Consider the following 113,356-nt stretch of genomic DNA (forward strand, 5'->3'; position numbering starts at 1 on the left):
TCCCAACATTATTATTGTTAAGCTAACTTTCAGCATATATCCCAGGAAGGTGTAATTTTGATGAAGAGTTGAAAAAGCAGTTATTAATCTAGTTTGAAAATCATGGAACGCATAAATTGCACATGCTCTGACAAAACTAACTTACAAAAACATCACTAAATCCCAACAAACCCCATATTAATACAACACTTACAATTGCCATGTGTGCTAGCACTAATGGCACATTTTTACTCCAAACCATTGTACCAGGATATGAGCTCTATGTTGACCATGGGAATTCAATTCAACGCTTTTATAAAAATTTAGTTTCTGTATGTATTTACAAGGGCCAAAGGTATATTACATATTGATTCCTGGCATCCTGTTAGTGCTATACAAATATCCAAGGGTATAGAGAATCAATGGAAGTGTGGTATATATATTTTGTGACAAATTGAATTTGTTGTTTCTGTGCATAATGATGGTTGGTCCTATTAGGGTGACAACTGCGCTGAGTGCCTTCTCTCCCATGTGGCAGTATCTCCATACATTCTCTTGATACGATTTCTATATTCCAGTAAGGGATCATCTGAAATCAAAGGCTTCATTTCTACTAAATCACCCATCTCTAATCTTTGTCCAATATCAACCACTTCATGGTTGACTCTTGGGAGAAACTCTTCACAAAATGCTGGAACTCCACCAGTTGCTGCAAACAAATCCTCCACATTCTTGTCAAGTAGGTCACCAACAGTTGCGCCTCGGGGCAACTCTTGTACGCTCATCTAGACACAACAGATATATCTCAAACATAACACTTAAGAGGAAAACCTTTAACTTCAATTCACATGTTTCACACTACCTTATCATCTTCAAGGATGATGACAAACAATGGGCCTTCTCCCTTTTCAGATGGCTCATCAACATGAGGACAACCTTCTTGGTGATGTGGAAAAGAGCAAGGTTGTTTCGAATTTACACTACCAAAGGGCAATCTTGACTTTGTCTCTAAAATCTCGCTGTGCCAAGTAAGCATCCACCTTGCCCACCCTACTCTCTGCAAGATGTGAGATGACAGCTCCACATTGTTTTCTTTATATCTCCAGTGGGCAGCAACTCCAAACTCAGCTTGATGATGCATCTCTTTTGTCCGAATTTGAACTTCTAAAGGGAAACCATCATCACCCTGCACTACGGTATGCAAAGACTGATACCTGAATTTCGGCATAAACTGGTGGTGTTAACCATGAGCGAATAACTACTTCCCATATTGTTTGTGAAAGCATACTTCTATTTATAAGGAATCCAGAAACAGTTATACAATCATTACCCATTTGCCTTTGGATGGATAATGTAATCCTTTGTGCTTGCAGACATTTGAGGCCACATCCTGTGAACAGTCTTTAGAGCCCGGTAGCAGTCCTCCTGGGTATTCATAATCAATCGGAGTCCTTGAACATCATAAATTTCTTCCAAACTCATCCCCTTCCTGCAAAGGTACAGCAGAGATGGTCATTTATTTCCCCTTCACCTATATGCAAATACCAACAGTAGCTAACATACAAACTAACCTCATCATCTTTGTGTAGATACCATAAAGACTTTTACTCCGTCCATTTAATTCATGGTAGAGGACTCCTTCCTCATGGAGTACTTTTTCCAGCTTCTCAATAGATTCTGAAATTGTTGTTTCTCTTAGGCCCCCTGCTAACTTTGTCGCTAGTCTTTCATGCTCAAGAGGTTTAAGATGCTTAAAGCACAAATCTTCCAATTCTGCTTTCCAACTCCATATACCTAGCCTGTTGGCCAGGGCAGCAAAGATTTCAAGCGTCTCCTTTGCCATTCTCAACTGTTTCTCTTCAGATAGTGCAGATAAAGTTCTCATGTTATGAAGTCTATCTGCAAGCTTGATAAGAACCACCTGAACATCAGCCATAGCAAGAAACATGGTATGCAATCGATCTGCCTCCAGTTTCTTGCTTGCAATGTCATTATCACGTGCCAACTTGCTAAGTTCACTCAGTTTCGATACCTGCCAATGTGGAAAAAAGCAAGAAGAATAAAGATCACATGTCAATACAAGTATATATTCATATAAATACATACCCCTTCCACCAGGTCCGCAACCTCCTTGCCAAATATCTTGACAAGCTGATTTTCATTATAGTCATCACATGAGTCATCCATCACATCATGCAGCAATCCTGCTGCAACCACCACTTTGCTTGCACCTATCTCTGCTAGAATGGTTGCTGTCTCAACGCAATGAACAAGATAAATATCACCAGAGGTTCGAAACTATAAAAACAGAACACATAGTAAGCAAAAGAAACAACCCTCTAGTTCAGAAACAGGAGAACAGATGCGACAAGGTTATACACTCACTTGACCACGGTGGGCTTTTTCTGCTTCCTTAAAAGCTTTGATGACAAAGGGATCTTTAAAAATTTCTTGACGGCATTGAGCATCAAGTAAAATATTCTCAGCAATTTGTTGCCAGTGCATTGTTACAGATTCTGGAAGTTCTTCAAATAGGTGTTGTGGTTCTGCAAGTGAACCTAGATTATGCTCTCCAGGAGCAGTGCTGCTTCGATTCATATATTCATCTCTCAACAACAATATTTGCTTCTGATCTGCAGACAAAGAACAAACTCGGATACTGCTCCCAACATGTTGCTCTAGCAATGAAAGATGAGTGCACCGCCTGCTAGAATTTTGTCCATTACCGTAATAAGCAAGAGGCCCTTGAAGGACAGAAACTGGACTCAATTCTCTGGCTTTCATAGAGTTCGGAGAAGAACTGATCAGATCTGCATAGTTCTCAACCCCATCTGTGTAAGAGCCTCTGACAAAAGTGGTCAAGCCTGACGCCAATTCGAAGGAATCTCCTGTAGAGGAGCTACAATGCTTAGAATTTGCTAACAAGACTGAAAGTCCTGAAATCACAGGTTTGGAAACTGTTGTATGGTGACTGGTCGACACGGGCCTTGAATTCAAATCCAAGTCATAAATAGGGCAGCTAGTGGTGGTACGGGGTGCAGGGCTGAACGTACTTGTGGAGGAAGAACAAAGTGACATTGACGTTGTGATCTCCATCAACATGGTCGGTTGCAAGAAATATCAAAACACTTCAATCCTAATGTGTTATGCCAATGAAATCCTGACCAACAACACAAGACACGGAAATATTTTACAGACTTAAAAAAGGAAACACAACAGACGGATTTACTGTGTGGAAGGAAATAATGAATTTTCCATGAAAAATATTTAGGTGCTCAGAAAGTAGATAAATGGTTGCGTATGACAAAGATTTCAGTGCTTCGTGGCAGAGAAGAAGAGAAGCACAATCAGATAAGTTACAATGCAGAAACGTTATTAGGAGAGGGCAACAAGATCCAGCAAAGAGAAAAAAAAAAATTAATGAATGGAAAGTCAAAAGAACAGGAACCTGTCTTCGGTGAAATTGCATACACCACAGCCTGGATAAGAAGAAAAGTTAATCTCTGCAGGTGGAGAGCAGGAAAGCAGAAAGATCGATCTGGTTTGAGATGGCCTCTTGAGGCAATGAAAGGAACCGACAGAACCTTGAGTAAGAAAGAGCCAAAAGAAGAAGTTGTGACGAAAGCTTGTTGTCTCAGTTCAATGATCGAAAGGAAGAGTAGATGTAGGGAGGTTTTGGAGCAGCCCTTTGGAAAATGGAGACTTTGTAAGCAAAGAAAGAAAGAAAGACTTCCGTTCTAAGATGCGTGTATCGGAAGGCGAAGCAGGGGGGGAGCAGTTCACTTCTCTTTCTCCTCTTTTTTGCCTTCCTGTCTGATGCCACACGAAACCCTAGATCTTTGCAGAGATGGCGGGGATCTTTATCTTTTGGTGTGGAGCCGTGAGAGAGAGAGGTCTCTATGGCCGCAGAATCAGAGGAAGGACGAAGACGCCATAGCCTGTTTTGCTTTTTGTGGTGCTTTTCTTCGTGTTTTTATTTCTGTAATAGGCCAGGCCAGCCAGCGAGTCCCTCCCCTGTTTCCCCTCTGTTCCTAAGGCCCCCGACTTCCCGCGACTCTTGGGGCCACGTCAGCGGCCCAACCGAATCCACGTGGCCGCCACGTCACTAACGGATAAAAATCGGATAAAATAAAAACTTCCCGGGTTTATCCATCCACACAACACACGCAACAAAAAGAAAATACTCTTTACGTCTCTCTCTCTCTCTCTCTCTCTCTCTCTCTCTCTCTCTCTCTCTTGTGAAACTATGTTAGAAACAAGATGGCCGGTCACACGATTGAAAAGCTTCTCGTTGTTGGACACGAAGAACCGGGCATGACCATAGTGAGGACCTTCTCTGTGTTTGTCGCCGCCGTTAAACCCTCCCTCCTACGTCTTCATCATAACGCTAAGTCGGGGTTGTTAGGGACACCCTCCTTGTTTGCGGGCTTCTTTTGAGAAAAACCATCGAATCAGAATTCTCTCTTTCAGACCTGGGTACGCGTTGTAGCACTACTCCGTGTAGACCATCATGTGTAAGAACATGTTTTCCTCGTGTTCTTAGATTTTGATCGTGACCCCTATCGTTAAAGGTTTGCCGAACACAACCTTATACAATAGGGAGGGTAAATTGAAAGAACCTGAAAAGAGGGGAAACACCTCCCTAGTTAACAACATCTAAAGGTGTGAGATAACAACCTAAAGGATATAGCAACTAGGCATGTAAGGAGTTTGTGTTTGGCATCCATCCTCAATTGGTGTATAGAAAAAAAAATGTCCCATCTAAAATGTGTCAACTGTTTAAAACCACTTCGAAAGGAAACCCACTCACCATTTCTCACCAAAGAAACACTTTCTATCGGATAGAACTTGCTTGTCTATGAAGGTCAATCCACTTGGGATCCCCAATAGGTTTGTAATTGATTGGTTTTTGCCAAACCCACTTTCTCCCTTTCCTTATGGCGGGTCTTTACAAGATTCTCTATTAACTATGTTCATCTTTCTACCATTAACATCAAGAGATGTGTTATGGGCATTGCTAGTTTGGAATTGGTTGTACCAACTAGTAACCTAGCCAATGAGTGAAAGTATGACTATTAGAGTTAGTCACTAGGACAAGTTGTTTTCCTGCTATATATGAAGAAAGGAAGTAAGACATGCCTCTGCCTTGTCACCATCCCATTAATGCAAATATGTATGGGAATGACAAAGACTAAAAGGGAATTGTCCAAAAAAGAACGAGAAGATTAGAATTGGTCTAGATTTCTATAAAGTAAATGAAGCCATCATATGTGATAATTACCAATTCCCATATATTGAACACTAGAGGATGAACATAAATTGCATTTCCCACTGAGTTTGGCACCTACACTTTAAGGAAATGTCATTCAGGTTAACGAGCACTTTGAGCACCTAATAGAGAGAGGCCTACCACTTATTCACTTCCAACTTAAGAAATGGGATAGAATCTCATGTGGATGAAACACATAGTACGTAAAATTCGTGTTCGTCTAGTATAACATTTGTTTTCCTACGTTGGAAAACGAATGCGAATGTTATTCAAACATTCTTGTGTTTTTTTCCCCCTTTTTTTTTGTTTTTTTCCCATTTTTAGGCTTATCTACCTCATAATAAATAGTTAATCCAAAAGTATGGTATTTATCATTCTTTGAGGGTGTTTTTCCAAAAGTATGGTACGTATGGTTCATACTATGGATGAACATGTGTTGTAACTCCTCTTGATCGAACAATTTCGAACTCCTTCGGACAACACTTGAGAAAATAATATCAATTTTTGTCGAACCCTCTAAAATGCCAATACTGGGTAAGACATGAGTAATATTAGACACACGATGCTAAAAGATTGTATCTCCACAGATGAAACAAAGTTAAATTTCATTTTAGATATTGTCACACCCCAAAGACAAGAAACAACTCCAACATTTTATAGAGTATGATGCATACTACTAGTTATTTGTTATCTATTCACAGAAAATATAGGTGGTTGTGTGAAGTATTTTGGAAATTCATAAGGGCTACTACATACATCAAAGCCTTTAGGGTACTTAAAGTTTGTTTGGTGAATGAACCCATCCTTAGGTTGACAAATTGGGAAAAAGAATTTCATGTTCACAGAGACACCTCAACTTGTGCGGTAGGAGCATCATGCAAGCAAAGACAAGAATTTGAAAGGGGACAAAGACAAAAAAGAACTACAATGTAAGGGAACTATAAACTCCAAATCTTAGGTTCTTCTCCACTTAATTTCTTTGAATCCTTTCTGCGTAAGTGTTTTTAAATGTTCCACTTAAGTCCTTATATAGGATAAGTTGTCTCTTAGCTAATTAATCATAGTGAGAGAGGTTAATAGTGTTCGTCCTGGTGATTAACGTGATCCCTTTTAGCTTAGGAAGGATCAACAATCCTTTGGATAAAGACAACCATTGAAGAGCTTATATCTTCGAACTAAAATAAATGAAGGTGTTTTGTGATAATCAATCAACCATAAAACTTGTAACAAACCCAAAGATAATTTATCAAAACAAACATATTCGAGCACGTCATCATTTTATTAGAGAAGCAAAAGAGATGTCACTCCAATACACTTTTTTAACCACAACCATGTGGGCTGATTTCCTCACTAAACTCGTATCCCAACACAAGCGTTGCATATGTTGTTAGAAGATAGGACTCAAATTATAGAAACCAAACAAATAGGTTGCTACATTAAGGGGGGGTGTTAGAATATTAAAGATTAGACATTATTATAAATAACAAATATATCATAAATAAAGAAAACAAGAATAAATATTATGTAACCACCTATTATTGTGCCTTTTGTTTGCAATGATGGTTACAACACATTCATGTGAGATTGTTCACAACGAACGAACCTTCCCACTACAAACTTCCCTATGATCTCTTCTAAGTTCTACCTATTAAAATGTAACATATACCATGATCATAATGCCGTCTCTCTTTTATCATCAAATTAAGTTACATACATCCAATTGTTATACTTTGTTAGATAGTACTTTAAATTCCTACCGTTCCTACCCGTGACATTAACAATCGGGTAGGTGAGGGTCCATGTACTCTTATTTGGGCTAATTACCTTTGCACCCTCTATCACTCTAATTGTGCACAATCACATTGCCATTGGTTAATTAGGCTAAATTATTGACTTGTTACACCTACTGATATTCGTCACAACCCGGGATCATGACAATTTTCTCGTGACCTCGTTGTTTTCAGATGGTTGATCGTCCATCATTTCTAGGAATGTTGTTGTGGATGTATTGGTTGCCGATTGCATGTAAATATATGATCGCATCCATGAATTCTTCTTGTCTCCTACACTCTAATAATCACATCCTTGGATGAGACTTCAAAAAATATCTATCGCGCATTACGTTGCATGCAATGAATCCAACAATGCTTTCACAATAGTTATTTCCTCGTGGGGCAAGGATGATCACCTTTCATAATAGTTTATTCGATCCAACCTCACACTATGAGACTGGCTCTCAAATTTTATATTTTCATCGATGACTCATACAAATTATGAGTTTCCTCGCTTAACCATTCCAAGAATTTGTTTTCCTACAACTGAAACGTTGCAAAGTCCTTTACACCAAATTGGTTGTATCAACTAGCGGCTTATTCATCTAAGGATGATTGGAACCATGCCATTTTGTGAAGCTTTTGATTGGCCAGTGTTTAGTGGTGCCAACAAGTGATTTTGGCATTCCATATCCTAGGAATGGGATGAGATGCACATGTCACCGCATATGCAATCCATCCAAACTGCCCGTCAATTTCTTCATCAGATCCGAATAGGCAATCGAAGTAATGATTTCGGATTAAGTGCTTCATTGTCCATGATCACACGGGATTGCAACATTTCTTCGGTTGCAACTTCTTCCTCTAGTAGACCCATATTCTCGTAAAGTGTCCATTGTTTGTGCTTCCACTTGAGTCTTGTGACGTAGATTGGTTATTTGTTTGCTGATGATCTGGTTCCTTGTTGTCTCAACCAACATACATCATGCTCTTCCACTTGTCATTTGGTAATTCATTCGGGTCCCCAAAAGTGTTAGCTTATCAAGTATTATCTTATCGGATTTACTTACAAAATTACATATTAGTGTTAATCATGATGTTAATACCAATTACTCTTATACACAACTACACAAAAATGGATAATAAATCATACACACTTCCACAATTATGAATGACAAGTATTTGTTTATAAGTAGAGTTAGCATCTTAACTCTTGTTTATGTAGAGATTACAAGAGACCCATGACCCTTCAAGTCCAAACATAAACTCCCATACATTTAGATCATATCCTATGATTGTCTTGAGTCTCTCGATATCATTTCATACTTCGGTAGTACGTACATAGCAAATTGATTCTAATGGTGGATTGTAGGAATCCTATCGGTTGTTAAGGATGGGAAGCCAAATTAAAGTTAGTCTAGAATTTTTTTAATGCAAAATTGGCAACATAAATCCTACATTTGTTTTGGATAGTTTTCTCTCCATCTGTATACCTTTATGTGGTATCGTTGATTTCGTAATGGAGGTGCTTGTGTGTGGGACTCTCTCTTATCTTTTGTTTTCTTCTTTAGGTAATATAATATCCTAAAAATCATCATAGGTGACGTTGGCATCAGTCAAGTTTGTTGTGTCAATCTATAAACCAATTCAGGCCATAGTTAAATGATATTTACCATATGTGGACAATTGGGTAGTTCATCTAGCCAATATCCAAGTTCGTCTCACTACCAATGCTGTTAATGATAAAGATAACTTAATGAATGATGAAATGGAGAAACTAATTATGAGCTATAGATCTAGACATATATAGATAGATTTATAGATAGAGATAGACACAAACAGATGTATAGATATAGATATGGATGAGAGAGAGAGAGAGGGAGAGAGACTACCAGTCTACCATGCAGCACCTTTCACCAGAAAAGGCAAAAAACAAAAGAGAATTTAGAATTTATTTTTAGGTCATCAAGGGCTTACGTCTTTCTATAATTTCACCCGTTGATTCATGCCTTTTGAAGGAATAGTGGCACATGTTGGACGTGTGAATAATGCCATAAAGTTAGGGTCAACTAACTACCATGGTATTATATTTTTTAGGGAGAAATTTTGAAATATTCTCCAGCTTTTGATTATTTCCTCAAATGCAATGACTTAAGTATTTAATTGCTAGTTCGGCATCATTACTCAACGCACCAGTTTTGCTGAACAAAGATGCCAGACGTGGACCTCAAATTTCCAGATTCGGATTAACAAAACAACCTGGGTTGCTTTACCTATTTAATAAGTTTGAGAATATATCAAAATGTTTCACCTCGATGCCCTCTGATCATTATCTCTCATAATAAAGCCAAGTTTTAACTACCCCGATGGATATTCGAAGGGACTTAACTACAAGATGGTATAATTAGTTTCTCAATCCTCTACCCAAGTCTGAAAAATGATTTGGACCAAGGGCATACATGAAGAATAAAGAAAATGTTTCACCTCGATGCCCTCTGATCATGAGGAATAAAGAAAACTTGGGGCATTTAGGGAAATAAAGAAAATGTGATGATAATTCAGAGTTTTTGTTTTGCTTATAGTGTGAAATTTTCCATAAAAAATAAATGAGATAAAATAATACTTCCTCGGAATTTTGAGAGACATACATCTTCACCTCCCCATGCGATCTAACTTGGAGGTATCAGAAACCTAATATGAAAAAGCTATTGCTTTAGAATGACCACTTAATTTGTATATTGCACTACAAGGCTTGAGACAAATTCACCCACTGTGTGGCACAAACAAAATGATTTGTTGGCCAGGGCCAAAAGGCAATGCACTGTGCTGTGAAACAAAATGTAAGACCTTTCTGCACAAAATGTACATCTCTTTCTTTATTCAGCCCCTGACATGGGACAACCAACTTATACACCAGTAAGACCTTTTCATTTTTTTCCCTAAGTTTATGCATTCTAAATACAAGGCCTTCATTTATGGTGTACCCACTGCAAGCATAAGGCAACTGTCATATATTGCCTACTGGAATTTTACAAAGATGCAGTATGGTGTTGACTAACCATAATGCAGACCTTAGAAGCTATTAACATAGCTACACAACGAGACGAGAGTAGAGTATGTGAAGTATCAATGTCAATCCCCAGCCCTAACCACCTTAGCATTTTTGTATGTGCGTTGCAAATGTCTGATTGCTTCCTCCTCAATCTGAATGTTGCGGATCGATGATGGACCACGGGTGTCAGGTTTATACCAACGGTTTGTTACCTTCTCATCCCCTCCCTTTTCAGCCAAGTTGAAGCTTGCTGCCGAACCAGGTTTTGGACTACCCTGGATGTTATGTTTCTGTGTTTTGCATTTCACCTATCAAGATCACATTCAAGAAAAGCAATCAGAGGAAATAAAGTGTCTGACAAAAACAAAATTGCTGTTTACAGAAAAACAAGAACTTATTACTCTTTTAGTTGTCAAACAGATGTTCACCTGCTCAACCTGAATATCTCTGAAAGAAGATGCTGATGTGAGTGGCGAAGAACTCCCTGCCCAAGGTGTAGAGCTGTTATTACTACCCATCCAAGGTGTTGGGCTGTTACTACTACCTGCCCAAGGAGTAGGGCTATTACCGATACTTCCCGAAGCAATCACCTTGATGGCTTTGTTGGGTGTGACGGCAATAGGAGGAGATGTATGTATGAACTGCTTAAGAGAGATTCGGTTTGTACCAGCATCATTATTAGCATCAAGAACTACCTCATGAGATTCACTGTGTTTTTTGAAACCCTTAATTGATCCTCCAGCTACTTGTTTTCCCTTTATGACTTTTAAGGGCATAGGGGATTGAGGAAACTGTTCTACCAACACATTACACAGGCTAGAACTTGGCTCTTCTGTTTGCTGGCTTTGAATTTCACGAAGTGATGATAAATCCTTGCTTCTTTGGACTCCCCCCCATGCAGGGCCCTCGACTTTTGGTATTATGGGTGCGTCAACAGGCACCTTCATAGGAGGTGCCTTGTCAAGTGCTCCAGTTAGAAACATTGATAATCCTCCTTTTCTATGCTTCTTCTTGCCACTGACATTGGTTAATGGCAAGGAATCCTGTGATACATGGTGTTGGCACTCAGTCACAAACCCATGAATCTTGAGTTGACCCTGACTGTTGACAACTGAATGGGGCTGTTCGACCTTACGCACATCACTCTTCTCAGAAGACATCACAATATCCACCCCATTTGCATTGTTTGATGCAGAATTGACATCCTTTTAAAATTGACAGTTACAGATTAAGCATATTTCTGATAAGAATGCTTATTTCTTGTTCATCAGTTTATCAACTTTAAAAAAGATAGCAGATAGAATGCACTAAGTACTAGCTGACATGGCTGCTTATGTTAGGTAACTAAATTATCTTTTCAACGTCCATTTGCCTTTTAACAGCAGAAGACAGAAAACAGACACCTAGTACTATTTATCGAGATACAAACTAGATAATCAGCACTTGGAAGGTGCCCTCTTTATCAAGGAGTTCAGATGTTTATTAACAAATGACCTGACTGGGCACAAGATGCTCAGTGCAATATAAAAAACATATTTTGACTAATGTTTGCATGCCCAATATTGATGGCCGGTAGATCTGGTCAACATTGACATTGAACTGGAGAAGGGTAACATTTTGCAAAATATGTAAGAATTGTCAACTTTGTACCACACCACAATCTCCAGAATCAGGATATGGCACAAAGGATGGTCATGACTATCTTTAATAGCAAAATTATCACAGGTGTATATGTATATTTATATTAATATAAGCACCATATGTAGGAAAAATAATCACAAAATGTCCATATCTCACCTCTCTATGATATTCAAGTTATGCAATCCAAGAAAATGTATTAAATAAAGGAAAGCTCAAAAATGGAAGAAGAAAATAAAATTATTATACATTTTGATATTGAAAAACACGCATGAACAAGATTGTGCTGCCTATAACTCAACTTTTTCTTCCCGACATTCAAATGACTAGTGATTATCTTCAATCATGACAACATCATTGGGTGTATATCTATATTTATATAGATATAAGAGCCATGTATAGGGAAAATAAGCACCAATTCTCCCCATCTCACCTCTCTCCAGCATTCATGGTGAGAGATTCAAGAATGTTGAATTAAAAAACATAAACCCAGAAACAAGAGAAGTAAATAGGGAAAATAAAAAAGCAATGACGTAAATTCAGTAACCGAAAAATGCATATGAACAGGACTGTGTTGCATGTAAGTTTAATTTTCCTTCATCAATTTCAAATTACAAGGTGCAGTTCACTCCCTATCTAGATTGATATGCATATCAAAACATTAATAAACATTTCTCGCACTATGTAAACCTAGTTATGTAGAATAGTAAATACGTATACTAAAACATTCGAGCCTCAAACAGCCATTGAAATGCAAATGCAGAAAAATAATAAAGCTGACGTAAAAATATGCAGTTCACTCCCTATCTAGATTGATATGCATATCAAAACATTAATAAACATTTTTGCACTATGTAAACCTAGTTATGTAGAATAGTAAATACGTATACTAAAAACATTCAAGCCTCAAACAGCCATTGAAATGCAAATGCAGAAAAATAATAAAGCTGACATAAAAATACAGCAAAAATAACCAATAAAATGTTCCAAAAGATGTAGAAAGCTAGAAGAGGGTGCAGAATATAATTAAACCATATTCTTCTCAATGCAAAAGGAAGACTCACCTTATTGCCAAATGTTTGGAAGAATTTACCATCAGCATTCACTTTCAGATCTTCTGCAGCAGTAAAGGACTTTCCATCACTTACTTTGCTTGCTTGTGCAATCTTTTCTTTCAAATAAGATTCAGATGCAGAATGCTCGATTGAACTCTTGTTTTTCTTTTTACGGGAACTTTGCTGTTTGCAACTCACAACCATCTTTGCATGAAAGTCTTGAACTCCAGAACCCTCAATGTTATCATCGATAGAGGCTGTTGCATCCCCTGACTCGATCGCCAGAATAGCATCAATTAATGTTTGCTTAGTTAACAGTTTGGCTTCTTGCTGGTGATCTAATTTATGACCTCTAAACTGCTTCAACTCTAGAGCCTCTATCTGCTGGAGCTTCTTCTTAAGTGCTCTCACCTGCTTGGCTTTAGCTTGGTCTAACTCACTCTCCTGGTGAAAAATACCCTCCGAACCTTTCTTCACAGGCTCAAAAAAGGAAAGAGAACGCCTTCGGGAAACGATTTCAGTGTCATTGTCATCCTCCTCACTTTCCACAACTGCTGGGAACAAAGCTGTAGGAGTTGGAAGGAGTCTGTGACTCCATGACTGGGAAGATGTTGCATCTAAAGCCTTCTCTACATCTGCTAGTAATGTTGGACTCACATGGGTAAATGTCATGGGAGAGATTGCAAGTAAATAGTCCAAATTGTGTAACACAAGTTCCTATACCAAACAGCCCACAAATCAAATGAATTTAAAAAAATTGTGAAAGTACCTCACTTTATTTGCATTTGTGAAGTATCTAACCTCACAATGCTTTCTCAATTTTGAAGCTCCCAGGGAATCTGCAACTTCAAGGAGCTGCAATGAATTCTTTGGCTCCACTACTTGCTGACAAACCACATTTTCACAAAGTTCTTTCAAACTCGGAGGCTCAAGTGGCAGTCTTCTCAAATCAGCAGAAATCTTGTCTCTCTCAAAGTGATCAAATGTCATTGTCCCATCAAAATCAAGCACTTCATCAGAATCCTCCAGATCTTTCAGCGAGCTGTCAACTGGTGAGTATGGCTGTGTGGCAGTACACTGAGGTGGAAACTTCGGTGTGTACACAGAAGCTACTGCCAGAGAGTGATTTTCGCCCACAGAAACACAACTAGCATGCTTTATTCCTTGTATACGAAATGGGACAGGAGTATCTGTCTTCATCTTCTCCCCATCCCATGCATATATGTCACCGAATGAAGTGATAATAGCAGTTCGGAACTTCCCTGCAGCAACTCCTACAGCATGATGCCCAGCCATGCACATAAGCTGAAAGACCCACAACACAGCATAAGCTTCAAAAAGATCCAACCTTATGGCATCATTTGTACAAAATTTATCAATTTATTTACCTGCTGGCAATGAAGATGTGGATCTGCAGAAACCCAATAGAAAATGAGTCCATCCTCTGAAACAGCGCTGCTATGTGTTGTTCCTGCAGCTACATGAATTACATGAAGACGTTCTACTTGATGAAACTTTAATGGGGCATTGCCAGCTTTTCTTGTGTTTCTCGAGATAGATACACGCCTTGGCATCACCATTTTGTATCCCCATGTAAAGACCTGTCAAATGGTGAAAAGCTGATCATGTATAGGCTTTAACTGAACGTAGAAAGCTGAAATAATGTAAAGGATAAGGTGGCAACCTCTCCCTCCAAACCAAGTACAACTGTATGATACTTAGCTGCTGATACCCCAGAAAACTTCTTTCCTTTGAGATACTCTACTGCACGGGGTATATGATTGGAAGCAGAATTTGAGGTCCCATAACCTAGTTGCCCCTCACGATTGCAACCCCATGTAAATACCTCTCCAGCGTCAGTTATAACAGCACTGTGTTTATTTCCTGCTGCTGCTGCCATGACTCTTGCTTTTATTGCAGTTACTCTTCGAGGTGTTGGTTGTGTATCAACCGACGTGTAACCAAGTTGCCCCTCTAAAGGAGAAGTAAGAACATGTGAGACTCCCTACTGAGGGTATATTTTAAAGCAAAGATACGAAAACTGAAGTGTATACTAAATTTATGAAAACAAACAACGCAAATATCTGCCCATATGACTTGAAGATTCATCACCAACTACTTCGAAATTTAGAATATGTGGCTACTACTGTTAACAAAACATCAAGAACTCAAAAGGCAGAATTTGGAACTAGTATATTATCTGCCATATCCAATAATTGTTGCCAATCCATAATCTATCACAGAAGCTCAATGTGCATGCTGTGTACTATTCAGAAATACTATCATAGTTTACCAGTAAATTGAAAAAATCAATAGAACAAACGAGTTGAGATAGATAGATAGATAGATAGACAACTGTAAGTTAGCACGTTTCATAGGCTCCAGTTTTTGTTTTCTTTCTTATTCCCTAATTTTTCTTTCTTATATACTTTCAAGATAGATCATACAATTTAAAACTGATTCTTGTTCAATGTAACAGCAAATGATAGACTGTAGTTTTTGTTTTCTTTCATATTGACTGATTTTTCTTTCTTGCATACTTTCAAGCTAGACTCATGAAACTTAAAACTGATTCTTGTTCAATGTGACAGCAAATCATCACACTTAATCCTGCATTGGATAAATCAAAACTCAAGGCATGCAATCTTCTTTACAGAAGATTAAAAACCTGTCCCCATCTTCTGCTTACCTCTATTTGAACCCCATGTGAATACGTCACCGCCATCTGTAACAACTATAGAATGGTGCTTAGCAACAGCAACAACTTTAACCTTTTGATTTCCTAGTCCAGATGATACTAATTGAGGTGTAATGACTGCAGCCTGACCACTGATACAAATTCCCCAGGTGGAGAAAACCAATCATTATTAGCAAATGTGTTATACAACCGATTCTATCAGATTTATGTTTATTATCACACCTGTGTATATCAAAATCATTGTGTCCCAACCTCCCTCCTCTTCCAAAACCCCAAGAATAAAGTTTCCCATCTGCAGTTATTGCCATGCTATGAAACTTTGCAGCAGCTATGGCTATCACATTTAAACCTTGAAGGGCATCCAACCTGCAGGGCACTTTCTGAATCCCTACAGTCCCAGTGCCAAGCTGATAATTTGCACCATTACCCCAGCTGAAAACCTCGGTTCCACCTGTATATGATACCAAACAGATTAATCAACTAGACACCATATTTGCTTCACTTAACCTCATTAAGATTGAACTCAAGACCAACCTGCATTACTTGAATCCTCAATAACGTTTTTTATAGGACCAGAAATAAGATCGATCGGTATGCGCCCTTTGGAATCTTCTATCAACAGACTGGCACCTGCTTCAATCAAGACACCTGCCACTGCCAAGTGGCCAAAATGAAGAGCTCTGTGAAGGCTAGTCCAACCTGATTCCCCATCCTGATTAAAGAAATTTGCAGCTTAGACTGAGAATGCAACCCTGGCACATGAATTGAGAAAACAATGGGTTGTAAAAGAATTTGCAGTTCTGAGATTCTAATTCTCGCACATTATTTGTGAAAATTATGGATTGCAAATGAAATTTGCAGTTTAATGTCAGATTGTAGTTCGGGCACATAAATGGAGAAAACAATGAATATTAAACAAAATTTCCAGTTCTGATGTTGTAATTCTGGCACATACTTACGAAAATAATTCTGAGATTGTAGCTGTGGCACATGGATTCAGAACATAATGCAGCGTGTCACAAGAAATAAGTGGCAATGATGTAAACATCTATATTTCTATCATCAAGAAAAAAAACTTTTGATACAGTAGATTAAATATGGTAAATTTTGAAGGGAATAACATGGGATGATATATTTCAAAAAAACATCTATATTTCTATCATCAAGAAAAAAACTTTTGATACAGTAGATTAAATATGGTAAAGTTTGAAGGGAATAACATGGGATGGTATATTTCAAAACATAAAATGTATACTCATTGTTCAATGCAACAGTTCATTGTCTTAAAATCACCACTTCCTCAGTAGATTCTAAATCCATGTTCTGGCAGTGGAACCCTTACCCAAAACCTTTAAGAAATGTCCAGTTGAACCTATTCCTCAAGAGAGGTTCTGCTTGACTTCGGCATCTGGTGGATGAATAGTGAACAAAACTCTCCTCTCCTTGGAGAAGGATTGAGACGACCTACCGATGGAGATATGTATCTTATAAGTACTTAGTTTTTTGCTAATAGCGACCAGCAAAGTATTCTAGACTTGTAATGTATGTATGTATGTAGAACTAACTCCTCCCACTAACCCGAGAAATAATAGTATCTATACATTAGCACTATATAGCAACCAGCGAAGTATTCTAGACTTGTAATGTATGTGAAATGACGCCTCTCACTAACCCCAAAAATAATAGCATCCATACATTTCGCACTATATATAACACATACAGACAACATCACAAAGAAACGAAAATATATTAATGTCTAGCAATGGGCCCGGTTCGGTTTCGGTTCGGTTCGGTTTCTTTGCCTTGAAACCAAACCGAACTGAACCAAACCATTTATATCAAACAAAAACCAAACCAAACCGTTTATGAACTTTCAAGCCATAAAACCAAACCATTTAAGAAAAGGTAAACCAAAACCGTTTAGGGAAAAGTTGAAACCAAACCGAGCCATTTAATAAAAAGTTTAAACCTAACAACATTTAAGCCAAATTAAATAAATAAATAAATATACACTAAATTAAATAAGCATTTATGTTAAATAAATAAAGAAGTATTAATTAAGCCATTAGATTAAATAAACATTTAATTTAAGTGAATTAAATCAATAAAAAACATTAATTAAACCATTAAATTACATAAACATTTAAGGGATAAAAAAAGTTAGCCCAAAAACCTTTAAACCTTTAAACCAAACCACTTAAACCGATAAACTCCAATTTCAGAACCAAACCGAACCGAATTATTTTGGAACTTATAAACCTTTAAACCATGGCTTAACGGTTCAGTTGGGTTTGAGCAAAAACCGGGCCCATTACTATTAATGTCCTAAAAAGTGCATGCCAAATATACAGAACAGTTGGGCCAACCATAAGCATTCCTGATTATGGTACATACAATCTCTGAATTGCAAATGGGAAGTGGCACAACCAATTGAATATCTTTGGATTCTGTATATCACAGTTTTTTCTGAATTGCAAATGGGAATTGAAGCAATATGCAAAGGGACTTCCATGATCAATTACTCTAAATTACCAAAACACAAAATTTGCATTTTTTATATGCTTAACGAGAAAAAAAACAGGGAGAATCACAAAAATACTGCTGCGTTCTTCTTTATTTCCCTGAATGCTCTTGGTAACCCCCTCTTGAGCAATTATATGATGAATTTTTCTCCTCTTTCATTCTTTCAGAATTTTGACCATGGGCATTGGTGAGATCAAGAAAATCTCAGAGCTATTTCAGAGTTTCCCACACAGGCAAAACAATCTTAACACACACAGCAACATTCTGGTTAATTACCCTGATATCTGTGTCAGCCCCTGCAGCTAGCAGCTTCCTCGTGATGGGTATGTGGTTCCTCCACACTGCAATGTGCAGGGCAGTTGACCCAAATGCGTTACGCACGTCAATGCTTCCATTGTTCTTCTTCAGCACTCCCAATGCAGCATCCACATCAGCGGCTGTGCCGCTTCGCACAGCAGCCCACAGATCTTTGATGGGAAGGGATATTAGGGCTTTGCGACCACCACTCCCTTTGCCGATGGGAGTGGTGGCGGTGGCACAGCCATTGGGGGATGCTTCCATTGCAAAAGCAAGACCTTCTTCTTTTTTTCCTCCTGCGTGTCCGGTGTGTCAGCAAATCCAAGGTTCAATTGGCAGAAGAGGCGACTACCTGTTGTGGTTTCCTTTATATCCGAATTACGATATGTGATTAGGAGAAATGGAAAACCGTGAGCGAGTAGCCTTAAAAGTAGAGATGGATCGTTCTCATTCTTCCTCCTCCTCCACGCAGACACATAGCAGACCCCACACAGAATTACACGGCATGAGAGAGAGAGAGAGGCAGAGAGAGCTCTCTTCCTGTCGCTTCTTCTCGACGGATCTTTATTCTTTATTCTTCTTTTCTTTTTCGCTTTCCTGTTTTTTTCTTTTTATCACTGGCTCTCTCTTTTCCTTTCCTTTGTCTTCCTTCTTCTTCACACCATGGGAGCAGAATATGCTGCATCGCATTCACAAGATGCTTCAAGACCCTCTCTTTCTTTTCTTCTCCTCCCCACCCAAACAAACAAAACACAAACACAAAAGGCACGCCAAGATAGAGCTAGACCTGATTGATTGACTTATCGGGATTTTTATGGACACAATGTTTTTGTTTATAAGATCTTCGAGAGTCGTTTACGTCTCTGTCTATCTATCTCTGCATGGTGCAGTGGAAGGTGCGAGGATCCGATAGATAGCTCTCGATTGAGATATGGACGTCTATGAGCTCGAGCTTCACAAGGAAATTATACCACATTTACTATTATTAACCAATGACAATTGGTCATGTTTCATCTCCCCCCCCCCCACCCCTTCAAGTTCAATGTGGATATGACGTAATGTTGAAATGCAATATCGAAGGGCCCAAGAAGAAGAGGAATGCATGAAGGAAATTTAGGCCCATACACCTTCGAGGATTTTTGGAGGGGATTAGTGACGTTCTATTCGCCTGAGTTGTGGACTCCATAGACGTCAAGGAATCTATGAACATGAGTAGTTAAAGAGCAAACCCATGAAGTTCTCTACACACACCATAAAAGGGGTTGAGGTGAAAGGGGAAAGGAAAAATGTATTGTTGGATTTCTACATACAAGGGGGAAAAAATTTCTTGAATGTGTAACTTGGGGTTCATGGAAATTGACCAACCCACTCACTAATTCATATCATGATCCGTTTGGATTCGGTAAGATCTATTAGAGCTTGTAGCAACATCGAGATACTCAAAGATTAGTTGTTCATTGTTTTGCTCATCCTATCTTGAAACGTTGCCAATGTCGTTCTTGCATTGTCATTGTCTTTCGTCAACAAGCCCAACCTCCCATGCATCCATAGTGTTCCACCAATTCATGTCTCAATCAAGTAATTGTGATACGCCACAAAGTGGATTAGGAAATACAATTAATCCATAGTTCCACCTCTTTGAATTGTTGACAATGCATCTTCTAATCACGAAGACCATCATTGCTTTGTATCATTATCAAAGTCGTCATATACCATTATTGACACCCAAACTTGGCCTCGATTCCACAATCAAGAAAAATACAATTTCTATAGTTACAATCGTAGTGCTTGTTTGCACTTGAGCTCCTCGTCTACATTCAAGTTCTTTGGTTTACTTCAAAATACATTGATGATACAACCAGTGATTAATATAACTTCTTTGTGGAACTCATGGTTTATATTGTTATGTTGAAGTATTGACACTATCTACTCCGGGAGGGTCTCATTTGGTAGATTCCTATAGAAATTTTGAAACTCATGACAAATATATTCCCCTCCATTGTCTAATCATAAAGGTTTCCATTTCACTCATTTCTTTGTCTCCATTGTTGCAAACCATACCTTGAAACCTGTGAAGACGTCATTCCTATTCTTCAATGGTTATAACTTATACCCACACTTTCCTACGGGCATCATTGGTGAAGGTAACAGAGTAGTGATATTAGCCCACATGCATTGCGATGCACCGTAGTCATTGTGGTTCAATGTAGATTCCACACACATGTGGGCATTCTTAGATTGCTTTATGTATACACAATACTCACAAATTTATTAGATAGAAAATGATCATGCATGCAAATACTCAAAACTAAACAACATTTTCATTTGATTTTAGACTTGTGGTTAAACAACCATTCGATGTCATGATAATAAATTAGGTTGGCATGTTCAGAAGTGCTCCATTGGGGACAAATAGAACAAATTTGGTACCTTTGACAACTACAAGGTTTCTCTAAACAATTTTGAATGTTTCTCCACAAAACACTGCCATGTATCCAATCTCTTTCAATCAAACCATTAATGTTAATCTTCTTGTTAGTTCATGGATATGGTGGACTTCATCCTTGTTTCTCTAAAGAATTTTGAATGTTTCTCCACAAAACACTGCCATGTATCCAATCTCTTTCAATCAACCCATTAATGTTAATCTTCTTGTTAGTTCAGGGATATGGTGGACTTCATCCTTGTTTCTCTAAAGAATTTTGAATGTTTCTCCACAAAACACTGCCATGTATCCAATCTCTTTCAATCAACCCATTAATGTTAATCTTCTTGTTAGTTCAGGGATATGGTGGACTTCATCCTTGTTTCTCTAAAGAATTTTGAACGTTTCTCTACAAAACACTGCATGTATCCAATCTCTTTCAATCAACCCATTAATGTTAATCTTCTTGTTAGTTCAGGGATATGGTGGACTTCATCCTTCATGAGCTACTTCCCATATGCCAACGATGACAGATCTAACTTTGACCACCACACATCGGTGAGAGCCACTCAATTTGTGAATTGTTCTCTATGTGGAGTCATGTTGAATTGCGTGCTCAAGTCCAACAGCTACATAAGCAATATATCGAAATGAATGAAGTCATAATGCATGCATCTAATGAAGGTTGTTGTACGCTAAACTCCACACTCTCTTACAACTTTTCTTTTCTTTTTTACAAAAAAACTCTCTTACAACTTTAACTTATCTTATACATTGTGTGTGAACACACACACCTCTCTCTCATTACACTTCTTTGTCGAGTATACATCTCTCCTTATTTTCCATTTGAATCTTAGTTATGACAAATTGCAATGATACTTTTATCATATAACTTGATTCTAATGTACTTTATAAATCTACATTGACTTGTGTAATATAAAAAAATGGCAAACCATAAAAGCAATTATTAATGAATTTAGATTGTTCACATGTGAATATTATAATATATATATATATATGGACCATGTTCCATTGTTTCTTAACGGACATGAAATTGTTTGTTTCTTCATTTCTTAAGGGTAGCCAAGCTATGATGACTTGCCAATAAGCCTTTAGAATAATATCACACATCTCTCACGAGTCATCCCTCTTGTCAATGTATATTTTTCATACAAGGGTGGCCTTATGCATATACATATGGCCCTAGAGACTACATTCGATGTCTAAAGACCAAATGTAATAATGAGCAGTAGAGGTGGGGGCCTTTAGAATGAGTGTGTAAAAAGGGTCATGCATGGTCACATGGCCTCCATTAATAGGCATAACTGCCGCCGCCGCATAAGAGGTTTTATTTCACATTCACATTGTGTGGTTCTTCATGCTTCAACGATGCAACTCCTTTGATGACCACAACAACTACACCAGGATTCTAACATACAAGACAATATGTTTTAAATATGATAATTGTGTGAATACATAAATAGAAGTTCCATATAAGGAATCTTTCATTCATCTCCATGTTGATGATATTGTATGAGCAACAATCAATCCTTGTGCTTTTGGTAATAATTGGTTCTCAAAAGCCTCCTTCCACATGCTTGACACACATAGTAAATACTCTCTTTGTCATTCATGCATTTGACATAGTTGAATACTACAAACATAGTGATAACCTAATTTTGTAGGTATGTCGACTTCCCCTCCTAAAATCATACTTTATGTATGCATCCCTAAACATATAAATGAGATGGATCAAGCGCAAAGTTATTGGTACCCTATAAGCAATGATTAATCCTTGTTGCCCATATGTAATTCTCAAATAAGAGATTGTCACTTGCGATAGATGTAGCATCATACAACACCTTGCACACCACCTTCCTCACTTTATGCATGTCACCATCTTCAATGCAAGTTTCATAATATAAAACAACTCATGCTTTAATATACCCTTCAAATCTATGAATTGGAGAAATCCCATGCCTCCTATTACTATTCAACCCATCTCTTCCATTGCATAACATAAGATGCTTGAATCCCACTTAGGTCACGTGATAGGGGTTTAAAATGTCATATGTGTTCAACAATGAACAACTAAAACTCCAAATGAATAAAGTTCCCATTTATATTTATGGATACAAAAAATTAGGTGCCATCTCCCATTGCATTTATCCCAAATTCCAATGTGAGATGTGGTATTGAGTTTAACTGAAGAGAGAGAAAACATGGAGTGATAGACATTCAATGCGCATAACAATAATTAATTGAATTTTGTGTAAGAAAAATAATCAACTTCGTTTGTTTGCTTTGAAGCAATAAGCTATTGGGTATCATATTTAGTGGGCACGCCACTACTAGAACGTAGATACAACATGAAAAAACTAACAAATCTTGAATCTTCAGTTTGTTCAACTTAAACACTTCAACGAGAGATGGTAAAGGCAAAGTATGTTGACATGATGACAAGCAAACTACAACATTGCAAAGAATGATAAGAGGAAGAACTAAAAAGAGATGGGTGACAATTTTTACAAGTGACCCACAAAGTCAGACAAAAACGAAATATTACATTGGTGGGTGTGTGTGGGAGGGGCTCTTAGTTGTGAGCGTGTGCGATCTAAACTAGAGGCGCAAATTAAAGCAAAATAGAAAATATGTATACGGTGAGGAATATTTAGAGATGCAAATGGAGACATATACATATATTTTTGATAAGAAAGGACGTAAGTCAATTCACTTAGTTTAAAAATAAAACTACCTTTTATTTTTACATCAAACTATGTTGCTATTTTTACTAGAGAGCACAACTATATTTTGTCATCCTAAAGCTGTGTGTGTGTGCATATATAAATAGTATAGGGTTTTCACCCAACAGATAAGATATAGGAAGTACTGACACTAAGGAATGGGGGGAGCATTCTTGGAGCATATTCTAGCAGGAGGCTTGGGGATCGAAGGAGCCAATTCGGAGCATATTCTGCTCAGTTCTATCGGGAGGAGCAACGGAATCAAGAAGTAAATTAGGATCAATCAAAGAAGAAAAAAGAGGAACGAAGAATGAATAGACAGATAAAAAACAAACAAACAAACAAAAACCGCACGCATGCACGTACATATTAGCATTCTCCGTGGAGACCAAACACCCGTGGAGTCGCATAGACACAAAGAGAGAGAGAGTGCGTGCGCGAATGTGCATATGTATACATATATAATTATATTACTGTCCTATCCCCTGATACGAGAAGACCGAGTGTTGGTTAGCCGCGTAGATATACTTAGCCATATTGTGGATGCATGCGTGTGAGCGAATGCAACAACTTGAATAGTCTCCATACCCAGACATACGTACAAATACAAATACAAATACAAATACAAATACAAATACAAATACATACATGCTTATAAATACAAATACAGACATACATAGAAATACAGATACATACACACACACACACACATACTGTCATACATACAATTTTACAAATACATACTTTCATTCTTCCCCCTTTTAAAGTTCTTCTTCTTGCCTTTTTTCTTCATCCTCTCTGTTTTGTTCTGTTCTTTCCTGCTCTCTGCTCTGTTCTGTCTTACATACATATAAATACAGATACAGACATACATAGAAAATACATACATACAAATACATACATACTTTCATTCTTCCCCCTTTTAAAGTTCTTCTTCTTGCCTTTTTCCTTCATCCTCTCTGTTCTGTTTTGTTCTGTTCTTTCCTGCTCTGTTCTGTTCTGTTCTTTCCTGTCTGGTCTGCATCTTGCAAGTCGAATTCTAATCTAACCATGAGCACCTCCACCGTCAGCAACTCCGCTGCTGCGCCCCTTTCTCTGATCCCTACCAGAAGCTCATCATCAGGTAAGAATCCTCCTCTCTTTCCTTTCTCTCTGCACGATGTCATATACCTTCCATACCTGAAGAATTATGCTGCCAAAATAGACCCCCTCTGCCTCTGTCTCTGTCTCTCTTCTCATCTACATATCAGCAGTTTTGTACATCTCAAATGATCCCATATTTCCCCTCTAGTCTTTCATCAAATATTGAAATTGATCTGATGTCACGTGTTTTGTTTCCACAGAGGAAGCCTCTACCGGGCCGCCCACCAGGTCGCAGAGAAGCACCATGTCATCTGGTAAAGGTGAGTAAGCCACATCGTTTATGAATCCATGTATGCATGTAAGATAGACAATCTCCCTCCCCCTAAGAAGCAACCAGTCTGATGTGAAAAATCAATTCAGAAAATATGCAGATTCAACACATATCTGCTGCAAATGGAAAGGACAAATGATGATCCCATGCATTGTTGCACCAATGTGGTGTGTACACACCCATTTCACTCCACATTGTTGCATTTTAAAATAAGTGATGCATTCTCTCAACGTTTGCCACATACTCACATGTCACTCCACATCCTGTATAATTTCATTATTTGATCCACTCCTTGAACATTTGGCACATTGATGGATAAATTGCTACCTGTTTTAACAAATTTTCCAGGGAGGAGGCGACGAGCTGCTGCTGAGCAGAGAAGAGCAGAGCAGCAACATTGGAGCCAGATGATGCATGAGAGTGAAGAAGACATTTATGTCGCTCCACCGCCAGCCATGAGCAGGCGGCAAATGAGGAGGAGGGCGGCTGATCGCCGCGCCTCCCACATGGGTTTTGACGATGATGGCCTCCTACTCCTCGATGACGATGAAGAGCTTGAGCTTGAGCTTGATGTCGCCCTTGGTAATTTGATGACCTAGGGGGGGAGGTTGTTGGCTCAGCAGCTTCTCCTACCCTTTTTTTATTGTCATGCTCTTCATATATCATTAGGCTCCTTATTTTTCAGTTAGGAGGTAATGTGAATCATTAGGTTGCGAGACATGTGCATGTTTTTTGGTAGTCTTGACCAAACAGCTAATTATGGTTTCTATGGTGACAGCAATCTCGCTTTCGCTCTCAGGAACTATGAATAGTGGTGTGAACCTCTCAAGGGCATCTGATATAGACATGTCTTATGAGGTAAGATTAGAAAATTCTCATCATCCTTCAGTTATTATGGGCTGGTCACTAAATGTAACAACACACATTTCAGAACCTGGTGATGCTCGAGGATGTGAAATGTACTGCCCCTCCTTCATTAGTAAGCTCTCTTACTGGTCACATCTTCAAGAAGGGTAGCAATCCTGCATCTACGGAGGCTGTGGAAGAGTAAGTGATCTGACTTGTTCGATGTTTTCTATAAGTCAATTTTTTTTCCTAGTTAATCAAGTACCTATTTTTATATTCTGCTTAATGGGCGAGCTTTGTATGTGTTGCCGCAATGTTTATTTAGGCTTTTTTTTTTCCTTCTGGTGAAACCATGCACAATTTAAGCCTATTGGGACATTTACCCTTTTGTTTTTTTTAATATTGATAGAAATTTGTCGATCCCACAATAAGTCTATCTCAACTACTTGAATTAAATTCCCAATTATGTATGTCACAATGTTTTGATTTCTTTTCAATGATTGTGATGATTAGTGCCTCTTAGTTACTCTAATTAAAACTATAATAAATTGTTCTATTCTCCAATTGATCATTCCATGCCATTTGTCCATCTCTGTTGAACTTCATGCAGGCAGGATCTGTTAAACTGCCCATCGTAGGACTCGCATGATACTGACTGACTGACTGACACAGAGACACAAATGGAAGAGACAAGTAGTCCTTATATTGTGGAGTCATTAGAGCAGAGATGATACAATGGAGATGTACTCCCATGTGCTCCTAATTGAGCAAACGCGAATACAATGATGGATGGAAGTACAACTCCTTGTTCTCTCAACTGAGGCTATTTTCATACATAGGCATACTAACCCTCACACTTGTCTACTGCATTAACATTGTGACCACCTATCCCATTCATTAGATTTGGCAATACATTTGTCAACGGCATTCACTTTGTGACCACCTATCTCATTCATGTAAATAACTAGAGAATATAGTTTGATACAGCAGAATAGATTAAGGTGTGAATCTGTGGTGTATGAGAGAGCATTTAAATATGCTTAATGTAAGTAACCTAGAAACGTTGGAACATGTGACAAGGTGTAACTATCCTTACTTTAAAGCTTAGGTATCTCATAAGATAATATATATAATGTAGATGTGCTTTCTTTTCTAACATGAACAAGAGATGTCTTGCAGGCTGTGCACCATCTGCCAGAATGAATTTAAAGATGGGGATGTCTGCATGCACCTTCCCTGTCTCCATACTCTCCATGATGCTTGTGGTTCTGAGTGGTTCCTGAAGCACTCAAAACTCTGCCCCGTATGTAAAATTGATGTCACGCAGGAAGACGAGGTGGGCCATTCTTAAACAAAAGTTAAAATACACACAAAATTGTAAGGTGCTGTAGTTGGCCACCTCCATTCCTCCTCCTTGAAATGGTGGTTACTGCACCAATATTGTACAGCTTGCTATCTGTAAATATATTGTCACTCTTGCTAACGAACGATTGATCCACCATCGTGGATTCTCCAATGTATTTTTTGGTTTGGACCCCCACCCACACATTGCATCATTATCGTTAATGATCTCTACAAGATGCATTGTAATAAATTCCAGATAGATTTCTTACTCTAAAGCCCTCTTGCCATTGTGTAAGTCAAAAGTGAATTAATGAATATCACCAAGGCTGTGTATAATTCTGGTGTATATGATTCAAAGTATGTTAGCAAACATGTATGTGTGAACTTTAAAGGGTGCCATTTATGGTCTGAATTTGCAAGCATTTAGCAATAATTGAATAAACATAACTAGCTCTACTAGGGTGATGTTATTATTTGTGCAATCATGTTCGAGAGGAAAATCTTTATTCTAAATTTAGTGGTCATAAAAAACATGAGGTTTGCATGAATGTGAATATGCTGAAGCTCTTAAAGCAGCACCAGTCTCTACACGACGAGTTATCCTAGAGAATATGATATTATGCAAAAGTAGTTAATTTACAGCTAGGAAGTTTCATCATTCCTATCACTTGCTAAGGTCACTCCCCTGTTTGGTGGGTTCAAATCCTTTGAGATGGGGTCTCAAATTTGTGGCAGTTGGCAAACCTTTAAAATTTAAAACTACATGCAAACAAAACCAATCAGCACAAAGATGCAAATGGAAGGCTAAGTGTTTAATTGTAATGGAGATGCGTCCCTGATTCTCTTAAGTTGCAACAATGGCAAATATTGATGCAACAGTGGCTTAAGTGTGATAGTCTTTAGATTTAATAAATAAAGTTATCATCCGTTAACCATAGTGACAGGCTTATTTGGTGGTTGCTCGCACACCAAAAGTCAAACCACCGACTATGTTGCCACAATTATTAAATTTTCAAGGTATGAGTTGCCTTGGATGCGATTGTTTTGCTTTAGTTGCGATTCATTATAAGTTAGGTCATGCAAAATATTAAATTGATGAGCAATATTAGAATATTCAAGAGAAAATGGACAGAATAAAGTCATAAAAAAGGAGATACTACCTATATACCATTTCCTTTTGATGGAATTGCCAAGAAGCAATGCATCAAGATATATGATTATAGCACCAAAAGAATTTTGGGTGACCATCATTTGGCTCCAATGAACTATGAAGCAAATGTAATCATCCCCAATGAAGCACACATAAATACCAATTGATTCCAAACCAAATATATTTTACTTCAATGACTTGATCGTGTTCTAATAACAAATTAATCATCCCATTGCATTGTAACCACAATTACACCTATTGAGAAAATATCATCTCTAAAGAGGAGGTCTCATGTTGAGAGAAACCTACTTTGGATAGTTATGAGGGAGTATGTTTCATGATTATAAAATAGATGGGTTTTTTTTCTTATTTGTGGAAGTATACGATGTTTATAAATCTATTGAGTCATTGTTGATTCGTCAATCTCTCCTATGTAAATTTCTAAAGCTTGATGCATCGTTAATGCATCACATATTGTTGTGTGCACATGCTTGTCATGTTTTCAAGTATTTCCATCCATGAATCACTTTGAGTCATAGAGCCTTGCATTGGGAGGGTATCATGAAGGAAAACTATCGGAAATAAAGAATCCATGACCGTGTCATGGCAAGAGCGAGAGAAGAACAACTTATGGAGCATACTAATAATGCTTGCTTTCCATTTCCACATCCATTTGTTGTCCGATTGGGCTGAGTGCGAGAGCGGGTTTAACTCGTGGAAAGAGTGCAAAAAGAAACAAAGAAATCGAATGGTTGAGAGGTATGGGTGGCGAAAGGTGTGTTTGTCGGAGCCGGAAGAACCGCCAGCAACAGTAGAAGCATATACATACATATATGATATATCCATGAGGCCCGGGGTCTCGGTGCTTTAGCGATGGCGGTGGCGGCAGCGGAGCTTTTGGGCTCAATTCTCTCTCTCTCTCTCTCATATCAGATACGTAGTATGTTATAAACTTATAAGTTATAAGTATCAAATTTCAATATGTATTTCATTCTTTCTACTGTAGTCTGTATGTATATATCATTCCATCATTGTGTACACAAAACATACTCTCCCACAGTGCACCCCCCCCCCCCCCCCCTCCCCTGCCTCTCCTCCTCATCGTCCATCACCAGATCTCTCTCTCTCTCTCTCTCTCTCTCTCTCTCTCTTTCGTGCTTCATCGGATGGCTATGGCTATGGTGTATCCCCCCTTCGTCTTGCTGCTGCTGTTGCTGCCCGTCGTCATCGTCCTCACCTCTATCTCCCCCCCGTGCTACGCTTTCTACCTGCCTGGAGTGGCTCCTCGTGATTTCGCCGAGGCAAGAACGCACACACATTGCATACTCACATTTCTTCTTCTTCTTCTTCTTCTTTATAATCAATCCTTCATTGCCGCCCATTTCTGCTAAAATTTGATTCTCATTCGGCCTTCCTTCCTTTGGATTTCGTATTGCCCTCGCTGTCCCCCCCCAAAGTCTCCGATTCCACTCGTGGAAACATGAGAATGACTGCGTTCTAGAAAAATATAAAGAAGAGCAGAGTCCCATCATGTTTAGATCTGTAGTACTTTGTTGAAAGAGCACATTGTTTCCAAGAAGGTTTAAGCTTTCTCGAAACCCTTCTTAAATCTTTATATGGGTTCTTGATGTAATGTCATTACAAAGTATGACGTTGCTTTTTCATCATGGATATAGTTTCCGTAAACTCCAGCAAACAGGGGAAAGACCCTCAGAAAAGGAGGTAGTCAAATGCTGCTTTCTACAATCTTCAAGAATTACGAGACTTATATATCTTGCTGTTGTTTGGAAAGATGCAATTATTTGTGACACACATCAATCACTTTATATCGTTGTGGAGTCCATGTATTCCCTAAACCCTAAACCCTACACACATCTGTCTTTTTATTTCTTTGTGGATGGAGATCCTCAAAATTGCATAATTTAAACAAAAGCACTGTTTTGCTCTGCAACCATATTGGCAATTGGAATGGTGAATAGTGAGGCAGGCTAAGTTTTATATCTCAGGGATTAAGTTTGGTTGAATCTGTATGTCAGCTAACAATATAGCTATACGCACAAATTCATGGTCTAACGTCAGAATCACTTGATTAGGTGTGCTATGCAAATGACATAGCTTTGGCAATAAGAAAATATGTAAATTTTAATGTGCTCGTTTATATGTGCTCAACATCCAACTCTTGCCAATCTAGGGCTGGAAGGAAGATTGCCTATATAATATGCCCATTCGGAGAAGGTGGTGCCATTGCAGAGGTGTCTTCCTGCTGATAGAAGAGAGTACAACCAGTTATCAGAATAGCCTAGGTCAGTTTATTACGAGAGTATTGAATAGACTTGTAACCCTATGTGATTAGTGTATTGCTGTAATAATGTGGTTGACAATGGTGATATGAGTCTGTGGCCATAGATGGCTTTTTGATGGAGACTAGGGTTTCTGCATTTTACAATAATTATATTTAGCTTTTTCTTTAGATTTATTATTGTTGTTTGGTTTTAAATTTTGATGAAGGAAACTTTTAATTTAAACCATTTTTGCTTTTGCCTTTATATGTCTATCTTAAACTGTTCTTTACTGTACACTTCAACCCTCTTCCGTTCTCTCTCTCTCTCTCTCTCTCTCTCTGTGTGTCTGGCTCTTTACAAATTTTGATTTAAATCGTGCTAATGTAAGAACATGACATTCTTTTCATGAATGGAATTTCCTTGAAACAACTATGTTTTAAATTATTGTATGTATATATGCAGGGCGATGAGCTTCAAGTAAAGGTCAACAAGTTGACATCTGTCAAAACACAGCTTCCATACGAGTATTATACACTGGGTTATTGTGCTCCTGAAAAAATTGAGAATACTGCAGAAAACCTTGGGGAGGTTTTGAGAGGTGATCGTATTGAGAACTCACCATATGTGGTAAGAATCCGATAAAATTAATGTACTTGAAGCACTTGTATTTTGGTTGAATGCTCCTTATAGAAGGAACAGTTTCACCCAACTTACTATGAATATTGTGCATCCGTTTTTGAGTGATTAAACCATATCAAGGTTGAAGATAATGTGAGGTAATGTTAATACAAAGATGTTTGTAATCTTGACAAGGCAGTTTTATATGAAAGAGGACAAGGTCTGTACATACAGTTGTAAGATTGACAAACTTCATTCTTCGACTGCAAAAAACATGAGAGAAAAGATTGATGAAGATTATCATGTCAACATGTGGGTTATTATTCCTTACAGTCTATTTAATTTTACTCACCTTTTTCCTGTAAACTTAATCACAACCATTCTCTTCTTGTTGAAGGATTTTGGACAACCTTCCACTGGCAATGCAAAAAATCCTGCAGAATGGTGCCACTGTGAACTCCTATGATCACGGGTTTCCTGTTGGATTTAAGGGTACCTATACTGAGGTAAGCTGAAACATAGATATTGATACTGAGATATAAATGGTTTTGATTGGAATAGAGATGTGTTATATTTGGATTACTCAGGGAGGAGATGTAAAATATTTCATCAACAATCATCTCTCATTTCTTGTGTTGTATCACAAAGATGATGACACTTTGGCTTATCGTGTAGTTGGTTTTGAAGTGTCTCCCCAAAGGTGAGGTTGGTTGTCTTGCCGCTTGCAATCTCATATATGTTAATTGTCATATAAAATTAGAAGGCAATATTGTTTTCACAAAGAAAATTCCTCTTATTTGCATTTGGCTGATTTTGATGCTTACCTTCTTTGCATTTTCATCACTAATTAGATGATTTTCTTCTAAGAGCCATGCAGCATAGGCTTTAAATAGGAGCTTATAGAATCAGAAAATGTCTGCCCATTAGAATTATTAAGTATCAATCTTTTAAGAACAAAGGCTCCTAATATGAGGGGTTTGAAGCATGATGAACAAATCTATTCAAGAATAGAAATGGCCTTCCTCTTTGTCAATCGCAGTTTCTTCTCTATTTCTTTCATGTCAATTTGTGCTTTAAATGCAAATGCAATTCAATAGTTAGAGATGGGGATATTGCAGTTTTACTAAAGTTTGGACATGATATATTTGCCTGCAGTGTTAAACATGAATATGATAAACCATTTGACAAAGAAAAAACCGAACTTACTTGCAACCCAAAACTTTTCCCTCAGGAAGTCAAAGACGAAGAAGAAATTATTTTCACTTATGATGTGAAATTTAAGGTTGAGCTGATAACATACTTAAATCTCAGCAGAATTTTTTAAAGCATGTCATGAATTTATATAATTGATATCTAATTTTCTCTGCTTTCAGCACAGTCCAATAAAATGGGCATCTCGTTGGGACACTTATCTGTTGATGTCTGACAATCAGATTCACTGGTTTTCTATCATCAACTCATTGATGATTGTATTATTCCTGTCTGGTATGGTAGCAATGATTATGATGCGTACACTCTATCAAGACATTGCCAGGTATAATCAATTGGAGAGTCAGGAGGAGGCCCAAGAAGAAACAGGGTGGAAGCTCCTGCATGCAGATGTATTTAGGACACCAAACAAATCCGGGCTACTGTGTGTGTTAGTTGGCAGTGGGATTCAGATTTTAGGGATGTCGGTTGTAACCATGGTGTTTGCTCTATTTGGGTTTCTTTCTCCTGCCAACCGGGGTAGCTTGATGACAGCCATGCTGCTACTGTGGGTTCTCATGGGGGTTTTTGCTGGCTATTCATCAGCTCGACTCTACAAGTTGTTCAAGGGCACACAATGGAAAAAGAGTACCTTGAGGACTGCATGCTTGTTTCCTGGGGTCATTTTTTGCGTATTCTTTTTCTTGAATTGTCTCATTTGGGGTGAGAAATCTTCAGGGGCAGTGCCTTTTGGCACACTGTTTGCCCTTGTCTTCCTTTGGTTCGGTATCTCAGTGCCACTCGTGTTCATTGGTAGCTACTTTGGATTCAAGAAAGCACCCCTTGATAATCCGGTACGAACTAACAAGATTCCAAGGCAGATTCCACAGCAGCCATGGTATATGCGCCGTATCTTCACCGTCCTCATTGGAGGAATTCTTCCATTTGGGGCTGTCTTCATCGAGCTGTTCTTTATATTGACGTCTATCTGGCTACATCAGTTCTATTACATATTTGGTTTCCTGTTCATAGTGCTTCTCATCTTGCTAATTACATGTGCAGAGATCACAGTTGTCCTATGCTACTTCCAGCTATGCAGTGAGGATTATAACTGGTGGTGGAGATCTTATTTTACATCAGGGTCATCGGCCCTCTACCTGTTTCTCTATGCAGCCTTCTATTTCTTCACAAAACTTCAGATCACAAAAGTGGTATCAGGCATTCTGTACTTTGGCTATATGAGTATCATTTCCCTTTCGTTCTTCGTGTTGACAGGCACTGTAGGGTTCTATGCGTGTATGTGGTTCATCAGGAAAATATATGCATCGGTCAAATTCGATTGACTGGCATTTGATTGCGTGAGATATCCATGTGGTTTCCACTCAGCTGCAGCAGCCACATACATACGTGTATGGAGATAGAGATTAAAGATACATAGCAGCCAACTGTTTTCCTTTTCCTGATAAATGGGATTATATGATCCAGGTTCACTACTTGTACGACACAGAGCTTACTTGAAACCACCAAGTAATTCTGAAATTCTGGTCTCCTGAAGGATTTTTCTTAGACCCCTTCTCGGCTCTGTAATTCTAGTAGCGTTGTTCAAACCAATGTTTAAAAGATCTAGTCAATTAGTGCACCTGGTGGATCATAAATAAAATGTAGTTTCTACTTTGACGCGTCATTGAAGGATGGTGATCTTACATCTTTTGTCTTAATTTCGTATTTTGAAATCCTTCAACCTCTTAGTTGATTCTCTTGATACACGTAAGAATATCTGTTTGTATTAGCACTGATCATTCAAGTTGAATTCTGTTCTAAGCTATAGCTGCCTGATGAGATCAATATGAATGACCAAATATTGAAATATTTTTTATTTTGATGTGCTCAACATTCTCAAAAGCCATTATGCAGTCTATTTTGCTTAGTATATAATTAATGCAGTGTGCTTTGACACACTTAAGAAGAGAAAAGTGGTAGAAGTTGATAGGAAGTTCAGGTACTGAGATGTTTGCCTCATCAAGAATTAAGAAAAGCTATTAAAATCCACATTTTGGAAATATATTAATTCATAATTTCAAATGATGCTGTTAGTTGTTTAAGCTGTGGTTTCTAACTTCATAAATAGCAAATCGTATGCCAATACACCATCAAACAAAAGCAAGCTCAACTGTTAAAAGCCTATGTGAAAACAAGCCTAAATGAGGCTTTCCCATTTTTGAACTGACCCATGGTTTCAAGCGTCAGTTTTGGAAACTAAACTATCATTTATGCCTGACAAATTGACATTATGCCCTGAGCATTAAGTGGTTTGTATATATGTTGCATTCATTTTCCACTTATTTTCACACAAAATTTATATTTAGTTGGTATGGTTTTATCACTCCTTTTTTGTACCTTTCATTTTTAGTACCACAAAGTTTACTTGAAAAAGGTTTTTACATTGTATCTTGATTTCCGGCTCAGCTGTATTCTTCTTTGATCCATTGTTTTGGGAAATTGGAGTTGATTCTGACGATGTTCATTTTACTTTTATGAGTGTTTGTTCAGAAGAATGTTCACACTACTGCCCCCTATCTATAACCATAATAGTAAAATCAAGATGGATAGTTGGAATACTAAAAACTAGATCTTTACTGTGTGACATAATTGCTGATGCATTCAAATAGGTTATAGTAACACGTTCTTGATTATGTTCAACTGTTTGTACTAACGTTCTTGTAATCTGAGTAATGAATCATTATTTTCACTCTGAACATGGTACTGAGTTGATATCTTGAAGTAATGTTTAACGGACACTAACAATTCTTTCATAACTTATTGCTGACTGTGTGCTGTCCAATCTAATGGGCTTTTAACCATGTTTTCAACCTAATCACTGCAACAGCTATGACTTGGATATCTTCAATTTGAGATGAGGACAGAGAACACATTTCGTTTTCAAAATCTCTAGACATTGGAGAGCCTGAACATTTATTGTCTCTGGTTTGAAGAAGATTTACATGAGGTGTAGGTGAATGAGGTTTGTTCTTGTGGTTGGCCTAAATTTCGTTTTTGGTTTAAATGAGCCTCATTGAGCTGGCAATTGAGTCATCCTAGTCCGTTTAAATTCTAATTGATAAATGATTCTATTGTTGTAATTCCAATAGTTTCCATTGGTCCCAGTTTGATTATGAATCAGAAATTAGAATATGAATGCAACTATTATTGGTTTGGCATTGCTGCTTTAAAAGTTCAGACTCTTGTACCTCTTCTACATCCACTCTGTTTACTAATGGGTAAGTTTGATTGTCATTTCTCATACAGAGTCCGAAGCTTGGCACCTTAATTTTTTGGATTATACCAAGAAATTACTAATTCATGGACTCCAAGATTGATCTGATTGTAGTGCATGGAATCACATCGCTATCTTTGATACTTTTTGGTGATGAGTGGCTCAAGTACCGGATCCTTGCTTTTTTAATTTGTTTCTTGATTTCCTTACTCTTTTTACTGTCAGTTTTTTTGTATTTTCCCATCATCAAAATAAGACTCTGAACTGCTGCAGACCTTGTTTTGTTGGCAAAGGCTCCTCACAGGTTGCTGGTCTATGCTTAAGAAAGCTCATAAAACGTGTGGTGCTAACAACATGAAAGTAGAGCAGGTGGGTGGGCCTTTTTCTTTTCTAAGATGGTTTTAAGTTTTAACCATAGTATGAACCATACGTGCATTCGCATTCGAGTATGATAAACACCCTTGAAGTATGGTAAATACCATACTTTTGTATTCATTATTTATTATAAGGTAAAAAACAAAATTTGAAGGTAAGAAAGTTAAGTTAAAAAGTGTTAAAAAAAAGCACAAGGATGTTTGGATAACATACGCATTCTTTTTCATTCGTATGAAAAAGAATGTTGGCCTATGCATTCAAGTATATTAAGTACCTATGGTTTTAAGTGTGTGGTAAGTATGCTTGGTTGTAATGTTCTCTACTATGTCTATCTCCTCTCCTCTCCTTCACTGTTTTTTTCTCATAGCAATCACATCATTGGCAGTCTTTTCCAATCATCGTGGCTTCTTTCTTCCCTCGATCGATTGTTACTACTAGGTTGGTCTGTTGAGTGCTTTGCTCTAGGTTTGCTCTCCAATGTTTGTTTATAATTATATGCTAGCTTATGGCTTCGTCCTCCGGGCGACACTTCAAGTTTACCTACAATTGGAGTTCTAGCTCATGTTCCTCTAAGTGAGAATATACAAATTTAGGTACACCTCAATGGTAAAGTAAAGAAGTGACTAAAAATATATATATACAAATATAGGTTCATATTATAAACTTGGAATTTTAATTTTGATGGTTAACCCATATGCCGGATTAAACAGGCCACACTTTCTATAGACCACACTCAAAATGGTAGTTGGTGCTTGTTCACAACAAAATATAGATGTTGAATGTAGAAGCCTGTGGTAGTACATGTATATGGGTCTCTTAATTGCATATTCGTATCATGAATAATGTTCGCGAACATTTGAAACAATAAAGCTCTCCTTGTCGTCACAATATTCTATTAGTTGGCATCGACACAATGTGTACTCCCTTGAAGTGTCTAGCATTGAAAATTTTACAACTTATAAGGGATCATGTTTCCTCTTGAGCTAGCAATTATTTTAGTGGTTGAATGCAATGTCACACTTTGAAATACTTTCTAATTTGCCCCAAGAAGAAATGAAACATGATATTATGACTAGATTCTTATATTTGTACATATTCACTCATATGTTTGATCAACTCATAGTATGAACCATACGTACCATATGCGCATACGTTTCAATCATTCGAGTGTAAAAAAAACATAAGAATGTTTTGATAACATTCGCATTCCTTTGCATTCGTATGTAAAAGAATGTTTGCCAATGCATTTGAGTATATTACGTGCTACTTTCATTGCTCTTACTTTCAATTATGCATAACCTACCCGTACAAGTGTTATAACTGCTACATGTTGGCCCCAAATGATTTCCATGGTAAACCAACTTGTTCACAATTTTTTTGAGCTTGTGACTTCATTTCTTCATTGATCTTATACTTGTTATATTTACATCTAAATGTGTTGGACAACAAACTAGGTTCGAAGCATTCTTTGTATGATCATGATAAGCCAAAGTATGTAGTATGCATAGGTGCGATCATCACTACTAAACATTATCTCTTCTTTTGCTTCATTGAAAGTTATAATTCATGACTTTCATTGTATCAAGCACAAAACTCTTACCAACTACATGTCCATTGCGAGAATACATTTATTCTCAACATTCAATGTACATTACAATATGCTTAAATGAAATATAAAATTAAACATTTATTTTTATTCTATTTGCTCTGTTTTTTCAATGATATTGATCTATGCTCGACGTTTATTTTCATTGTATTTGCTCCATTTCTTCAATTATATTTAGGTAAAAGTACCAGGATACCCCTGGAAGTTCGTTTATTTACCAGAATGCCCCTGGAAGTTCCAAATTTACCAAACTACCCCTATGTCCAAAATATTACACTTTATAAAGCAATTATACACTCAAATCTACAAGCCCTATTTAACAAAGATGGACCCGAACTAGCCCTATTTACCAAAGATTTGACTGTATAATTACTTTATAAAGTGTAATTTTTTGGACATAGAGGTAATTTGGTAAATTTGGAACTTTTAGGGGCATTTTGGTAAATAGATGAACTTCTAGGGGTATCTTGGTACTTTTCCCTTATAATTTATCTATGCTTGCAATGATGATGTTCGAGACCTAAACATGAGTTGGTAACAAAAGAACAATTATAACTTCATGCAATAAAAATGAACATTACCCAAGTATGAACACTTGGGGTAAGCCTTAGAACTTCATGTTTAGCATAAATTATTTATTATAAGTTGTAAGCTAGCTTAGAATGTGTAAAGTTGGTAATACTACACTATAACATAACTATATGACTTGGCCTCACAATTATTTTGGGATTGTTTTTCTATCTATACAACAATCTGCTCTTCTAAAAAAATCTTGTTTGCAACAAAATTTGATATCAAAGTATCTTGCTTTCAGTAGAATTCAATGACGATAATCACCCTTCACAAAGAACTTCCTAGATAAAATAAAAGAATCTTGTTTAAAATAAAAGTGGTCAAGGCCTTTGAATGAGTTAATATGGTAAAAGAGAACTTTTTCATAACAACGCAAGTGATTACCAAAGTTTCAGCTCAAACTGAACCAAACCTTTAAACCATAGCTTAATGGTTTATAGGTTCGAAGATAAATAAACAGTTTGGTTTGGTTTCAAATGTTACTAATTAGTTTGGTTTCAGTTTGGTTCGGTTTATAGGTTAGAAAATACTCCTAAATTTTTCCTATAGGCTCTAACTTTTAACTTATTAAAATTTATATGCATTATATTTAGAGTCTCCTTTTTCATTTATGATGATTAAATATTATAAGTATGATCAAATTTATGATAAGTATGATGACAAAATTTATGATGATTTTCTCACACAAATTTATAATAAGTATAATTATCAATATCAATAAAAAATGGTTTGGTTCTAAATATTCCGTAAACGGTTTGGCTCTAAACAATTCGATTTAAATAGCTTCATAAATTTTAAACAGTTTGGATTGGGTTTTTTATGAATAAATGGTTTGGTTTGGTTTCAAGGCCAAGAAACCGAACTGGGCCCATTGCTACAAGTGATACTGACGATCAAGGCATCCAAGGAAAAGAGTATATATTAACTGGCTGTTGTTGTATAAGTGAATCTTTATTTACCATAATAATCTTTTGTACAAACATTGTTCTTATATGCAATTGACATTATAATACAAAATTGATACTAGTTCTCCGTGTTAAAGTACATACATTGTTGTTATATGCTATTGACATTATATTACAATTTACAACATTGATACTAGTTCTCCATGTTAAAGTACAGCAATAATCTACATTTGGTATTGGTGTAATGCACAAAACGTTGATCTCCAAGCTCAAGCTGACTCGAAGACCATCCGTTGCTTCCACTCTTGAATCGCCAAACGCAATGCGTGATTAGGAGTTAATTGCTTGTGCTTCAACTTCAAATTAGTCATTGGAGAAGTTTTGTGATCTTGAAGCCATTGTTTAATTCTCCCGTATTCATATGTAAAACCATCAGCAGCAATATGAGGTTCTCCCATTATCTCCTACCATGCCAACATTAAAAAATATAAGAGGTTGTTGCCCAAGTTACTTACCACCCTATCTCTATCGTTTAATATAATGCCACTATCAAAATGATATAAGATAGATGAATGTCCAAGTTTCTTTTGACTACCAAATTAATAATTAAACTTGTAGAGAAAGACCTAGGGAACATTTGAGAAAATGCAGTTCAAATCTTATTCTAGAATAAGTCTCCATGGCTATCTTAATGGCAGCATAAGCATTCTGTTCCTATGCCAGTAGGTGATCATCTGAATTTTATTACTGGAAAGCGTTTAACATTCCGTTAATGCAGAGCAAAGCCCGATTGCCAAGATTTCAGAAACTTAACATACCTTTTTTAAAATAAACCATTAGTCAAAACAGCACTCATGGTTACTGTTAAAACACTTCAGGGACATCAGACAAGAAATAGCTGCATATGAACCTAAAATCACAAATGTTGACTCCTACATACCTTTGATATCGGGCACTGGAAAAAGCTGGGAATAACTCCTCTTTGGCCATCATTAACACTTTCCTTGTTCCATGCCACTTGCACAAGGTAGTCATCAGCGAAGGTTCTGAGTTTATCCAGTTTTGGCAAAACAGTATTCAGTTCTGGCCTGCTCTTCCGTTTCAATTCAGAGCATTCTATAGCAAGGAGTGCCATCTCTGTAGCTTCATTAATTGGCCAATTACCAGCTGTTGGATCAAGGACCTCACTTAATTTATTTTGTTCTACAGCATTTTCAATACACTTAATCAATCCAGTTGGGCTTTTGCCTGTCAGAAGCTGTAACATAACAAGCCCAAAGGCATACACATCAGATTTGGGTGTGAAGACCCCTGTCCTTTGGTACTCTGGATCAATATATGCATATGTGCCAACAGGTGTAGTATCTCTATAATATGTGACGCTGTCAGATATATTGCCCGGGGCTAAACGTGCCAAACCCACATCACCAAGCTTACTTATCATGTTTCTATCTAAAAGAATATTTGCAGGTTTCAGATCCCTGTGGACATAGGGATTTGGCTTTGCTGAATGAAGGAACAGTAAGGCGGTTGCGACTTCAGCAGCAATACGAAACCGAGTATGCCATGCTAATGGTGGTGTGGCTCCCTTACAGAACAGCCTATCTTCTAAGCTACCATTGGCCAAGTATTCATACACTAAACAGCCCTTCTCAGGACAAGCTCCCAACAAGAGGACCAGGTGTGGATGATGCATCCGGCTCAAAAGTTCAATCTACACCAAGATACCAAAAAACAGTTTATGGTCAAGATCGATGAAAAGAAACAAATATCTTGAGTCATGTAAAACCCAGCTCTTACAAGAGCTCTTTTCATCTTGTTCATATCTTCATTGGTAACAGGATAGAAGAACCCTTAACTCATATACAACTTAAAACCAACCTCTTGCTGGAACTCCTTTGGACCTTGCACAGCATCATGCTTCAAAGCTTTTATGGCTACAGTTGTATGATGCAGTTTCCCTTTGAAGACTGGACCATAACCACCCACTCCTATTTGATTCGAGTCTGAGAATCCATCCGTGGCTTGACTCAGTTCTTCATATTCATACTTTCTATATTTGGTTTTTGCTAGTTGAAGTGCAGCTAGGGCTTCTTGTCTATTTAATGCTTCGTTGTTAGCTCGAACTTCAGCCTCTTTACGTCTTGCAGCCTCATCTTCAGCTGCCAATTTGGCAGCCTCCAGAGCCATCAGGATCTCATCATACTTCCTTGATTCTTCTGCTGCTTCCTGTCTGGAAGCCTTTGCTAGAAGCAATGCCTGCTCTCGTTTCTTTTCTTCCTTTTTCGCAAGGGTATTGAGCTCTGCTGCCTGCAAACAGCATCAAAAGCTTACCTTATTAAGACATTTAGACACAAAAACTTCACATATCAAAAATTAAGGATGAACCGACTTTCCTACTTCCTAGTTCTCTGCATTAACAGAGTAGGTAAGAATTATTCTTTTACGCTCCCAGAATCTCCATAAATGAAGAAGTGGAAGCATGGAAACAACAAAAAATGACGTTATACATTTCCCTCATATTATTTCGTTTTTCGTTTTATACTATCTTGATTTTCCTGTAGATATAGAATGTACTAAGAAAACAATCTGATTATAGGTTTTGTGTGTAAATACCTTCTAAATTTATACGACTCTAAACCCTGGTTTCTATCTTGATAAAGCCCAAATTTTGAGATAACTATTGTATCAATAATATTAAACTCAAAGATGAGACAACATCCAGTAAACTTCTCTCAGCTGTCAGTTGATTGTACTTTATCTTGGAGCATAGAGCCATGAGAAATCAAGCAATGTTGATGGGAACTAGTAACCAGAATTGGCTGAGAGGAGCTAACACTGTACAGAATCTCAACCAGGTCAGCTAACAACAGATGATGCAACCAGGACATGGATGCAAGGAATCCAAATGACTAAGGAGATAAGTAATCCCCATCAAGCAGCACTATGTGCATAATTTGTAACAGCATATTAGAGGCACTTCAGTTGAACAAGTCAAGGAATTTATTTCTGCAAACCTGTGCTATTATCATTTTGCGTTATACTTTGATCTATGTTTCCATTTTTTAATCGAATCTTGTACAGTTTGGATTGGTTTTGCTGTGAATTATGTTTGCATGCTCCTCTTGTTAGCTTGAAATTAGAAACTTTCACTTGGCAAATAAGCCAGTCCTATACAATGAGTGGCATCAATAATGTTTTTTACTCATCATGGAATTTGACCCCCAGTTGGCTCCAAAGACTGGTGCTCTTTTTTAGTATTTCTTTAGGAACTACTATGGACACTCCTAATTGCCTTAGGCAGAGTGGACTCACAACTCAGAGGCATCATAACACTCAGAGGGACTTAGGGATTTGACACTACTAAATTTTTATAATAAATATATAACTTATAAGATATAAATAAATAAGTATTCGTTTTATTTTTAATAAATAAATAAAATAAAATAAAGACTCATTAATTTCTCACTTTTTATTCCCCCAAAATTTATGGATATTTTTATTTTGACATTAAAAATAGTACTTTAAACTAATCATATCTTCAAAGTTCATACTAATCATATTTGTATAATAAATATAAAAATATTCGATTTTTAAAAATTAATTAATTGATTGATTAATTAAAATAAGTTTTATAAACTCTCTTGACACTATAATCTATTAATAAATAATTGTTCTTTTTTTGGTGAAATAAATTTATTTAAATAAATAAATAAATATTTTATATTTATTTTGCAAAACGAATGGTTTTTTAATATTCTTAGGGCCATTTCGTATTCTCGAATATTGAGAATATTGCACATGGAGAATATCACGAATATCACGCATGTGTCAATCTATGGTTCCAATGATGAGAAACTCAACCTGATGCTTCTAGTTATTTGGTTTTAGGAAGCTAGTGTAGAAAGCTTTTTTATTTTAATTCTTATATTACTTACATTAACGATTTAACATTAACAATGGAAACCTCTTCTGAACCTTCATAAGACCAGATTATGATGTTTAACACAACTGAGGCATGGATGACTAGGTTAGATCATTGATTTCTAGGACAGACAGTATAGCACAGAAAACCATATTCACATTCACGGAACCCCATTTCTCCTTGAAAGTGACATGCAGCTTTTGGAACACTTGAAAGTTCTGAGCATCACAGACCAAAGTATGGATGTTCAGTACATTGCTCACATCCTGTCTTGTTGAAGATATGGTAATCCGGGATCAAGCCTTTGCACAACAAAAGATTGGAAAACATGCAACATGAAAAAGGCATTCAATGCGATGATTACCTGAATGTTAAGAAGGAGAATGTCAGTACCATATGAGATAGTTAGAGACGAGTGGTGAGTAGCCTCAATAGTCACTGAGGCACATTTCAATGTTGTGACTTCATTCAATGAGGCACCACTGCAAATGGTCAGTTCTGATTCATGTATAGATCTTGCAAAGGTCAAATGAACTATTTCTATGCACAAATGAAACGGCTGGCTCCAACTACATGGCATGGATAATGCCTCACAAGACATTGTTTTCTGAAATCATGATCAGAAATTGTTTTGACCTTGGAAGATAATTTACTAAGCAATCGGTGACTGTTTTCCAGGAGAGTCTCAGAATTAAAAGCAGCTGGGACCAACTTTCCTGTAGTCTGAGTTAAATAGCTTCAAAATTATAGACCTGGGGTTTTTCCTTTTTATCGACAATTTTTAATTTTGGGAAATAAAAGATTAATTTTCTTTTCATACTTTACCCTCTGCATGGCTAAGGCTGTTGCTTGTTCAGCCTTAACAACTCGCTGTTGGGCTACCTCAAGCTCAAGCTTCAATTTCTCCAATTCATTAAGCTCTTCATCCTGGAGATTTAAGAGGCAAGGGCTCATTAAATGGAAAATTAGGATATCAAGCTCGTTAAGGAGAATTCTTAGTGTTCAAGTCTTGCCTGAATAGAAATCACACGTTGCAATCTAGAAATATCTAATGGCATCTTTGTAACATATTTTTCTTTAGAATCATGTTCAGAATCATTGCTGATTTGTGTGATGGATTCAACACTTTGTCCATGAATAGAATTACATATCAGTATAGAATTTAATTTTTCAGAGAAGTGCGTGGAAGAAACTTCACTAATACTACGATCCAGTATTTTGTGGTTGTCATCCAATTTGGCTGATGCATGAATTTCCTTATGATTTGTCGTATCTTGAGAATGCTCATCAAGACATATTTTTTCAACACTCGGAATTCTCAAATGCATAAATGACTTTGATGTAGCATCATCTGCATTATATGAATCATTCATGGATGTAGTTTGATATCGTGAAGTGTTACTCAAGGACCGCTGTGACTCTGAGAAACTTTGTTTGTCATATTGACCATGCATAAAGTTGATGCTGGATGCAGCTCTTGCTCTTTGCAGTGGTAAAGACTGTGTTATTACCCCTCTACCATCTTCATGCAGCTTTCTGGGATCAAGATGTTGAAGATGCTCCTCAAGAAACTCACCAGTTAGAATACTGTCATCAGAATTTGATGATAAGCTATTTCTTCTTTTCTTTTCATCTGGAACAGACAAATATTGTAACTTCGTATATGAGAGATAGAAGATAAGTCAAATATATGAAAGCCACTCGAGATATCACAGCTAGTTAACCTTGTAAAGGACATATTTATAGAAGATTTAGTTATATTTTAGATTGTACTTCTGTTCTTTTCATCTGGAACAGACAGATAAAATAATTTCATATATCAGATAGTAGATAAGTCGAATACATGAACCCCACCTTGTAAAGGATATATTTATAGAAGATTTAATTTTACTACTTACTAGCGGCATTTGAATTAATCCTTGAAGAGCAGATATAATGACTAAAACACTCTGTTTCCCTGGTGTCAACCAAGTATCTCATTTTCACTTCTTGATGTTTTCACAGCTATATATTTCATAAACAGAAAGAGTTCAATCTTAAAAAGTAAATATTCCTCTTCTTTGTATATGAATTAGTACCAAAGAATTAACAAAACAAGGCACGCCTCCAATAACTGATTTCAAAACAAGCATGCAACTGGATAAATATTCTTATCATGAAATGTCCCAATGTCAGAGGTTCACTTGTAAAAACAAAATCCCAGAAAGTATATGGAAACTCAAACAGTGTATCTACTTAAAAACATTTGGAGTTGTCATGACTGGTATAAAATTAATATGAGTACAAAACAGGGTTCAGCACTAGATATTTGAAAATACCGTTTGGATTACAGTTGCTCAACATATTGATGCTAGCGGCAGAGCTCAGTCTTGCTTCTTTAACAGACAAAAGCTTTTCCTTGGATACTACAAAGATTGAACAATGTTCTGGTGCATTCCTCACAACATAGTCTGCGATACCATCCCGCTTCATTTTTCTGAATATAAAACATAATTGTCATCAGAGTTTTACTGCAATATAGAAAAGTTGATGTTTGCTGTCCTCTTAGCTGAGGAGCTAATGCCTGGTGGCATATCCTTGGAAGCTGCAAGATCAATATTACCTGAATAGAGCATTTCCTGTTGATGTCCCAATGATCAATTTCTTCACATTTAAGCGGCAAACTTGATCCAGAATTGAAAGAGCTATTTTATCACTTTCCACGATAATGAACTCTGCTCGAACCTTTTTTAGAAAAGTAAAAAGTAGTGATTCCTAATGCATCCGAGGAGAGGTACTAAAAATGAAAGAAAACTTGCAATGGTCAGTGTTACCTGCCGTGCATCACAAAGACTCCGATGAGCTTGCAATTCTTGGTCTGTTTTTGATTGGACATCTCTTTTGTATGCAGCCACAATCCAAGGGTTTAACTTATTGATTGGAACTAAGTTTCCAACTGTATGTCCGAAAGTGCAATCAGATCTCATTTGAAGTACAAATATGTATAGAGAGTATAACTATATATTTATAGCACATCCGATCATAATTTTAAGATGGCTGATGATTATTAGAAGACTGAATTTGCTTGAGCAGCCAAGCACGCTGGGTTGAAAACTGATAATAATTTTATTTATCATCATATACAATATATGGGGTTTGTGACCATGATGAGCCAACATTAGCACCTTTAACTTTCTCTACCATGTGTCTCTAGTATATGGAAGCAATTGTTGGGAGGCTCAAATTCTACTGCCTATTTAGGAACCATTGTCATTTCTGACCACATCAGCAAATTAAGTCACTTGGAAAACATATCATGCAAGGGTATTCGGTGACACAAACATGGGTCCAAGACACTCATATTTTCAACATAAACATAAGCATCGTACATCAATTTTCCCTTTTAGTTATACCTTTATGAAACCAGAATAGTTTGGACATTAGGAATTAAGTGAAAGAAGTGAATGCTAGTAAGGAGGAAAGATAAACTAATGTCTCATATGAAGCCTAAATGTCCTTTTGCAAAGGTATGAGTTAGTATATATGAAAATATTCTCATCTTGGAGAACAATAAACCAAAATAAACTTGCCTATTCCCATTAGTTAAGAACGTAAACTTCATAGCTTCAATGGCCTCAAACTTGTGCCTTTGAAAGATCACCAATATGGGCTGTTCTAAGATTGAGAGGTCTCCAAAGTGAGGAAAGCACCTTCAGCATCAGGTGACAATTGGTTTGAATTTTCAATACAAGGGATTGAGAGGAAATGGTGCCTTCCTGTTCTGCCAATTGTTTTGATGAGATAAGTGGCAATCTTGATGACATCATGCAATTGGAACCATTCTTGCTTTCCAGCATACCAATAATGCTGTCCTATCTGTTCTGATGATCGTTTTTTATGAGATAACCTCTCAAATGTTTTGATATAAGTCATTAACACAAATTTCAGGCCACATTTTATTGTGGGCGATGATTTGCTCATTATTAATTCAATCATGGTCGCAGTCATTCCACTCCCACTCGTTCAGATTATTATCTCCATTCAAAGTCTAGCTCTACTTCTAATTCTATATTACAGTAATCTCCAAATCTCAACGATTATGTGTGCTATGAGGGCTTGGTTATCCAGTTTCCATCCCGTTGAGAAGAATATGGTGAGCTAACCGCAATTTTGTCGTAGTTCTTAGAATTGTATATGTTCTCATATGGGAAATACATATCCTCCAGGGATTCCTTGCCAAGGATAGAATATTATTGAATTAATACGGGAAGAGACACTTACGTGGGTCGGGAATAAACCGAACAGGCGGGCGCACGTGCACAAGCTTCAGAACACCTCCTCCTGGGACATGAAAATTGTTGTCAATCGCCCATTTCACTGCTGCCAAGCTGCTAGAGTGCCTGCAAACAGCCACCATCACAACCTCGTCCGCCATTCCCGTCTAGTATTCGTGACACTTTCTCCTTTCTGGATACAACCCTGGCCCAAAAACCCTAGATCTTGCCTTCTGAAGATACCACACCCACGCCTACATATCACTGATAAGGTAAGGTAAGGGTCTGCTCTGTAAGAGAGAGTGCAGATATGTCGGTCAGATGACTGCAACATAAAGGTCATCTCTTGACCTTGACCAGGTCAATTGTGTGCCATAGATTTGTCCACAAAAGATCGGCCGTGGATTCACATTCACTGACCGCCAATGAAACATTGGGACATGGACAACATTTCCTTTCGGATCCCATGCCTGCTAGCCACCACGATCAAGATGCTTACCTTGCAATGGATGGGACATGTGCTTAGGAGCATCATGTTGTGAGGGCGGATTGACTCAAGCATGTCCTAGATAGAATACATGTGTTTCGTGAGCGTGTCGAACACTTATCCGATGTTCCACAAACATAACCAAACAATATGCATCCTCTTCGATCTGAAGCCATGCATTCTATATGTGCTTAGGAGCATCATGTTGTGAGGGCGGATTGACTCAAGCATGTCCTAGATAGAATACATGTGTTTCGTGAGCGTGTCGAACACTTATCCGATGTTCCACAAACATAACCAAACAATATGCATCCTCTTCGATCTGATGCCATGCATTCTATCCATCTCCCACTCGAATAGCAAAAACCATATGGCCAAATCGACTCCTCTTATACGCTATATGCATATGTTCGTGTCAACATGAAGAGTAGTTTGTGTAAGCATTAAAATGGACAAGGAGTCTTGATAGACTTACGTAGAAGGAAGAATGACAAGACAGGACCGCGAGCTTTATGGCTTTGAAATGTTAGAGCGACTTATCGAGAAAGAAATCATGCGGCTACAAAAGCACGTAAGCATAGTAGAGTTTGTGTGTCATTGCATGTATGTATCCCACCATCCAAAGTAAGCTATTATGGATATCCATGATTTTGAAACTCTCATATTTACAAGTGAATTCATCTACTTTATTTGGTCGACAAGACATTCCGATGCGAATGTAGTGGTGTGGTGTAAACTAGAATCGGGCGAGCAACGAGAGAGACTAAGAACCAGGAGCGTGGCGAGTGCTTAAACCAAAGAGACAAGGTTTTTGTATGATGGAAGAGACAAATGCCTGTCCAATGTCCATTGTCCAGAAGCTATAGCTATAGCTAAGCACAGTGTGAAAGGGAGAGAGTGTGTGGGAGGGGGGACATTATACCGTTAATTCTGTTGAATCATTCTTGCTGCTCCAAAATCCATGGAAACACAGAGACAGATACACAGACATGCATGCAATGCAATCCACGAAAATGATGAAAAGGAGCGCAGTGATGAGTACATCAGAAAGAGCAGGACAAAGAAGAAGCGCAGCATCATTGCTCATGGCTGCCTCCTCCTCCTGCTGCTGCAATGCAAGGGAGCAGCTCTGTAACTATAGAAACCACTTCTCATGTCGCTCTGCCACCAGATGCATGCTGATCGCCGCGGCAATCTTTGTCCTCGTGTCCTGCATGTTTCTATTCAGTACGGATCCTCTTCCTGGCGGCTGCAATGGCGGCGGCCCTGGCCATTGCCGGATTCGGCCTGCGCTTCTTGATGTGCTACACCTTCGTGACAGAGTTGCAGTGCCCTTCTCTGTGTCACAGCAGGAATCCATGGCTCTCAATCGCAGCTTCAGTCGCCTGTCCGAGGCATACAGAGCGTGGGATGAGCGTGTGGGGTGCGAGAGCTTCCGAGCATCGCATGTCAACAACAGTAGTAGCTCCTCTCATCACCATCTTCATCTTCGTCATGCTCATAATGCGTCTAGCATGGCAGACCATGATCATGGTACCATGACCTACAGAAACCCTAGCCTGCAGAGTCCATACGGTCCGGGCACCACATCGTGCACCTCCATGAAACTCCGGCATGTCTCGGTCCTCGTCAAGCGCTGGCGTTGGCTCCCGGACAACCTCCACAACCTCTACAGTTGTGTCGGATACTCCTCGTGTGGTCTCACTTGTTTATGGACCAAATCCCCAGCACTCGCAGATGCTCCCGATGCGCTCCTCTTCGAAACCGCAAACCCTCCTCCCCAGGTATATGCACTTCTTTATGCAAATTTACGATGATGTCCATCGTTCATCCGATGTCTTCACACTAGGCCTCTAGTACTGCTCGAATTTTGTTTGCTCTTCTCAGTATTGTCTCATGATGGTCTTAATATGATTTATAACTGCTCTTGAACTTACATAATTATAGAGGATAAAAGGGGAGCCCTTGAGAGTCTACATGGACCTAGAACCTGGACGGAGGTCTAGCGGCTATGAAGATATCTTCGTAAGCTACCACGCTGGTGACACTTTACAGGCCACCTATGCTGGAGCATCATTCCATATCCATCGTAGTTTCTTCACATCTTCAATCAAGAGAAATGTACGTGTACTATAATATATACTACTCTCTAGTGACGACTGATATCGAGGGTCATGTAATTAGTTGGACACATTTTATAATTTGCTTAGGCCATTATTGCTATTGAATTATCTTGTATCAGATCATTGATGGTTTTTTTCTAAACCCATTGTAGGATGCATTGGTGTATTGGTCTTCATCACATTGTGTGCCCGCAAGATCGTCATTAGCACGGGAGCTTCTTGAGCATTTGCCCCATCATTCATTTGGCAAATGTATCAAGAATGTACCAGGAGGTGAGACTGCCATATTGACAATGTACCCTGAGTGTAAAAGTTCTGATGATCATGGCAGCAGTAGTGAATATTGGGCATATCATTTGCATTGTGCTATGTCCCACTACAAATTCGTATTAGCGATTGAGAACACAATGACAGAGTCTTATGTGACCGAGAAGCTCTTCTATGCTCTAGATGCCGGTGCTATCCCAATATACTTTGGTGCTCCCAATGTTAGGGATTTTGTGCCCCCACATTCCATCATAGATGGTTCAACATTTGCAACCTTGGAGCGGTTGGCAGATTATGTGAAGGAGGTGGCTACTAGTCCGATATTGTACGCTGAATACCATGCATGGAGGAGGTGTGGGGTGATGGGGCCTTACCATCACACCAGGGCTGTGAGCTTGGATTCCCTCCCTTGTAGGCTATGTGCTCTTGTGAGCAAGTATGGGGGTAGAGACTATACTCCTCAACCAACCACTTAATTTACTAGATAGTTAGATATATATAGATGTATATATGGGTAACAAAGTGTTACTACTACTTCCTAGGCTTCCTTGCCTTCAAAAAGAAATATTTATTTATTCATCTAACGTGTCACTTTCAAATGTCATCCGAGATAAGAAGAGAGGGAGAGAGTCATAGACGGAGATGGAGACATCGTGTATGTGTGTGTGTGTGTGTGTGTGTGTGTGTTGTGAAGTAGTACAATAGAAATCAAACATCTTTACATATATTCTTCCCTTGGGTCATTGTATAAAAATATTTATTGGCTCACTCAATGCTCAATGATGTTTGCATGTTTGGTTTGGCCCATCACTTAAATATTAATCAACATGAATAGTCAATTAATGAATAGTTTATGACAAGGAATGAGGGAATTCACTTGGAATATATTTGCCGCCAATTCAATATGGCAATAAAAAATGGACAACTAAAAAGGCTAATGGTAAGTGAATTCAAGTCCTATAATCTATTGTTTGCATTCAACACAAATTGTTTATAAAAGACTGGACCTAGCCTATAGGTAAACGTGAGACCTTTTGTTTAATCACCATTATTGGAATGATATATACACACTTAAATAGTTAAGATATTCTCTTGATCTAATGTAACCCATGCTTTCCATTCTTAACATAAAACTTGAAGTTTCTCCTTCCTAACTAATGGGAAAGTAGCTTCATTTTGAAAGAAAAAAAAAACAACTTGAAGTTTCTTTGTTTAATTTGTCTAGGACGGATTTTAGGAATGTTCACTCCTCACAAATAGAGAAATAATAGGGAGAAAGTACCTTATCAAAAGCCACAATCTTCTCTCTTTTCTTTTTTCACAAAGATAGCATACATACAAAACAATATGATGATACAAACAAACATCAATTAATCCTATTTGAATAGTTTGGATCTAATTTTTTAAGATGTATTTCACATCAACGTAACTCCTCTCAAGACAAGGTACCCATTAACACTCCTTGCAAGACCTGACAAAAAACTTTTCCTTTTAGCTTACCTACTTATTGTTGTAGATTATTAAATAAGAATCCATTTCTCATACTCCAATTATACAATAAATGTGATCTTCTCGTATCTTTTTTCATATAAATAGGTTATATATTAAGTTAGAATATATGCAATGATCACTATTTTTTGTAACTATCTAACTAGCTAATGTGATTGAAGGTATTGATGCATTTTCTTGAATGTCAATGAGGTTATGTTGTGAGCATAGACGAATCCCTGACAATTGCTCAAGTAGTTTACGGTTTTGAGGGTGGTGGCCCCCAAAAATATTATAGTTCCCTTATACTCATACGATAGTGTGACAAGCTAATACCATCAACTAGAAACCAAGTCAAATTAAGTAGATCTGTCAATACTTGTCATTAATAGGGGGATAGTGATTGGTTTAAGTATGTCGATCGATGTACACATACGTACCTACCACTTGGTGCACATTGATTGAAGGAGGAATCTTGAGTTGTGTATAAATATACAAAAAGCTCATGTGAAAAAATCTTAATTATCTGGAGTTGCATTTAAGTTCAAATTTGTGAGTGTGAAAATGGACAACATCATTATGTACTTGTATAAGGATTATAATCATTCCCCTTATTACTCTATCTTGCATTAGCCTCAAATGGGACGATGAACGATGAATAATTGTTCTAAGAACGATGAACCCTCAAATGGGAAGAAAGGGCCTTTTCTAAGATGTGATTCTCTCTCTTCTTTTATGGTAAAGGTAGTATATATAGTAACAAATCCAACGGCAATACTATTGGAATAGTAGTAATCTTATGGGAAGGCAAATCCTTCAAGGTGTTTTAAAGCTAGTTGCCATAAAGGACAATGTACCCGTCAAATGGGGAGAAAAGACCTTTGCATAAGATGTGATGTTTCCTGTTCATTTTTTGTGAAAGTGGTATATCTACATTAAAAAAATCTAATGATACAAAAATACCTTATTAATCATATAATCTTAAGACAAGGTAAATCAAAGTGTTGTAAACTAGTTGTTATATAGGTAACTAACAAAGCGATATTATGGAAGTGATGATCTTATGACAAGGTAAATAAAAGTGTTGGAAGACTAGTTGTGATATAGGTAACTACTCTAACGAGAAGATATCCATCGAATCGAGAGAAAGGGCCTCTTGCGGAATATGTATTCTCTCTTGTCTTTTTATAGCAATACGATGATTCAAAAATCTCTAATTAATCCTATTAGAACATTGAGAACTAGATGGCATAAACGTAACCACTCTAAGGACAAGGTTCCCATAAAGCTAAGTTGTGTTAACTGACAAATTGGGTTTCATTCTACCTTACATATCATTCAACTCCATGAAGAAGACCAAATAAGAACCAAATTCTCATACTCCAACAAAATGAGTTAAAATGGCCTATGTAGAAGATGTTATCTTTTCCCTTCTTCTTTCCAATAAGGAGAATATATGTGTATGTGTGTGTATTAAACAACCAACTATACAAAAAGCCTTTCTTAATCTTGAATAGTGATATTTTTATGACAATATCAACCCTTCATGGTGTTGTAACACTAGCCAACATTATGATAACGTCTCTTACTTTTGAGTTGTGAGAGTGGTACCAAATCAAGGCAAACAAGGTACCCACAAACCTATGTTGCAAGAATTGACCAATTAGTTTTCCTAAAAGCTTATCTACTTATATTGTTGTAAGTGGTTGAGATTATCTAATAAGAGTTCAATAAGAATCCAAATGCATTGTGGACTCTTAAAAAATAAGGAGAAGGGGCCTTTGAAAATGATGTGATTTTTTTTCATAAAATTAGTATCAATAGAGGACGATAAGATCTTCCCTATTATGAATAGTGAAGATCTTATAGTTAGAAAAATGATTTAAGGTGTTATAAGACTAGTTGACATAAAGGCAAGTCTTGTGAGAATTGTGAGAATAAGGTGCCAATATTTTACAAAGCTAAGTTCCAAGGTTTGACATATTACTTTTCCTCTTTCCTTACTTTTTGTTGTTCTCATACACCAATCGTTTGAGAGGCCCTCCCAAAGTGGGGAGGAAGGCCTTTATCTCTTCATTTTTGGTAAGTAGTGATATACATACATACATACATACATACATACATACATACATACATATATATATGTAACGAGAACAAAAATAACACCCTTATCCTTATGGCAATCAAGCAAAACCCTTTAAGGTGTTGTGAGACAAGTTGGCATAATGGGAACTCTTGAGTGGCTAGGTACCCACCAAGCTCAATTGCAAGGACTAGCTTAACTATGAGCATTAGTTTTTCTTTTACGTTACCTACTTATTGTCGTACTCAGATTGTACCATAGAAGCCCATTTAAACCTATTCGTATACATTGGGGAGGGTAAGCTAAGAAACAAGAATATTTAATGATGCAGTAGTTCTAAGGGGTTATGTCTTGACTCTTTACTTTATCAGTCCAAGGTCCGGTCTTCATTTTATCCCCTTATCATTATATCTTTACTTAACAATAATATGTACCTAAATATTTTTGGTTTGAGTGCACATGTGCTAGAACTCTTGATGTTTCAAATTTTATATGAGAAATTAGAATCTTCTTCGTCACTCAACTTATATTTACAAAATAAGCCTCTATATTCTCCATTGTTTTCTCTATCTTTTTGCTCATTCTTGATTTTTCACGTAGTAGTTAACTTTATATCAAAGTTATAGAGATTCTACACTTATGGAATGCCTAGTGAGATAAGGCCATGATCGCTTGTAGTATTGGAGGGAAAATGTGATATTACTAAATACATGTGTTGTCATGTTCCCTAGTGGGCTTGCACATGGTCTTTCTATTCTCTGGGATGTTTGAGCCTTTGTTTGGATGTAGCCATCCCCTCCTTAAGGCATTTGTTTATATTTCTTATTCTCTACTTTATTGGAATCCCTCTTTTTGTTTTTGTTAACTTCCGTCCAATTCATCCCTTGAGCACATAAAAGCGATCATTCTAATAATGCCATCTATGCTACTTGCATGTGCAAGTATGGTCCATTGTCACTAGTAACTACCTCTCTTTAAAATCTCTTTTAGAATTATACAAGATACGCCTACGTGCAAAACCATTATATAAGTATGATCACAGATGCAATGGAATGTGGATAGGAGTAGCATGACTTGGAGTTAATGGCACAATTGGAAATAACAAAGATGATGCAGCACAATGTAAGGTCAGCTAATCCCGACTTCCAATGGAGCTTATACATGTACAACAATGGCTCGAAGTACGGTCATTCAACAATCATTGCCTTCATTTACTATGCATGGTTACCAATCTTAATTGTGTGTGATGCTATTAGCCTTAACTCCTCACAACCACTTGCCAATGAGTGCATCAAAGAGCTCTATTTATTTATTTTTTCCAAAACAATATTCTTCATTAGTATAAATTCTACATACATGAGAAAATGTTTTCCATGCTAGGTGGCACCAACATATATTCCTTTTGCCTTTTATTGGTCTAGCCTAGCCTTGTACTTTTGATCATTCTCAACTTCTAGAAATTGTGGAATGAGAAATCAAGAAAAATATATTTTTTCTTAGAGGTCTATTAAAATGAGTTAAAAGAAGTTTGGAATGAGTTGGCACAACAACATGTGTGTTACTTAAAAGAAAAAGCAGGACATTTTACTTTTTCTATGAATTGTCATATTTCCTAGTAGGCACTGGAGAATCGAAATCGTAAAGATAAAGTGTTAGGCTTTAGCGGCAAGCTTTCCTTCCTAATATGAATGAGCCTTGCATAAGTAAACGTGTGTGTGTGTGTGTGTGGCTAGCTTCAAAAGAATGTTTAAAATAGATAAGACACGCATGATACACAACCCAATAGGCATCTCTCTCATATGTATATGATGGGGTGCATTGTGAATTAAGAAGAGATCATGTGTGTGTGTTGTGTACACTTCATAATAAGGAGAATTAAGATAGCTAAGATACACCCATGTTGCGATCCCAATACTGAATGTTTGTATCATCAGTCAATGTGGGTGGGTGGGTGTGGTTCACACTCCACTAGAAGAATTAAAAATAGATGAGGGAGACACATCAACGTGGAACCCAATTCATTTTCATATTGTGTGTATGTATTGTTAAATGGAGGACAATCAATCTTCCATCTTCTGCTTTTTGCAAATTCTTTTTCTTAATGTTCTCCTTATGTATTTTAGTTTCAATTTAGTTGTTGTTTGGCATATTTAATTCTTCAAACCAATGTTTATTTTGTATCCATTTTGAATCATTTTATGTACACGATTTGTTTATTTTCTGATAATTCATTTCTACTATTTTCTTTTGTTTTGAAAAAGTTGTTTTCTTTTTAAATGTAAAATACAGTATACAGCGTTAGGCAAGGGAATTGCTTTCCAAAAGCAGTAAGTAGTCAGTGGTGGATCATGTGGAGAGGTATTACAGAGTTTTCCCAAAATAGTAAGTTATCATGCATTCATCATCTCCTTCTTCTTCTGTTAGGTCTTGTTTGCACAGGAATCTGCAATCCAATCTTGAAAAAGGAATGGTGCAAAATATTGGATTACAGATGAAATGTACTTCTTCTTCTTCATCTTCTAAGGGAGAAGTTTAGCTTCAACCCATGCTTCATGCTCATCACTGCCATCATCCTGTACATCACGGGGTGGTCAGGAACAAGCTCGAATCGGAAGAAGCGGAGGAGCAGAGCCGCTGTGATCTTCATTTGAAGGTATGCAGCATCTTTACCCAAGCACATCCTTGGTCCCGCCTATATAAACATCACTCATTAGATCCATGAATGAAGGGCGAATCAATCTTTATGATAAAACTTTGAGTTAGTGATTCGCTGTTATTATGTTAAGTAGTACCTGAAATGCAGTAAACTTGAAAGGGGACTCAGGTTGTACGAATAATTTGCCATCTTCGTGACTTCGCAGCCATCTCTCAGGTTTAAATTCGAGAGCGTCTTCGCCCCATAAGAATGGCATGCGTCCCATGGAGTAAGGGATGTAGGCAATTTGATCGCCTGCCTTCAATACCGTCCCATCAGGCAGCACATCATCACTCAATGTGGTCTTCCCATCCTACACAATTACAGATGAGCATATTATGTAAACAGATGATCAAACTTAGCTAAGTATTAAACCATGGCATTCATACATACACGCCTACAGATCAACAAGAAGCAAGTGATATCGGAGCATATGGAAATTATCTATAATTTACCCTAGGGACGGCAGGATGCAACCGAAGTGTCTCTGCGATTGCAGCATGGAGGTATGGCATTTGGGTTTGAAGGTTGTCATATGTCAACAGTTCGGTGAACTCTGTAAATTCCCGAGAATTAAGAGGCTCTTGTTGACGATGCCGAGAATCATCATTGGGATGAGTCACATTGGTTGTTGCCCTAAGCTTTTCAAGCTCCAAGAGCTCCACAAAGACTCTCTCTTGTTTGTCTGGATGGTTACACATGCAGTAGAGGAACCAGGAGAGAGTACTTCCTGTTGTATCTCGTCCGGCCAAAATGAAGTTTATCATTGCATCCCGCACTTCTTCGAGCTGTCCGCAGCTTTTCTGGCTCGCCTCTTCCTCCACCAAATAGTTAGTCGATATACGATTCGCTGTCTTACTACTAATGTCTTCGCTGGCGAGTTGTATTATAAATCGTGATAGAAGATCCGGTGCATCTGGAACGAATTCCTTCAATGCCATGGGCGCGTATTGATTTGCATTACCATCATTAGTTGTGATGCTCGCATCTGCAATATTCATGGCCTGATCTATGAGTTGCACCCTTCTTTTATGAATGACATCTGCCAAGAACTGTTTGAACTTGCCGAGCTCCTCCCGGAAGATCTTTTCCGATCCGACATCTAGATATCTCTGTATTCTCCACCATGGGAACATGTACCTCCGAGTTATCATCTCTTGAGCATTGTCCAGGGCCTTTGCTACAGCGCTGTATGGACATGCCGACGGGTTGGACAGAGTATCGAACTCCTCTCCGAGTACTACTTGGCAGATCGAATCGAATGTCATTGCAAGGAGAAGCTCCTGTCATAATTACACGGCAAAATATCCGAGAGAATAGGTTAAGAGTTGTTTCAATGAATACGAAATTTCTGAGCCAAAAAAACCTATTGCATCAATGCGGAGCAGATAATACTCTAATATTCATGATTCACACCTGCATATCAACTCCTTGGCTTGCTGTAGTGACGAGTACATTAACAAGCTTCAGCGCGTTGGTTGTGTAGACTGTAGAGCTTAGCTTCCTGAGCTTCTTTACAGAGAATTCTAGACTAGCAAGCTTTCGGTGGGATTTCCAAAGATTACCATCGGTGTTGAGGATGCCATTCCCGAGCATATCGAATTGCCGGGAGTGCAAATCTTCCCCCTGCAGTCAATAATTCAATGCATCATGAATATTATTGAACAAAGATCATCCGAACATTTAGCAAAAAAACAAAATGATTTGATTGAGCAAAGGTATAAACAATGAATCGAAGTGATTGGGAACCTTGGGGAAATTCGCAAAGTTGGTCTTCAGGATGTGTTCAATGTTGGCCGGGTCTACGGTGAGGTAAGAAGTGCGTCCCAGCGTACGCATCTTGACAGTGCGGTGTTTATGGTCGAAGAATGTGGTAATCCAGTCGAGGAGGCGGTCGTAATTTCGTGCCGCTTCCAGCTGCGCGCCCAACAAGGGCCACGTCTTCGGGTCTCTACTTCCGCACTGTGCTCGCCGATAGGCCCACAGGTACAACAGGGCCCCAGCCAACAATGTGAATAGCGAAGTGAAGAATACTGTGATGAGTTGAGAGCTTGGGATGTGATTCATCGAGGACCATACATAAGGTAGTGTGCCATCGATTATGTAGGCCGGTCCACCACCACTTCTGGGGTGAGAGGCCGGCAATATAATGAATTCACCACCGCTACTGCGAACACTTCCACTGCTGCTACCATTACAAAGATTCATCGATGAATTACAGGTAAAAACACACAGAAAAAAAATGATATGCAAGGTTTTGAATTTCGTCCAATGGATAAGAATCGAACAAGAGGTATGGAACAAAGGATAAGTAAGATAGATGTAATATATATATATAGTGTGAGATTTGATGTGGAGTAGGAAGAGGGAGAAAGAAGGTGCAGGTTATGTCTTATGAATATTGTGAGGAAGTGCACACTCATTTAGCATTATATATATGTGTGTGTGTATATGTAGAGAGGGGAGGCCAGGCCGCCATGGAGAAGAAGTAGAAGGGAGAGCCAAGTCATCAGTGGCTTCTTTTCTTCTAGTTGGTGGTTCTGCTCATATTGGTGCTGATTTAATTAGTATTATCATTATTATATGTTAAGTGAATGGGGGCCTGGTCAAAAAAACCCCAAGTTTTTGATATAAAAAAAAAGGAAGAAGCAGCCTTTTTCAAATTATCAGCCAAGAAGAAGTTGAATAATTCGTTCAGTAGCAACGGCAGTTACAGGTGGGCAAGCAAGATGATGTGGTCCTCCTTTATATTATTCTGTATTTGATTACTCTATTTGTTCCTGGATGTAAAATTCCTGTAGCTTGATTCACACAAAAACATTACGAAACCGTCAAATCAGATGGATTGTTGGGTCCGTGCCGTGCACTCCATATCTTATAATCTGCAGACTACCCCCCCCCCCCCCCCCCCCCTACCAAACACCTTGAATTCCGTCTTTCATCCATCTCTGTTTCTTGCGGCAATTCGTTGAACATACATACATATAATTGGGGGTAATTTTCGTCGTAATTGGGGAAGTAATCGGGCCGATTCCGAGGTCAAAAGAAAAAAGAAGGTAAGAATGAAAGAATGAAAGAAAAGAACCCCACCACATCAGGGATCACGCAAAGTCATCTCTCTACCTTTCTATGATTTTGTGCTCACATCCTGTCAATGCTTCCCCTTTCCTCACAACTCCTTTTTAACCTTTTTTTTAAACATTGTATATTATTATGTACATATTGTTGTGATCTGACCTGACCCTTGAATCGTTCTTTAGGGCTTCTACGCTTTTAGACATCAACGCCAGAAATTTGTTGAGTGCTAATTCTAGAGGGCATTAAATCAGGGATCGTTGGGAGAGATTAAATGGTTCTGACTAGTAATCAATCCAGTGCTTTATCCTTCTTTTTTGAGAAGAATTTATTAATACATAGTTGCCAAAACATGAAATTCGCAGTTTAGTTAGGGTAACTAAGTGTTAGATCACGGGTATAACAGTTCAGTTATCACCAAATCTTAGAGAGATTAATCACTAGAAATGGTCGGCTTCACCCTTTGATTAGATGAAATAGGAGAGATAAATCATGGAAAATGACTAATTAAAGATTCAATTAAGATAATTGAAAGGAATTTGGAGCGATGGTCCGCTTGCTAAGGCTGTGCAATTAGACAATTAATTAGAGATATTGGGATAGATGAATCGCCAGAAATGATGGATATGGTACTTAATTAGATGGTTAAGAGTGGCTGAATCGACACAGACTACTTGAGAAAGATATAAGTGCGAGAATTCTTGTTTTGTATATGTACCCTTCTTCTTGTCCAATCACATGGCTGGCTTCCTTTTGCATCCCAAACCTAATGTCCCTAGGCCCTACACATAATTTGTCACCCTCGAGTGGTCGCAAATCATGGCTCATATAATGCATTACACATTGGTTGTGACATGTTTAATTACTTTGTGAGGCTCTGAGTTTTCGGGAATGAATCACGCTCTTGTTCCGGGAAAGGATCCCTTCACTAATGTTTGTGCACGTGTATTGCAAATGGGTTAAGAGTTTGAATGAATGTTGCAATAGTAATGGAGAAGACTGTGAATGGCGCTAGAGTTCAAATGAGTCTATTGATATTTAAAACAAAAACATGGAACAATTGACGTAATGATAATGTCGACCATCTAGGAGCTAGTGGCAAAAGAGTGAGTTCAAATGGGTATAATTGAAACGATAACAAAGAACAATGGGGATTGGGGTGATAATAATGTAGATTATTTAGGAGTTGTTGTCGGCAAATGCAATTAGGTAAATGTTAGTGAAGTCTCCAAGTTTGTCACATATGTAGCAACAACTATGATGACCAATAATGACAACTCATGAGATCAAATGGATCTAATTGTAATGATAAAAGGAGTAGCAAGGACCAATAATGATAATGTAGGCCATTGTGGAGGTAGTTGCAAAAGTGGTTGGCTTGATGTGAATGAATGTTCCAAGATGGGCGAAATATACTGAATGGTATCTTTTGATGTTATTGAATGTTCCAAGATGGGCAATATATGGTGGATGAATCATAAATGGCAGCAAAATCCACTACATGGTAACTCATGAACTATGATAACACTTTCCAACAAAACTAGGAGATCCAATAATAGAAACCATCATGCTCAATAAAGTTTCCTTGAAGGGTCATGCAAGTACGTACTCTTGGATGGTGTTTATTGAGTAGGTAAGGACCCCATGAAAAATTAAGCCCATCACATGTGAGAACAACAACCACATGAGTGTTCAATTAGCAACCAACTCATTGTTGTTAGTCCAATATACTTCAAAATCTAGCTCTTGTGGGCATCAAATCGAGTCCATCACCTCAAGAAAACAATTGTGCTTGTTCAAAGGTGAGCATGGACGACTCCTCCCGAGTGGATAAGTAGAGAATATGTTTGTTGAACGGATGGTTCACAGTGGAAGGGGACATTTTTTTTTTGCGCCCGACTATGGAAACCATGGGTTGGAAGCGAGGGTGGTATGTTGCGTCATCTTTTGCTAGAAAGTGAGTTCCACACGTTCAACATGAGGATTGACCACACGTTTCGACATGAATAAAATAACATAGCCTTCGGTTGATGGAAGTTTGTGGTCCACGTGATCTCCGAGAGAACGGATCGAAGGTGTGTGACGGGTTTTTAGGAGAACAGATGTGGGTGAAGGTGTGTAGGAATTAACAATCGACAACGGTTCGGCTTGAACCGAACCGAACCGAACCGAACCACAAAAGCGCGACTTAACGGTTTAAACGGTTCTGGGTTTTTTAACGGTTCTTTTCAGTTTCAACAGTTAGAACCGCAGTTTAAACGGTTTAACAATTTTTTATTTATTTTAAAATTTAAAAAAAAATAAAATTGTTTTTAAACAATTTTTTCATTTTCATGTCTTATTCTCGCATTTTAGGAAAATCTTTAAAATTTTGAAAATTTAAATAATGAAATATTTTTAAATTAAAATATTGACCTAAGCTGAAAACCGAACTACGAAACCGTGGTTTTACCGGTTTGATTTTTTTTTTTAATGGTTTGGTTTAACGGTTTCGTGGTTCGGTTTTGGTTTTAAAAATTTTAAACGGTTCGGTTTTGATCCTCTCGAACCGAACTGTTGTCGATTGTTAATAGGAAATCAGAATCGAAGAATAGCTACCGAGCGAGCGAGCGAGCATTGGTGTCGGCCACGAGAAGTGTGAAACGGACAGGTCCATGGATATTTCTATGCCAAAGGCCCAGCAGCTACATCCATCGAGCTGAAGATCGACACAGAAACAGAAACCAGAAGCACAGAGAAAAATTCAGAGAGACAGAGACAGAGAAGACAAAGGCAGAGAAGACAGAGACAGAGACAGAGACAGAGACAGAGAGCGATGGAACAGGTAGCGACGCAGAAGGAGATGCGGGATGCTCGCGTCCCTCTTCAGTACCGGGATCAGTGTGCCCACCTGCTCATCCCTCTCAACAAGTGCCGAGTGCAGGAGTTCTACCTTCCCTGGAAGTGCGTGGACGAGCGCCACTCGTACGAGAAATGCGAGTACCTCCTCTTCCTCGAGCGCGTCAAGAAGTCAGAGGCCCTACGTGAAGCTCAGAAACGCTCCGCCCCCAGTTGAATCCCTCAACCCCTGTTTTACCTGCTCTGGAATCATCAATAAAGCCCAGGTATGCGCAGGCTGTGTACAGTATATTACATTAATTTAATGCCTTCAACAATATTGCTCTTCTTTCTCCAAAACCGAACTTCTTAGAAATAAGTGGCTGGTAGTAAATCATCCCCCAAAAACATTTGCCGTATTCATAAAATAGTAGTACAACCTTTGGAATCCAAACAGTGCCATGGATTCATACATTAACCTTCAAATGCAGTTAATCATATTTCAGCCTGACCACGTCTCTGAAAAATGTACCCTTTGTGTGATATGGTGAGGTTTCTTGTTGTCAGTAAAGAGTAACACCTGAAAACCACACCATGGATCCGTACATTAACTTCAGATGGAGTCAATACTACTTTTGCCTAACCATGCTCTTTCAGAAGTTCCCTTTGTGTGTTATGGTGATTACGGTTGCAAGGCATTCCCTTTGATGAATGGTGCTACCTGATGGACTCTTGTAAATTTCTCTTGGGAAAGCCTCATTCAATTGTTCTGTAAGAGAGAAGCATGTGGCTTGTCCTTGTTTCTTCTGAAAATATCAAATCTGACCAATTCCCGAAAGAAATTTCCAAGATTATTTGCTATTCATTCACTGCTGAACTCATTGCATACATGATTTGACCTACATGCCCCACATGGCATACTTGTTGGTAGAGATGAAAAAATTCAAGACTATCCTTGAAAGTATCTACATGTGCTAGGATTAGCAAGTTAGGAATTTCGAAATAAAATGTAATCCCGTGAAACATCAAAAGCATCAAAAGTACTTGTCAGATGAGTTGGAAGACCTGCTTCAACGTAATTATTTAGTGATTGTTTTTTGAATTTTCATAGATCCTCAATTTGTATTGTAAGTCACATGTTTACGCTGACCACTAGTATGACTTCGTGATTAACCCAGTTCACATGTAAATTCTATAGTGGTTCCCATGATTATGAAGAACTTTCATTGTCCCTCGGATAAATCATGTAACTGTAATGCAAGTACACTTGAACAGTCACAGGAGTGTATTGAAACCTCAAGGACTAAGGCTGACTAGCCTGCTTGTGGTTGAAGAGAAGGCTGTATGTTATCCTCAATGAAAGAAAGGTGAAATTGGTGAAGTTTGCCAAAAGGCAAAAGACAGTGACTGACTTTGAAATGTGTCACAAATGAATTGGTGTCATCAATCCTCTAAAGCTATGGATGCTGCCGTCAAGGGAGTTGTCAGTGGATTTCTGACCCTCCAAAAGAAGAGGATGAGCAGTATGTGTGAAGCATGCCAACTTGAATAGCAACACTGCCACAACGCACGATCCATGAATAGTGGGCACTTGTACGTCATTCGCTCGTATGTACGGGGACTGGTCCAGATTGTGAAACTCCATGGGTGTTGGTAATACATTATCTCCATTGATGCTCATTCCCATCATATGGATTCACCAGATTCACTAGATATACCATTGACTGTGCACACCACTTTTGCTTAATATGAAACTGCATGTTCTTGTTCATCATGGTGTAACCCATCCATGCTGGACTGGTTCTTTTGTTCTGCTACATCGTTTTTCTGCATTGTGTATTGATATGAATTGGCAACATATTCTTATCCTTCGGAGGAATGCCCTGAATTCATTTGAAAAGTATTCCCCGCTACCATCAGATCGAATGCATCAAATCTTTCAGCCAGTCGCATTCTTGACAAGAGTCTTGAATTTGTGGAGTGGAAGTGTGAGAATACTCTATAGAACCTGAATCACATGGATAGGTAACTACATCAACTTTGAAGTAATCATTATTCTGGCATTAATGATGCATAGCCACAATACTTGTGTATCATCAATTTTGTTGTGTATAACCAAAGCTAACAGGCCGCCACTGTCCACATACGAGTATGCTGAGTGAATCAATTGGCTGAATACCAAGTAAGACATCTACTGCTGTAGTTTTAGGTTAAACAAAGGATGACATGGGTGTTTATATGCAAGAATATAAGTTGAAAGAACTTTAAGGGGTTGCAATGTGCATTCACAAACTAGAAAAAGGGATAGAAGTCAAATGAATCTATTAAAGTGTTTTGAAAAATAGTATGACAATAAAATGCACCGTATAACAGAAGCAGCAGATTGCTAGGAAATGCATATTGAGAACATGCATAGAGAAGAAAGTGTTGCTCAAAAGACGTTCAGAAAATCCACCTCACACACAAACTAAAGCATACAATATCTGATTGGGACGGGGAGGACTCTCTTTCACCATTACTGCCTGCCTGCACGAAAGGAAAGCAGCTAATCTCAGAATTTTTTTGAGGTGGTGGTAGTGTTCGGTGGCGAAGAAAGTGGTTCATGGTGATATTCTTATTCATCATTTATAAAAGGATCCTCCATAAGAGGATTATCATATGCAGTATAACTATGTAACCGGGCGGAGAAGGCAGTTGAAGCTAGATTTTCATCTGTCGCTGCTTCTTTCTGTCGTCGAAGAACGGCGACTTCCCCTACGAGATAGGTCTGTATCAGTTTGTGTTTCGGCATCAGTTGGCCTTTCTTCAGTTTGTGTTTCGACATTGTTGTTTTGATCAACGGGAGGTACAAGAACCTCATCAGCACTGTCAGTGGTAAGAAGATTTGTATTTTCCACGTAAACCTGTTGGGAGGTATAATATCACTGTCACTCTCACTACTATTGGTTAATAGCGATGGACAATTTATGACTGAAACTGAATAACTTTCAGGCAGGATATAGAACAGTATGCATTCCGTTGTTTCTAATAGTAGTTATTGGAGGTATATCAGATGCAGTAAGATAGGAATTAATTTGTAAATAAATTTCAGTGAGTGTCTGAAATACCCAATAATGATGATTCCCTGCTATAAACACCTATGTCATCCTTTGTTTAACCTAAAACTACAGCAGTAGATGTCTTACTTGGTATTCAGCCAATTGATTCACTCAGTATACTCGTATCCTTAACGCATAGAATTTACTTACACGATAGTTATGGCCAGTTCAATTGGTATCTCTCTTTGTGGTAAAACAAGCCATAGACATTGTGGGTTTAATATGCGTTGATATGAAAATATTGTCCATCTTGGGTCATGAATTGGGTCTGTATCAACTTTATACTTGTATTCTTCAATGAAAACACTAGAGTAAATTGATCATTGATCGTGTTGTCCTATATAGCTTACTTGCTATGATTATTTTAGTTCCTCTATCTCGATTCTTTTTTATCATGTTCTTCAAAATTTTCTAATGAAAAGTCAAAACCAATAGTCTTATAGTTATTGAGTAGATTTCTGCTCTCCTAAAATAGTGCTCTAATTACTTTTCTCGCAATCTCTAGACATTGCAATATGAAGTATTTACCCTGTATTTTTTGTTTCTTGTGGCGATTTTTAGTTACGTTTATACAAATCTGAGTGTCACTGTGTATTATTTTTCTTATTCCATTTACCTCTATCATGATTGGAGAAAATTTCTTAAGCTGCATGCAAACATATCTGGTGATAGATTCTTTGTGACATGATTTGCAAGGCTATCCTACGCATGGATCTTTACAAGAGCCATGCCATTGTACTGAAATGATACCTTACCTCAGTGTGTTTGGCCTTTGGATGAGAGGCTGGTTGCATGCCAACTGTATGGCACATATACCATCACAATGCAATGTTGGCGTCACATACTTACTCCCCAGTTCCCCCTTTATGCAAATGAGACATACGGCTTCTTTACTGCTATCAGATGCAACAATGCTGTCAGCCTCTTCTGTGGAGAGTGCTACACACCTTCGTGCATGTGACATCCAAGATACAAAGTTTGGTATTAGTATATATAAGCCCAATGATGATCTTCTGTCATCAAAATTTCCTCTGAGTCTGCAATTTCAATCTATTCTGAGTCCCCCGAATTGTTTGCTGCTTAGTATGTTATTGTAACCCCTGAACTGTGTCATATTCTCTTTCTTGGAACTTTAATTTGCATAATCTCCATCATATTAAGCATGGCAGGACCTGCAACATTTATTGTGGAACCACATGGGCACACTATAAACAGGAAATAGTATCTTTTAATGTCTACAGAGAATATGTGAAGTGACAATGTCCATGGCCATGGAATATATCTCATCTGTTCAACTGAAGTTGATAGACATTCTACCCAGGTTTATTGTGGATTCACATGAGCATATGAGAAACAAAAGAAAGAATATTTATTCATGTCTCAGGAAAATATGCTCAAGTGACAATTTCCATGACTGGGGAAAGTAGCTCATCTATTTGAAAGACAACAGTAAACATTCTACTCAAAACATGGAGTATAACTGTTGTTGGTGACTAACCGGACGCTATATGCAACCAATGAACAGTGCAGAACAGAGTTGAGATAAAAGAAGGGTGGCAGTCGGGGCTCATTGCTTGAAGTTCTTAGTTCTTAGTTCTTAGTTCCTTTCTAGTATCCCTAGTTTTGAGTCTAGTTTTTTGTGTCAGGATTTCTACAGTTTTGACTGATCATTTCCTGTCTTTTGGACAAGAAAAGCATGAAATCATAGAGAACCTTAAGATGATGCTTTCAAACAGCTACAGGTGGTTGAGCAATGCACATTTTTGCATGATGCACCTGAGAGTAGATAAATCATTAGTATTTAGAGTTGTGAGTTCTGGCTAAACTTGAATTTTGGTTGGACGTGTTGGTGTTGACTAAAATTGGAATTGGTACCATATATTATTGTTCAACTTCCAATCATCGTGGCCACTAGCAACTGTGTCTTTTGTTGCTACCTAACAATATTAAATAGTGTCGAAGAAAAAAGTCTCCAATATGCCCCTTTTTTTCTTCTTTTACCTAATTCTCCAAGTTTTCATTATTCCCCAAATGCCCCCTGGATGTGTTGTTTTGACAATTATATGACCAATTCTTCTGCTTCTATTCTCTGTTGAGGGTTGGCCTGGACATTTAAGGGGAAATGCTGGAAATTTATGGATATTTGGGCAAATAAAGAAAAAAAAGGGCTATTTCGGGGTTTTCACTAATCTTTGTTTGCTCTAGTTTCTCCCTTTTTGCGGGCATGTAGCAGGATTTATAATATATATTTTTTCGTCTCTAACATATTGTGTGTGCTGAATTCTGATGCAGGTTCATGTATTTTGTCTCATGAACTTAGGTTCTGTTCCAAGGGGCCCCAAGCCAGTTTTATCTCAAATTAGACTATTTCCTAAAGGAGCGAAGGAATGTGTTTTGCTGAATACAACTTGCAAATAACTTAATGATACACAAATTGTCTCTCTAGATTCTTTCAGATTATAATTTTACTTCTGCGTCTTTTCTGAATAAAAGCAACATGACTACAAAGATATTACTCTCTTTTCACAAACTTGTCTCATTCATCTCTTTGTCAATCACATGGGTGTGGGTACAGTCATTTCATCACGGTTTCAAACTACATTTGTAGAAGAATGTTGTCTAGGTTATATTATTATATGCATGTTATGTCATCTTACTGCTAGGCATTCTTCATTAGTTGTAATAAACGAAATGACCCTATGTTTGTTAAAATTAGTTTAGTTCAAATTTGTGCATTATGGAGTATATGCCTTAAGTGTGTCAGTATTTATTTTTTTGAATGTATTGAATGTGTTTTCTCGCTGCAATGATTGTTGAATGCACCATACAAAAATCTGGTAGAGATTCTATGATATTTCATGTGGTTGATTCTGCAATGCTTCTATTACCGATCTCATGAAAATCAATGTTTTCTAGTAGTTGAAACTGTTTTTATTTTTTGTTTTAATTTAGCATGTGGATTGGTCTCATTCACTCTAGTGTCATGAGAGTGCCAAAAAGTCATCATTGTCGTCAAGTTTGAAATTTTGATGAAATTAATAGAGATATGTACCTAGTCTATGGAAAGAGACTCTTTAACAATGTCCTCATAGGTCGAATATGACCTATGTGACCAATCGTATCATATTTTCATATAGTGTATGGAATATTGAGTGGTTAATATTGATGTTGATTATTGTAGTCAAGAGTGTACATTGTGATTTTAGTGAAAATTACATAGGAGTTCAGTTACATTGATGATGTATTTAAAGGTATGTGATCATGGTAAGGCATTGTACATTATAATGAATTTTAATGCTAGACTCGAGAACTAGTTTAAAGTGAAGTATACATGATCAATGACTTCTCCTCACATCCTCACTTAAATTGGGAAAATGAGCTTAGTTGTATGAAATGGCAAGGATGGCATGTAGAATGCATCAAGAGTGTGCTTTCTTGTTTGGAGAAGGTGGTTTTGTGGTTTGGTGTGACACACATTGTAATGTATGGAATGTGAATGTCCACAAATTTTAGAAGTTGTGATATATTATCATCCTCAAAAAGCATCATTCATGAGGGAATGTGGACAAATCATATATAAAATGTGATGCACGCCCATCTTCTATATCATTTCATTGCATCTAAATTTGAATTTTATTTTTTGCAATCCTAAGAAATTGATATGATATTAAATTTAGATTTTTTTTGCAATCCTAAGAAGTTGAAGCATGGGTTTAACATTTTCCATGCCTATTATCTTTAATGGGAAGTGTCAAAGATGTGTTCTAGAACTCAATTGATTTTTCCTCCATTGCATATGTTTGTTGTCAAATAGATAGTAAGCCCTCTTTTCTACTTCTAAGCAATAAGGAACATGTTGATTCCGTCTGGATTGGTGAGCATCTCATGCCTGGGTGGAGAGAGAGAGAGAGAGAGAGAGAGAGAGAGAGAGAGAGAGAGAGAGAGAGAGACCATCAGTTTCCAAACAATAGTAGATCAAATCGCAAGGTTGTTTGTTATATTGACCGACCCCAACAATACCTTCAACCATTACATTTTACAATATCTAATTAAGTACCACACATTGTGAGATTTGAACTCGGGTACATGGGTTAATAAATACTTGACTTGAATAGCCTTCAAAAAAGAGTTTTTAAGAAAACAGACTTACAAAATAAGCCATTTAAAGAATTACAAGTCACAAAAGCATTATGGTCATAGCCAACATCACAAGCCATCAAAAGGTACCTGAATAATATAAGTCCATATCAACGTATCTATGTTAGAACTAGCCCATTCATGGTAATATAAGTCAATGGCCATTGATTAATTAATGACGCACAAGATAATTTATTGCAAGTCATCATAAAGTGCTATTCTAAAACTACTAGCATATATGACAAGTTAAATATACGTAAGCTACCTCTCTTATATACATATATCTCAATGACAATATGTTTATTTAATGGCAAAAAGAGTTTTATATCAAAGCGCTGTTGCATTGCCAGCAGATGCACATAACATATTTTCATTCACGCCCCCAATTTCTAATATCCACATCCTCCTGTGCAAGTAAATGTACCAACAAGTGCTTGTAAATTTCACTATTGATCGATGGATTTTCTACCATTATTGTGTCCATGAGTAGTCTAACCATCCTGCTTGGGGCTGTCAAACTTAATTCCCTCGTTTTCTGTCTATTCTACCAATTTGCTGATTAAATTGTTGATCTTCTGATTGATGTAAGTTACTGATATTTTGATTGAACTGCATATATATTGAATAAAACATTAATCAACGATGAAATCAAAATCCAGAGTATTCAAAGACGAGGGAAAATCACAAAAAAACTTCTTATTCATAATTTATTTTGTTTATTTTGGGTTTAGAGTCTTTATGCATTTTAGATCATAAAAGAAGTCATTTTGTACTGATTATTACACATAATATGCAAGTAACAGTGGATGGACAAGAGCATTGGTCAAGTGAGTATGTGAAATGAAGCTTAAGGTAGAAAGACAATGGCCTAATTGGAGATCAAGATCGCTTATGTGTGGTCTATCAATTTGTTTTTCAATGAGTTTGGAGCAGTAGAATATTTCTCTTATGGAGAGAGAGAGAGAGAGAGGCACCTTGTTTCTTCATGGTCTACATGTTGTTTCATTGACAAGAGTCATATTGGTCGTTTAATGTGATATCAAATATGCCAGGAGCTTTATCAAGGAACAGAGGAGTAGCTTAAAAGGGAGATAGACAGATGATTGACTTCTTCAGAGGGTCTACCCAGGTCATAGGTTTGATATCTTACTAGCATCCAAATCGGAATTTTTGAATGACTACCACTATGCATTCTTACACTTCTTACCTCATATTTCTCATAGCAGTTAGTATCATATACTGTGATCCATGTCTGATGCATAATGTGAGGAAATGGTAATGGGTAAATGGGTTCCCATACCAGAAACTTCCTTCCCTTGTTTTTTTCAGGAAAATCGGCATACCTAATGATTTAGTAACAATATTATCACACATAGGTTTTCCCTTAAGAGAAGCACTGACAGTGCACGTTTTTTTTTACATACATACATGGATGCATGCAGTAGTCATGTCTTTTGCAGTAAGATATAGTCCAGCAGTTATGGCGTAATGATGTAACATGTCCGAATGTACACAAATACAGAAACTTTATCATCGCTTTCATCAACATGCATAAAACAAGACAGCATTTAGAACTTCAGCAAATTCTTTCTTACCCAGAACATATGGTTAATGCTAAATTTTCCAAGGAGAGAGAATCATCATATTCATACACATGAAAATACAACCATTGAAAGAAACAAAACGTGATTTGCTAATGAGAGATACTGTTTAAAAGAAAAAAAAGAAAAGCAAACTAATTTTCCGAGAGCAAAGAGAAGGGCACCTTCCGTGTGCGTGTGTTACGTGTCAGTGTTGTGTGCTGAAACCAAACACTAATCTGTCTCTCTGATTATTCGCTCCAGGGGTTCAGGCGGGTTCTTGCGGAGGAGAGTCGCTGCTTCCTTCTGCTTCTCGTAGCTGTGCTTCTGCCACGCGAGGCCTCCAAGCACAAGCACAAACAAGCCGGTTCCGAAGATCCCAACCCGCAAATTAGGTTTCATGTAGAGTTCAGGATTGACGATGCGGAAGAAGGGCGAGAGGGGACGGCGCCTCCAAGCATCTCCACCATCGCCATTCCATGAAGGGCCTGCAGCCATGGCCGTGGTTGGAGCCTGTCTGGGTAGCACAGCGACAGAATGGAATGGAATGACAGATAGATGAACTACAACAGATGGGTAGATAGGCAGAGGACATAGCTTGCTTCTTGTTTGTTTCTCTGAAGAAAGAAAAACAGAGGATTTACAATAATATGGTCGGTTGGTCGGTATGTCCAAGGATTTACGATAATATGGTCGATCGGTCGGTCTGTATGTCCAAGGATTTACGATAATATGGTCGGTATGTCCAACGATTTACGATAATATGGTCGGTATGTCCAAGGATCAACACATTCACCACCCGATCGACACTACCATTGGATCTCTTTTTGTGCGCACGCTTGAACTGTGCAATGACATGCTAATACTGAATGGTCTTCCCCACACCACAAGCTAGAATGCTATAACTGACATCCCTTCCCTGTCGGTTGTTTTGATCTGTCATTCCTATTCGATGATGATGAGTACTTCTTCTATATGCAACTATTGTGATAGCTCGCGATGGATCGTTGCATCCGTGGATGGAGTCAGATATGGTTGGAATGAGCTTCACACGAGTAGTAGGCTTATAAGAATTAAAAAAACGAGATAGTGTTTTATCACTGACTAGACTGGTGTACATAAAGGGGAAATGGAGTGAAAGCCATCCATCACCCAAATCATTGCCATCGCAATTCTCTCCTAGATAACCTAATATTTATTAGAGAGTAGAGTAGCCTCTTTAGAGGTCCCCCCATTTTACCATATCTCTTCCTCGGCTCAAGTTAGTTTTAGTCTATCTTTATCTTCTCTAGAGTTTACCAAAAGTTGCTTAATGAGATTATTATAGAGATTACATGTTCATGTTATTCTTTACGTAAACCACGTTTGGTTTTGGTCTCCTTGAAATTTGTATGTTCCACTCCACGTCTTAAATGAAGTTGATGCACAATTTTCTTAAACTGATTCCAAACAATATTGTATAATCTATTGTTTAACTTTATAATTGCAACTAGTTTAGACTTTAACTTTCTTTTAGAAAATGGAATGATGTATTTGACATAACATACATAAGGTACATATTTTATAAGTATTTTGCAAATACAAACTTGGCATTTACAACATTTAGAGCATGAGAGGTATTTAATATGCGCCATTATGTTAAACTTACATATATGGAACTTGTACCAATAATGACGTATATGGTGAATTGTGCTCATAACCTAGTGATTAGGAGGATGTGTGATAACAAGATATTTTTAGTTCTACGTCTATGTGGAACAACTTACAACATGTTAATATCGTTGAACGGATAGTTATCCATAACCAAGTGATGAGGTTGAGGATGAGGATGTGTCATAATGACATAACGAACAAATGCATCAAGATATCAAGATATATCACTAGGAGGTAGGAGGTGTGTGGACATGTGAGTTTGAGTGCAAGGGTGCATTTGATGGTATTAAGGCCATTGCCTTAAATAATGGCAACAAATATTGTATTGCTTGCATAAAATTGTGATCAATAAGTAGACATGAGCATAATGTAGAAATTGGTACACCCGATATTTGATTCTAAAAATATGAATTATGGTCTTCACTTTCCATAACCTAAGGGTTATATTGGTTCCATACAACAATGCTAAGAAATGTTCTACTCATTCCAATAATTTGAGATCAATAAGTAGGCATGATGTTGGGTCTCAAAAGTGATGAAGCTGATTTAACTTGTGGACATTGTCCATTAGTTAGCAATGGCCATGACCCATGAAAAATTTGATCACTTAAATGTTGCCCCAAATCTTGTTAATGTTAGTTGATAAAGCTCTCTTTTTCCCATTTATAGAGGTGGGTTTTTTGTAGCAAATGACAAATTCATCTTACTATTTCCATTCAAATAAACCAATAACTAACTTAACCTACAAACTTTTCAAAAGTTGGGGAAACATGTCACTCACATCGTCTTCCATTACTCATTTACATGAACGAAACATGATTGAAAAACTTGTGAATACATATTTGGATTGTAGCTTTGGGGCGATGTACACATGTGCGTGCTTATGTCTACATATTTTGTAAACCAATGTCTGTTCTTTTCAATGACTTCGCCCAAACTCACAAGAAAGATAGCATGAAAATCATTAAAAAAATGATGCACTTTGTTCCATCTAGTTTTAGGTGATATACTTGCATTAAAATAACACAATCATGCATGCATATAAATATATTGTTGACAACTCACTAGATAAACTCAACTTATAATATCTTTTGCATCGTATACAAACATCGTCTTTACAAGATAATGTTACTATTTCAAACATTGGGTTGTGGACATTGAAGCAATGATCCAATTTTTAGATAATGCAACTATTGTCAAACATTGGGTTGTGGACATTGAAGCAATGATCCAATTCTTAGATAATGCTACTATTTTCAAACATTGGGTTGTGGAAATTGAAGCAAGAATTCAATTTTTAAGTGAACTTGTGAATTGGAGCTAAAATTGTGATATTCTCTATACTAAAGGCAAAATATTATACAATTTGTTTAAGACTTGAGTACACAACATTAAGGTTGCAAAGCAAAAAGCTTTGCCAATACATCATATCCACTCACTCATTAATGGATCAAAAAAGTATCAAGCGTCATCTTTTTAGTAGATCAAAACCTTAGGTTTGAGTTAACTCCACTCTTTTTTATTGAAGATTTGTAGCAAAGATACTCATCCCAATTAACATGCATTGAATTGGTTGATATATCTAAGATCTCGTTTATAATGTAAAACATCAATAATTTCACATTGAAATTCACCTGAAATGGTTTGCTATTTTAGCTATGGTTTCACTTGTAGTTGATCACACAATGTGTTGTTCATGTTTGCAATGCCCTTTTCTTGAGCATCAATTCCTCTCTCTTCTCGTGAATGCATGAAATAAGTGTGTAGCTCTCATACCCATACCATACAATTTCTCCACATTTTAAATTGCCTAAACAATCAATAGGGATGATGTCGTGCTACTTTCAAATTAGCTCAATCCATGACGTAATATTAGTTTGCTCAATTTATTTTTTTGTTTCTCTATCCCAAGTCACTAATGTAAGGCCATTTCCCTTTATCTCCTCCATCTTAGGTATTGTTAACTTCCTAGGGAAGCAAGGCGGAGGGAGAGAGTGTTTTTAATGTCCACGAGAAAGTATGAATACCATAGCATCATGATCTCCACTTGTTAAGGAAGAGAATAACTACTCGTTAATGAAAAGTATGATGCATCAACAAAACTCTCGTCTAGAAAAAGCTTTGTGAAATTTGCATTCATTCAAGAAAACTTTTTGACCTTCGATAGTGGTTAACACATGATGGGAGGTAAAAAGATAGAAAAGCTCATTATTCTTCATATGGATGGAGTTCACCAATTTAGTTTATTGTATTAAAACTATATTACCGTCACCATCTTTAGTTTTTGTAACCTCTCCACGTGTCCACTTACTTTGTAGACTCATTTACGATATATTTATTATCTCCTTCTCTTTCATGTTTGAGCTTCCTTCAACTTGGCTATCTCACGTGAGATATTGGTAAGACAAAGTGCACACATACTTTTGCCACCTTCTATTTTCGCTTAAAACGAGGTACTTATATCACCCCAAACAAAGTAAACAAGCACAGAAGTTTCCACTTCATGGAAACACAATCTACTTGCTAGATTATAGGAATTGAAAAACCGATAAACAAGACTTGTAGTTTCGAATTCAATATGGTAGATCATGTCAACAATTCCACCAAATTGTGCGATGATGATGGATTGCCATAAGGAAGGTTGGCTATACCACCCCCTCCCCCCTCGGGCATGTTAAGAAACACAATGACATAGATCGAGAGCCTCACATATATGAATGAAGCAAGCCACTTTCACTTATTTGTTAAATGGATGGATTGATTGAGCAATTGGGAAAGAGTGGGTGCTAGTTGTTACCGAGTTGTGTCATCGCTAGCACGTAGAGAATCTTAGTACAATGAGAGGATGTACATGTTAAACGATGGTAAGACAGATGAATGGTATCAGGTAGCTCGAAGAACGATGGACGATATGCATACAACCTACATGTACACGTGCACAAAATGTTGTTTAGTGGATGAGAAAGGAATCGGCAGGGTGGGAGGTTCAACGCCGGAAAGGAACACGAGCGGGGCGAAGTGGAGGAGGGTATGCTCTTTTAGCTCGAACTCTTGAATGGCACTTAAGTGTCAACATGTTCTACACACAAACCCTCCTAAAAAAAAAGTCCAAGACACAAACAGACAGAGAGTGGGTGTCAGATATAATCACTCTAACGCCCCCATTTCATAACTCTACTATTTACATACACACATTATGTATATGTGTATGCATGTGTATGTGTATGTGTATATACATACATACATACATACATACATACATACATACATACATACATACATTCATTCATTCATTCATTCATTAATTCACTTTTCCCTGCCGTTGGGGCCCAAAAGCAGAAAGCGCCCACATGCCCCCAAAGAAAAGCACCAAAAAAAGCAGCGATGGTGCCTCCTCCTCCTTCCTCTGTTTCTCTGTAGCACTCCTACGCCACTAAGAGTAAACAGTAAACAGTAAACAGTAACAGAGAAGCACGCAACCTTCTCCTTCTCCTTCTCCTTCTCCCTGTTTCCTCTCACTCTTTGCTTCAATCCTGCTCATCCTCATGCTCATGCTCATGCTCAAAGCTCTTCCCCCCTTCCTCCTCCTGTCCACCTCTTTCTGTCCCACCTGTTGGTAGAGAACCCTTTGTGTCTTCTCAGTCTTCTTCTTCTTCTTCTCCGTCTCTCCCTCTCTCTCTCTCTCTGCATCTCAGCCAACCGATCTTTGTGCTTTTTGATTTCCCAAATCCTTTTTTGAAAGCTCCCACGAACTCAGTATGCAGATCGATCCAGTTGCTTGAAGGAAGGCCGCGACACTAGTCGTTATCCACCAAATTCCTTCTCCTTCATTTTCATCAGCTTTAGCATCATCGTCACCATCATCTTCTTCTGTCTTTATCTCCTGTAACGAAGCTTGAAAGAGCTAGCTGAACAGGAACGGAGGATATGATGAGGTCAGATACACTGCTCGACTATGCTGTTTTCCAGCTGACCCCCACCAGAACAAGGTGCAAAAAAAAATCTCTGTTTTCTTCACCATTTATCTTTTACGATGCCATCGCTGAAAATTCATCCATCTTCAGAATAAGATGGTGTTAACTATGGCTGTCTTTTTAGCACAATATATTCTCTTGTATAATGTCCATGCTCACAGTATTGACCTGTTTCTGCAGGTGTGAGTTGCTTGTTGCTGCACAAGGTAAGACGTACAAACTTGCATCAGGGCTTCTGAAGCCATTTGTTGCTCACCTGCGAGCTGCAGAGGAGCAGATTGCAAAAGGAGGCTACTCCATCCGCCTTGAACTACCTGATCATTGTCTTTCCGCCAAATGGTTCACCAAGGGCACCATGGAAAGGTAATGGGTTGAGAGCTACAGAGAACTCTCCCTTATGATACTTGAATGCTATCCCTATAATGTAGCTTCAAATATCAACATAACATATGTGCTGTTTAGGTTTGTGAGGTTTGTTAGCACTCCTGAAGTGTTGGAGAGGGTTAGTACTGTCGAGACTGAGCTGTCAGAACTAGAGGAGGCTGTGCGGATTCAAGAAAGCAATACATCTGATGAAACGGACGTGGTACCAAGCTGACAAATTTATGGTCATTGAGTTTTTTCACAGTATTCTCTTTGAGATCATATCTGATGTCAACCCGATATTACATAGGTAGAAGATTCGCTGGCGAAGATGGTACCGTCACCATCTTCCACAAGTATGTTGTAGCTCTCCTCTAAACTGTATTGATGTTTAGATCTCATCTTCTTCTGATGTATGCCACATCTTCTGAAGTTATGTGTGGCATAGTTTCATTTTGTTATTCTTGCAATTATCAATGGTAAAACTACATACAGCTCATGTACACCAAAATGATACTAATTTCTACCTGAAATGCAGTAGGATGTTATATGCGAATGCCATTTAAAAACCTTTAGGAACAATCCTGTCTTTTTCAATCTTTTTTATTTATGAATATAATTGTGGGTTTTGTAACTTCTTGTTGTAGGGGTAAAGTCTACAGCTTCTGTGAATATAGAGAGACTCGCCAAGGTGTTTAAAGCATCCACGTTTCAGCTTAAATTACTGTCATTTTGAGAACGGTTTACTGAACTTAAACTTTGAATTTCTATGCAGCCTCTTGATGCGGCTGAAAATGCAACAGAAGGAAATACCAAGTATTTTTCCTTCTTGATCATTTTTATATTAGCATGTAAATCTATATTAGAATGTAAAACGTGTTTTGTTTTTGGAATGAAAAACCTTTGCATCAATAAAATGTCCCTTGCAATGTGTTATTACTCTATGGACATTTATGTTTTATTATTATACGTCCTTCATTTCTATCATTTACTTATTCACTCACTCACTTGCATGTACACACTCAATTCGTAAGCCCAGATTATTCTGGTCTTATAGAATTCTATGCCTCTTTGCGTGTATATATGCATATGTATATCACTGTGTCTATATAAACGTGTATATATAGTTGTGTCATCACATAAGGATTAATGTGATTTGCAGGCACTGTCTACTAAGAGCTTTAGATGCTCGTCGGCTTATGCTACAGAAGGAGCAAGGAATGTCATTTGCTCGAGCAATAGCTGCTGGTTTCAGCATTGAGTATATGGATGATTTAGTGTCCTTTGCTGAGTGTTTTGGAGCTGATCGCTTACGGTAGTTGATGGCTTAGGTCATTTATGGTGATTATGCGTATATACTTTCAATGCATTATTTTGAATTGTAGCTTTTGAGTGCAGAGAAGCATGCTTAAAATTCATTGCTCTATGCAAAAAGAGGCAAGAATCTGGACTCTGGCAAGACGACCTTGACCTGGCTGCAGTGGAAACTGCAAGGGTCATGGGTGGAACTGGTGATATTCAGGAGCAGCTGGATGAGACTCGTCGAGCTAGCTTTCCTATTGAGAGAATGGCATCCATGGGTGAGAACATATTGCGAAACCATACCCGTAGAGGTTCGCTAGATGGCTTGGCAGCCGAACACTTGCAAGGAGCATCAGCGATGAGGCCTCCTGGTACAATGGGAGACTATAGTCCTTCAATGTGGTCAAAGAATGGAGTTGAGTACAGAGATGCAGAGGCTGAGAGAAGGGCTGGATTTATAAGATCACACCCGGTCATGGCAGCCTGGCCAGGGCATCTTGGTCCTCTCTCTCCTCATGAAGCTATGCAACATTCTTCACTATATGGATTTCCAAGCCCTGGCATGCCCTATCCTCAGCACCTTGGAAGTCCTTACATGCAGTCCCCTTATGCTGAAAAAAATGGATGGCAGATGCATGCACCAACATATTGGCCTGGAAGTCATAGTGCAAATGCATTTGGTGACGGGGTTCCACTTGGTCTACAGCAAACACCACCTCGAGTTATGGGTGAGAGAGATGCACAAGGTAACATTGGGGCCCACCAAAATCATCGCCCTCCTAAGAATGATGATGAAGAAAAAGATAGAGATAAATCATTCAATGATGGAGACATGGAACCAGAGACAAGACGGTCATCACAACGATCTTTATCCCCAAGAAGGAGGTCTGTGTCACCAAAGAGAAAGGGAAGTTCTGGCTCTAAGAGATCTGGGATGGTAGTTATCCGCAACATCAATTATATTACTCCTGGTTCTCAAGATCATCATCCTGATACAGAAAACAATGATACAGACTCATCTCTAACCAATAGTGAGGATGACCAACATGGTAATGGAAATGGCTCTTTAAACACAAAGACAGAAAACGGGGGAGCAAGATTATGGCATTCCACTGGACTTTCTGAGAGTAAAAATAGATATAGTAATGAACGTGATACATCTTTCTGTATGGATAGAGCTAAGAGTCCTGCTTCAACTCATGATCCTGCTGAGACAGAATTTAGGATGTCTTCGATGTCACATAAGATCCATAACAATGGAGAGAAAAGAGGTCAGGTGTTGGATAACATTTTCAGATTAAATGAGAGGGAACGAACTGGTAGATCTAGAGAAATGCATTCTGAAATGCTCGCTGAACAAGGAGGACAAGGCAATAAGAGAATTTCTGCTTCACATGATTCATTTATTCTTCCAGAAAGTAGGAGAAGTCTTACTGAAAGAGGTAGCAAAATAATAGATGCTGATTTTGAAATTTCAGGGAAATCTGACCAGTCTTTCCAACAAAAAGACAGTGATGATTCCTTCATTGTCTATGATCGAATTGTTGCCCGCGAAGAATCTAATATTGACTGGAGAACACCGTTAAACTTAGATGGTGAGGTACCTAGTAGTAAAAGCATCACTGCTGATGCAACCAAACCAGTTCAGAGCGCAGACGAGTATTTTGAGCCTGACGGTTTATTTATGATTCCTGAAAGGAATAAGAATACAGCTAACAGATCTTGGAATACGCCCGTCGACTATGACATGGAAGTTTTAGCAGGTGATGCCCGTCATGGACAGGAACTTGAGAGTAGTATGGATCCATCTGTAAATGAGCAGGAATGTAAGGAGTTGGAGGTTAAATCTAAAGAAAACTTGAAAGCATCTGGGAAAGGAACCAAGGCTAGAGCCATGCGACCAGCCATTGTTCGTCCTGGAAAACCAAATCCATTGGTAGAAGCACAATTAAGGGCAGAGAAGCTACGTGCTTATAAAGCCGACTTGCAGAAGAGCAAGAAGGAAAAGGTAAGGCCACAGCTTCTTCTCCTGCATGTATCAATAAAAATTTGGAGCTTTAACATGTTAGAGATTCAAGAAGTGCTTATGATACATGATATGATATTGCTTGCTTATTTTACAATGTGTAGGAAGATGAGGACCGAAAAAGAATTGAAGATCTGAAAAGGCAGCGGCAAGAGCGGATTGCATCTCGGAGCTGTGCAAACACTGGTGCTATCAAGTCTCCTTCCACAAATCGAACTATTCGAGCGACCCCTCATAATGCAAGTAGGTCTAGCCTATCCACAATACCACGCATAATGTCTACTTCGAGTCCAGGTAGTGGAGCTCCTTCTTTTATGTCACCTAGAACTAGAGACTTAATTAACACCAAATCATCAAGAGTAACGGAAAAGGTTCTCAGTCACTCAGTCCCATCTCTCAATGAGCTTCAAAGAGTGACCGCCAAAGCATCTCCTGCCCGGGCTAGTGCCGGTGGAACTCAGCAGTCACAGCTAAAAAGGAATATGAAAGATAAAGATTCTCTTTCTGTTCACAAGACCAATGCTCATATAGCAGAGAAGAGGGGACCTTTATCATTGACAACCGTAATAAAGAAGGGTACCACTCTCGGCAAGGACACTAAGATTGAAGGATCAGCTTTGGTAAAATCCACTAGAGTCCCAACTGTTGTGAATAAGCAAGAAAAGAAACCGACGATTAGTGCAGGGAGTACAAGACTGCTTACACAAGAACAGACTACTTCAGATATGGGCAAAGTCTCAGGTTCTTCACAGTCAGGAAGATTGATACATACTGAAGGCTCAAAGAAGGCCCAAAAAATTGAGCGACCTGTGACAGAAGAACATGCATTCATGAGTGCAACAGAAGGTGAACATCATCCCTCTGTTCCAAAAGAGGAGAAAGCGTATGTGCAAATTAGGGCACCTGAATCAAGTGAAAAAGAAATCACAGTTACTGCTGTAGATGTGAGCCACCACCTATTGGAAGCAAAGTGTGGGGAGCATACAATGTCAGAGAAGTACCATAAGATTGTAGAAGAATGCTCTACTGTTAATGCTGAGAAATCTGAAAATAAGAGTGGATTGCACATAGGTTCATTTCGTCTACTTTCATTGTCTGCTGGGCATGTTGTACAATCTGAAAACTATGGTGAAAATGAAGAATTAAACTATCATGCTCCAGTTGCACGGTTGTCCACAGATGAGAAATCTTCTGTGGAGGAGAAAGATGATGCATGTCAAAAGCTTTCTGGCACAGATCAATATGACCCTCCATATGCACTGATGTCTTCGATAGATTTTGATAAAGATGCGGAATATAAAGAGGCAAATGGATTAGACAAGAATGCAGCATCTTATGGTGCTCTGGAGCATCCAACCTCACATATTTCAGGTCACTTCAGTTCTGCTCCTTATGCCCCCCCAACTGACTCTCCTGTCATGACTCCCTCTAAGAACATTCCTAGTCTTCATGAAGCTATTCAACAGGCACAATCAGCAGAAAGTGACTCAATTACATCTAAATCGAGGAAGAAATGGGTGGGGGATGCAGGAGCATCACAGAAGACAACTCCCAAGGAGCATAGTGCGAAGGGGCTAAAAAAGCTGCTACTCCTGGGAAGAAAGAGCAGTCGTAGCCCCCTGCAAAGCTCTTCAGAGTGGAACCCAGGTTCTATGGCATCTGAAGAACGCGACGAAGATGATGACGATGACGACGAAGATGACCAATCATTGAGCAAGAACAAGAGCAAGCATGTGGGTGGTTTTAGAGCAAAATCTCCTGATGGCTTCAGCTCAGGTAATTAATAACACTCCTAATTTACAGTGCACATTAGACAGGAACGCTTCTTTTCTACCATTTTTCCTTGCTCATAAATTTGTGCAATACGTTTTCTCCTGTGAGGTCCAATATCACAGCCTTTTGCAGGTGAATCTTAGGTAGGCACCTTAAGCATATCAAGAGTGTATGGAGTGTATGTTGCAATGCATTCAAGTGGTTTAAGTAGAGTGCCTAGACGAACGTAGCTTAGATGGTTAGAGATATTTATTTAGATATATTCTTTTTAGCATCCATAGAGAAGCCACTATTGACCCAGGGGACCTAAGTACATGAGTTTTCTTGATGTGTCACCTTCCTGAGCAGGGATATTCAGACTTTGAAACACAATATATCGAGATGTGTGAATAAGGCATACACGTATGAGCTCGATCTTCTAGGTGTTCTCTTTTGTGTGACACTCAAGTCGAACCAGAGTTAACACTTGTGTTAGTAATGAGATAAGGGTGAATACAATCAAAAGGCCTTCTTGCCTTATATTGAATCTGACATTCAGGGTTGATGTTTGCAATATAACAATCTAATTTTGTCCTTTTAGCATCTTCACACTTCTTCCTTTGTGGTTCCATTAACCTTTCCTCAATAATTACATATTTCATAGCATCACTTGAAAACTCTAAGAGCTTCTTATTAGAAGTCAACTACCCAACTAGATGAAAGAATGTTGCTCTTCTGATTCTTTTGTTGTTTACATCGAATATTCCAAGCAATCTATGACTTGATATATTCTTGACTTTTGTGATGCATCTATAGAACTCTCAGTTGGGCCAATATCTCTGTACGTTGAGCATCTGTTTCCAAGAGCATAACGTGATAGGTGTTGGATTTAACTCCTAGTTGTCTCCATAAAAACGTCTTTTGAACCTTCTCCATCTCATTCCATGCATGAAGAGTGATGGTGCCTCCCACACTTTTATTCCATAAAGCAAAATTTTTGTTACCATGACATCAAATAAGATCAATTTCAATTCCAACCATCAGTATCACTTTGTTTGCTTTGTTTTTTCAACGTATAATAACTTTCCAAGTAGCATAAAGCCAAGACTTAAAGGATACACTTCATTTTTTGTGGCGGGTATATTAATATCATGGTGTTTAAAGCTTTGCACAGTACATGTTCTCCCTTCTATTTAAGCATAGGGTATCGGTGAGGTTGGATGGTTCGTTCGCATTACCATCATTTTTGTTTTATCCACATTTATAGTTAGTCCACTACTTTGGCAAAATGCTTCTAATGCTCCAAATCCAAAGTAAACGTTCTATACCAACAAAAACAAAATCATGTGGAGAAAGAGAGAGAGCTGTTATTTAATGCAGAAGGAAAATCGCATGGTCCAAGTCAGAGCGAGACGACTCCGACCAAAAGTAAGTAATCACAGTATCTTCATCTTGACATGATCCTGTCCCACACATATCTTTTAGATCATTATACATACATACAATATGTGTGCATCTGTATTCATTCATTTCATTTGCTGATATATGATGTGTTGTATATATATGTGGTTTACAGATTCTAGATCCTTCTTCTCGCTTCCGACGTTCCGAACCAAAGGCGAGGGAAAGGCATAGATGAGCTTCATTTCCTTCCTCTGGCAGCTAGCTGGCTCTCATTTCTGTACACATACATACTACACATACATGCGTTTCCATTAGAGACGAAAGGGCAGCCCCCCTTCTGTTTGGGAAAAGCCTTTTTTAATTTTTATTGATTTGATTTATTTTGTGTGTCCAGTTTGATGCTTGCCTGCACAATAATGGCATCTAAGTTTTTACTTTATCCTGTGTGCTATTTATTCATTCATTCTATATCTTTTATGTTAACAACTGAAAATAGCCGGTTCATTCACTGATAGAAGTCATGACTGATGCGTACATTGTGTGTTGTATGTTGTATGTTGGATCAAGGAGAGCATGCTCTTTCTTGGATGTAAAATAGGAATACCAAGTCTGGTGTTTTGAGATAAGGGTATCAAGGAGTTTGTGTATGTCAGTAGAGGAGTGGTGGTGTTTTTGCATGCACCATAGCAGCTCTAATTACATGATCCTATCTTGATATAAGGGGCATTGGTTTGCATGTCACAATCAGCTTTTTTCATTATTGCTAGGGTGCATCGACCATCCTCCTCTAGTGTTTGTTCACATTATTCAGTCACCAGCCAGGGCGCATATGCGATCTCCAGGATACCCTAACCTATTATGGTTTGCATGGATTGTCGCCGTGAGACTTTTTGGGGCATTTGCTTGTGAGCTATGTATGGTTGGTAAAACCAACTAAAGCATGCTATCCTCTGCGAATGCTTAGAGCTGATTCATACTTTAGTGACACGTCAGTAGAGTCATAGAAGTACTGTATTAAGTGGAATGAAAATAAAATGGGACAATTTGCTAACACCAAGTCTCATGGTTTTTGAAAGAGAAATGAATAATTAGAGCAAGCAATGATGAAACAACCATGTAGGGCCTGTTTGAAGAGACAATATTGATAGTAAGTGTAGTGATACGAATGGGTTCTTGGATGAAATGTTCTTGATAAGCTTTGTTGTTATTTGGTGTGTGTGTGTGTGTGTGTGTGTGTGTGTGTTGCTCTTTCTTAGTAGCTCATTTGATGACCATATGAATATTGTTCATAGATAGTTGTTGCACCTATAATGTTCTACAATTATTCATCATGAATAATCATGAAAATTATAGTTCATTCTAGATTATTCAAGGATTATCATACATTGAAAAGCTAAATTATGTGACATGATCAATAATACCCCAAAGTTTTCCAATGTTGAGCAGTCTATCATTTTGGATCTACCCTAATCATGAATCTTTTTATGCCTAGATGACGTTGCAATATTTGGTACTTTGCTTATATTTTAGAGCACGCATGAAGTTACTTCAAGACATTATTGTAGAGGTTGCATGATCATGTTATTCTCACCCTAAGAAGCGAACCTAGGACCTCTCTCACCCTAAGCAAGAATCATACTATTGAACCAAATGCTCCATTCTAAATCCCAATTGTTAATGCATATAAGAGTTGAAATCAAGACGTCAATGACCCTAAGAAGGACCGTACCACAAAGAGAAAATGACTAGTGTAGATTTGAAATATCAATAAGGACATATGATACATCTCTCCTTTTAGATATTAATACCAATGTTAATGGCTGACACAAGTACTCACGTTTTTAGGGAAGGTAAATGTGGGCATGATTTAATTTGCTTATGGGGGTGTTTTGATTATTCAGCTTTGAACCTCCCAAACCCAAAAACAAGAATCACAACACTAGAGTAACTACCCACTCATAAAATCTACGGAAAATAAAGTCTTATTTATCTTGATTAAGGGGCATTCGAAGAGTTGAACTCATGACCTCTCAAACCCTAAACTTTGATACCAATATTAAACTCTGTCATTTGATTACATAGGTATTTCAAGAATTGAACTCATTACCTCTAACATCCTAAACTCAAATACCAATATTAAACTTTACTATTTAATTGCATGGGTATTATGAGAATCAAACGCAAGGCCTCTTGCACCCTGAGTGATAATCATACAAATCATTTTATTTGCTAATAATGGGCATTCCAAGAATCAATTCATGACCTCTTGCACGCTAGAACTCATGACACGTCATTTTACTTGATTAACAAAGCATTCAAAGAATTGAACCGAAGACCTCTTGCTTAATCCTCATCACGTAACTATCCTTTCAAAGAATTAACTTTATGAAGGGGGAATTCTAAGAGTTGAACTGAGGGAATTTTGAGAATTGAACTAAGTGCGAGATAACTAGATCAAATGCCCAGAGTGAGATCACTAGACCAAATTCCCATCCTAGTATATTTAGTATACATAATAGTAAAGGTAAATACAAATATCGAGGCATTTCAAGAATTGAACTCAAGACCTCTCATACCCTGAACATATGCCCATTCTAATCCCTTGGTTTGAGGTTCAACTAGTACACTTTGTATTTACACATTGTCCTAAACATTTCACTCTTGCAGCGAGTGACAAATGAAAATCAAGAAAGGTAGATTTAAGAGCGTACTCTTCCTCCCAGGTGGGCAAGAAGACAAGTGGAGTTGGAGAAAGAAAGATATGTTAATGTATTCTAAGACAAAAATTGGCCCATGAGACAAGACAAATGAGAGAACAAAGATTAATGATGAGAGTAGTACTATGAGCACTAAGATAGATATTGAGACATCCTATGACTGGCCTCAATCTATCGGGGATCAACTAGAGAGGAGACCCCTACAACCAAATGATCTACACACACTCTCGTAGCTGTACGGCTTGCGTGGTATTCGTGACAGGATTGGTGTTTTGTCAACAGTAACTGGTTGACGGAAGCCTAAGTTTACGAGAGAAGTGCACTTTTGTTGTTGTGAGAATCCTTGCATTCTCTCATGCATTCCCCATCGATAATAGAATGTCGCGATTGGTTGAAGTAACGTGGTGGGGTTATCAACACGTCGGTATCGGTGTATGAGTATTTGGTTATTGGGGCCCTGATGGTCAAGAGCCGGTCTCATAAGATCTTTGGTGGGACAAGGGGAACCGACCTTCATTTTAGAGAGCTTTTTTGGCCGCCCCCCCTCTAAAAGCAGACATAGATCAAGCAGACCGATAGATATACATAGATAGATAGACAGACAGATATAAAATCTTCAAGCATACGTCCATCCATCCTCTCTGTCTCCCTCTTTGTGTCAGATACGCCCCTGCAGATTTGTGAGAGTCCGCCAAAGCAACCCCCTCCTTCTATTGGCTACCTGTTCTTCTTCACCATACTTTCTCTTTCTGATTCTTCTCTGTGAATCGGATCCAAAGGCCTCGTTTTTCGGAGCCATGGCGCTCAAGCAGAGACTACACGAGGCTTTCAAAGGAGCAGTGGAAAGAATAACACCGCCCCGAACAGTCTCGGCATACAAGGAAAAAGGAGTCCTGACACCTGATGAATTCGTTCTGTCTGGAGACAATCTTGTCGCCAAATGCCCTACTTGGTCCTGGTATGCTCTGTTTTTCTTCCTTTTTGCCCATAAAACTATATTTTTTTATTTGTGTACGTTTTTATATATTTGTGTGCATGCATATGTTTGAACACATACATGTATGCTTACATGTATGTGATGTGCACATATGTGGGTTATGTATCCCAATATTGTTTCTTTTGAATGGACAGGGAATCAGGGGATCCCAACAAAAGGAAAGGATTTTTACCGCCTGAAAAACAGTATTTAATAACTAGAAATGGTAAATACCACTCTATTCTATCTTGGGTTTTGAATCAATGTCATGTTGTTGTATTGACCTCCAGTTGTATATGAAGTTTATGGTGAAGACTTTTCTAAGCTTGAGTTTTTGCAGTTCCATGTTTGCGGAGAGCCTCATCACTTGAAGATGATTATAGGGCTGCTGGAGGCGAGGTTTTACTGGATAATGAAGATGATGGCTGGCTCGCTACTCATGGCAAGCCAGGTATGCTCTCTGGAGAAAGAAACTCGTTTTTAATTTATGGGAAAGAAAGGAAAGAAACCATAAAAGCAGGGATCTAGCAAATTGACTATGTGGGAATGTTTTGCCCAGATTTGAGACACAAGTAATTAAAAAATCAAATTTAAGTTAAACAGAAAACTCTTCCTAGATGTAAAGAAGATATTATTCATTGCAGCAATCAAATTATGGGCACAAATTATTTCGAAAGGTGCTTCATATTAATAAAAAATCCAATGTGTGAAGAGAGAACTTCAGAAGTTGTTTTGATGGTTTATATATAGTCTTCTCAATAAACGATTCCAAATGAAGATGATACAGTGCCCAGTGTGTGAAGCCCAACATTCAAAATTGTTTATAATGGTTGATTTCTAAGAGGGGATGTAGCACCAACTATACATGGTATACGTGTAAAGAGGGTGAACGGTGAAGTCCAGACTCGCCTCCCAGCCATAGAGCTCATGTCTGATCTTGCACGACGTCAGTATATTTTTTCTGGTTAACATCTTAAATCATGATTGCACTACGCAGCATTTGCACCCATATGTACCTTAGTGGGAAATTGGCACTAAAATTTCTGCAGGTTAAAGAGAACTATGAAAATAACTTAGTGTCTTTCACCCAACTGCTAAACATAAAAAGTATGCTCGAAAAGAGAGCAAATTTTAAAATACACCCAACTGTTAATGCTCCACTCCCATCATACCTTTTTCCAATGGTGAATGCCTACACTGTTTCTTGTGTGCTGAACTTGACGAAAACTCCTCTTTCCTTCTTTATGAAAACAACCTTTGTGTTTGTTTTGAAATCTTACAATGTGTTTTAATTGCATGCCAATAAAGTATCAGGGCTTATGTCCCACTGTTTGTTTATGATGTTCATTACTCATCATCTCCTTTGCTTTCGCTGTTGTTTAGCTTATACATATTTATAATCAACGTGAGAGTTGTTTCGCTGAAGTGTATATATGCATGAACAGATTTATAACCCAGGTTCTTCTTTCCTGAGCATGTAGACTTCTCATGCCTAATAGACTCAGGATACTCTTTTTGATATATCTAACAAAGAAAACTTTGCCAGCTAATAAGACCAGCTAATAAGAAAACTTTGATGACAAGCTCTTGTACATCCCAAAATGCTCTACTCTTTACTTGTTTTGTATGATTTTTAAATGATGTGTAATCTGTTTCTTTTTCCTGGGTTTTCTCCGTGCTAGTTTTTTACTTACTTGCATATCATATCAAAATGTGGTAGAGACTTGATTTATTGGGTCTGTTTATTAATATGAGTTGACCGTTGCCCAATGATAGTGTAAGTAAGGATGCACGCTTTAGGAAACCATTGCACTTATTGGCTGGTTGGTCGATGTTGAGATTGTACATGTCAGCTATTCGACTGTAGCCTGTTATTTTAATGTTATCTTTTTTGGACATTTTGATTATTTATTTATAGTTCAGCTCTTAGTTATGACCATGAAGTTGTCAAGATAAAATATGTATAATTTCATTTCATATAGTGGTCGAAACTTTTGCCTTTCAAAGGTGAATAAGCCTTTGCACCTTTATGCTAGGTGACAAAAAAGAGGAAAATGCACCAATGATGGATGGAAGTAAGGAATGCGAGGATACTACTCATATTATTTTAGACAACAGTAAGGATGATGAGGATGATGCTATTCCAGACATGGATACTTTTGTTGAAAATGATGATGTACGTATACATTCTTGTAGATTGATCCTAATGGCCTATTTTGGCACAATGTTGGATAGTCGTGGGCTAACTTTATCAGATGTTATGTTGTGCAGGCTACGTTGGAACCAACATATCTGATGGTCCAGGAACCCGAAGAAGATAACATTCTTCGGACACGAACTTATGATGTTAGTATAACGTAAGGAGTACCTCAGTAATGTATATGCAACCAAAAGTTAATTTGTATCTTAGATCAACAGCCTCCCATTTTTTTGCAAATGCCCTTTACATTTATTGTTTCTGCAGGTATGATAAGTATTATCAGACTCCTCGTGTTTGGTTGACTGGATATGATGAGGTAAATTCTGTAGTCATATTTTTTGAATTGTGGTTAATCTGTGTGACTAATCTTGGGTGTAAATGGAATATGTGTGGTGAGATAAAATTTTGTTGCTTCCACAAGCTGAAATACATAGTAGGTATGCAGTGTTAATTTGTCCTCAAGATGTAGCATCCAGTGCAGAATGGGAGACATTTGGCAAACCTGAATTTCCTATCTTTGTTTGGCTCTTTACAACTAATGGCCTTGTCTTGAAATAATCTTTCCTTTTCTTAAAATGCAAACAAATGAAATTATAAATTACATGACTGCACGGCTGAAGAAAATTATCCAGATACAAGGATTCATTCAATGACATGTTCAGAAATCTGAGTCACTTTTCAAACTACAAGGTTGTTTGTCATGTATCATACTAGAGTCACTTTTCAAACTTCAAGGTTGTTTGTCATGTATCATACTAGAGAGTCACTTCTCAAACTTCAAGGTTGTTTGTCATGTATCATACTAAACTTGTGCCATATAATCAGTGCTAGGCACACGTCCAACCATAATATAATGGATAAGGGTAATGATAATAACAATACTTTGGGATGACAGTGTAGTAAATGTATGATGCCCTGCTGTCTAAGGTCTAAGCTGAAACTTAATGAAGTAACATAGTCTCTGCTGCTCCACATGACGCAAGGGTGAGCAGCTTGTACTTTGTAGGATTTAGTAGCAGATACTCGAGAGGAAGGCTTTCAGAAAAGGTTGGAACACGAGGTAAGGCTGGATGCTATCAACAAATGTAATATTAGCCATGAGGAAGGAACAATCATGATGTAGATTGCAGTTGCAAAATAGGAAACTTTCTATACATAGTTGTGAGTCTTCGGAAGTTGGAAATGCTGGGAACTGCATGGGATGTACATGTAGAGGGAAAGTGTAGAATGGAATATTAACCATGAGGAAGGAACAATCATGATGTAGATTGCAGTATAAAATAGGAAACTTTCTATACATAGTTTTGAGTCTTCGGAAGTTGGAAACGCTGGCAACTGCATGGGATGTATATGTAGAGGGAAAGAGTAGAAATATGTTATTGAGAGTGTGGGATACTGGAACATGATATAAAGAAAAATTGAAATCTCAAAGAAAGTAACCTAAGAAGATGAGAGCATGAGAGATTTCAAAAAATTAAGCAATTGACGAAAATAATAACAAAGCATGTTGAAGAAAGTCTGTAGAGCTTGAAGGGAGTGGAATTGCAATAGCAGGTGTACTGATGTAATTGCACACAGTTTTCAGTCAGTGTATTGGTGTAAAATAAATTTGAATACATATCTATTATATGTATTTAAATATAAGTGAGTGAGTGAGTGAGTGTGTGTGTGTTATACACATAGTATAGAGGAGCAAGAAGTAAGCAGAGAAGACTGCCTATCAACAAAAATGTTCAGAAAACAGCTGAAATTTTTTAAAAAGACAGCCAGCTGTCCTGACAGGGACACTACATTGTGTCTAGGGTTGAATGGTGATGGATGTACTTGCGCATATATCTATTTCTCATCTTTCTTTTTTACTATAAAAGATATTGAATTATACAATATGAAAGGACACCCAAATTGTTTTCATAGTCATACGAATGCTGCAAGATTATCCACAGACCATCAAGGAAACAAGAAACAAGGTATTGTATTGTATTCTTCATGGTTGGTCTCCTGATGCTTAGTTTGCAATGAGAAGGAATGTCACACCACCATATGCTAAAAGCAATTCCAAGCAGCATCACTGCTCATCCTTCCAAGCCTTCCAAGTGATACCAGGCGTATTGTCTTTTTCCCAGAGTATATATATTTCATTGTTTGGGTTCCTCTGTCTTGAGTCCAAGGCAATAAGAGGAAAACATGAGAGCTTTATAAGGTTCATAATCAATCGGGTCACTCTAGCGTGTATATAAAAATGGCCACCATCTCTGTATCTCTTTCATTCTGTTGTTATGATTCTTATATTGTTTTCTTGTGCCTAATAATGGATGGACGTACATATCTGTACATCTGATTTGTCCCATAGGCCAAAATTTTCATAACTCTTTCTTTGTTTTTCTCCACGTGTGTGCGTGTGTGCACGTGTATTTCTGTTTGCACAGTGCATGTATACACATCTCACGTTGTAAAATATGTGTATGTGATGCTGTGATGCATATTATACTGCCATACTCTATACTTAGGTCTTATATAATATGCATATGCACAAACGATTTAAGGTTTATAAGCTATCTTTTCAGCTGCTTTCGTATTTTGTTATGCAGTTTTATATATCATTCACAGACTTAAAATTACTTTTCTGCTGCTTTTTCCTCAGTCACGGATGCCATTGCCAACTGAACTAATATTTGAGGATGTCAGCCAGGATCACGCCTACAAGACGGTTGGTTTCCATTTATTGGGTTAATAATATCTGTAGAGGTATGTATGCATGACTAGCTAGAATAGGCTAATTTATTGGTGCCTCTCTTTACAGGTCACGATTGAGGACCATCCTCACATAGCAGGGAAGCATGCATCTGTTCATCCATGCAAGCATGGTGCTGTGATGAAAAGAATTAACGATGTGCTGTTGAGCTGTGGGGTGGACCCAGAAGTCGATAAGTATGAGATACAAAGATTCAGAAATTTATAGCCAAAATACCCCAAGTAGGGTACTTCTGGAATGCATCTGAGTTTTTTGAAACAATCAAAATACCCTGCTGTAGTATAAAGTTTACTTCAAAGAGGAGTATTCTGGTAGTTTCTGAAACCTTAGTGGCAATCTGATACACACCCAACAAGGGGTATTTGGGTGTTTGTGTTATGTTTTAATGCAAGACTATATTCGCTAACAAATGGTGGTGCTCCCCGGACAGGTACCTCTTTTTGTTCTTGAAGTTTGTAGCATCTGTTATTCCAACGATAGAGTATGACTACACGATGGATTTCGACCTTGGCTCATGAGAATGGGATTGTATTATCACGTCATGTGGGGTTATTATCGTTCTCATTGGCATTTGGCATTTGGCATTTGTGCAAATATGTGTTGGCCAAGAACATGCAACTTTGTATAAAATTCTTTGAAGGCTACTCTAATTTCAAGGGTTTGTACATTTCTTGTCTCAGTATACGCTTTTACACCTCCATTTCCTATTCATGATAATAGCTATCTATGAATTTGGTCTTTCACATAGTTCAAAGAACTGCATCGCTTGTTCAAATAAATGAAAGAGATGTGCTGTTAAACCTTAATAATGCCAAATATGTGACGTTAAAATCTTTGAATGTGATGCAAATGTCAATATATTTCTGAAACTGAGATTGGTACTTCATACTCAATTTTAGAACATTTTGTATCAATTATACAATATGAAAGGACACCCAAATTGTTTTCATAGTCATACGAATGCTGCAAGATTATCCACAGACCATCAAGGAAACAAGGAACAAGGTATTGTAACATAACAAGGCCATTTTATGGTAAGATCAAGAGTTATTTCAATATTATTGGTACCATTGCTTTTATACAACAAGAATATGCAAAATTGATTAAATAATATTTTGCTGAGATGAATAATTGCATTAGCTGTTTGATCTTCAAACATTAAAAATGGTCGTGTACAATGATGATTCACCTCACAAATGAGATATTTTAGGAAAAAGTATATTAATTCTATACAATGATGAATGGCGTATCATGTCGCAAAATGAGAGTACTTGCAAATGAGAGTGTTTGATCCAAGTATCAAAATTTTATGTGACAAACAATGGTCAAGCTGGAAAGAAAACAAGGCATTCCATGCTAGAATGCTAGAGGATAGCTAAAAGCATTGTGTCTATGTCATGAGATGCCCATTTCATGAATATTCCATTGAAATATTTGGGCTTAGTTGTATGATAACTCTAATATTGTAGATTGCCGTGACAATGCTTCTTTAGTCCTTAAATATGCTTTATAATTTGCTTTCCACAACCGATTATTTGAAAAACAATATGACAATGCTTCTTTAGTCCTAAAAGTATGGCTTTACAATTTGTTCCCCACAACCAAATGTTTGAAAAACAATATTATGTAACAAATGGATTTCACAAAACATGCATCTACTTATATGGTATGGTTAGGCACATGCATGCGTGCCATCTACATAATAAATGTTACAATCAAGAGAGCATATTGTGATTGTGTGAGGAATGTGTAAAGGGACTCCAAGAGAGCAAACCTACATTGACAATGTGTGGAATGCAAACTCAGTATGTGGCCAAATATAGGGCATTGTATCAAAGTGTGAAGACAATATCTTAAAAAGGCCCAAATATTCATTTACAATGTTTCCACCCTTTTTTTCACACTAGGGTGGCCACAAGGACATGTGCTCAAGCTTTTCTTTAATGCCTATGCTAGCACATCATTGTATTTGTCCTAGTACATGTCAATGCTTGTGCCAATGAAATGTATGGTGTGTACTTCACAATCATATTGTATGGGAACATAAAAGGAAACAAAATACTCGTGCCCTGAACATGATCTTGATCTATATGAAGGGAATGTGATGTGTGTGCGTGCATGGAGGGAAGGAAATCTCTTGACGAGGGGTAACAATTGCCCCAAGTTGATTGTTGGTCGAACACTAGCATTAAAAAGATCCGGTCATAGAAATATTTTTGTTCATCGGTAATAGAAATTACATTGGTGGGAGTGTAGGCCGAGACAACTTCCGCCTAGGTCTCCACAATGGGTAGAGCTACATACTCCTCCTGTCAATTGCACAGATGAGGGGCATCTCAGAGATATAACTAAAAACCAAGTGGACCAAGGGGGTATGTATGTAGGTACGAGTGTATGTATGTATGTATGTATGTATGTATGTATGTATGTATGTATGTATGTATTCTTCCCTTTGTTGATTAGGGCCCTTTTATACTACATATCTTCTTCTTCCTCTTGTCAATTGCACAGATGAGGGGCATCTCAGAGATATAACTAAAAACCAAGTGGACCAAGGGGGTATGTATGTAGGTACGTGTGTATGTATGTATGTATGTATGTATGTATTCTTCCCTTTGTTGATTAGGGCCCTTTTATACTACATATCTTCTTCTTCTTCTTCTTCTTCTTCTTCTAATTTGTTTCTTCTATCTATTATACTACTAATTCGATGCGGTTTTCTTCCGCAACGAAGAAAACCTCTCTGTTACCTGTCAATTTCTAGGGTTTGGCGCAGAGAGAGAGTGTGTGTGTGTGTGACAAAGGGGGCAAGAGGAAGGGACGGAGAGAGAACCCATCACGGGTATATCTATCGAGATGGGTTCAGATCAAGAGGAGCTAGTGAGGCTCTTCCAGAAAGCAAGCAAAGCTGCAGATTCTGCTTCTGACATTGGCGGAGAAACGGAGGAATGTCGTTGCGTCGAAGCTATAAAGCTCATGCATTCTCTTCCTGTCACAACCTCCATTCTCGTCTCTACACAGGTATTTGCTTCTCATAACACCACTATTTCATTACCCTTTTCCCGCTTGGTCTTGTTATTCGTATTCTGTTTTAGGATTTTCTTCAGTGTTGTTATCTCTCTCTTTCTGCGCCTCCATTGTTAAATAAGTAAAGGATCTTTCTGATTTTTATTTCTATTCTGATTCTTATTTGTGTGAAAGATTTGGGTTCATTATTTTCCCTCCCTCTCATCTTAGTTGAAATTTGAGATGAGAAATTTAGGGTTTTCGACGAGTTTCTTTATGTTTTAACACGTGAGAGATGGAGTTTCAACTCCATGAATTTGTTCTCGTCTCGGAAGAGCTGGCTTTTTGAGGAAAGAATTGAAATAAAGGAGAACTTATGATTTTCGCGGGTATGTAGTTTCAACATTTTAGGAAGCCAGTTTTGACTGTATTGGTTTATGAGAATGTAATTTTTTGAGTAGAGTATTGAATTAGAGGAGAAAACATTAAAACCCTTTACAATGAAGTGAGCCTTGTATTTAGAAAATTTGATTTGGCATGATCAAGGTTGACCCAGGTGCAAGTTTGAGTTATTTGTTTGACTACCATTAATACTGTAATAATACTTTTTCACGAGTTATCAAGTTGAGTTGAATTCTGGCAATTCTGTATCTGTTTTCCTATTTTAGGTTTGATAAGCTTGTAGATTTAATGCATATTGAATTAACAAGTAAACTAGGCCGTGAATTTGTTTGATCATGATTAATGTTGTTTCTGAGGGTTTTTTAGGCTCTTAGGTTTACTTCAATATAGGGTTTTGGCAAGTGTGCAACTTTTTCAGAGTATTTTTTAGCTTCTTAAATCTCTCAGGACTTTGCAGATTGGATGGACAGGGACCAAATCGGGTTTTGAAAACTAGTTGTTTGAATATTTTAAGTTTCCTAATTGCTTGCATCTTATGGTTGAATGAAAGAAAAACTCAGGATCTTGAAAAGCTTATGCTTATTTTTTAACGTTTTGAGATTTTCAAATTGCTTGATCTTGAACTCAGAAAATCTCGGTTTTGGCAAGTATATAGTTGTTTTCAACATTTTTAGATTTTGCTAAGTTTGTTTGTGTTATTCAGGTTGGAAAGCAATTGCGCCGCCTCACAAAACACAGCCGACCCAAAATTCAGAAAGCTGCTAGTGATCTATTAGAAGCATGGAAAAGGGTAGTTGCAACAGAAGCAAAGAATGGGATCACAGATCCCTCTCCATCAGAAAGTGGGCTACGTAAACCATCATCTCCTTCAGTGAAGATCCAGAAGAATTCAACTGATACAAAAGTAGTTATAGAAACTAAACCCAAGGTGGAGACGGTTGCGTCAAGTAGCACAATATCTAGAGGCAAAGTAGATACAGAGACATCAAGTTTATCTAGTTCGTCAGAAACGAAGCAAGTTAAGCCATTGAATTTGGCACTTATACCGAAGACTAAGGAAGCGACGAGAGATAAAATCCGGGAACTTCTAGCTGAGGCATTTTCGAAGGTAGAGAATGAAGCAGATGGGCATGATGTGGCTAGAGCTCGGGCTTCAGATCCAATCGCTATGGCCGTGTCAGTAGAATCAGTAATGTTCCAAACATTTGGTCTTTCCAAAGGTGTGAATAAGATGAAGTACCGATCAATAATGTTTAATATTCGTGATGCAAATAACCATGATTTGAGGCGAAGGGTTCTTCTCGGAGATGTGAGCCCTGGTGATCTTGTGAACATGTCAGCTGAAGACATGGCTAGTGACCAACGGAAGATGGAGAATGATGAAATAAAGAAGAAAGCTCTCTTCGAGTGTGAAAGAGGACAAGCACGACAAGCGTCCACAGACCAGTTCAAATGTGGCAAATGTGGGCAACGTAAATGCACATACTATCAAATGCAGACACGGAGTGCTGATGAACCCATGACTACATTTGTGACTTGTGTTAACTGCAACAATAGATGGAAATTCTGCTAGTTAAAAGAAGAAAAGACTAGATAAATTAGAGGGGAATTTGTTCTGTTTTCTTCCCCATAGGTTGCCTCTGTTTTAGCTGTGCATGACTGAGATTTGCTAAGCTTATCACACAAAGGTTGTGAGTGATCCAGTTGTGCAATGAGGAAAAAATCCCTAACTTATGTGAAAATGGATCATTTTAGGCCAATTAGTTAGTGAATCAAGTAGTTCATATTTGTTAGGGGGTCTGTATCCAAAAAAGACATTGGTATCTGAGCCAGTTAAAAATTCTCATGTATTATTACCTGTGAGCCCATTGTTCGTTTCTTCTGGTTCAGTTCTTCCTCATTTTCTGTGGATCACGATAAAAGTGTCGTGTATATGATTCCATCACTTACTGAAATGTTCTTTTTTTGTGTTGCATATTTTCGGCCATATTGATATACCCAACGGTTTAGATGCAGGTGCAACACTGGTTGTAAGATCTCTGTAGCACATTTGATGGAAGTGTTTCTACACTACTATTTATTGATAACCCTTATTGTATCTCTCTTTATTTTATCTTCGTAAGAATGTGATGATGGGTTGATTATGCTTTAGTCATTTTCATAACTATCAGCCTGGAATTGTAGCTTCACTTTTGACATGACTTGTTGAAAGGTAGCTGGCAGGTGACTCCAAGGTAGCCCCGTCAGCCCTTTGAGAGTAATTGCAGCTGTTTTACCAGTTTAGGTGAGTCTCCTGGACCTTGAATGCTTTATGGTGTTTACACATGTATATTACTTATTCAACAAGTGTAAAAGACCTAGGGTGACTATGAAGTACCATAACAAGTAAATGGACTGAGGAAATTTTATTAGGCAGTTTTCTCACCTTCGTTGTCATCTACACATTGATGTGTTATGTGGTTTATGAAAAGTAATTTTAAGCCCATATCAAGGATCGAACTAGGAATCTCTCAATAGAAAGACCATTATAGAGAAAGAAGAGGTATACAATGCAATTAGTGTATGAGAAATGGGTTCTTGTTTGGGAGTGACTATGGAGTACCATAGTAAGAACATAGGCTAAAAGAAAATTTCACTTGGTATTACATTCAAATTTTGTGGCCACATTGTCCTTTGAGGAATTTCTTATACATTAAGATTTATATGCATTTTTGCCTTTGGCATTTTGATGCAATTTGCGAGTGTGGTTTGACATCCTTGAAGGTTGTTCTAGTGTATTTAATCTTGCATCAAAACTAGTGACTTGGTAGAATTTTAATGTTGGTGCAAGATAAAGTTGAATAGAAACCCAATTCACCTAGTATCTAGCAGCACCTAGTCAACCAACCAATAGCGAGCTTTTTTTTCTCCGGTCAGGCATGTGGTGAATAAGCTCAAGCCACTTCCCTTCTGGTTTGAAATGTCACGGGTTAGGGTATTTTAATATCAACATCAATCCACTTTTAAGTATAATTGTATTCAACATTTCACAACGCATTAGTACAAGAGAAGATTGGGCATCAAGTTGTGATGACTTCTAAAGAAGATATCAATGAAAATCATGAGAAATATATAATTTCACATCTTTCTAATGATAAAAGCCTAAAACAATTTCTCCAAGACACTCTACAAAAGTATGTAGGTTTGGGCTACAACACGCATACTTAAATCAAAGGTAAGATTTGGTGGGGTTGACAACAACCATCAATAGACAGGAAAACTATAATAAGAAGATGTTGACAAGGCATGGAGCATGGTTAGAGTATGTAAAGGACCATTTGTTGGATGTTACAATGCAACATCAACAATGGTGTGCAATCAAGAGGGCTGACAAAAAATGCCACTTTTAAAGCTATACAGAGTGAATCCTTGCAGTATAAACAATATGTCCAATCATCCGTCGGATGGAGATTGAAGGGTACTTTGATGAATGTTGCAAGGACTTACCAAGTTAAACATTTAGGTAACTAACTATCAAGGATACCCGTGCTGGCATAGCAAGGATGCCAAATGTATACAAGAAACAATTATAATTTGTGGAGAATTGCCCTTTATTAAGTAGCAAGGGGTAATGCTCATTGTGTTAATGTGATAGGAACCCTTTAGTGTTTTGAACTCGTATAATGGGGCAAAGATCTATTAGGTAAAATAGGGTCTTTTAAAACCCAACTTTGGGGCTATGCTTGGGTGTGCACTAAGATTCATTCTTCTCCCTGTAGCTTTTCCATGCTAATTAATTGCAAGATATACATGTTTTTTGTTTACCAGTTATCTATTTAATTGAGACAAATGATATGTTTCTTATGTAGTAATCTATTTAATTAAGACAAACATATTTCTTAATAGGTGAGAGTGATTAGATGGTTATTTTAGTTTAGCTCAAGAAGACTAAGACTTCCACAATTGCAAGGAGTGGAGAGGTGAGTGCATTTATGAATTGAAGTATGATGGTCCTTGCCATTGGCGAGTGACACCCCCAAATTCCTTGGTTAGCTCACCATGAGGAAGGTGGCCTCTTGAGACTTGGCAATGACCTATAAACTTTTTGAGATTAACAATGGTTGATACACTTAATTACTACATTACTAAGTAAAAAAAACAATTATATACAAAGTGGAAAAGATACATGGAGAGAGTGGCTTTTAATGTAGGTAATGGAGAAGAGTGACGACCATAAGTTAGCTCCAAAGACCATTTTACAATGAGAGTTATGCTCATTAACAAATTTGAGACCCTAAATGTCCCTAATAAAAGCAGTTACCACACAACGTACAATATAAGCATGTTTCTTGCATACAAGGGTACTTTCTACATATAAAAGGATGTGTCATTTTTCTTTTGGGATTTCTCCAATATGTTAACTAATAAACATCTACATCTCAAGATAATGCAACAATAATTTATTTTACATAAGGATGGCAACTTTCCCTCTTAACAAGCACAAAGCATGACATGCGATATAGGAATATTCATGCATTATCTCCTATCCAATAAGCTCATAGTGCACATGGAACAACACGTCTTGGTGTACAAATGGGAAATTGAATTGATATTATGTATGACTTGTAACTAAGTTTTAATTTTGAACATGCATAACTCGGTGTTAAGTACCTACCGTACATAGCATAACTCGTGAACATTTTCATTGGTACCAAGGATCAAGTGTGAGACCACGAGAAAAGGGAACACAACCTAGTAGCCATTCCAATGTGAAAGGGGACAATCTCTTTGTACAATAATTATAAATGTCACTTTTATGCCATTTTAGTTCTTCTTGAACATTCTCTTTCCCTAAGACTTCAACTCTCTCTCTCTCTCTCTCTCTCTCTCTCTCTCTCTCTCTCTCTCTCTCTCATACTACATAGAGATTAGCATTAAGCGTTCTTTTAGCAAAACCCTAATATTCTATTCTCTTGTATGTGTCGATGATGGTCACTAAATTGAAGTGTGGTCAATTTATTTGTGTTTATCATATTATTTGTCTACATTATCTAATGCTTAAACCCTTAATATGACATGAGTGAACTTCTTGGTGAGGATAAACTTTGAGAGAGGTGTGAGAGCTCATTTAGTCTTATGTATGTAAGGTTAGTAGCTCCATAGTTATTGACAACCACTCTCATTTGACTTGCCACCAATATGGTATACAATGGTTTAGATCCCTTAGTGTGTGATATTTGCATAGATGTACAACTTTGTTGATACAAATGTGTGTGCTTGTTGAGAACACCATGAGCCAACACACTTGGAGTTTCAAATAATCATGGAGGTTCTCTACAAGCAATGGTTCATGATGAAATCCTATAGAGATATGTCTAAGAACACATAAAGTAAACATGATATATGAATAATCATGGGACACATGGAAAATGATTTGATTGAGAGGAAAACCCTAATGATCAAACTCTCATGACCATGGTTACGCATGAACGAGCTCAAAAGTGTGGCATGTGTATGAGATAGGACCAACAAAACGACAAAGATTTCATGCCCATTGACAAAATACTCTTGTTGGATTTGTTCACTAAATGGGGATGTATTTTGTTGGGCCACATCAACCTAACACTAGAATTGGTACAAACATATTCTCATTGGCATGGAAATCAAATGGCCTTAAGTTGTTAAAATCAGATAAATAAGGTGTTCAATGTTGCAAACTTTTTGCATTTCATGACCATGTTTGGTTGTCCTATTGGGGTGTTGTGTTCATAGAGCTCTCCATAAAGCAAATATGATGATCCTCAATTCAACAACTATGAAACATCTTCTAACAAAATCCTAGTTCAAATTATAAGAAGGATTGTTGAAGCAAGCAAAATTTATTACAATTGGAATTTGAATAGTGCATTACAAGCATTTTGAGCGTCATATATGGATAACAGTCTTTTCGGTGGAGTTTAAACTAGAGACAATATTGCCCATCAAATTCATTATGTTTATCTAAGGATTGTGCTCTTTCAAAGGTTGTCCATGGAGGAATACAAAGAGAAAGCCAACAAGGAGATACGAACTTTGGAAGGGAAATTCATAGGAGAATTGGTGCAATAGAGAAGTCTTTCCAAATTAGATAAGCTCGAGAAAAGAAAGGAGATCCACAAGGGAGATAAGAGTTGCTCATTTAATTCTTGGAGTCATAAGAAAACATGAAAGTTTAATTCTTCTATGCTCATTATTTATTGGTCATTGTCACTCATATATTATGAGGTTCAACATATAAATGGCTCATTATATAAAATGAATAACAAAATATCTATATGAATTTGCATTAGGACTCAATTATTAAGGAACCAAGTAGGTTAAAAATGACCAAATATTCTCTCTAAATTTGGATGCGAGTATTTGAGTTGATTTTGTCTCTATCAACAATGTATTAAAAGGTTTTTAAGGCACAAGACATACTAGAGATCATCAACCAACATGCATACAACAAATGGAAGATAAAGGTGATAACCCGTCAAACCTAGCAAAATAGTGAATGACGAGGATACCAACAAAATAGAAACTTTGAGAATTTGGCATAGCTTCATTCACAAGATGATAGAGGCTTCCAGTCACTTCTTTAGTTTTGGGATAAGGTCGACCACTAGTAACAAGGCATTTTTGTGTGGAGTTGTCTCAAAGAATGGGATTCAACTGAGTGTGCACAACAAAAACTCCAACCAGGACCAAGTTAGAGTTCAAGAAATTGATTGGACGTGCCAAGTGTTGCGTGCAGAAGAGGACAAGTAGTTGTTTAATGAGAAATGAGTGCAAGTGAAGAAGAAGAAGAAGAAGAAGAAGACGACACACATAGGGAAATCAATGAGAATACAAGGGAGAAGAAGTGGTGGATGCGGATCACGGTTGGACCAACAAAACCTACTCGTGCGAATACAAAATGCATGCACATACATACATACATATGTAAGTACGTACGTACATGATCATACATACATACATGCATGCATGCATGCATGCATACGTACATACACGACGTGTCTAACTACTACCACATATTTATGAGGGCAAGTGAGGGAATCGCGGAGAGGGACGGTGCCGGTCGCTAGATGAGGGTGCATGCAATTTGCACCGTCCAATGTGGATGAAGAAAAAGTGCGCCATAAGAAGTTCTCTTTTTGGGGAGTCCGTCTCACTAAAGAAGGAGCCAACTCTATGAAAAGGAACTTGACTCATTAGTTTGTGATGAGTATAAAAACCCATATACCTGTCATTTTTGCCTGTTTTCAAACAGGAAGCCAGAGGTTTAGGGTTAAGGCATCTTCAGCGAGGCGCACCACTTGTTGTCCTGTTGTTTGCGAGCACCTGTTGTACTGTTGTCCAGAGGTATGTATCACCAGACTTTGTGGAGGTTATACCTTTGAGTTTTGTGTTTGAAATCATATTTTCCTCCCAATTGGAAGCCATATTATTATTAACCTCCATTGCATGCCAGAGTAAAAATCTTGATAAGATAATATGGCATCCATATTAATATGAAACAGAGTAAGAAGAAAAAAGACCTGAACCTTCAATCACGTACTGCTTGGGTGGGTTGCACAAATTGGTGGTTTTTGAAGATGGCATGTGTTTTGTACAGATGGCTAGTCAGTCCAAGACCTTCATAGACTTTGATGCGGATTGGGGCGAAACAATACCCTATGAAGGGATGTATGGCTTGAATCATTTCTCAACTATATATTGCGTATAAATAGTGATGTTTGTCTGCTAACTTGAATGATGGTTTAGGGTTTTTGTAAGAAAGGGTGCTAGGTGCCCCAAATCCAATGATATGGATGTTGAAAACATCATTACTGAAGTCTCTCGAACATGGATACGAACCCCATACATGACATGGGACCAGGTGTTGAAGATATCAAACTAAATGGTGAGTTGATGTAGTTTCTTGTAAACATTATTGAAGTAAGTATATATTGGGTTTTTCTAATGCAAATGTCACACCATTGTTGTAGTGGACCCTATGTCCCTCTTCAAGTGTGGCAGAGACTTGACAAGTATCAAATGTAGCACATGTATCTTCGGAGATTCATGTAGAAAAGAGGTACAATGGTTTCGCAAAAAAGCTGACATGGAGGCTCACTTACAGAAGGCACATGGCATTCGTGTAATACTACCTCGGGGGCTAAAGATAGAAGAAGAAGAGCAATCGACCTCCATGAGGAGCACAACCTAATAAATAGGTTTCAGGTGGCTTGCTGACGACTAGATCTAGCGGTCTCTTTGACGGAGGTAGAACTATGTTCGTTGTGCACTATAGGGGAGATGGCATCCACATGGATGATGACGGGAACAGGACGCTCCCTATACGCAACGCTCGGCCACAACCGAGCTTAGAAGCATACACAGAAAACGGGAAATAAAACACGACACGAAGAAGAGAAGAGTACACAGGATGTTTACGTGGAAAACCCAAAGAGGGAAAAACCACGGCAGCCCACAAGCTGCAAACTATCACTATGTTAGAATGTACAACAGTGAGTTCACGGAGGCAACGACCTCGTGCTCACGATCTTCGCCACAAGCGGTGGTTACAACAGAGGCAACGACCTCTTTCTCTCTCTCTCTCTCTCTCTCTGTACAAAGTTATGCACTGTCTCTCTCCTTGCACCAACAAGAATGACAACAACAACTAAAAGTTTGCCCTAAGTCATATTTATACTAATATGACTTTTCGGCTATTTACAAATATAACCATGATGGACTCTTAGAAACATATTTACGAATATGTCTCTTCATCCGGTGAGCACTTCTCACCGGGTCTGCACCATCAAGCTCTCCGTAGCCGGGTACTCCTCATCTGGTCTTCACCGGGTCTTCACCGGGTCTGCACCATTCGGCTCTCCATAGCCGGGTACTCCTCATCCGGTTCTCACCGGGTCTGCACCATCCGGCTTTCCGTAGCCGAGTACTCCTCATCTGGTTCTCACCGGGTCTGCACCATCTGGATCTCCGTAGCCGGGTACTCCTCATCTGGTTCTCACCGGGTTTGCACCATCCGGCTCTCCGTAGCCGAGTACTCCTCATCCGGTTCTCACCGGGTCTGCACCATCCGGCTCTCCGTAGTCGGGTACTCCTCATCCGGTTTCGGCACTGTTCTTCTCCCTTCCCATCCGGAGAGACCTGTCTCCCAACAAACTCCCCCTTCACTCCGACACGGGGTGTCTTACTAGTCCGATCCTCTTCCGGCATGCATCCAGCTTGTCGGGTATCAGCACTTTGGTCAGCATATCTGACCCGTTCTCGGTAGTGTGGATCTTCGTCAGTGCGAACTCCTGGTCATCTATTCTTTCCCGGATCCAGTGATATCTTCGCTGGATATGCTTCGTCCGGGAATGGTAGGCCGCATTCTTAGCAAGATGGATGGCACTTTGACTGTCGCAATAGAGTCGGTATTCATCTTGCCGGATACCGAGCTCTCCGATGAAGTCCTTCATCCATAACATTTCTTTGCCTGCTTCCACAGCCGCCATGTACTCCGCCTCTGTGGTTGACAATGCAACCGTCTTCTGCAACCTCGACTGCCACGAGACAGCTCCCCCTGCATATGTCATTACATACCCGGATGTAGACCGACTGGTATCCACATCAGCCGACATGTCCGAATTGGTAAAACCGTCAAGTTGAGGTTTTCCGGAGCCGAATCGGAGACACATATTTGAGGTGCCCTTCAAGTACCAGAGTATCCATTTGACCGCATTCCAGTGCTCCTTGCCGGGATTACTCATAAACCGGCTGACCACTCCGACTGCGTATCCTATATCCGGTCGGGTACACACCATTGCGTACATCAAGCTCCCAACGGCAGAGGCATATGGAATCTTCATCATATCTGCCTTCTCTGCTTTCGTCTTCGGGCTTTGCTTACCGGATAACCTGCAGTTTGCCGGAAGTGTCGATCCGACCGGTTTCGCATCCGACATGTTGAACCGGTGAAGCACCTTTGTCACGTACTTCTCCTGTGACAACCATAATTGCTTCACTGACCGGTTCCGGATAATATGCATCCCCAGCATCTGCCTTGCCGAACCCAAGTCTTTCATTGAGAAGGTCTGGTTGAGAGCCTTCTTCAGCATCCGTATTTTGGCTTGGTCCCGTCCGACGATCAACATGTCGTCCACGTACAGAAGGAGTATCAGGAAGTCGCCTCCTTCGAATTTCTTCACAAACACGCAGTGATCGGCCTGCGTCTTGTGGTACCCTTGATCAGTCATGAAGGAGTCGAACTTCCGGTACCATTGCCGGGGGGCCTGCTTCAACCCGTAGAGGCTCTTCTTCAACCGACATACCAGGTGCTCCTTCCCTTTCTCCACGAATCCTTCCGGTTGCTACATGTAGATCTCCTCTTCGAGGTCGCCATGAAGGAATGTCGTCTTCACGTCCAGCTGCTCTACCTCAAGGTCCATGCTTGCCGCTATACTCAGCACCGTCCGGATGGAGGTCATCTTTACAACCGGGGCAAATATCTTGTCGAAGTCCACGCCCTTCTTCTGCTGGAACCCCTTCACCACAATCCTGGCTTTGTATCTCGGGGGGTTGCCGACATCTCCCGGTTTCAACTTGTACACCCACTTGTTTCGGAGTGCCCGCTTTCCTTTCGGCAACTCCACCAATTCGTACGTATGGTTCTCATGCAGGGAATCCATCTCATCCTGCATGGCACTTAACCATTTGCGGTTGTGGGTGTCATCCTTCGCTTCTTTGAAGCTTTCCGGCTCCCCCTCATCGGTCAGCAGAACATGCTCTGCATCCGGAAATCTCCGGGGGGGCCTTCTCTCTCTGAGAGGATATCTCCATCTTCGGGCTTCGGTAACCGGCTCCTCCATTTGCTCTTCATCCGAATCCGATTCGGGGTCTTGGCCGGTTCCGGTTTCAGCTTCCTCTACTTCTTCTTCAGCCGGTTCGATATCCTCACCGTAACCGACTGGCTCCTCGAGTGCTAACCGGTCTCTTGCCGGTTGGGTCTGTTCATCGTAGAGTCGGTCCTTACCGGTCGACTCGGAGTTCATTATCTTCTTCTCCGACTCCCAGTCGGCGAGCGTCTTGTCCTCCATGAAGATAATATCTCGACTCCGGAATACTTTCTTGTCGACCAGGTCCCACACTCAGTAGCCGAACTCATCATCACCGTAACCGAGGAATATGCATGGCCGGGTCTTTGGATCTAACTTTCCTCTCCGGTCCTTAGCTACATGCACGTACGCGAGACACCCGAACACCTTCAGGTGCCGGTAGGATACTTCCTTACTGGTCCACACTCTCTGTGGCGTGTCTCCGTCCAAGGGTACTGAGGGTGATCTATTTATCACATATGTCGTCGTCGACAATGCCTCAGGCCAAAACTTCTTGGGTAGTTTTGCATGCGCTAGCATACTCCGGACCCTCTCCATTATGGTCCGGTTCATCCTCTCGGCTAGTCCGTTTAGTTCCGACGTCTTCGGCATAGTAAATTTGAGTCGGATTCCCTTCGAGCAGCAGTACTCCTCGAACTGCCCTCGGTATTCTCCTTCGTTATCTGCTCGAACCGCCTTCAGCTTCCGACCGGTTTCTCTTTCCACTCTCGCGTGGAGCTCTTTGAAGACGGATAGTACCTGATCCTTCGTCTTCAACGGTGTGGCCCACAGCTTCCGGCTGTGGTCATCTATAAACGTCACGAAGTACTGCGCTCCAGCATGTGACTTCGTGTCTACTTGACACACATCTATATTTACCAACTCCAGTGGTGCATTACGTCTCATCGGTGGCCTTGGTCGGAAGGAGGTCCGGTTTTGCTTACCGGCCAGACAATCAGTGCACGTTCTTCACTGGAATGAGGTTGTCGTCTGCAAGCCTCTTCATCCCCTTCTCGCTCATATGACACAGCCTCTTGTGCCACAACTCACCGGCAGTGTCGGATGCCACGTTCACTTCTTCCGGACATAACCGGGCAATCATCAGGTACAATGTGTTGACCTTCCGGGCCCGAGCCACAATCAGGCTCGCTTTGCTGAACTTCATGACACCGTTCCGGATGCTACCCGTGTAGCCTTCATCATCTAGCCGACCGGCTGATATCAGGTTCAGACGAACCTCCAGAACGTGTCAGACATCCTTCAGCAGCAACTTGCATCCGATTGGTGTTGTCAGCCACACGTCTCCTATGCCAACAATTCGGCATGTACCTTCATTCCCCATCCGGACACAACCGTGATCACCGGCTGAGTAGAATGAGAAGCATTTCCGGTCCGGGGTAAGGTGGAACTGACGGGAACTAAACGCTCCTTATGTGCAACGCTCGGCCACAACCGAGCTTAGAATCATACACAGGAAACGGGAAATAAAACACGACACAAAGAAGAGAAGGGTACATAGGATGTTTACGTGGAAAACCCAAACTAAGGGAAAAAAAAAACCACGGCAACCCACAGGTTGCAAACTATCAGTATGTTAGTATGTACAACAGTGAGTTCACGGAGGCAACGACCTCGTGCTCACGATCCTCACCATAGGCGGCGATTACAACAAAGGCAACGACCTCTTTCTCTCTCTCTCTATCTCTCTGTACACAGTTGCGCGCTCTCTCTCTCCTTGCACCAACAAGAATGACAACAACAGTCATCTAAAAGTTTGCCCTAAGTCATATTTATACTAATATGACTTTTCAGCTATTTACAAATATAGCCTCGATGGACTCTCAGAAACATATTTACGAATATGTCTCTTCATCCGGTGAGCATTCCTCATCGGGTCTGCACCATCCGGCTCTCCGTAACCGGGTACTCCTTATTCGGTTCTCACCGGGTCTGCACCATCTGGCTCTCCGTAGTCGGGTACTCCTCATCCGGTCTTCACCGGGTCTGCACCATCCGGCTCTCCGTGGCCGGGTACTCCTCATCCGGTTCTCACCGGGTCTGCATCATCCGGCTCTCCGTAGCCGGGTACTCCTCATCCGGTACTCACCGGGTCTGCACCATCCGGCTCTCCATAGCCGGGTACTCCTCATCCTGTTCTCACCGGATCTGCATCATCCGGCTCTCCGTAGCCGGGTACTCCTCATCCGGTACTCACCGGGTCTGCACCATCCGGCTCTCCGTAGACGGGTACTCCTCATCCGGTTTCGGCCTCGGCCGAGTTTGTTCATCTCCCTTCCCATCCGGAGGGACCTGTCTCCCAACAGGAACGACGCTCCGGAGTCTACCACCCAAGTCATCTCGTCGCCGACAAGGTTTATCTCACTCTCCTCGGTGATGAGCATCAACTCTTCTTCACTTGCCGCGATTGTCATCGTTCCCTTCCGGTCCGGGGTCCGCTTTGAATCGGTACTGTCGGTTTCCTTGTCTTTTCGGAAATGCTGACAGTTCTTTTGGAAGTGTCCCGGCTTGCCACAATAGAAGCAAGTGGGCCTTCCCCTTGACTTTGACCGTGTCCCCGACTTCTCCCGGTTCTGGGGACTACGGTTTCTATGTCTTCCGCGTTCTGATTCGGTAAGGAGCGCTTTGGAGTCGGAGCTTGTATCTTTATCTTTCCGACGCGCCTCCTCATCTAGCAAGCTCGACTTTACTCTTGCTAGGGATAACCGTTTTCCTTCCGGCCCGGCGTTGCCCAAAGTGACAACCAACGTCTCCCAGCTATCCGGGAGGGAACCGAGCAGGAGTAGCACTAGTACCTCATCGGCGAGAGGTACTTCCAATGAAGTTGCCTGGTGTATCAGCCCCTGGAAGGCATTCATGTGCTCCGCCATGCTGGAGCCATCTTGGTACCGGAGTCTTACTAGCTTCCGGAATACCGAAACCTGATTAACAGCATTTTTGTTTTGAAACATAATGCCAATCTTCTCCCAGAGCTCATGAGCCTTGCTCTCTTCATTGAAGTTGTTGTATAGGCTCATGTCGATGAAGCACTGTATGTACGCCGTTGTCTTCATGTGCATCACCTCCCATATTGTGGCGTCAATCTTGTCTGGTCTCTTGTCCCTGAACTGAACCGGTAACCAAAGATCTTTAACCACGAGCATGTCCCTTATCTTCGACTTCCACACTGAATAGTTGGAGCCGGTGAGCTTGAACATGCCGCCAAACGATTCGTCCATTTTCTGTGTCGTTTTGCTCTGATACCACTTGACGGGAACAGGATGCTCCGTATACGCAACGCTCGGCCACAACCGAGCTTAGAATCATACACAGAAAACGGGAAATAAAACACGACACGAAGAAGAGAAGAGTACACAGGATGTTTACATGGAAAACCCAAAGAGGGAAAAACCACGGCAGCCCACAGGCTGCAAACTATCACTATTTAGAATGTACAACAGTGAGTTCACGGAGGCAACGACCTCGTGCTCACGATCTTCGCCATAGGCGACGGTTACAACAGAGGCAACGACCTCTTTCTCTCTCTCTCTCTCTCTGTACACAGTTACGCACTGTCTCTCTCCTTGCACCAACAAGAATGACAACAACAACTAAAAGTTTGCCCTAAGTCATATTTATACTAATATGACTTTTCGGCTATTTACAAATATAGCCATGATGGACTCTCAGAAACATATTTACGAATATGTCTCTTCATCCGGTGAGCACTTCTCACCGGGTCTGCACCATCCGGCTCTCCGTAGTCGGGTACTCCTCATCCGGTCTTCACCGGGTCTGCACCATCCGGCTCTCCGTAGCTGGGTACTCCTCATCCGGTTCTCACCGGGTTTGCACCATCCGGCTCTCTGTAGCCGGGTACTCCTCATCCGGTTCTCACCAGGTCTGCACCATCCGGCTCTCCGTAGCCGGGTACTCCTTATCCGGTTCTCACCGGGTCTGCACCATCCGGCTCTCCGTAGCCAGGTACTCGTCATCCGGTTTCGGCCTCGGCCGAGTTTGTTCATCTCCCTTCCCATCCTGAGGAACCTGTCTCCCAACAGATGATGACCCTATTCCACTTATGGATGGAGTACTCGCTGCCCTCTGAGATCAACAAACGGTTTCATATTGTGGATCCACTATGGGTACAACTAGAAAGCCAAAGTGATAAGGTAGAAGACATACTCACTCGGGTCCCTAAATGGGAATATGTCTTCATTCCAATATTGCACTCAGGGCATTGGATGCTTTGGATGAAGATGCAACAGACTCCTACAGGTCTCGATGCCGATCAATTTGTAAGTATTTATGAGAATTGAATTTGAGCATTTGTTTTTGTAAGGGCTTAGGTTGATGGCATCTTGTGGTGTAGGGTAAGGAGCAATGGTTTGGATTTGAAGACGTGGAGCTCCTTCGGAAAATCATAGCAAAATGGTCACGAAGGACTCTGGGCTTAGGGTTATTTTAATCACTAGCATGTTGTACTTTGTAACATCAAACATATGATCTCAATGTACTATCTCATGCAGATTGCCAACTTTTTTGTAATATCAAATCAAGATTTGAATCTCATTTTGGTTGTATATGACTCAATGTGGACTCTATCTGAATCTCATTTTGTAATATCAAATCAATATTTGAATCTCATTTTGGTTGTATATGACTCAATTTGATGAACATTCTGGTTGTGGCACTTATTATTTGAATCTAATTCTGGTTGGGAGTCTTATTAATTAGTCGCACTCATTTCATTCACCCGCTTTCTCGATCGTTCACTAATAGCCCTAAACATTCTCGAACTAAATCATTGAAGAAGAGCTTAAATAATCCGCTCCATTCATGTGAATTATTTGAATTCATCCACTTCATTCATTCGCATAATCTCTCACATTCACTTCATTCACCTCAATCACTGGCATTCTCGATCATATTGTATTTGCTATGGAAAGCACAATGCATCATGGTGTCTTCGCCATGTCAGAAGATGAATTGGAGGATACGTCATGGTCGTCCAATGCATCGTTTGTATCTTAGGACGAATTGGAGATTCCTTTTGAGTCATCAGATTCTGATCGTGAGGATGAGGTGGTCGATCCCTTCATGTATTGTTCCCCCAGGTATTCTGCATTTTCAAGAGGTACGTATAATTTGATGGTTAAAGATTTATTGGGACAAGTTAAGGTAACATTGGAAACATTATGTGATGTCACGAGGGGTGCACCTCTTTCATTTCATGGATGGAGGCACATGAAGAGTTGTCTCATACTCGGGAATGAGGGTGCAATTTACCTTAAAGCATCACCTAATCTTCAAGTATTATACGTCACGAAATGGAGGGAAGTAGTATTAACATCACATGTTGACACATCCCATCACACATTTTCAAAGACTTTTAAAGAGTTAAAGCTAGTTTACGCGATTGATGTACGTGATTATGGCATCGCACCAGAGTACGTAAAAGCACTCATTAGAAGTTGTGGTTGCCAAATGGTATCGAAGGTTGACCCGATAGAAGGTTTGGGATCAAGCATGGCCAAATATAACAAGACCCTACCCATAGAAGTGATCAAGGTAGAAACCCACCAATTAGATGATGCGCTCACAAATTTGCAAACCAAGTACCACACACGTTTTAGGAAAGGAGTCAAGAAGGGTATGCGTGTGACTAGGTATAGTTGCCATCGTGCTAGGACATCTCGGCTTGCATCTAATTCCACTCGACGACGTAGGTGCACACCCCGATGTGTACGTTAGAATGAATGACAGTGTTGTGAATGAGACACTTACCATTTCAATATATGGACCTCATAGTGGTCATGTACCATGTAGTAGGTCGGATGTGTACCATTTGCTAGTACACCCCAATGTCATAAGTTGTTGCAAAGATGACCTATTTGATGTTGGGTGTGCAAGGCATGTAGCACGAATGAGCATGCGTAAGGAAGCATATCATAAATCCAAGGCTAGTCCATTAGAGCTTGTTAGCTATCGGTTCTTTATGATACCAAAGGAGGTCCATAACATGGAAAATAGGTTAAAAATCGGGAGTGCCATGACTAAGGTTGATTGGGCTTTGATGATGCAAGATGCCTATGCACTCCGAGATCTTGGGAAAGTGGCTCATGTTCAACCCTACATGCCTCGTGAACCAGGATCTCCCGCCAGACAACCATTTATCTTGATACTTCAAGATCAATGGATGTTGGAAATGTGTGAGCGGTTGACCCTAAACAACTCTTGGGCAATTGACTCGACATTTAAAACAAACCAATTCGGGCTACCATTATATGCAGTTGTTGCCCCCAACGCCATGGGATTTGGGATCCCGTTATGGTACATGCTTTGTAGTTCTGATAAGGGGTCAAACCATGAGCAGGTCGCATTAAAAACTTGTTTGAGAGTCATATTCTCAAGGATGCCCATGGTGAGGCCAAATGCAATAGTGATTAATAAATGTTGGACATCATATAATGCCATAACTAATGTGGTTACAACAAACCGTCAATCTTGGATTGTTGTAAATGGGCAACGGTCGCAAACACATTGTTGACTTTTGTTGTGTCAGTTTCACACCAAAAAGTCATGGGTGGACAACTTGTTGCCAAAAGTAAGTGCAACTGAGAGAAGCCATCTTTATCAACGAATGTGTCAACTAATGCAATGCATTACTGAATCCGCATTCAATGGGATGTGTGAGGAGTTAAAGGTAGAATATGCAGACAAGCCCGATGTTTGGCAATATATAGAAGGAGGATGGTGTGGTTTGACATGTGTGTGGAGGAAACTCTAGCCCAAGTTTGGTAGAATGTTCAACTATGGACACGTTGACACTACCAATATTGTGGAAAGACATTGGCAGTTTATCAAGTATACTGCCTCGAGAGGAAGAATAAACCGATCAATTACCGACCT

At 38.7% G+C, this 113,356-nt stretch overlaps 10 protein-coding genes, 1 long non-coding RNA gene and 1 pseudogene across 15 annotated transcripts; 7 read left to right on the plus strand and 5 right to left on the minus strand.

Moving 5' to 3' along the window:
• Positions 1-290: 290 nt before the first annotated feature.
• On the minus strand, positions 291-3,669 carry LOC147858364 (putative GTP diphosphokinase RSH2, chloroplastic). Its single transcript, XM_087327094.1, has 7 exons — positions 3,428-3,669; positions 2,365-3,139; positions 2,086-2,277; positions 1,551-2,011; positions 1,310-1,468; positions 842-1,193; positions 291-764 (listed from the first exon to the last, which is right to left on the minus strand). The coding sequence occupies exons 2-7, from the start codon at positions 3,079-3,081 to the stop codon at positions 474-476; spliced, it is 2,172 nt and encodes a 723-aa protein (XP_087183220.1). The 5' UTR covers positions 3,082-3,139; positions 3,428-3,669; the 3' UTR covers positions 291-473.
• Positions 3,670-9,849: 6,180 nt separating this feature from the next.
• On the minus strand, positions 9,850-18,879 carry LOC147858365 (ankyrin repeat family protein / regulator of chromosome condensation (RCC1) family protein). Its single transcript, XM_087326745.1, has 10 exons — positions 18,263-18,879; positions 15,998-16,175; positions 15,686-15,914; positions 15,455-15,594; positions 14,450-14,739; positions 14,154-14,366; positions 13,567-14,070; positions 12,775-13,482; positions 10,501-11,277; positions 9,850-10,380 (listed from the first exon to the last, which is right to left on the minus strand). The coding sequence occupies exons 1-10, from the start codon at positions 18,545-18,547 to the stop codon at positions 10,153-10,155; spliced, it is 3,552 nt and encodes a 1,183-aa protein (XP_087182871.1). The 5' UTR covers positions 18,548-18,879; the 3' UTR covers positions 9,850-10,152.
• A 5,534-nt stretch (positions 18,880-24,413) lies between these two features.
• On the plus strand, positions 24,414-27,392 carry LOC147858366 (uncharacterized). 2 transcript variants are annotated; one of them, XM_087328042.1, is made up of 6 exons: positions 24,414-24,575; positions 24,796-24,855; positions 25,215-25,448; positions 25,645-25,724; positions 25,798-25,913; positions 26,323-26,747. In XM_087328042.1, exons 1-6 carry the CDS (start codon positions 24,503-24,505, stop codon positions 26,348-26,350), a joined length of 591 nt encoding a protein of 196 aa, XP_087184168.1. In that variant the 5' UTR covers positions 24,414-24,502; the 3' UTR covers positions 26,351-26,747. The 2 variants fall into 2 exon arrangements, with proteins under 2 accessions (XP_087184168.1, XP_087184167.1); XM_087328041.1 differs by lacking the exon at positions 26,323-26,747 and adding an exon at positions 26,892-27,392 and having other exon boundaries at positions 24,417-24,575.
• Positions 27,393-29,316: 1,924 nt separating this feature from the next.
• Positions 29,317-33,972, plus strand: LOC147858367 (transmembrane 9 superfamily member 7-like). 2 transcript variants are annotated; one of them, XM_087328040.1, is made up of 7 exons: positions 29,317-29,507; positions 30,951-31,115; positions 31,302-31,418; positions 31,504-31,612; positions 31,694-31,806; positions 32,262-32,388; positions 32,480-33,972. In XM_087328040.1, the coding sequence occupies exons 2-7, from the start codon at positions 31,111-31,113 to the stop codon at positions 33,635-33,637; spliced, it is 1,629 nt and encodes a 542-aa protein (XP_087184166.1). In that variant the 5' UTR covers positions 29,317-29,507; positions 30,951-31,110; the 3' UTR covers positions 33,638-33,972. The 2 variants fall into 2 exon arrangements, with proteins under 2 accessions (XP_087184166.1, XP_087184165.1); XM_087328039.1 differs by having other exon boundaries at positions 31,306-31,418.
• Positions 33,973-39,054: 5,082 nt separating this feature from the next.
• Positions 39,055-47,505, minus strand: LOC147858368 (U-box domain-containing protein 35-like). The gene is made up of 10 exons (XM_087326848.1): positions 47,213-47,505; positions 45,766-45,887; positions 45,555-45,676; positions 45,271-45,428; positions 43,966-44,585; positions 43,778-43,879; positions 40,909-41,337; positions 39,968-40,741; positions 39,208-39,491; positions 39,055-39,132 (listed from the first exon to the last, which is right to left on the minus strand). The coding sequence occupies exons 1-9, from the start codon at positions 47,364-47,366 to the stop codon at positions 39,297-39,299; spliced, it is 2,676 nt and encodes an 891-aa protein (XP_087182974.1). The 5' UTR covers positions 47,367-47,505; the 3' UTR covers positions 39,055-39,132; positions 39,208-39,296.
• Positions 47,506-48,726: 1,221 nt separating this feature from the next.
• LOC147858369 (alpha-(1,4)-fucosyltransferase pseudogene) lies at positions 48,727-50,558 on the plus strand (annotated as a pseudogene). Its single transcript, XR_015530512.1, has 3 exons — positions 48,727-49,476; positions 49,640-49,813; positions 49,968-50,558. The product of XR_015530512.1 is annotated as an alpha-(1,4)-fucosyltransferase pseudogene (transcript).
• Positions 50,559-55,820: 5,262 nt separating this feature from the next.
• On the minus strand, positions 55,821-58,660 carry LOC147858370 (cytochrome P450 704B1-like). Its single transcript, XM_087326849.1, has 5 exons — positions 58,098-58,660; positions 57,765-57,974; positions 56,804-57,631; positions 56,446-56,661; positions 55,821-56,345 (listed from the first exon to the last, which is right to left on the minus strand). Exons 1-5 carry the CDS (start codon positions 58,554-58,556, stop codon positions 56,166-56,168), a joined length of 1,893 nt encoding a protein of 630 aa, XP_087182975.1. The 5' UTR covers positions 58,557-58,660; the 3' UTR covers positions 55,821-56,165.
• Positions 58,661-62,169: 3,509 nt separating this feature from the next.
• LOC147858371 (NADH-ubiquinone oxidoreductase B18 subunit) lies at positions 62,170-67,868 on the plus strand. Of its 2 annotated transcripts, none has more exons than XM_087326851.1 (2): positions 62,170-62,527; positions 67,659-67,868. In XM_087326851.1, the coding sequence occupies exon 1, from the start codon at positions 62,239-62,241 to the stop codon at positions 62,476-62,478; it is 240 nt and encodes a 79-aa protein (XP_087182977.1). In that variant the 5' UTR covers positions 62,170-62,238; the 3' UTR covers positions 62,479-62,527; positions 67,659-67,868. The 2 variants fall into 2 exon arrangements, with proteins under 2 accessions (XP_087182977.1, XP_087182976.1); XM_087326850.1 differs by having other exon boundaries at positions 62,171-62,527; positions 67,631-67,868.
• Positions 67,869-69,625: 1,757 nt separating this feature from the next.
• Positions 69,626-71,645, minus strand: LOC147858372 (uncharacterized). The gene is made up of 2 exons (XR_015530422.1): positions 71,241-71,645; positions 69,626-70,084 (listed from the first exon to the last, which is right to left on the minus strand). It is a non-coding gene; the product is annotated as an uncharacterized LOC147858372 (long non-coding RNA).
• Positions 71,646-76,537: 4,892 nt separating this feature from the next.
• Positions 76,538-83,966, plus strand: LOC147858373 (uncharacterized). Its single transcript, XM_087326793.1, has 11 exons — positions 76,538-76,697; positions 76,863-77,045; positions 77,145-77,268; positions 77,356-77,401; positions 77,693-77,736; positions 77,821-77,861; positions 78,208-78,360; positions 78,444-80,355; positions 80,478-82,149; positions 83,506-83,553; positions 83,702-83,966. The coding sequence occupies exons 1-11, from the start codon at positions 76,636-76,638 to the stop codon at positions 83,758-83,760; spliced, it is 4,344 nt and encodes a 1,447-aa protein (XP_087182919.1). The 5' UTR covers positions 76,538-76,635; the 3' UTR covers positions 83,761-83,966.
• A 2,988-nt stretch (positions 83,967-86,954) lies between these two features.
• On the plus strand, positions 86,955-92,853 carry ATG3 (autophagy 3 (APG3)). The gene is made up of 9 exons (XM_087327294.1): positions 86,955-87,204; positions 87,378-87,448; positions 87,563-87,673; positions 89,259-89,398; positions 89,494-89,579; positions 89,687-89,738; positions 92,064-92,129; positions 92,223-92,350; positions 92,605-92,853. The coding sequence occupies exons 1-9, from the start codon at positions 87,044-87,046 to the stop codon at positions 92,690-92,692; spliced, it is 903 nt and encodes a 300-aa protein (XP_087183420.1). The 5' UTR covers positions 86,955-87,043; the 3' UTR covers positions 92,693-92,853.
• Positions 92,854-94,856: 2,003 nt separating this feature from the next.
• On the plus strand, positions 94,857-97,438 carry TFIIS (transcript elongation factor IIS). Its single transcript, XM_087327484.1, has 2 exons — positions 94,857-95,195; positions 96,286-97,438. The coding sequence occupies exons 1-2, from the start codon at positions 95,031-95,033 to the stop codon at positions 97,153-97,155; spliced, it is 1,035 nt and encodes a 344-aa protein (XP_087183610.1). The 5' UTR covers positions 94,857-95,030; the 3' UTR covers positions 97,156-97,438.
• Positions 97,439-113,356: the final 15,918 nt, after the last annotated feature.

The sequence above is a fragment of the Azolla caroliniana genome, unplaced genomic scaffold (genome assembly GCF_043228905.1).
Source record: "Azolla caroliniana isolate FFs.n. ecotype wild unplaced genomic scaffold, voAzoCaro1.0.p SCAF_11, whole genome shotgun sequence".
Lineage (NCBI taxonomy): Eukaryota > Viridiplantae > Streptophyta > Polypodiopsida > Salviniales > Salviniaceae > Azolla > Azolla caroliniana.

Coding starts and splice junctions, on each gene's coding strand:
- LOC147858371 (XM_087326851.1), top strand. CDS start 62,239: ATGGAACAGGTAGCGACGCAGAAGGAGATGCGGGATGCTCGCGTCCCT.
- LOC147858364 (XM_087327094.1), bottom strand. CDS start 3,081: ATGTTGATGGAGATCACAACGTCAATGTCACTTTGTTCTTCCTCCACA. Junction 1,469..1,550: donor ATCTACACAAAGATGATGAG/GTTAGTTTGTAT, acceptor GTACCTTTGCAG/GAAGGGGATGAGTTTGGAAG. Junction 765..841: donor TCATCCTTGAAGATGATAAG/GTAGTGTGAAAC, acceptor TGTTGTGTCTAG/ATGAGCGTACAAGAGTTGCC.
- LOC147858368 (XM_087326848.1), bottom strand. CDS start 47,366: ATGGCGGACGAGGTTGTGATGGTGGCTGTTTGCAGGCACTCTAGCAGC. Junction 45,429..45,554: donor ACAGGAAATGCTCTATTCAG/GTAATATTGATC, acceptor TTTTATATTCAG/AAAAATGAAGCGGGATGGTA. Junction 39,492..39,967: donor TCCAGTGCCCGATATCAAAG/GTATGTAGGAGT, acceptor TTGGCATGGTAG/GAGATAATGGGAGAACCTCA.
- LOC147858366 (XM_087328041.1), top strand. CDS start 24,503: ATGAGCACCTCCACCGTCAGCAACTCCGCTGCTGCGCCCCTTTCTCTG. Junction 24,576..24,795: donor TACCAGAAGCTCATCATCAG/GTAAGAATCCTC, acceptor TTGTTTCCACAG/AGGAAGCCTCTACCGGGCCG. Junction 25,914..26,891: donor TCTACGGAGGCTGTGGAAGA/GTAAGTGATCTG, acceptor GATGTCTTGCAG/GCTGTGCACCATCTGCCAGA.
- LOC147858365 (XM_087326745.1), bottom strand. CDS start 18,547: ATGGAAGCATCCCCCAATGGCTGTGCCACCGCCACCACTCCCATCGGC. Junction 14,367..14,449: donor TACTTGGTTTGGAGGGAGAG/GTTGCCACCTTA, acceptor ACCATTTGACAG/GTCTTTACATGGGGATACAA. Junction 13,483..13,566: donor AATTGAGAAAGCATTGTGAG/GTTAGATACTTC, acceptor TGTTTGGTATAG/GAACTTGTGTTACACAATTT.
- TFIIS (XM_087327484.1), top strand. CDS start 95,031: ATGGGTTCAGATCAAGAGGAGCTAGTGAGGCTCTTCCAGAAAGCAAGC. Junction 95,196..96,285: donor CCATTCTCGTCTCTACACAG/GTATTTGCTTCT, acceptor TGTGTTATTCAG/GTTGGAAAGCAATTGCGCCG.
- ATG3 (XM_087327294.1), top strand. CDS start 87,044: ATGGCGCTCAAGCAGAGACTACACGAGGCTTTCAAAGGAGCAGTGGAA. Junction 89,580..89,686: donor ACTTATGATGTTAGTATAAC/GTAAGGAGTACC, acceptor TTGTTTCTGCAG/GTATGATAAGTATTATCAGA. Junction 92,351..92,604: donor GTGGACCCAGAAGTCGATAA/GTATGAGATACA, acceptor CTCCCCGGACAG/GTACCTCTTTTTGTTCTTGA.
- LOC147858370 (XM_087326849.1), bottom strand. CDS start 58,556: ATGAATCTTTGTAATGGTAGCAGCAGTGGAAGTGTTCGCAGTAGCGGT. Junction 56,662..56,803: donor TGCATCCTGCCGTCCCTAGG/GTAAATTATAGA, acceptor GTAATTGTGTAG/GATGGGAAGACCACATTGAG. Junction 56,346..56,445: donor TCAAGTTTACTGCATTTCAG/GTACTACTTAAC, acceptor ATGTTTATATAG/GCGGGACCAAGGATGTGCTT.
- LOC147858367 (XM_087328039.1), top strand. CDS start 29,373: ATGGCTATGGCTATGGTGTATCCCCCCTTCGTCTTGCTGCTGCTGTTG. Junction 31,116..31,305: donor TTGAGAACTCACCATATGTG/GTAAGAATCCGA, acceptor TTGACAAGGCAG/TTTTATATGAAAGAGGACAA. Junction 31,419..31,503: donor GAAGATTATCATGTCAACAT/GTGGGTTATTAT, acceptor TTCTTGTTGAAG/GATTTTGGACAACCTTCCAC.
- LOC147858373 (XM_087326793.1), top strand. CDS start 76,636: ATGATGAGGTCAGATACACTGCTCGACTATGCTGTTTTCCAGCTGACC. Junction 77,269..77,355: donor CATCTGATGAAACGGACGTG/GTACCAAGCTGA, acceptor GATATTACATAG/GTAGAAGATTCGCTGGCGAA. Junction 80,356..80,477: donor AGAAGAGCAAGAAGGAAAAG/GTAAGGCCACAG, acceptor TACAATGTGTAG/GAAGATGAGGACCGAAAAAG.